The 144,179-nt window shown below is 45.6% G+C and overlaps 1 long non-coding RNA gene across 1 annotated transcript; it reads left to right on the forward strand.

Moving 5' to 3' along the window:
* The first annotated feature begins 28,447 nt into the window (after positions 1 to 28,447).
* On the forward strand, positions 28,448 to 106,920 carry LOC116864330. The gene is made up of 3 exons (XR_004381995.1): positions 28,448 to 28,554; positions 106,646 to 106,726; positions 106,813 to 106,920. It is a non-coding gene; the product is annotated as an uncharacterized LOC116864330 (long non-coding RNA).
* The last annotated feature ends 37,259 nt before the right edge of the window (positions 106,921 to 144,179 follow it).

The following is a 144,179-nucleotide window of genomic DNA, read 5'->3' on the forward strand; positions in this document are numbered from 1 at the left end:
CAGAGGTTGGGCATGCGGTTTCCTTTCCGTGCACAGGCAGTCGGGCCACACAGGGCTGCCTGGGCTGCTGCTCCTGGTCATTTAGACCCCAAGCATCTGCAGGGAGGCTGGAAAGAGCAATCTCTTTCCTTCTTTCCAAACTGAGGAATGTGTGAAAGGCGAGTGTCAGACCAGAAAGGAGCGTCCTTAACTGTGCCTCTGGGGCTGCCAACCGGCCTGCCCTGCCACAACCCTGCTTGCTGTCAATGTGTCAGCAAGTCGGCCTGAGCCGCTGCGCTGGGCAGGAGACATCTGCTGCCTCCAGGCAGGGCGGAGGGCCGGCTCCCAGGAGGCCATTTATTTGGATGAACAATTTTGCTGGCAATTAGGCCAGGTTGCCGCTGGGAAAGCACCAGCACGTTGGTGAGGGTGTGGGCGGTCGGGCTGCCTCTGGGTGTGGCTGCTGGTTGGGGGCGCTCGCACGCACGCACACGCACACGCCAGCCTGCGCGGACAAATGCGTGTGCCACGCCCTCATGCACGTAAGTGTATCACGGACACATGTGCCTCCCACAGAAGCACATGAACGCACGCACAAGCACATGCTCACACATGTGGATACCCACCTTGCAGCTCCTTTATTAAGCAGGCCAGCATAAGCATCAAGCACCTGTTTATAGAAATAATAAAGCTGGCAGAAATTAATAAAATAAATGCCAATGCAAAATTTTGTCTTTTTCGCTTTACTCTGTCTCCATTGACGCTTTGTCCTTCCCCTTCTTTATTTCTCTTTCGGCTTTGAGGAGACAGGCCCCTTCCTCTTCTCACCTTGGCTTTGAAAGCTGCCCTTCAGCGTGATTCTCAGCTCTCCGGCCGGAAGGAAGGTAGTCACTCTGTCTTCTCCCGGCACAGTGTCATTTTATGACATCTGGAATCAGGCTGTCTGAACTCATAGGCCAATTTTGACACTTATTGGCTGTGTGACCTGGGGAAATTCACCTAACTTTTTGTGGCTCAGTGTCCTTGTCTGTAAAATGGGGATAATAATAGTCCCATCTTTTGGGGGCATTGTGAGAATTAATAAATGCTGAGCCCAGTGCCTGGCACATAGTAAATATACCATGAATGCTAATGATTATTACCTTGCCCCTGGCCCTGATTATTTTCTGGAGATACTCCTGGCTGTCTTGGGCTTTCAGCCTCTTGCACTCAACTATGCAAGTGTTTATGTCTGGAGAGCTGGAAAAGAAGGAACAAGCTGGAAGCTGGAGAAGGGACCAGGAAGGTTAGGCATAGACCCCATGATTTCTTTCTCCAATTCGTGGACTTCTGTCTACCTGACTACCTCTGTTTATACCCTTTGGAGCTGTAGTTGGGATTATTCCTAATTTACTTAGCATGGTTCCTTAGCAACACTCACTAATATAGGATTAGGTACAAAAATACTTTTTGGTTAGAATTTCAAGGATCTTGATTTATTATAGACTGTTGCTTTAAAAAAATAATTACTTTGCTTTCCCCTTCCTTATTTCAAAATTAATTGTAAAATATTTAGGATACCTAGATGACCAGAAAGAATAAAAATCACCCTTCTGTCAGCATCTTCATGTATATTTTTCCAGTTTTAAAAGTATATATATACACATGCATCTGTCAAAATGGGAATTGTTGTACATGTCCTTTTTGTGAATAGCTCCCCCCACAATGTCCATCCACCCATAATGTTTTGAAATGATTTTTTTGAAAGAACATGATATTTCCAATCACATGAAGCATGGCTTCCCCAGGAAGAATGTGGTACCCATGTACACTCTTTTTTTTTTTTTTTAAGGATTTTATTTATTCATTTGAGAGAGAGAGTGAGAGAGAACACAAGCAGGGGGAGAGGAGGTGGAGGGGGTGGAGAAGCAAACTCCCTGCTGGGCTGGAAGCCTGATACGGGGCTCAATCCCAGGACCTCCTAGAGATCATGACCTGAGCCGAAGGCAGACAATTAACCATCTGAGCCACCCAGGCACCCCTGTGTACACTCTTCATGGAGAGGAGGTGGTTGTGTGTTGGCAGAGGGCTGGATTGGTGGATGTGTGGCTGCAGGGACACCCCAGCAGTGCACGCCTGTGGGAGAGGCAGGGAGGATGCAATTAGGTCACGAATGGGAACAACATCTTTCTATCCTGATTTTTCTCCTCCAACTGGAGATGGCTTTCAGCCCATTTCAGTGCAGCGGACTGGATGGACAGCCTGCTGTCACTGTCATTTATGGACACCGGGGCAGTTGCCAGGGAATGTGAACCCCTTGGGACTGGACAAGGAGCAGAGGGGTCTGGGGCTGACCTTCCAGGGAGGCAGCAGAGGTTAGGCACACAGACACTGGGACCAGACTGTTTCTGTTCAGGTCCTACTACTGTTGCTTGTAAGCTTTGTGGCATTGGGCAGATGGCCTCCTGTTTCTCTGTGCCTCAGATTTCCCATCCGTAACATGGGGATCATCACTAGCTATCTCCCAGTGCAGTTGTGTGGATCAAGTTCATATGCACATACAAAACATCTTTAAAGCCAGCAATGGTGTGGTTGAGTCTTGCCCAGCACCCGTCTGATCTCTTCTGCTTCCTTCTTCCCCCTTAAGAACCTCGTTACATCAGGCCCACCTGCAGAATCCAGGATACTCTCTTTATTTTAAGGTCAACCAATCAGCAGCTGTAATTCCATCTGCAACCTTAATTGCCCTTTGCAGCATAGAGTGACATATCCACAGGTTCTGGGGATGAGGACATGGACACCTGTGGGGGCCAATTTCTACCACATCTGTTGTCTTGAGCAAGTCTTTGTGTCTTCTGTGGTGATTCATCTGGGGTGATGTGCTGAGAGCGAATTTCCCTCCCCAGATGTGAACTCCGGGGAGACTGAAGTTGTGTCTTGTTCTCATCTGAATTCTCTATGACCTGATCTGCAGACCTGGGCTACAATTACTCCTCTAGGTGTGGGAGAACTTTCCAAGGGGACGTGGACAAAGATAGTTTTAAAGGGACCCATTTACAGATGTACCTGCTATGGAGGCCAGTTTTCTTTTTCTCCTACTCTTTCCAGATTCTTTTCACTCACTTTCACAAAGAAAGACTCAGCCCTCCCTCGCCCTGAAATATATAGTGCCAAATAGTGACATCCAAAATACTGGTGTCTGAGAAGCCTCCACACATCCCCTCATCCTAAGTAAGACTTGTATTTTCAATGAGTTCTATGTGAGTGTTTAACAAGCATGCAGCAACCTTTGTAATATATCTTTATGGCCTCGATCAAACATGTACAAATAATAATTGCAATGAAAGCTCAATCCAGAGGAAGAATTTTCAAGACTCAGAGCCCCACTGTTGTAGAAAAGAAAGAGTAAATGAAAATTTCAGTTGATATACATTCTTCTTTCGTAGAATTATGATAAGGTGAATGATAAAGGACTTGCTACTGTAAAAATTATATGACAATAAAATTCTGTGAGGAAAAGTAAATACACTTTCAAGGAGGGAAAAGGAGGAACTGTAAACTTTTCCGACTCGTAAAGAAGAGTTTGTTTATGTACTTTTTAGAAGAACTGATGGTGGGTATCAAATTGCTGTGGCATTTAAATTCCGGAAATGTTTAAGAGAGTGATGTAACAGTTTTGTATTTATAAAATGTCAATATTTACAATAAAGTAGGAATTGCAGCCTTTGCATTATTTAAATTTCTGATAAAAAATTTTCAATGCTGGGGCACCTGGGTGGCTCAGTGGGTTGAAGCCTCTGCCTTCGGCTCAGGTCATGATCCCAGGGTGATCTCTGTCTGTCAAATATATTAAAAAAAAGAAAAACCTGAAAAAAATTTTTTTCGATGCTAACCAAAAATGCACAGGGGCCTACAGAGTGTATGAAAATTCCTTCAGGAGGAATATGAACTTGACTGAAGACCATCTGCTTTTGGCACCTTCCACACAGTAGGAGCTTCAAATGTTTGTATTTGAGGAGCAATTTCAGTGAAGTTTGTAAAACATTAGAAAGGATAAGCGTAAAGTGGTCATGCCAGTTTTCAATGAGAGTGTTTCTTTTTTTTTTTTTTTTAAAGATTTTATTTATTTATTTGACAGAGAGATCATAAGCAAGAAGAGAGGCAGGCAGAGAGAGAGGGGGAAGCAGGCTCCCTGCTGAGCAGAGAGCCCGATGCGGGCCTCGATCCCAGGACCCTGAGGTCATGACCTGAGCCGAAGGCAGAGGCTTTAACCCACTGAGCCACCCAGGCGCCCCAATGAGAGAGTTTTAAGAAGATTCTCGGCTGGATGGCTTAGGTGTGCACCTCTTAGCAGCTCAGAGGCATCTTTGGGGTCTCTGTGTGTTTCATTGTCCCCCCAACAACTGATTCTTTGGTTCTCTGATACCAGTTGGGGGCACCCCACAATTTGCTTTGATTCTGACACCAACTACGCAGAGGGGTACAGACCCTGTGGTCCTCCAGCACTGCCCCTGGTGCCAGGTGCAAACCGGGTCCCCCAGCTACCTGTACTTCTGCCTGACCAACTACACATTTGTAGGGTTTCATGACCTTCATGCCCCTCCCCTTCGATAATTTGCTAGAATGACTCCTGGAACTCAGCAAAGTGCTGTACTTAGGATTATGGTTTTATTTTAAAGGATATACGTCAAGAACAGCCAGATGGAAGAGATGCATAGGGCAATGCTGGGAGGAGTGGAGACAGAGCTTCCATGCCCTTTTTGGGGTACCACCTTCCCAGTACATCCATGTGTCCACCAACCTAAAAGCTCCCCTAACCCTATGTTTCAGAGATATTTTTAAAAAAGATTTTATTTATTTATGATGGAGAGAGATAGTGAAAGAGGGAACACAAGTAGGGGGAGCAACAGGCAGAGGGAGGAGCAGGCTTCCCACGCAATAGGGAGCCTGATGTGGGGCTCGATCCCAGCACACTGGGATCATGACCTGAGCCAAAGACAGCGGCTTAACCAACTGAGCCACCCAGGCGCCCATGTTTCAGAATTTTTAACAGTTTTATTATATGGGCACAAATTATTAAATCATTGGTCATTGTTGCCATTGTTGACTGAGCTCAATCCCTGGTCGCTCTCCCCTCCCCAGGGGTGGGGCTGTGCAAGGTGGGGTGGGTTCCTTGGGCATACAGCTCCCATCCTGCAACCTTTGAGGGGGTCTGCCAAAGATTACCTCAGTGTGAATTCAGGTATGTTCAGAGGGCTCGTTAGGAATCACGAAAGACTCTGTCACTCACAGAATTCTGCATTTTTTAGGAGCTCCATGCCAGCAACCCAGGACAAAGACCATATATATATATATATGTATCATAACGCAGTGGGATGCTAAAAAATCCTAAACTATTTTTCTTAGTTTGGGCAGTTGGGGATTGGCTTACAGTAGCAGGGATAACCATGACCTTTTGTCCTTTGCCAAGTCTTGGAGGAATAGCACGGGGGAAGGGGATTTAGGGTTCTCATTAGAGATTTTAGTTGTTCATTTAACCAGGTGACTAACCAACTGACCAATTCACCAACTTCACAGAGCACTAAGTCCTCAGCTAGGAGCCCAGGGGCCTGGAGGCGGAGGTCAGAGGGGAGACCAGAAGTACAAAGTTGAATTAAGTTTGGTTCCTGCCCTGGAGGAGCCTGCAGTCCGTGGTGAAATGCATGGCCTCTTGCCTTCCCAAGCTTTTCCTGGGGACCATCTCTTTTTGCCTTCCTTTATTCCTTGTGGGATCATGTTTCACTGGCAGAACGTGCCTCTGGTGGGAGGGCATCTGCCAGACACTAGCAGCCGTTGGGAGCTGGGTCTCCAGCATGGCCGCTTGTTCTCCTCTTGCCCTCTGTGTACCCCCCGGGATGACTCCCGTACCCTCCCTCACCTATGCTCTGGGTTGCCTTAGTCTCTTGATTCCTTCTTGGCAGGAATGAGTCCATTTTTAGGAGTGATGACTACATAGAAAAATGTCACCAATCACTCATGACAGATGTCGCCAAAGCTTAATTAAGACCAGACAGTTTCAGCTCAGTGATTGTGGCGATGATGTTGGAAGAATGCTGGACCACGGAGCAAAGATTCAGGGTCTCGGGAAGGATTCTGTTACCTTTGTCTCACCTTTGTGCAAAGAGGTGTGCTCTGCAAGGTGGGGAATGCAAAATGTGTCAGAACATCAAGAACCTTAGGCTGGGATTTTGGGAGAGGTTCTGATGGGGAATCAGCCATGACTGGGATGAGGCGGGAGGCTGCTGAGGAAGATGTGGGGTAGGAGAGACCAGGGCTAAGAAGGGGAGAAGTGGGGGAAAAGGGTTTGATTGAGTGTCGGTATGGACTATGAATTAGATCCTTCTTGAGCTTCTAAAAGATTGGAATGATTTTTTCCGGAAAGATTGGAATGACTTTGAATTATTTTTGGTCTCTAGACCACACTTCCTAAAATGTGCTATCAGATAGACACTGGAGCAATACAATAAAAATAATAACTCCTAGTTTAGACTGAGGCCAGCTACTCTGTGGAAAATATCCTCAAGCTAATCATGCTAATCTTCCATTCTCATTTGCACTGGAAGTGAAATCCCATCTCCTTACTGTCGCTTCAGGATAGGCCTCTGTCCACCCACCCCTCCCAGGACATCTCAGGCCATTTTATTCACTGTGCTCTGGCCACACTGGCCTTCTTCCAGTTTCTGGGGCACTGTCCATTCAGCTACTTGCCTGGGCCTTTGCACAGACAGTGCCTCCAGCCAGCAGTGCCTTTGTCCCTGTTCCCACTTCTCTACTGTGCATAATATGTTCTTCCTCATTCTTCAGGTTTCGGGTTTAAATCTCACCACTGAAAAGGCCCCCCGACCATGCCCCTCTGATCTAAAATCAGTTACCCTGTTATTATTTCTTACAGTGTAGTGTAATGGGTGGCCCCCAAAAGGTAGGTCCTGGAAATTGTGAATGCGACCTTATTTTGAAAAAGGGTCTTTGAAGATGTAATTATGTTAATGATCTCAAAATGAGATCATTCTGGATTACCTGGGTGGGCCCTAAAACCAAAGTGTCCTTCTAAGAGAGAAACATAGGAGAGACACATGGGGAGAAGACTCGAGAAGGCCTTGAGGCCATGTGATGATAGAGACCTTTCTTTGCCATAAGTGCCATAAGGCAGGGAACATCTGTGACCACCCCAAGATGAAGAGGCAAGGAATGATTCTCCCCTAGAGCCTTTGGGGTTGGGGGAGCGTGGTCCTGCAGACACTTTGATTTCAGACTTCTGGTCTCCAGAGCCATGAGACAATCAACCTCTGTTATTCTAAGCCACCCAGGTCAAGGTACTTGACTCACACACACAACAGCCTGTTCCTTTCCTTCCTAGTGTTTATGACGGCTTACTTTTTTACATCACAGACTTGGTGATCTGTTTACTCTCTATTCCCAACTCCCCCTCAACACCGCATGACACTGTCAGATCCAGGTCCTTTCTGTTTCCCACGGTCTCTGCAGTGTCCCGCACGGTATGTGACTCACGGCAGATGCTGAGACATTTACTGAATGAATGAAAATAAGTAGCACACCTCATTTAGAATAGTTGACGAAAGCACCACCTTCTTGGGGAACCTCAGTCCCGTCGAGGTTGGAATGTGTGCTTCTCAAGTGCTTGATGTCACCTGCAGATGTCCAGTGACAAAAGCCTGCAGCTAAGGGCTGCGAGGGGTAGAACCGTTCCCTCTGAACGTGAGCCCACTGGTACTTTTCCTTGCTAATCCTTTCTTGATGGAAAGGGAGATGGTTAGCTTCCCGAGGTCCTTGTCCCAATGGCCCAGACGGCAGTGTGAGATGGGGGCGGCCTAGCTCTGAGCCTGGGGTTGAAGTGTGGGAGGCCTGGGCGCATCACGTCTCAGCAGGGGTCAGCGCCGAAGAAAACACATTCTTTGAAGAGAAGGGTAATTGTTGAAGGCTTTGTTTAATGTGAAGGCAGAGGGGATGGACCATTTGAACTGGGTTAGAATTCATGATAATATACGGTTCAGGACTCAATAAAAGGGTATAATTCTATTGAGGGATTCCACTGAGCTCATAAACCACGGGAGTGTGGCTCGTCAGCAGAATGCTGAGCCTGGGTTACCACGGAGCTTGTCAACAGGACCACTTGGGCTGTTGATCACTCCCGAGAAAGGATTTTCAGGGGGCCCCTCTGGACTGCATGATTAGAGAAATCAGGGCCCAGACAATTTAGTTAAATCGTGTGTGTGTCTGTGGTCCCAAAGGATACCACGGAACAAATGGTTTCATTACATGGTATTTGTTAATGGAATCGATGTACAAAAATTTTTGTCTCTAAAGATGCTGTGAATGAGAAAGTGGGTGTTTCCTGAACTGTGGGTGAAACAGCCTTTACCTTTACTCAGAATCATGACAGTAAATAATGAAAGTGTCATGGTATCAGGGTAATAGGGAGTAGTGGGACCCATGATCAATAAGAAGGTGAAATCCCGGGCTTCAACCTGGGGTTTGCCAAACAAGACATGTCTGAAGGCCTTGGTTTACATGTTTATATTTCCTATAGACCAGGAGTTCCCAAACTACAGCCCTTGGGTCCAATCTGGCCTGCCACTTGTTTTTGTAAATAAAGTTTTATTAGCACACAGCCATACCCATTTGCTTATGCCCCATCTGTGTTTGCTTTTGAGCTCCATGGCAGAGTTCAGCAGTTGTGCAAGAAGACAAATGACCCTCAAAACAGACGAAGTTTGCCAATTCTTGCATTAGACTGTGAGCTTCTAGGGGGCATCTTGGCAGATATTCTAAACTCAGTTATTATTAGTTTATTTTGAGGAGAGATTTTATATTTTCCGAGGTGGGTACAGGGGTTGTTTAACCCAACAGCCATTCCCTCTTCTTTGCTAAAAGGGCAGCCATGGACTTTGGGAGTGGTGGATGGACTTCTCCCAGCCCCCAGAGGGTGAACTTTTCTTAGTTCAAGCTAACGGTGGTTGTTCCCTCCTCCTGCTAGGTCTGTGGTTAAGACACAGGGTTGTGATGGGATTGTGGCCAATGAGATGTGGGGAAATGCTGATTTTCCCCATGGTGGAAGTCTACTGGAGGTTTCTGAGAAGTTAGGTCTAGGGGATGGGTTCACACTCTTAGAAAGGGGCCCAAGGAGTACTGTCTTTCCTTCTTTTGCTGTTGGACCTTGTTGAAGGAGGAACGTGCTTACAAAAGCTGTAACATCTTGGGACCAGCCACGGCCAAAAGCTGAAGGTGAGGATCTCAGGGTGAAAATAGAACATGGGATCTCAATGACATAATGAAAACCAAGTTAACCAATCCAGGATCTGTCCTACTGTGTGTGTGTGTGTGTGTGTGTGTGTGTGTGTGTTTAAATGTCTTTTTTGCTTATTCACTTTTTAATTGAGTTGATTTGAAAACTTGTGTGTTAAGTAATTGGAAATGTTACACTGTTAGATCTGGATTTCTAACTTCCATGTCTGTTTACTAGGAAGGTCTCCTGTAGATTTTATGAAAATGTTGTTTGGATGTTGTTTTATTTTTCATTTAGAACCTTACTCCCTCAGGAATTCATTTCTTTCTATAGTGTGAAGTAAGGGTTTTTCATGTTTCTTCTTGATGGAGAAATACATTTTTTTGAGTGCATAGTAGTAAGTGAAATCCGGTGTGCTTATAGAATTTTCATAAAGATGGTACATTATTTTCTACACTGGAAACTGGTATGGCAAGACTGGTTTCTCATAGATACCTTCTTAGAAAATAGCTAACCTAATGGACGTTTTTAAGGGTGATACTGTTATAACTGGAATGTTTGCTGTTTCCTAACAAAGAACTTAAAGTAACATGAAGATCTTGGCCAGAAGTTATCAATTTTAAGACAGACCATATCATGTTAGGGAAACACCAGCCCTGCTAAGTATATCTAATCTGGCCCATCCCAAGGACAGATATTGAGTTATTTCCTGGTCCTGATTAGAAACGTTGAAAGAAAAAAAAAGTGAAAATTTATCAGAATCTTGCACTGATTTGAAGGAAACAGTTTGATTTTGGGCTGCAGAAGTTTCTCATATCTGGAGATAATTGGTACTGGGAAACAACCTTTCAAGTATATTTTTCCATATACATGACCAAAGATTAGTATCAAGAATGTGAGAAGATTACCTGCAAATCAACAAGAAAAGAAAATAGAGACATGGGCAAAAGACATTAACTGGTATTTTTCAGAAGAGGGAGCACAAGAAGCTAATACATTTATGAATTCTCATTCATATGGTTAGGATCAGGGAAATTCAGGTCAAGCTCTCAATGAGATCCCCCCATCATGCCCATTTAATTGGGAAAAATGTACCATACATTTAACCAAATTTAGTTTATAATTGTGACTGTGCACTAACTCTTAGCACGTGCAAAGCAAGGGTCAAATATTGATTTTTTTAGGGGGGATATAACATTTTTAGGACCATAAGCTGTGTAAATTTTTAAAAATTGCAAGATAGCACTAATCTCTGAGAGTCATCTTACAACAAGGATCGATGTTGAAAAAATATTTGAGGACATCGAGTTCTGATGTTTAAATCATTCTTTTAGAAAAACTTCTTGTTTTGGCACCATCCCTGTGGACTTTTCCTTTTGAGTTATAACCGGGCTAACTTTGGCCAGATCCTCCTTTGCCAACAGCCCTGCGTTTGGTTTAAGCAGCTCTCCATCATCATTCTTCTGGAATTCATGACTTTTTGCATCTTTGTCAGTGTCGCTTTGCAATCTGTTGGCAATGAAATCATGTGGCATTGTAGAGCCTTTGCAGTTTCCTTGGGACACTGACAAAGAATTTGACTTATGATTGATGAGATTGGGAATGTGGGAGAACTCCGGCAGCTGGGGTGGCTTACTGTTGCTTTGGTCTCTCTAGTAATCAGTTTCTCCTTTTTGGACATAGCACCCTGATTTTCCTGGGGAGATGTACTCTCCTCCAGCTGTCAGTCCACATGGTTTGACTGAGGCTGCTTCCACCTCCAACTCCAGGGCTGGGCGTGTGTGCCCCAGGCCTGACCAGTCAGAGCATGGACATTACCCTGGTCACATTGGTTCAGGGATGGACATGTGACTGAAACCAGGCCCGTGACATTCCACTTGGTAGCTTTTGATGGAACCCTTGGAAGAGAGGGTGTTCGTTTCCCCTGGGGCTGCTGGAGCATAAGCCTGGACGTACTGTGACCACTTTGCTGTCACTAGGGGAAAGCGGATCTGAGAATAGAGCCAACAAATAGCAGCATGCTGTCACAGAGGGAGATAGCTTCTTCCTGACATTTTTTGGGAACATGGAAAGGTTTTTGTTTCTATTTTTCCCATGAGTTGTGTGAGTTGGATTTTTTTCACTGGCCCTCAAAAGAGGCTGGTGGATGGGTAGGATGGCAGGATTTAGACCTGAGCACACATTTCTTAGTCCTAGGTCACTGCATTCCCCACCACACTTGGGTGCTTCCCCCAGAGCCATTGTTCCATGGGCATAGCTTCTGGATCTGTGGTCCAGTGAGAGATGATGTTCTCACACGTGGAAGAAATTGACATCCCTGCTGACGGAACCCAGCCCGCATCAGGCAACCGGTTATCTGGGAACACGTTTGTTCCATGGGAGGGTGGACCTCACTTGACTCGCCCTCGGCCCGCTCGTACAGTACCTTCAGAATGAAACTGCCTTGTAAAAAGTGACTGGGAACCAGAGCCAGCAGGGGAAAGTGTAGGCCCTTGAAGAGGGTTAGAAGAACCACTGGTGGGTCCCGCTTCAGCTCCTGTGTGCTCAGTAAGAAGCAGGGAAACACCATGGGGCTTTCTTTCTCTTCTTCCCATCTTACCAGGTTCTGCGCCACTAAACGTGGCCAGAAATAGTTGTTGTAGGTTTGGGAGGAAAATAAGCAACTTGATGGGGTGCCTAGTTGGCTTAGTGGTCCTTAGTCGGGATCCTTAGTGAGGATCCTGGTTCAGGTCATGATCCTGGAGTCTTGGGACTAAGCCCTGTAGCTGGACTCTCTGCTGAGCAGGGAGTCTGCTTCTCCCTCTTCCCGTGCCCCCCCATTTGTATGCACTCTCTCTCTCTCTCTCTCTCTTTTTCTCTTGCATGCTTGCTCTCGCTGTCTCTCAAATAAATAAAACAAATACACAAATACATAAAATCTTAAAAAAAATAAGTGATTTGACAAAATGCCAAGTGCTTCTGTCATGCGAAGTGCTGAAGGGTAAAGGGTATGACACTAGGGTGTATGTATCAGTCAGGGAAGACTAGGTTTTGCTGCAGTAACAAAGAATCCCTAGATCCCAGTAGCTTTTAACAACAAAGGTTATTTCTTTCTCACGCTACACGTCCACTGTGGGTTGGCAAGGGGACCAGGCTGCTAGCGAGCAGCCACTACCTCCATTATAGCCAGTCACCTTCCCAGATGGGAAAAGAGAAATGAAATAGCATGTGTCACTTCACTTAACTCATGGGCAGGACTAGGCTCTTCCCAACCGTAAGGGGACCAGAAAGTACACTCCTCCTATGAGATAGAGGAGAACTGGAAATATTTGGTGAATAGCACCTGTGATTTCCACGGTAGGTAAGTTCCTGCCTTGTGTTTGATGGAGGGGGAAATGAAAAGGGCACTAATCCTGTGGGGGCAGGAAGAAACATATGGGTGGAGGAGGCTGGGGTGGGATGTACAGGCCTCAGGGTCATATGAGTGTGGGATACAGTCTGCTGAACCTGAATTTACCCTTTTTTTGCTTAAAAATACAGCATTTCACACCTCACCCCAGATTGAACTGAATTAGAATCTGCATTTTTAGCAAGATCCCCAGGCAGTTTGTATGCACAAAGTTTGAAAAGTCTGACAGGTACAACAAGTGAGAGTATTTTAGGTGGCATATGGACATATGTTGTCTTGGTAATTATTAAATACCTATTTGTTTTCATAATACTTGATAGTTACTTGTCTTATTGCAGTCTTTCCACATTTTCATCCCCAGCCATCTCTCCTCCCACATTCCCTGCCTCCCCCCAACTCTCTGTCTGCTTGCAGAGTCACCTGTGACCAGCCTATAGAAGTCACAGGTAGGAGGTAACAGGACAGAGACACACCTGGGGTCTGCTCATGGAAAGGGAAATGGCCATTCAAGTTCAAACTATCTGGCTAGGAGGGGGAGTTATCTGGAAGTATCAGGCCTAATAAATATTAGGATCCTGAGTCATTCAGCTAGTTTCCTCATTTCCCCAGTCACTGTGTATGTGTCTGTGTGTACAGCCTCAGAATTCTCCCCGTTAGAGGTTATCAGACTAAAATAGAAAATCTCAAATGAGAACAATGATGTTCAAAGAGTTCTCTGCTCGTTTTCCATTTTAAGCTGATCTGTTAGAGACAGTGTCTTTCTGAGTCCTTAATGGTAGGTGTTGGTGATTTTATAAGGTGATGCTCTTTTTTTATTAGCTTTATTGTGGTAGTGGACCCCTCCCAATATCCATGTCCTAATACCCCAAATGTGACTCTATTGCATTACATGGCAAAAATGACTGCCAGTGTGATCGAGATTCTTGAGACGGGAAGATTATCCTGGATTATCCAGACGGGCCCAGGATAAACACAAGAGTCTTCTAAGAGGGAGGCAAGGGTCAAAGGCAGAAAGGAGATGTCATGTTGGAAACAGATGTTGCTTTAAAGGTAGAAGAAGTGGCCACTTACGGAGAGTTGTGGGAAGCCTCTAGAAGCTGAAAAAGACAAGGAAGCAGATTTTCCCCTAGAGCCTCGAGAAGAAACACAGACTTGATGACACCTTGATTTTAGCCACATAAGACGCATTTTGGACTTCTGACTTCCGGGATTTTTGGATAAGAAATTTGTATTGTGTTAAGCCACTAAGTCTGTGGAGCTTTGTTCTAGCAGCAAGAGTAAGCCAGTCTCCCTCAACCCCCACTGCCCACTGCAGGGGCAGACTCCAGCAGCCCATGGGAAAAACTTCAGGGCCACCTTCTCAGTTAAGACCCCCAGATGGCCATTATCCCATGAGCTGGGCTCCCGCCCCCACCCCCACCAAATAACCTGCAAGGTCAGGTGCTCCTCCCAAGGAAAACTCACTTGAATGCATTTGCCTACTTTAATGCTGTGGATGCCCATCTAGGTGATGGACAAGCCGGGCCAAAAGATACCTCCTTTCCAAAGATCCTGTTAGCAAAAACAAAACAAAACAAAGCAAAACAAAAAAAAAAAACAACCTTTTAAATCACTCCCACAGTAATGTCCAAGCATGACAAGCTGGCTCTGGAGGAGGTGGGGCTGTGGGGAGGGTTCCATCTTCCTGCCCCCAATCTAAGTAGGATTTTGTGCATTTAGGGAGAAGAATGCATGGTGGCTTCCTCAGAATTCCCCCAATTCTCCTCATCCCATTTTGCACTTTATTTTTAAATTTTGACAATGTTTTTTTGTGTGTGTGTTTTCCCATGGACCAGAGGCTGAAGGTCATTTATTTCCTGCTTTCCAACAATAGTATTAGATTCATATGAAATTAACTCACACATCCTACTTTTGTTTCTTGAAGTCGACCAAGCAAAATGGTGTGCTGGGGCTTTTTCCACACAGAGATCCAAGTTTGTTTTCCCACTGCGTCCCTCTCAGCTGTGTGACTTTGAGGCAGTCACCATACTGCTCAGAGCCTTGTTTCCTCCTCTATAAAACAGGAGTGACAATTCCAAATTCTAAGGGTTGCTGTGAGGATTAAGTTAGTAAAGGACGTGATGTAGAGAAAGCATGCACAGCTGTGTTCAGCTGATGCTGCTCAGTAATTAAGAACTCTGATGGCACTTTGCTCCTGAGTTACATGTGAGCTCATCTTATAGTTTTGACTTAAGAGGTAGGGCATTTCGTGAGATTTCCCCCTGGATTCCCAGGCACCCTGGTATCTTACTGTGCTGCCCCTCCCACTCCACTGTTCTTGTGTCCCACGGTAGGCATTGTCACCTGAGTACCCAGCATTTACTCCTCCTTTCTCCACTGCCACAGAACTGCTTTTCTGGTTTCCACTTCTCCCTGGAGGAAAATCTGAGCTCCCCCCACCTCAAGGGCTTGGTTGACCTAGGATGGTTCCCAATAATTGGTTTAGGGATTTGGATTTGAGTCAGTGATCATGTGGCATTGCCCTAGCAAGAGTGATTGGGTCAGCATGGGTATGTAGCCAAAGCTGGAATGAGCTAAGTCATGATCTCCGTCTCCCCTGATACATAACAAGTGAGCAAATTCATTTGCTGTAGGCTGCCATGAAGGAAGCCAGCTTGAGGTGCAGTCAACATGTGGAGGAGGTCTAAGCTCAGAGACCCACAGAGAAGTTCAGATAGAGCCCTGATCATACCATACCTGAGGCCTATACCATCTATTGACTCCCTGTTTCAAGAGATAGTGTGTCTTCTGACTGTTCAAATCAGTTTGCCTCAGGATCAACCCTCCATGGAAGAATTTTCACCTCTATGTAAGTGGGCAGTTGCCATACAAAAGCACTATCCTTCACATTGTTCCAGCCCTAAGGAATTCCCTTTAAGGGGTCAGGACTGGGCTGAAAACTGCAAGGATAGGTGAATTTAACAAAAAGATCCAGACGAGGGATTGTGCTTTCTCCTCACCAAGGTAAGAAGTCCACTGAAGATGGGATGATGACAGATCCTCAGAGAGCTTCAGTGGGAAGTGAAGTGAGACACTAATTTACCCCCTTTTGACCTCTCTGAAAAGCAGCATGGCTTGGTGAGAAGAATCATTCAGAACCTCGACTCTGATTTGGGTCTGGATCCTGCCTCTCCCATTCACTAGCTGTGTACCTTTGGACAAGTCACCCATTTTCTCCGATTTGCCATTTATTGAATGTCTTTGAATGTATTCTGTCTGTTGTTCTGGGTGCTTTCTGTGGATTAGCTTACTTTATCTTCCTGCCCCCGGAGTGAGGATGTTTAACTGGTAGGGAGATGGGCTCAGATAAATGAATAACTCACCCAGAATCACAGAGCGGCAAACAGCGCTGCTGGGATTTGAATCCAGACAGTGGGACACCAGAGACACATGGTCTGACCCAACCACCACACTGTACTCCCACCACGCTTTGGAGAAGTAGGAGTGGCTGGTCACATCTAGGCAGGAGTGCTGAGGTCAAGTGACAGGGAAGCTCTAATACCCAAAGCTCCAATAGTCTTTTAATTTATTATTATTTTTTAAAAATTTTATTTATCTATTTGAGAGAGAGAATGAGCACAAGCGGGGGGAGGGGCAGAAGGACAAGTAGACTCCCCACTGAATGGGGAACTGTATGCAGGGCTTGAACCCAGGACCCTGAGATCACAACCTGAGCTGAAGTCAGACGCTTAACTGACTGAGCCACCCAGGTGCCCCTCCATCCTTTTATTTTTAACTTCCTTCTATAGACATCCCCAAAGCTAGGAAGATTTGCTTTCAGCTTTCCAATTTACAACATGGCACGGGTGATCATGATCTTCTAAGTCAGGGATGGCAAGGATACAGAAAGTTGAGCTCCCCTGCAGTGACACTTCCCTAGTTCCAGTACACCCTTAAGTAAGACCTGTGTACACCCAGCAACAGAGGCCTCCCCCTGAGAGGCCCCCAGTGAGGCCAAGAGATCAAGCTCTCTCTTTAGAGACTCTGGGTTCCCATTCCTTTCATGTGCCTGGTCAATCCCAAGCACCATTCTGCCCTCCACAGCCTGCCAGCCCACCCTGCAGACCGGCGAAGTGAGTCCCACACCTGCCAGGAAAGCCCTAGCCAGGTCAGCATCTCTAGCTGGAAAATAAGACCTAGAGATGCTGGGCCCACCCTCACCAGATGCCAGCCGATCATTTCCATCTAGTAAGTGGGAGGGGTCACAGAGGTCTGCCCTCCTCACACTGTGTCAGGGGGACTGTATGTGTGAGAACACTTTGTAGACTAGAAAGTGTTCTGTGAATGTGGGGGTTGCATGACTAGTAGTAATGTGGCCATCTCAAATTCCTTCTCATTTTCCTGCATCTTGAAAAAGGGTGATAGAAGGCCTCCGGATCCGCATGAGACAGCAGATCACAACGGTATAGGTACAGGCCCTGGGGTCCCATCGAGTTAGGCCTTTGGCACTTCCCAGCTGAGAGATGTTGGGGCACCGATGAGGCTCAGGTGCTCAGCTTCCTTGTGTGCAAAAGAGAGTGGTGATGCCTGTGATGTGCTTGCGAGGCTCCATTTGGACTTAAAGTGCTGTTTGAACCTCTGTTTTGCCCGAGTTGTCACCAGTCACTACCCCTTGCTTTAGAAGCAACACCATGATTTCCCTCTGGGGTACGTCTCTCCTGCATGCAGTCTTAGTGGGGTTGCCCCTCAGAGCACCCTGATGGTGCACCCCAAAGCCTATTGCACCTGTGTGACAAGAAGACAGGAAACGTGGGATCTGAAGAGCCTGTGCTTTGATCCTGTCGCTGACAGCCCTGGAGCTGACCTCGTTGCCACTGGGAGTCCTGCTTCATCTGCTCTTCCTCTTGTTCTGGGAGCTCCCCTGGAGTCTGCCAGTACCCCCCACTGTAGCTTGTTGGCCAGAGTGGATCTCTGTTGCTGACCTCGTGAGCAGGCTACCTGTGTGAAGGTTCATGCGGGAGCTTAGCAGCTACACTGCTCGCACGTAACAAGTGGTAGCTCTACATTCAGTAGGCTGTGTCACACACTCACGGGACCCTGCGGCCTGTTCACTCCACCTCAGCACCCCCCACCCTCACCTTTCTTTCTTCCTTCATATGTTTGCTGCCGTTTTTATTCCCTTCTGCGTGTCATCCTTGCCCCCTGAAAGATAGGGCCCAAGGCCCAGATCTTGCCTACTACGGGCATCATGAGTGCTGCTCACAGATGTTTTTAGTTCTCCACCTTCTAACACATGGTACGATTGCACTTTCTGGTCTCCTTATGGTTGGATGGGGCCCAGTGCTGGCAAATGAGTTGTGATTGGAAGTGACGTGTGTCACTCAGCTGCTAGGATGCGACCACGCCCCCCCCACCCCCACAGAGTTTTAATGCTTTCTGGGATGCTGACCAACTATGTATGAGACAGGGGCTGGGTACCCTTGCCAACCTATAGTGGATGTGGAACATGAGAAAGAAATCAACCTTTTTGTGGTTCAAAGCCCCTGGGATTTAAGGATTCTCTGTTACTGCAGCAGAACCTAGCCTAACCCACCTAATACATGTGCCCACTGTTCCTTTCAGCACTTTGCGTGTGGGGAGCACTTAAGTGTTTGTCAAATTGTTTATTTTCCTCCTTAAATCTATAACCACCATATTGGCATTTGTTTTTTTAAGATTTTATTTATTTTTGGAGAGAGATCATGAGCATGAGCAGGGGGGCAGGTGGGGGAACAGAGTGGGAGGAAGAAGGAGAGAAGCAGACTCACTGTTGAACACAGAGCCCGATGTGGGGCTCGATCTCATGACCCTGACATTATTATGACCTGAGCTAAAATCGAGAGTCAGGCACTTAACTGACTGAGCCAACCGGGTGCCCCCATATTGGCATTCTTCTATCATTTTGGCCATGTTCAGTAGCATTGAATTTGATAAAACAGGAAGAAGAGAAAGAAGGCCCAATCCTATTTCCTTGCTTCTTTGAGTCATGAGATGTACATCACACTCCAGGAATCACTGCAGTGGGGCCCCAAAGATGATGGGGTTCTCAGGGGTAGACATTCATCCCACTGTTCTAGTGGGGATGTACTTAGCCAACATGTAGTGACCTAGAACTCTGCATTGGGTGATGTACTAAGTGTAGGCAGGTAGGAAAAGATGTGAGTGAGAAAACCAGCAATCTCAGCTCAGCACTCCTCTGGGCATAATCCACATGGCTCAGGAGTAGAGAGGTAGGAATGATTAACCCCAGTTTTGGAGATTCAGGTGACATTCGAGTTGAGTCCTTAAAGAGAGCAGGACTTACCTGGGCCAAAAATAGTTTTGGAATGTAGTGATCCAGAGGGGTATGTGCCCCCGGATATTTATAGCAGCAATGTCCACAGTAGTCAGACTATGGAAAGATCCCAGATGTCCATCAACAGATGAATGGATAAAGGAGATGTGGTACACACACACACACACACACACACACGAATATTATGCAGCCATAAAAAATGAAATGTTGCCATTTGCTACAAAGTGGATGGAACTAGAGGGTATTATACTAAGTGAAATAAGTCAATCAGAGAGGGACAATTATCATATGATCTCACTGATATGTGGAATTTGAGAAACAAGGCAGAGGATCATAGAGGAAGAGAAGAAAATAATGAAATAAGACAAAACCATAGAGGGAGACAAACCGTAAGAGACTCTTAATCTCAGGAAACAAACTGAGGGTTGCTGGAGTGGAGGGAAATGGGAGGGATGGGGTGGTTGGGGGATGGACAGTGGGGAGGGTGTGTGCTATAGTGAGTGCTGTGAATTGTGTAATATTGATGAATCACAGACCTATACCCCTGAAACAAATAATACATTATGTGTTAAAATAAATGAATAAAATAAAATACATAAAAGAGTTTAAAAAACAGCTTTGGAGCAAAGCCAAGGGCATCAGCATTTTGGGGAGGAGATTTCTTGGCTTCCAGCTCCCCAGGTGTAGTAGATAGTGAACCCCCAGGAACCATGGTGTTCTGAAAATATGTGTGTACTGGGCAAGTCATTTCTTCTAGCACTTTTTTGTTGTTGTTGTTGAGAGATGGGGATATGGGCAGTCGAGGAAGCAAGTTTTCATTAAGTGTTTAGAAAAGAGCAGGACTTGATCTAACACAATGCCAAAAGGAATGGGAACAACTAAAGCCAGATTTTCCCTGTGGTGCTTGGAGGAAACTAGCAGCGGGGGGAGCCAAGAAGGTGTCAGGCTGGGCCCGGGCGTGAAGCGTACACGAGATGGAGAGGCTTGGGCCTTGCCCCAGTTCCAGGTTTCAGGCAGAGTTGAGCCACACGGTCACATCACATCAGAGTTGCTGTTTTAAAAGAATGCTTCCAGAGACTGATGGATCATAGGAGTGAAGGTTTTGTGTTCAGAGGGGAGGCCCCTCTAATTTTGGCAGATCCAGGAACAGCCCCTGCAGTAAACAAGTTTACATGAAAGAAAATATATCCTCCCCTCATTGTGCACAATAAGCGTGAAGTTTTTCAATAAGATGAAGTTAACACCCTTTAGTGATATCAGTGCCAATAAACACATAGAAATGTGCTCAACCTTGTCAATAATTAGGGAAATGAAGAGCCGTGATTTATGCTCATGCTGTTAGACGTTGAATTCTCATGTTTGTGCAGGATCTGCTGAGACCTAGGTTGTCTTCTTTCCTGCTGGACTGGAACCCGAGAGGATGTAGTCTGATGTTGTTGCAGCCATCTTGCCACCACGAGGGGCGAGCCGATCGAGAATGGAGCCATGCCAGAGGAAGGAGAGATTAGAGATGGAGAGAGAGATAGAATAGGGCCTGCCAGAGCCACTGAGTCTCTGGATCAAGCTGTTCCTGAGGCCGGGACTCTCCTAGACTTTTCAGTTATGTGAACTAGTTTGAACTAAGATTTTCTATCTTTGGTAAGAGTTCTAGCTGACACGATCATAGTGATGGAAGGAGAAAGTCTCGTGATATCTCTCACTTACTGAGTGTTTACTACACACTGTTCTCAGCACTTTTCTATGTCTTACTTCACTGAATTCTCCCAACAAGGCTCTGAGGTAAGGCACTCTAATCCTCATTTTACACAATGCAAGGAAACTGAGGCATATGTAGCTAAAAAGCTCGCCCAAGATCCCACGGCCAAGCTTGGAGCTAGGCATAGGCAGTCTGGCTCGTGAGCCCATATTCTTAACCACATCCACACTGGAATCCTAGAGTACAAGTCAGGGAGGTTTGGAGCTTCCTGGGGTTGAATGAGGCTGGCTTTGCCTGCAGGTTTGTGTATGTGAGCTCTGCCCGTGGGGTCCTGGACATTGTCTGCAAGGAAAACCCACAAGATGTTTTCAGATCTATGGTCTTCCTCCATGTAGAAGCTGCCGCTGATTTTCCATCATGCGGTACAATGATATGGGATTAATTTGGTAATTAAATGTTTGTTGCTGGGAATGGATAATCGTCCTTCCTCACTAGGAGATTTTGTCATGTCACTTTGAAGTTGGAGAAGTAAGATGCCTGCTTGTTTATTGTGGCATTCACTTCCACTTTGTAACTTCACATAATATATGCTGACAGTATTTCCACGTTTGTATTCTCTGGGAAGATGTTATTTACTATCCCTGACGGTAGAGGGGGAAAAAAAAATGAGGTCATTGCCTCACACGTCTTTCTTAAACCATCCGAGCACGTGCTTCATTAGGCAGAGAGGCATTTTCTGAAGAAGAGAAAACCAGTCCTGTCTTTTTTCTGTTCTAGCCCAAATTTTCTCCAAGACTGCTATGTTTGCGAGTATTTGCAGATAGCATTTGAAAATGATGTCAGATAGGTTTCTTATTCTTTATGAAGTGCGTGGCTTGCATTCTCTGGCCCAGCTGTAATATCATCAAATTTTAGGAAGTCCTAAAGTCCTTTAACCCCCAAAGCATTGACTTTGTGCAGCTCTCCTGCCTCTTGCCATTGGAGGAAGCCATCTCCAAAATGTCCTGATAAGTAGCCTCCCCCCGTCCCCTGGGGATGTCTCCGATATGGCCAGGTTTGCGTTGCACGCCACACGCAGCTTGGGTGACAGACTTGTGCAGGTGAACTCTTTTGAAAGCTGCCATGTCCTGTACTGGTGTTTTATGGATGACACTTTTAAAAAAATTTTTTAATATTAAAAAAATTTTTTTAAAATGAACACATAATGCATAATGCATTATTTGCCCCAGGGGTACAGGTCTGTGAATCATCAGGCTTACACATTTCACAACACTCACCATAGCACATACCTTCCCCAGTGTCCATCAACCAGCCACCCCAACCCTACCCCCCCCAGCAAGTGGATGACACTTTGTAAAGAGTCGCTGGTCCAGCTTGTTACTACCAAATTATATCAACGTAGAGTTAAACGTCTTGTTTTTGGTTTTGGTTTGGGGTAAATAATTTGAAATAATTTATTAAAAAATACATAGGACATTGGAATGTGTTTTTTGACTCGTATTGTACCCTAAAATAGTATAGAACTTTTGTCATTTCTGAAAAAAAAATGTTGCATGAAGATTAGTCATTAAAGTCCCTTGGGAATCCCATGCAATATTTATTCTCAAAATATTTTACTCAGGATGGAGGAGACACTGGGTGAGCACGTATATGTAGGTTTTTGAGTCCAACAGATTGGGTCAAATCCAAGGGCTTTACTTAGTAGCTGTGGGACTTTGGGCAAAATACTCCATATCCCAAGCCTCTGTGTCCCTCCTCCATAAAATGAAGGAAATAGTATCCCTGTGAGAGGGATAAAGAATAATATGAGTATCTGAGACATAAGAGGTACTCGTTGAGTGAGAGTGTTTTAATTATGGCCCTCCCTTGTGGCTTTGTCCCCTAGGTGAGATTCCCACAGGAACTTGAATATCAACCTTACGCTTAAGATGGGGAAGCAGGGCTGAAAGGTAGTGTGATGCCCCTGGATACTTTGTGTTAAGCAATATTTCATGAAAATTAGGACTCAGAAGCAAATCACAGTGAAAGGATGTTGGAAGCAATCACTTGCTTCCAGAAAGATCCTTCTTTAAGCTGTAAGGCTTCCTGATTTATTTAAAACATGACTGCATTTTCATGCCCCTTTTGGGAAGGTATTTCAGACATCTGGGGTCTGTACTCCAGGACGTGGATGTACTCCTGGGTGGCTCAGTGGGTTAAGCCTCTGCCTTCGGCTCAGGTCAAGATCTCAGGGTCCTGGGATCAAGCCCTGCATCGGGCTCTCTGCTCAGTGGGGAGCCTGCTTTCCCCTCTCTCTCTGCCTGCCTCTCTGCCTACTTGTGATCTCTCTCTCTCTGTCAAATAAATAAATAAAATCTTAAGGTAGAAGCCAGGGCATTACTGGTTCATAGGAGGAGACAGAAGAACAGAAGGAATCTGGAGGGAAGAAGGAAGAGAAGTGGGCCTGGAGGAGGGGCAGCCTTGGAAAGCAGGAGCGTCTCTGAAGGAAACCCCTGGAGGAGGATCTGTAGAGGGGCAGGAGAGGGAGAAGAGAGGCCAGAAGATAGGTGGCCCTATGGCTGTGTGAGAAAAGCCACACACAAATGGTTAAAATATTGCTTACTTCTATTATATCATGAAAAAATGGCAGTGACCAGAGCTGCCTGGATTAGGAAGAAAGGGTGTAATTCCATCTTGGGGCTTCTGGTGAGTTGAGCTTGTGGTTCTGTGGTTTATGATGTCACCAGAATCCCTGGCTGGAATTACAGCCTTTTAATTTACAACTTGGTAACTGCGGAGGCCGAGGGTCCATCATGCCTCCTGGAAATGGGGCGAGGACCCAAGGGTCGAGGTTGCCTTGGGAGGTCAAATTCTGGAGGCTGGCCCCTTCTGCCCTTCGTGGGTAGTCTTGCTTAAGCCACCTTTCCTGTTCTGTCCTCTGTTTCCTCTCTCCCTGTCTTCCCATCCCTCCCTCCTCATTACCCCCAAGTTGCATAGCTTGATTTTCCCATGATTTATTTTATGAAAAACCCAAGTTAGCCAGATTCCTCTGGCCTTCCTGCTCATTAAGCTCACAGTTCAAATGTTTACATCTCAAAACACACCCAAAAAAGGCTCAAATGTGACATCTTTGGCTTTTGGAGGAAGAGTCCTACTGTGAATTAGGAGGTTCACTTCTGTCTTTTGTTCTGCCTCCAACCTCCCACTTTACTGACCTTGTCAAGGTCAGGAAGTGACAGGTTAGCCTCAACTGAGTGACTGCTCGTGGCCTCCTCAAACATGGCAGCATGTTGGTACCTCAGTGCCTTTGGTTATCCTTGTTCCTCAGTCTCCATTTATCCTTCAACCGGTAACAAAAGTTATCTGAATATTTCTTGCTGACAGGACATGCTAGAGTGAGATCTGGGGATATAACAGAAGACAAGATAGAGGTGATTGCTGTTCTCATGAAGGCTCCACCATTTCGGGGTTGCAGAAATCTCAGAGTTAATATGTCAGCCCTTGTCTCCAGCTCTGCTCCTCCTCAGGTGTCCCCCATTCAGCTTAAGCCACTATCATTGCCTCATTGTCTCCTTTTCCCTCATCCCCACCCTCTAGTCTGTCAGCTAGTCTTGTCCATGGTGTCTCCAAAATAGAGCTCTTCGGGATCACTTTTCTCCACCTCATGGAGATCATTTTATTCTATCAGCTCTTAACAATTGCACCGAATGGCTCCTCCCACTTTTTTGTTGTTCTTCCTAACCCAAGAGTTCTCAAAGTGGAGTCCCTTGGATCAGGAGGAACCACATCATCATGGAACTGTTAGACATATGTCTTCATGGGCCTCCCCTGACCTATTGCATCAGAATCTCTGGCAGTGGGGCCCAGCAATCTTGAGTTTAACAAACACCCCGGATTATTTTGATGTAAGCTCACATTTCACAGCATCTTCTGTCCATTTGCCAACCAGGAAAGGCACTCAGAGCTTTTTATGAATTCTCTTATTTCCTTTCATTTTACAGGTGAAGGGACTGAGGTCTGATCTTAGAGAGTAAATTGCACTGTATCACTTCTTTTTTTTTTTTAAGATTTTATTTATTTATTTGACAGACAAAGATCACAAGTAGGCAGAGAAGGAGGTAGAGAGAGAGGAGAAAGCAGGCTCCCCGCTGAGCAGAGAGCCCGATGTGGGGCTCGATCCCAGGACACTGGGATCATGACCTGAGCCGAAGGCAGAGGTTAACCCACTGAGCCACCCAGGCGCCCTGCACTGTATCACTTCTGAGCTGAAGACCATGCTGGAACTTCCCACACCCTTTTCTACAGCCTCTAAGATGCTATCCCATCTGACCCCAGCCTCCCCTTGAGCAATACTTCTTTGGACGCACTTGCTTTAGGACATTCCAGTCTTTCAGTTTCAGGAACATATAGTTCTCTTTTCATTCTCAGGGCCTTTGCACATACTGTTCCTGGTGCCTGGAATACTCACTCTCCCATTACTTTACATGGATAACACCTTCACTTCATCATTCATGCCCAGGAAAAATGTCACCTCCTCTGAAAGACTGCCCCTGACTGTCTTAAAATAGGTTTCTCCATTTCTTTTTTTATTCTTAAATTTTTATTGTGTTATGTAAGTCATCATACAGTACATCATAAGTTTTTGTTGTAGTGTTCCATGATTCATTGTTTCTTTATAACACCCAGTGCTCCATGCAATCTGTGCCCTCCTTAATACCCATCACTGGACTCACCCTTCCCCCACTCCCCCTCCCCTCTTAAACCCTCAGTTTGTTTCCTGGAGTTCATAGTCTCTCATGGTTCGTCTCTGTTTCTGTTCCTTATATGTCTCTATACAGCACACACTTAGTAAAAACTTTATTCATTCTTTTATTTTTTTAATGTCTCCTCCACTGGGAGGTAAGTTCTTTGGGAGTAGGAGCTAGGTCTGTTCCCCATGGAATTCCTAGTACCTACCGTAGTCCCAGAAATACAGTATGGAACAAATGAACGAGTGAATGAACAAATGAACAAAAGTAGTCTAGATTATTTTGTTTTGTCAACAAAATCTTTACTTGTCCTTATGATCTCAGGCCAAATACTACCTTCTCCAGGGAACCTTCCCTCGTCGCCCTTGTGGAATTAATTCTGTGTTCTTCCAGGGTTCTGGAAGGCACCATCATGGCAGTCATTTCCTGGTGAGGCAGCATGGGTGGGCGGCAGTGGGAAGGCAAGAGTGTGGGCTTTGAGGCACAGAGACTTGAGTCCATAAAGCGGCCTGTGTCACTTCTGGGCTGCTTGCCATCTTGTGTCTCTGAGTTCTCTCACATGGAAGATGGAGAGTCTCTTGTGAGGATGGGTGTGATGTGCCCAGCACAGAGCAGGCTCTTTAGAAATGGTGGCTATTAGTGTTTTAGAGCTGGTTGTTCACGTAACTCTCATTCAAGGGAGAATGAGAGAAGGAGCTCCTGGAGCACTGGTCTCTGCCTTGTTAGCCGTGCTGATTGAGGGTGGAGGCAGCGTGAGTCCTCTGCCCGACCCTGCCCATGTGTGCCCAGGGCATGGTTTTGGTGGCCAGCCGGCCAGAAGACAGTGAGAGGGCTGTCTGTGTCTGTGGGTGAGCCTGGCCTATGACTCACAGGCAAAGGGAACACAACTGGTTTCAAAAGCAAGCTAGACCTATTTACTGATGGCCCCCTCCAGTGAACATCACAAACAGATGAGCCCCAAACTCAAAGAAAACCATGGGATCCTCGCTTGAGCCAAGTGTCCCATTTGCCACAAGATGCCACCGAGTTGTTTTGCAACACCATTTTGAAAGGCCCACCCAGACTTCTTCCTCCCAGCGCTTGGTCTCGGCTGCGTGGGTGGCACGGGAGGTGGGAGACCCTGGCTTCCTGGGAGGACCCCAGCTATCTGCCCTATCCTCATTGGAGATGAGTGAAGTCTGCTTGTCTCTGACTGAGAATCCTGGCCTCCGGGTAGATGCTGATGACTGCCAGTCCCTTCTCCCTCCTGCAGCCTGCTCTCTTCCATGGAGCTTCCTGATCTGCTCTCCTAGTGTTGACCTCCGCCCGTGCCCGTGATGGGGGGGCCCATCTCCAAGTTCTGTGACAGCCGCCATCTTGTGCTGTGTTCAGTTGCAGGGTCACTCAGGAAGGCCTTGGCTTCTTCTGGAGGCAGGCTTCTGCCACTGGTCAGCTTCCCGAGTGTCCCCTGGCCACAGCACATGGTTGTGGGACTTCTGCCTCCAGGCCCCCCTGCACCCCTCCCCCCCAGTGTCGACCAGTGTCTCCCTCATCTGAGGCTTTTGGATCATACCTTCATGATTTCTGCCTTAGTATGTTTGCAACTGATATTGTTACTTCCTATTTTTCTTCGAAGCTACTCACAGTTTAATATCAATAGACATTTTACATGGAAAATTTATACCTCTATCAGAGGTAGAAAACCTTTGCTAATTGCCATTAATAATAGTAATAGTACAACAAAGGTAAAATCACTTTATTTCAGCTAGATCTTTCTGCCTGTCCGAGACTTGAGCTTGGAGCGTGCTTTCTCTCTGTTAAAAGGGAGAGCAGCAAGTTTGAGAGATGTGTTAAAGTTGGATTCGCAATAAACTGTGACCTTTTCCTTGATACAGAAAATTTGAAAGAGAATCACGAACAAAGTCATTTCTTGATTTAATGTTATTGAAGGCTATGTGTGGGTACCATCCCAACCATTTCAGGTATAGTGATTTTAGTCAACAATACTGTATTTTATATTCCAAAATTCCTAAGACCCTAGATTGCAGGTGTTCTTACCACAATAGAGAAATGAATGTTATGTGACCTGACTGAGATGTTAGCCAAAGCTAAAGTGGTAATCCTGTTGTAGTATATAAATGTGCCAAATCACCATGTTGTGTATCTAAAGGTATACGATATTGTATGTAAATTGTATCTAAGAAAACCCCGAATACGTACATAGCGAAGGCACTAAGTGTTTTGCAGAGATTATCTCACTTTATTATTTTTTTTTACAACCCTGTGTTGTTTATTATAATTATCCCCATTTCAAAGATTAGGAAACTGTGTCATCAAGAGGCTAACATGCCTCTTCACAAAGCTTATGAGTACTAGTGGAGTCAGAATTGGAAGCTAGCTGTTTCATTCTAGAAGTCTTGATCTCAAATGCTAGTCTCCATGGCCTTTTGAAGCGGTCACTTGTCCCGCCATTTTTGGGAGATGCTGGCCTCATGAAAGGTTGCAGGCAGTGAGGTCTCATCCCTGAGCAAGGTGGTTATGGGGTAGGTAGAGCTGCTTCCTTCTGGGGCTGGAAGCTGTAGTGCTCTTGTGTCTTTAGGTCTGTTCTCTTGGTTGAGTGCCTGCTGTGGGCATGGCGCTGTGCTGGGCGCTAGGGTTGTGGACACAAGTGCACCCCGGGCCTTGGTCTCAGGGAATTCCAGTGGGGGGTGGGGTGGGCATGGGGAGAAACGTGTAAATGACCCAGACAGTGCCGTATGTTGGAGTTCTATTACAGAGGGAAGCAGGGGGGTGAGGTGGGCGCTAGGCACCTCCCTCACCTTGGGAGGCAGAGAGGCAGGTGGGTTTTGAAAATGCCTCCTGAAATGATGAAGGATGCAAAGGTTGAGAAAGCTTGAGAAAAGGGCTGGGGCTGACCAGCTGGGTACGGGGAGGGCAACCTGCTTCTCGACTCCCTTGAAGAGTGTAAGCCATTCTCTGAACATTCTGGGGAAGAAGTTGTGCCGACTCTTCTTTGTCACTGATTTTTCAAACACCCATCTGGGATTTGTGGATGGTGACCAGTGAAGACTCTGGCTTAACAGAGAGAACTTGGAGGCTTCGGTCCCCCGCCGTTCCCCAGAGAACCACAGATCCCTGCAGCCTCTGTACCACTGTCACAGCCCAAGACTGAGGTGCAAATTTGGCCAGGCCAGAGAGGTAATTTTAGGGGTAAGTTTATTTCTTTGAAACCCCACACTGGCCGTTGGGCCCGGTTTTTATGTGAGGATTTTGTGTTCTGCATATAAGGAAGTACTGCTCCTTAGCTTCTACGAATGTGTCCAAAACCTCCATCTCCTGAATAAACTCGTGCTTTGCAGATGAACTGAAACATTCTGGGGCCACACTCAGAATAGAACGTCCTTGGCTGGGCGTTGTAATCCCTGGTGAGCCGCTGACAAGAACCCTGGAGTGGGGACCGCCACGCTCCATACTTGGAGCGCCTTCCCGAAGGCGGGCGGCTTCAGCACGCGGAGCCGAAGGGCCAAAGTGATGAATGGCAGGCTGTGAATGTTTGTGGGGAGAGGCAAATGTTCCCTGGACTGTTTCAAGGATGCATATACTCTCGGGCAGTGTTTGATAAGTGGCAGTGGAGGGCTAGTTTTGGCACCAGTGGGGAGGAAAAATAGTCACAATTCAGACCTTCTAACCAGAGCAGCTGAGGTTGTATCTCTGTGGAAAATGGAATTGTTTGGGAATCTGCTCAGGAAGCAGAGGCAGGTGGGAAACCAGACTGCCTAACTTTTCAAGATAACCGTGTCTTTTTTTTTTTTTTTACCCCCTTATAAAAGTGGAAGGTGAGGCCAGTTGGGAAGCTTCCAGGTCACTTTCAGATTTTAAGTCCAGTGATCATCTGGGGACAGTAAGTAGGAATTTGCTGTTGTTTTGCTCCATGTATCGGGCAGGTTCCTTAGCTGCAAGTTATAGAAATACTCGAGGAGTTTCTCAGCAGGACATTGAGTGCACTCGCAGGATTGAAAGCAAAGCCAAGCGCCTGAATCATGCGAGGGAGGGGACCTGGGAGACGCTGGGGATCTGGGGAGCTAAACTGAGATGCTGTCTCCTGGGGCTTCAGTGGTAAGTCCATCAAGCCTAACCTTTTGGGTCTTGTGTTATTCTACTCTAGCCTCAAAATTCCTGGGTGAGAGAGGGCCTAATTGACCTATCTTGGGTCCAGTATCCACTCCTTGGGCAAGGGAACACAGGGTGCCTGGAATCACAGGCCCATCAAGACTGAATAATGGAGTGTGGCCTGGAGGCAGGGAGTGGAGTCAAGAAGAGAAGGATAACTGTCCAAGAGGAAAGTGCATTGTTACCAAAAATAGGAGGCATGGATACTGGATGGGCCAAAATAACAGCTTTCCATTACCCTGACATGATGGATGAAAAGGAGATAATTTGGACTGTTGCAGTGCCCGTTTTTAAGGTCACATTGAGCAAGGCAACTGCTCTTCTCAGCCCAATCCTACCACATATTCCACCTATTACGTATTCCACCTGGCTGCCTACAGACAAGAGTTTCTACATGTGGCCCAGGAGTTAGGCAGGGCAGGATCCTGGCTCTTGCAGCTGTCTGGTCCATCGATGAGCAGAACCACACACACAGGAGTAAGCAGAGCTGCATGGACGGCAGTGGTAATAGTGGGGAATGTGTATTTGTAGTTTTGGAGTCATAACCACGATTGTTTACACATGTTCCTTGTGTAAGGAAGGAAGAAGAGGAGGAATATGAGGGGAAATGATAGCAACCCCAAAGCCCTTGGTTTACTTTATTCCTTTGCCCTCTTGGGTTAGGTGAGTAAGGGAGCAAGTGACATTGTTACATTTCCACCAAGTGCTAGTCTTCCCATGTACTGCCAGTGGAGAAACAGCTTCTGGCAGCATTTTCCAGAGCTGTTCTATGGGATCTAGGCTTTGAGAATCTCAAGACAAACAAACAAAAAACAAAAACCCCAAACCCCCAAAATAAAAGAAACAAAAAAAAAAAAAGGAAAAAAGAAAAAAAAGGAATGTGTTAGAGTCAATTAAGCTTGGAATATGTTGCAAATTATATTGTGTTTTGGGTATTCATGATAGGCATTGGCACTGATAAGTCCTGCAGCATACAAGCCTGTTTAGTCTAATTTGGCATTTCCCAAACATTCTTGACCACACAGCATTTTAAAACAACACCTATTACTAGGTAACATCTTTGGTTTTGAGGAATGCTCACAGTGCTCTTGCACTTCCATTGATCAGGAACCTGTGGGGTCTTTGGTCACCTCTTCCTCTTCTGGGCACTTGAAGATTTCTATGCAGTGATTTCAGACACCATGTTTCCTTATATTTGATCATTCTAAAGCAAGCCTAGGGCCTCAAAGCTACTTACATGTTGCTCCAGATTTTCTGTGACAAGGTTCATTTAGCCTCCCACCAAATGTTTGTCTGATGCCAAGATGCAATGTTCTAGGAGGCATAGTTGGAAGCAGAGAAATGAATAATGGATGGGCACCTCCTTATAGAGCCTCTGGGCTCACAGGGCAAGGGTGTGTGCAAAAAAAAAAACAACATAAAAAAAGAGGTGGGATGACTAACAATAAAATGATAGTCTAGGCCAGCTCTGGGAGGGGCTTGGTGTCTCATGTGCAAGCTAAGACACTCAAATTAGGTACATTGTACCTAAAGCCCAGCAACACTGCTCCATGGTGGCTATTATGTTCCCTTTTCACAGTTAGGAAAACTGAGGTTTAGAGAGGTCTCTTTTTTGCCCGATAATGTGTGGTCTGTGAATGATGGAGGCAAGTGTTCAAACTAGCTCTGTCCAACTCTGAAACCCTGGGTCTTCCCAGACACCCTGCACTGCTGCCATTTACTGACCAGATTTCCCAAATCCCAAAGCCAGGTCATTTTGGAGACTCTCAAATATTAGAGTGGGATCAACTGTTTAAATGAGTATTGTCTTGGAAAACCTGAGCCGTGATTTTTGTCACTGGTGGGAATTGAGAGGAGGGCAGCTTTCACCTCTAAAAAAAGTGATTTCTAATTGTGTGACCAATTCATAAATGCACACATGAAGAATAAAATTATTGCTCCAGGCAAGCTAAAATATGGCTGTTAATCCTGGCCTCCACCTCTGTGTGATCAGTTTGGGACATATTCCTCTGAACCTTTCTCTGTGTTACTTAATGTACAAATGAATATAATCATGGGAAGCGTTCCACTGAGTGAATTATCTTGCACTTGTTTTTTTCCACTTAACAATATATTTGGAGCTCTTTCTATGCTAGAACACATAGCTATATAAGTTTTTTTTTTTTTAGCAACTTATCCTTTTGAAGCAGTAACTTTAAAAAAAAAGATTTATTTATTTAGTTTAGAGAGAGAGAGAGAGAGAGAGAGAGAGAGAAAGGAGTATGCAAGTGCGGGGAGGGGTAGAGGGAGAGAGAATCCACAAGCAGGCTCGCCGCTGAGCACAGAGCCCTACTAGGGGCTTGGTCCCAGGACCCTGAGATCATGGCCTGGACCAAAACCAAGAATCAGCCACCCAGGCGCTCCCGAAGAAATAACTTCTTATTTTGAAATATAAAAGTTGCATGAATACTATGAGTAGTTCACAAAATCTTCAAATACCTTTTAATATTTTGCCCTACCTGCTATCTGTATGTGTGTGTATGTATATAATGTATATACACACATATTGTAGATACGATGTGGTTTTCTTTTCTGAATCAATTGAGAGTACGCAGTGTACATTATACTCCTTTCCCCCTAAATACTTCACTGTACATTTCCCAAGAGTAGAGATATTCTCCTAAATAGCCATTAGTCGTTACCAACGTAACTACATTTAATATTGATATGCTGCTTTTATGCAGTCTTCCATCTCTATTCCCTTTTTTTGTCAATTGATTTTCCATTTTTTGTCAATAATGTCCTTTACAGTATTTTCCCCTGCAGTCTAGGCAGCCATCTGGGACCAGATATTGTTCTTAATCATCATGTCTTTTTGTTCTTTAAGTAAGATGGAACATTTTTTATAGTCTCTCTTTGGGTTTTGTGATATTGACACTTCTGAAGAATATGGAATGGACTGTTTCTTACCAGGGGTTTTCTAACGTTCTCTTATGATTAGATTGATGATTAGATGCAAGGCTTGCATTTTCAGCCGGGATATTATAGACGGGATGAGTCCTTCTCAGGATGCCACATCAGCACACACGTGTCTGCCCACCCCTTGTTGGGGATGCTCATTTTGATCACCTGGTCAAGATGTTGTGTGATTTATCTCCTAGGAAGTTAGGAGATAAATTTTTTTCCCCCTCAAAACTAATATGCATTCTCTTGGAAGATACTTAAGGCTATGCAAGTGGCCTGCTCCTCATCAGTATTTCTCCCCAGATTTAGCATCCCTTGATGATGTGTGCCTGAGCCCATCTTTATTAAGATGGCTGTAAAATGATGATTGTCCAGCCGTAACAGTCCATCCACATACACCAGCGGGCTTGGCATTCTGTTGTAAGCCAGGGCCCTCCTTTCCCTCTTCTTTGTTTACCTATTTATTGTGGACTCATGGGTTCTAAGTTTTTAAGGGTCTATGATTTGTTATTATTCTTAATTATTTTGGTGCTCAAATCATCTCCCATTTGCCCAGTGGAAGTCGCTTCTTGTGTCCTTGTGACATGTACTCATCATTTTTCGAGTATGTTTTTACTTTCTGGCATTACACAATGTTCCAGGCTCATCTTGTACCTCCCCTGTCTCAGCCCCAGAATTAGCCATTATCTCCAAGGAGCTCTAATTTCTTTTAGTAGGGAATGGTATCAGAGACCGAGATCTGCACACTAACGTGCTTGTTGCTACGGAGTTTCCATCTCCTACATTTTTTTTAACTACTGCCTGGTATTTCATAGAACAGTTGCATGATAGTTCATGTATCTGTTGCCCTATTGATGGATGCTTAGGTTGCTTCCAGTTTGTCTCTATTTCAAGCAACTCTGAATGAATAGTCTCATCAGTGCTCTTTGTACATTTGTAGAAGGAGCCTCTCTCCAAGGGTGAGTGACAAGAAGTGGAATTGCTTGCTCGTAAGCTGTGCATGTTTACCATTTTACTACATACAGCCAGTTTATTCTCCACAGTGGCTCCACAAGCGTCGGACCCAATAAACAGGATATGAACGTCTTTATTTTTCCACACCCTTTCTGATGTCTGGTATTGCTCAATATTTTGTTTTTACACAATTTCAGTGGTGAAAAGTGTTGTCGTATTGTCTTAACATTCGTTTTCCTGATTGTGAGGGCGAGCATCTTTCGTGTGTTGACTGGCCATTTGTCTTCTCATTGGAAGAAATAGAGAAAGCTTTATGAGGGAGATCATGGTTGAGCCAGACCTCACTAGACGAGAAGGCTTTTTGGAGGTAGGCAAGACAGAGAAACTGTTTCAGACATAGGAAACAACAGAGCAAACCACAGAGTAGTTAGGCCAACTGGTCGTAGACTTTGGATCCCCCACTTTCCTGGGGTGGGGCCTGCTATTTCATCCCAGTGCTGCCTGGTTCATGGTCATCCCTATGACAAGCTTTGGAAGAGATGGGAGGGCAGCTCCCTGGCCTTCTATTTTAAGGTCATTTTAGAATTCACACACACCTTCCTTGTCTGAACGAAATGTAGCTGGGGCTGAGGTAGTTAGATGTTTTTCTTCGGTGGTAAAACCAACTGGGCTCACCAAAAATCAGATCAAGTGAGGGCACAGTGGATGGAGAAAAGAATACAGGTTACATGAACTGCAGCGGGAAACAGATTGATCATTCAGTGATATCAAGCAAACCAAACCCCACCCACAAATGACAGGTGGCAACCCAGCACAATGTGTGTGTAGGATCAGGACTTAATGAAAGGCTAGCTTTTCATTGTGGCCTGGTGGTGGGAGGCTTGGAGGAAAAGCAAGAGAGCATTGAAGAAAGAACATCTTATTGTGACCACTTTGCAGTCTGTACACACAACAGATCATTAGGTTATATACCTTAAACTGGTACCTAATTATATGTCAATTATGTGTCAGTAAAAATGGGCCAGAAAAGGTAATAAAAAAAAAGAGAGAGAGAGAGAGGGAGAACAATGATGGTATTCTGCCAAGAGAAGGGTGCAGGGTAATTTAATAGGGGTTGGGAAGACCTTCTTTCATAGAAAGGGGGCCCTCTGTGAGAGGAAAGGGCAAGAGGAAGGGATTTCATCTGGAGCATGAGGGATTTAGGTTAGAGGTTTGGAACTGATGGGGACGATCATAACTATGTAAGTGATTTGGTAGGGGAGTTTGTAGAAGGTCCTTTTCCTTTTTGACAAAGACACAGATTCTCTTCCGCTGGAATGATCTGAGGCATCATGTGTGAAAGCCCCCGTACCTGGCTTCTCTGCCCAGTCAGGGTCTCTGTGGGAGGCTGCAGGTGTAGTACCTGTGGGCAGACTCTGGGTTACAGCTCACACATCCACAGACTTCCTCTGTCAAGGAGAGGGGAGGGGCCTACCCAGCAGGACCCGAACCTCTCTAGGGTAAATGGCTTTAGGAGCTGCAGATGTACTTGGGGAAATGGCACAGCAATTTTTTTTTTCCTCATTGGTATCTCAACTTACTTCTAACAGTACTATGATTTAGGAATTTTTTTTCTTTTTTCTCCCAGCCTTTTAGTATGACAAATTTTAAGCTTGTAGAAACGTTGAAGGTCTAATAGGAACACTGCTCTGTTGATCACCTGGATTCAACAATTTCGTCTCTATTTCCTTTGTCTCAATATGAATTTGTGTACATGTGTGTCTGGTAGAGCTCTACGTACACACATTTGAGTTTCTGTACTTTTTCCTTTTGGCTGAATCTTTCTAAAGCAAGTTGCAAACATTATGGCACTTCACCTGTTGGGGGGACAGAACTCACAGCTGCTGTCTGAGTGGAGAGAATGGACTCTAATGACTTAAGGAAGCATAAAGTTATAACCAGGTAACTGAAAGAGCTGGAAGAGAACTCTAATTGGAGGAGGCGATTTCAGGAAGCAGGTACCCTCTTTGGGGCTGGTGGCCTAAGGACGAAAGGCTGGGGTCGTTAAACTAGAAGCCTAGAGAGGCGACTTGGCTGGCGTGGCCTCTGAGCTGTGGGGCTGGGACCTGGGTCTCTGAAGAGGAAAGACATGCTGGTGCGAGGGTGAAGAAGCAGTGCTGAGAGCCAGAGCAGGAACCGGAAGTAGACACGAGGGAGCAAGGAAATCCTTTCCTCCCGCTTCAGCCTTGCTGGCTCTCTCTAGCGCCCCCTTTTGGCAGAGCCTATTTTAGGGTTTGCAGAGTCCCAGACCCAGCATCAGAGGCCAAGTATAGAAGAGTGGGTTTGGAGTCAAGTGACAACATTTTGCTAACTGGCACAAATCTTAAATACTTTAGCGTATATCTCCTAAATTAAGAAGGCACTCCTACCTATACGTAGTAGCATTATCATGCCTAAGATATAGTAATTTTCTAATATCTAATGTGTAATCCGTGTTATAGTTTCTCTAATTATCTCCCAAATGGTTTTATGGCTTTGATTTTCATCTTTGTGAGAATAGAATCCAGTCAGGATTCCTGCATTGCATTTGCTCGATATAATTGATTCTCATTCTAGAACAGTCTACTGCCTCCCTCTCCTTTTTAAAATTACTATGATGAGAGACTAGTCTCACTGAGCAGTACAAAGTGTATCTTTGTGTTGTTTCTTTACCTATTCTTCTGTCCCCAGTATTTCCTGTATCCTAGAAGTTAAGTCTGAATGCTTGATCGGATTCATTCATTTTGGTCAGGAATTCGTAGGGGGTGTTTTGTTCTTCATTGCAATGTGTATTTTAGCATATAAATTCTAGTGTCATCTTTTAAGACATTTATTAACATCAGATACAATTTTGTACCCTTGGGAGCAAAAGCCAAACAATTCTCATGGAGGGCAACCGTTTTCACTTGACAGGTGCTCTCCATTAGTTCTGGTAGGACTCACCCTTACCACTACCCACCCCCCACCCCCGACCGTGTGCATGACCTGCCCTCCCCCGCACCTCCCGGCCATCCTCTTGCGTCATCTGGAGATGTTCTCTACTGGAACTGTTATGTACTAGAACTTCTGCTCATTGAGGCTGGGTTTTATCCCCGAGCATCCTGTTTTGCAATCTTTGGGTTCCCTACATGACCTTCCAATGTATAGTGAGTGTGGCATCACCACTTCCCTGCACGTGGAGGGCTTGGCTCTCTGCTGCCCCTGAGTGCTCGGCGGCAGAGGCAGTTTGCTAATTACCCGTGAAAGTGGAGTTTTCTCTTTTCTTGCTCACAGTTGAGTCTTTGTGAGTTCCTCTGGTGGCTACCTTGCTGGCCCTGCACTGTGTGATGCCCTCCCTCTTCTGTGGACATGCCTTTCTCACTAGAGATTCTGGACTCTCTCAGCATTCCTAATGCTCTCTTTGCCTTGCCATTCACCACGTGGGCTCTTGGCCATCCTGACGTTTCTTTGGCATCACCAAACAGAGCCTCCACCTATTACTTTGGATCCTCTTTCTATTTCCATCAAATCCAGTTTGCCTTCCCACGTGCACGAGTAGAAAGTTCAGGCATGCTTGTGCTGAGCCAAGTCATAGGACCAGAGTTTTAGGTTCACTTCTTTAATCTGGATGCTTAGAGGGTTCCAGGTTTGGTGAAGTTTCAAGGAAGACCCAGTGTGAGAATGCCAGGAGTTCAAGTTAACGGAGAGATGGCAACTGACCCCCAGTGTGTGCGAGGTGAGGATGATGGTGAACTGGAGATCGCATGGGAAAAATAACCATAGGCTCCATGGAGCTTCTCCCTATCAAGGGATGAAGTCTATTTAGGTAACCCTTGAATCTGACTGATCTTGTGTCTTGCTTCAACCAATGAGACATTAATAAAAGGCATGCATTCAGAGGCTTGAAAAATGCTTGCGTTTCAGGCTTGCCCTCTCTCGCTGGTGGAAGAGCACCGAGCTAGCCTGCTGGACAGGGCACGTGGAAGAGAACTGAGATATCCCCTCTAACACCGGTCCACTTCTGACCATAGCCCTCTGTGTGAGCCCAGGTGAGACCAGCTGAGGAAACGCTGAGCTGGGCCCAATCCAAATTGCAGACACTCATAGCTAATGCATAATTACTGTTTCATGCCACTAAGATTTGGGGTGGTTTCTTACGCAGCAAAGACTAAGTGGTACATGCACTGTGGGATGGGGGAAGTACCCACTCAGCCCCAGCCCAGGGCTGCCATGCCAGAATATGGGCCCAGTATCACCATATCTTCCAGTTTTCCAGAGAAGAGAAACATTCAATATTAGTTTTATGTGAAATATTCCAACTTTTAAATTGGCTTCAGTGTTTGCCCCACATCGTTCCTGATCCAGGGGAAGTGGTCATTTGAGGGAGACACACAAACCAGCAGCAGTCTCTAGGGACCCATGGCTGAGGGCTGGAATGGGAGCAAAGACATCTTGGCCGGCTTTGGAGCACTGAGTCAGTGACAGACATTTGTGGCAGAATGAGGATGCCTTTGAAAAAAATCCCCGAGAAGGGCATTTCTTCTGCTCATTCTTCAGGACTCAAACAAAATGGCATCTCCTATGAGCTTCTCTGCCACAGAGTTCATTCCTCCATCAGGGCACATAAATCCTCTAGCCCCACCATCTGCCTCCCTCACTAGACTTGAGGCGGCTCCTGGAAGACGTTGTCTGGGGTATTTACTTACCTTCCACCCTAATGGCCAGACTGATGCATGCTGAAGGAACAGGTGACCTGGTAAATGCTTGGAATGTTCTTGCATGCCCCTCCTTTCTTTGGGACAGGCTGCATCTTGTCACTGTCCCAGTCACCCTTCCTTGAAACCCTGCATCAGAATGAGTCATTGAGCACAAATGTTCATCTAGCTAAGGAATTCAAGAAAGTGGAATTTTCTTACGTTTTTGCCAGTTTATGGAAAAGCCACAAAGAAGCCAAACACAAACCCCCAAACCAAACACAAAGGTCCTCCACATGTCAAGTGTGCCAGTAAAGATGGAGTGTCAAGCTGGCTTTTGGCCTGGGGAGAGGATTTGCCTCCTTGGGGTCTTGGGGCTGGTACAGCCACAGGGCAGGCGACGATGTAGGCCTCTGAGTGAGGTGATTTATCCCGAGTGGGGACTGTGGGACTCTGTGGGGCCTGTGTAATCCAGGCCAGCCAAACATCTGGCTGATCATGGAAGAGTAAAGCCTCCCAGAATCTGGTCCCCTAATTCCTTGTAGTCCTGTTGAGAGAGCAAGTGCACAGACACGCTTTTTCCATTTTCATGTACATACTTGACATCTCACAGTCCGAGACGTGGCGTGATCAGAGTAGGCCAGAAAAACTTTGTGTGAAGGTCATAGAAGACCCTCAGGGGAATCCTGGGGAGGAACCACTGTGCCTGGCCGGGTCTCCTCCTCCTTTCCGCAATAGTCCACTCTACCCTGCTGGCGGAGGGCTGCTTTGACTCTGAGGCGCGGGGACTGGAGCCTGGCTGGGCGGCGCATGGCTTCCCTCTCTCCACTAGGGGGTGGGGGAGTTTGGATGTCCAGCAAGGAGGCTGCTGCCTTAAGCTCCAGCGGGCTGGGAAACCAGGCGACGAGGAGAGCTAGTGAGCCACAGGGACCTGATGAGGCCTTTTGATGAGTTGCCTGTTGGAGGCAGTCCTGGTCCCTGGGGAAGAGTGGGCTATTTTGGGTCTTGCCTGGGTTGGCCTGAGGCAGGCCAGTGAGAGCGGCTACCCTGGGCTGTAACTCCTGCAGTCCTCACCTCCAGGCTAGCCTCCATCCATGACGGCTCCATCCCTTGTCCTAGACCAGCCATCAAAGGTGACTGTGAGCTGGGTGGAGGGCAGAGGGATGGGCTTCCTCTTCTTCCCTGTACCCTGTGGCGTGGGGCCCGAGGCGTTCCCCTGACAGGGCAGTCAGGGTGCCAGGAAGCCTGCTGCCACTGGGAGAATCTTTCCCCAGCCTCCTGCTAACTTGCCCAAATGCTCTGCGTTTGAAATCTTATTCCTCGGGTCAAGGTGTGGATGCTTCCCTGTGGTGTCTTTGAAAAATGTGTCTCCCTCTGAGAGACAGAATATGTTAACAAAGGGCCAGCATAGTTCCCTTAGAATGAAGGAATTTCTCACACTCCTCTCCCCACCAGGGCCCCTCATCATGGAGCAGAGGACGGAGGGAAAGGAAGGACCAAGATGGGAGCCTAGAGGGGCAAACCACAGTTAGGAGGTCTGGGGCAAGTAGGGAAGAGTGGCGGTAGAGGCCTCTTGGCAGTTTTCTAGGGAGGGAAAAGCTGGAGTAGAGAGAGGATTTTTGGAACGCAGGCGGGAACTGAAGCACGAGGGGCCGGGATGCTGACCAAAGCATTCTGTAATTTAATCTCACACTGCCTTTCTGTCAGAACTCCTGGAATTCTGAGCCAAATGTTTTGTTTCTCACCCTTCCCAGCGTCCTGGTCACTTGTCACTTACTGAGGGACTGACGAAAGCTTGAAATGCAAACTCAAGTGAATTCATGTTCCAAGTTTGGGTTTTCTTCTTGGTAAAATGGAGAGAACTCTACTCATCATTCTGCACGGAAGGATCCAAGCATAGCATCTGCAAGGAAATACTTGTTTACCGATGCCATAGAAGGAAATGTAGAGTGTTTCCCTTTACCCCAATATAGAGGAGTACGAAAAATAAAAAGGCTGCCCTTTCTGGGAGGGTGCAGAAAGGGGTCTGATGAGAACAGAAGGCCAGGAAGATGCTGGCCTCCGCTTGTGAATTGCCCTCTGGTTGGACCGGATGTTACCATCAACTGAGAGTACGGAAGAGGGGGCCAGATTTGACCTCTGGATTTTCAGAGAAGTGCCTCAACTTTAAGATTTTTATTTAGGTGGGCTACACGTAGACCCAGGTTCTAAGGACACAAGAATTAAGGAAAAAAAAATTCTCCAAACAAAAATAGACAAGTGATATACAAACACCACTTTTGATGATTTACACCCAGATAAATAATTTCAGAAAACCAAAATCTACTACAAGTACAAAAAGCAAACAATGTAAAAATGCACCATGTTTTTCCCTGGGACAAGCAAGACGTCTGTTTTCCTACGTGCAGGCAGACTTTTCCCGTCCTGTGGCCCATCTTCATGGAGGGAAAAGAAGGGCTGAAAGATCTATGAATCATCTTTCCTTCATTCAGGAGCCTTAGGAGAAACTCACAGTACACAACAGGACAACCTATGTAAAGAAAGATGTAAGAGTAAAAGGAGTAAGAGTGACATGGGAGAACCTGCCAGGGGTAGACCTGTATGTAGACACTGAGCCTTCAAATCCAGTGCAGTTTCTAAAGGCGAGCATGCAGATCTGGCTCTGAGCACAGCCGTGGCCAAAGCGAAGATGGAAATCGGATCTTCAAGAGGGCCTCCCACTGCTTAGCTCCCAGACCCAAGCCAGCTCACTTAGGAGAAGCACAGGTCTTGCTGGAACCAAACATCTGGCTGATTCTGGAAGAGTAAAAGTTTCTCCCAGGGCTTTCACAGAGGAAGCACTGAGTGAGGAAGTCGAGGACCTCTCTTCCACAATGCTGCAATACACGGAGCGGTGAGTTTTATACGCCTCACCAAAAAATTCCCTCCATGGAGGCAGATGCCAAAGCAGATGCCAAAGCAAGGCCTTGCCAGTGAAAATGATCTCACCAGAACCCAAAACACTCTGACCTGAACATTCAGCTTTTTTTTGCAGTTGGATTTGGCCCAAAGGTAAAATTTAGAAAATGCGGAACAATAACTTGCAAGGTGTGTCCTGGGGGATAATAATATGCAAGATGTGAAAAAAGGTTAAGCAAAGGTAAGCAGGCTATTTTCGTAGCTGCAAACCCTCTCAGAACCTTTCCTGGGCTGATGCATTCAGACCTCTCTCTCCAAAACCTATTTACCTGCTTAACTCTGTGTGTGTGTCGTGTGTCGTGTGTCGGTAGGATGTTGGGGGTGGAGCGGAGAGGGGAAGCCTGGAAACAAAGAAAACTCCCCCAAGCCCCAAAGTGAGCGCTCCACTGTCTTGTGTCCCAACTATACCCCTGCCTCCGACTTGTTTTTAAAAGGGAAGCTTATACAGTGTCACCAGGAAGTGTTCATCTGAGGCAATGTTTCATGGCTTGGCTATAATTTTCCTGGGAAATGTAAAGAAATAATCTACATAAATTTGTAAGTACGTTAACAATGAATGTTCAACTCAGCCCTATCTGGAATGATCTTGCATCTCAGCAGCGGTGATGGCCATCCAGCTCTGGGGGGGTGGGGGGGTGGGCCACCACATGCCTTTCTGTGAATCCTCTACAGATTCAGGGTCTCATCCCTGGGACGGTAGGAGAGTTGGCAGAGAAGAGTCCGTAGTTCTGTGGCCTGGCCTTGTACTACCGCAGCCCCGGGTTTGGCATGCCCGGTGCAGAGTGGACCCATTCACTCTGGACTGGCATGGAGTGTGAGGCAGGGAGGACGTGCAAAGAGGCTCAGGGTCAGAACCTGACAGTGCTTGACCCTCGTGGGTATGAGCTGGAAAACGAACATTACGCCCACTTTCTTAAACTGCCCGGTGTGTCCACTTATTCTTCTCCTTTGTTTGCATCTTTTCTTGTCTTCTTCAGGGGGAGATTTCCAGATGGGATCCTTCAAGTTGTAGGACAGTGGATCAGGTTCATATCCTATCAGATCTTCAACATTCCCCCCAGTTTTGTGGCCAAGTGTTTGGAAATGTTTGCTTTCCAAAGGCAGCCATTCATTTGTCTCTTGGTACAGCAAACATGCATTCAGTGCCGACCATATGCAAAACCAGAGTGAGCAGACGTTCACAAACATATACAAAAGTCATCTGAACGTTACATAAATCTCTGTATAAATAGTATAAACCACATTTCTAGCCAGAAATGGCAAGCATCATGTATTTGACAAAGAACATTTATACAACAAACTCTATTCTTCTAGTAAAGTGGTTTTTAAATAATTTACATGCAAGGATCGTTGCTTGCCAAACCCATCTTGTCATTAAATACAGGCATCCTGATTTGGGACAAATTGATGTGGTCAAGTTTTTTACTTTTCTGTGTCTGATTTTAAGCATCTTCCCCCTGCTCTGGCCATAAGGCCTTTTTCTGTCCCTTTCCTTCAGACTATTGCTCGGGATTAACCCCCTTCATGTACTCGCATAAGCCTATTCAGGGAGCATTTACTCGCCATGGCGGCTTAGCACCTTCACATTGGGCAAACGGTCATCCCTTCCCCTCCGAAAACCTCTGGGCTCCACCTTTTGTATGAAAACTTTCTCTCGGGAAATTTTCTCTGTACTTTCTGCCAGACAGGTCTCTAAAAGAACATAGAACACCCCCTTCTGGGAGAATTATGGTGAAGAGAGGTTTAGCCGCAGATCATTTCCAAGTGAGATGAGGTACTGCACTCATAAGCCATCTGAACAGGGTGCAGCGATCTGGTTGGTAGGAAATGCTCAAACAGCAGGACGAAGCCCCAGCGTGGTTAAAAGCCAGTGAAGATGAATTTCTTTTATTGTCCCATTCTTCAGTTAAGAAATAGTACATTAGGAGAGGAGAAAGGAGTTGAGGGAAATTGGAAGGGGAGGTGAACCATGAGAGACTATGGACTGTGAAAAACAATCTGAGGGGTTTGAAGGGGCTGGGGTGGGAGGTTGGGGGAACCAGGTGGTGGGTATTGGAGAGGGCACGGATTGCATGGAGCACCGGGTGTGTTGCGAAAACAATGAATACTGTTAAGCTGAAAAGAAAAAGAAATCTTAAAAAAAAAAAAGAAATAGCACATTAGGAATAAAATTCTCTCTACATGGTAGGTCAAAGATCAGAAGGGGTTATTGTCTGGATCCTGGGGAAGATCGATAATAGGAAAACAGGAGACAGAATTCTAGTGTGCACACAGTTGTTCATTAGATGGTAGGACAAACTCATATACAAATGGCTTCCTGACTTGCCCAAAGGATGTGACTGGACAGTGAGATATTACTCCCAGCACATGGGTGTGTCTGACAAGGAGTAAAGAATGAACTTGCCAATCTTGCTTCAGTATTCTGGAGGTTAGTGCCTACTTGGGTGGGTCTCCGTAGGGATGGGGAAGGAGAGGCATCCATGGATTAAGCCATTAACATCCTGTTGAGCCATTTCTCCTGTGTCTAACCTTCCCCTTCATAGAGATGTCGTATTGTCCTACCTGTCTTAGTCCTGTGGCCTCAGTGCTTTGTGCTGGCCTCCACTGAGAGGGAAAATATTTCTGGTTGACGATGTGAGGTCAAAGAGGAGTTCTGAGAGAAATCTAGTGAAATCTGCCCCCAGCATGATCCAGCCAGTATTTTATGGGCAGCTACTATGTTCGTGTGCGTGCTAGCCCTAGAAGAGTTCTGCAGGGCAGGGAGGGTCTCCAGTTTCCCCTCGTTGAGGTCTTATCTCTTTTCTTGCCATGGCACATTGATATTTTTCAGCTGGTACATGGCATTTTCTCCTCAAATAGACCCCTTTCTTTATCTGAAAAATCAAGAGTTTCACACTGGCACAAGGCAATATCGGTGGTCAACCAGGTTGCCCTGCTCCCAGAACCCAAAGAAATCTGCCTTTCCACCTTGAGTTTTAAAGATACATTTGTTTTCTTCTAGGAAAATAAGGGAGCAGCTTCTTCTTTTCTTTTCTGTGGGTAAGAGTAGGTTATGATTTTAGAATGTTGTCCCGGTCCAGCAAGTTTTGCAACGCAATGACCTCATCTGTATGAACTCATATTCTGTGGTCTAAAGGCATAGAAGATTAATTGGAGGGGTTATTTGGAACAACTGATACTACTTTATCTTGTTTGATATGCCTTTGGTTCTTAACTTGTTGACTTAAAGATGTTTGTTTCCTGATTGATTACTTGAGAACAACTCTTGGATGTGTTTCAACACTGGTATTTTCAATGGCAGAAAAACATAAGGGAGAAAATTAAAATAACCAGTAATTGGGTATTTAAAAATTTTCAATGCATATACACACACACACACACACACACACACACACATATATATATATATAGCTATCTTTATTTATAAAATAAACCACTTGTAACCAGTGTTTTTCACTGACTGTATCAAGAACATTCCATATTGTTTCATGTTTTTCTCTAATATCATTTTAGTGGCTGCAGAGTTATTCCCTGTGTATAATACCATAATATATTAAACCAGTCCTTCATTGTTTGGACAGTGGGGATATTTCCAACTTTTTGCTTTTATAAACAAATCTTCACTTGACATCCAAATACATGTATCTTTAGCCATGATGATTTTCCTTAGGGATAAATGCTTAGATGTGGAATTGCTATGTCAAAGTTTATGCATATTTTAACAGTTGTTAATAAGCTTTGCAATATTGCTCTCCAAAAAGGTGTTACCAATTTATCCTTCTATGAACAGGGTTGAGGTTACCTGTCTTCTTATCAACAAATATTATAAAAAATTTTGAAACATATTTGCTAGTTTGAGAGGCAAAAATGTGATCTGATTTTCATCATGTGCCCTCAGTTATTAGTGGGGATGAATATTTTCTGTTTACTGGCTATTTGTATTCTTTTCTTTTATGAATTACTTACTTATTTTAAATATTTTCCCTCCTATCATAGTTTAAGGTAATATCTTTTTTGCAAATAGAAATGTTTCGATTTTATGTGGTTAAGTTCATCAGTCTTTCCCTCTGTGGTTTTTGCCTTTACCATGTTCTTAGCTCCTAGTGTGTATATATATGTGCATTTTATCCTTAATTTAATTTTTTTTGAGAGATTAAAGGGTGGAGGGGTAGAGGAAGAGGGAGAGAGAGAATCCTAAGCAGGCTCCAACCCCAGTGCAGAGCCCGAAGCGGGGCTTGATCTCACAACCCTGAGACCATGACCTGAGTTGAAATCAAGAGGGGGACACCCAACTGACTGAGCCACCTGGGCGCCGCCTTTATAGCCTTTCCTTTAAACACTGTAAATGCAATGCATGCTCCTTATGAAGGCTGCAAATAACGGGTATGAGTGTAAAAGAAAAGAGTTTTCTCTGCCTCCTACTCTGCGTCCCTATACTCCAGAGTAACTGCTATTTGCCGTTTGGAAGCCCTGGGTCTTTAAAACAGGTATAGTTGGTCTTCGGTCCATGGAGGGATCGTTTTCCCATGTTGACGGCGTGATGGTGCAGAGAGCTGGGGGTGGTGCCCACCTCACCCTCACTCAGCTTCCCATTCTCCACTCTGCATTTGCTTTCTTCCAGCTCCAGGACTGGTATGTCAGCATGTGTTTCGGGCTGGGGGGTCCTCTCAGCAGACAGACCCTTTGGTTCTTGCTCTAGGACTCTGAAAGTAGCTTGTCCAGAGGCTGAGGTAGGTTGAGAACGGCACAGTCCTGCTGGCCCAGGACACTTTCTCCTGGGGCATGAAATTTGGTGTTAGATGCTTTGTGCAGACCAGGCCTTCTACAAGGGGACACACCCAAAGGGATCCTCCATGGCTAGCATCAGGTGGGCTGAGTCAGGCTGTCTGGGAGCCACACCTGCCCTTGACTGCTGGTGACCACAGCTCCAGAGTCATGTGCCTCTACTCAAGGCTCTGTCGGCTCAGCTGGTGCTTTTTAGGCTATATGATTATAATGGATCGATCCTTGAAATGCTTTTGTCAATATGAAGGGAACTGAATGTTCTGAAAGTTTCACATTCATCTTTATAGAGGGTTAAAATAAAATAACATTTTTTTTGCTGCGGTTGTCGTTGCCACATTAAAGAGAAGCCAGCCTCCGTTTTTCACACAGTGTTCCTTAGAACACTATTACATCCTTCACCGAGCCACACAGGGAGGTAAAACTCTCTTTCCTGAATGTCTTTTCAAATCAAGAACTTGGATTGGATGGACATTGGTTTCACGCACAGAACATTTTGATGTCTGATTTTTGTTCCCGTCCGGTAGTCTTAGAAAATACTCAGGTTTTAGTCCAGGTTCAAACTGGTCTGCTTTTTTTTTTTTCTTTTTGGAAAAAAAACCCACTTCACTTTGTTTCACTCTTTCATAACAAGCTTAATTTTGGGGCCCAGCTCAGGGTTCAGCTAGAGAGTTTGGGTTGTTTTGGTTAGAGACTGACAGTGTGAGCTCTTGATTTGGACTGAATTTCTCCTGTACTAGGGGGAGAATCACTCATCTGTTAGTCAGCAGCCTTCACAGCTCCCGAAAGCTGCTCAGAATTCCCTAAAGATAAGACTTCAGCTCCTGGCCAAGTGGGGAACATGGCCCTGAGCAGAGGAGATGGGGCTGGGCCATCAGCACGGATAGGGGGAAGCCATCAACAGAGCCCTTGCGCTTCCAGTTTGCAAACCTGTGCTGCCTGGTGAGACAGCCCCAAAGGCCATTTGGCCTTTCCTCTTGCCTGACCTGCACCTTCCTGAAATGTGCTCACAACAGATGAACCCATCAGCAGATGTTTGGGAGGAATGGAGAGGTGAGGAGCCTCATCGAGCTGAGGGTATAAGTGTCTGTGATCTAGAATTTTGCCATCTCGAAGGATCCCTGTTCTTGGGATACTTGGCTGGGTAACCTCTGGCAAGTGACTTATTTTCTTTGAGCTTCTGGGCCTCATCTTTAAAGTGGGGATAATGAGATAATAACCATCTCATGGGATAATGAGATAATAACCATCCTCTCCCTACAGGATGGCTGTGAGTGTCATATAGGAGCCTGCATGGGATGGGTTTAGCACAGCGCCTGGAGTATGGTGATGCGCTTAACTACACTAAGGAATTTTGGGGGAACACAGCACATATGCATGGACTGTGGCCTAATAATATCAAGGCACTGTAACAACCAGTGAGTGGTTCTTGGACAGGCAAATGTTGTAGGAATTCAGAGGAGGGAGGAATTGCCAAGGACTTGGGAGTGAAGGGCAGGTTTCCTAGAGGTTTGAACTCGGATTTTTTTTTTTTTTAAGATTTTATTTATTCATTTGACAGACAGAGATCACAAGTAGGCAGAGAAGCAGGCAGAGAGAGAGGAGGAAGCAGGCTCCCCGCTGAGCAGAGAGCCCGATGCGGGGCTTGATCCCAGGATCCTGAGATCATGACCTGTGCCGAAGGCAGAGGCTTTAACCCACTGAGCCACCCAGGCGCCCCAAGGATGATTTTTTTTTAATTTAAATTCAATCCGCCAACATATAATACATCATTAGTTTCTGATGCATTGTTCATTGGTTCATTAGTTGCGTGTAACACCCAGCTTTTGAAGGGAATTCTGTGGAAGGTAAAGGCAGAGCAAACCTGGTGTTTTCTGCTTGGAGCCTGGGAATAGATCTGTATGTTACCTCTCCATCCCCTTTGTTTTAGATGTTAAGGGCCTTGACCAAAGCCGGATGACCAATTAGAGGCAGAGCTGCAGCGAGAGGCGGTTTTCTTCTTTCATACTTTATCTGCTGCTATTTCTTTTAGTTATTGTGTTTTTGGGTGCCAGGGACAGAAAAAACCCAACTCATGCTGACTTAACCATAAGAAAGCAACAAGAACAAAACCCCAACATCAGGGAAGGTAGTGCCTTGACTTCACTCTTGAACAGATCCTTCCCACGGTGGCTCCTGGCATTGACAGGCTTATGTGCTTCTAGCCTCTCATCCAGCAGAAAGGAAGCATTCCCTTTCCCCCAGTCTACCATCAGGTCTTACTGGCCTGCCTATGCTCATGGGTCCACCCACGACCAACCACTGTGGCCAAGGCCCCCCATGAAGACTTTAAAATGACATGGTCTAGGAGGATCTTGCTGGTAGGAGGAGGAGTGGCTTTTGAGAAGACAAGGGTTGCCATGCTCAAGGACAAGGTTCACACACTTCTTGTGGTCATTTTGTCCACAGAGTTAGGAGGGGCACTGTAGAGGGGCCAAGAGGTGAGAACTTCCTTTCTCTGGAATACTGAGTAAAAGTTTTTCTAGTGGCAGCAAAAGAGGCAGCTCTGGCTGCCTGTGCTCCCAGAAGTAGATGAAATCGGAGGGCCCATCATGGGGTCCTGGCACATGGCTTTGGGGTCCTATCCAAGATGGGTCTGGAGAGCTGCCTAGTGGAGTTCTGGGTAACTGGACTTGGTAGTTGACCCAGTGACTGCTGAACATTCCAGAGGCACTGCAGTAAGACAAGGAGAGCTTGAAGAGGGCAAGAATCCCGGTGCTTTGAGTCCAGGGCTCAGAATGGGGATGAAAGACAGAGTGCCTGAGTGTCCCGTGTCAGCCCCGCTGTCCTTCTTCTCAGGCTGGGAGTCTGGTTGTTTTCCTTTCCTGTGTGGTGGTGCTGGGTGCTGGGTACTCCGGGGGCCACTTACTAGTGCTCTGTGGCTGTCAGGAGGTGGGGGGCAGACAGCAGGTTGTGCCGCTGAGGTAGTCTTCTGGGGGTTGGTAGGAAGCTGCCGTCCAGGCCCCATGGCCCCCTGCTCTTTGCGGTGTGCAGAGCGCACTGGCCTGGCCTGTTTGCACCCGGGTCCTCAATTATGTCCCTCAGAAGTTTGGCGGGCAGCTGATATATGAAGTGAGAGCTCCCGAGGGAGAGCAGTAAGGGATGGAAGTGGGACCCAAAGCCGAGCAGGAGAGGGATTTTAGACAGAATGTGTGAGCGTGGCTTCAGCTCCATCCTGCAGGGGACTCTGGGGTGTAATCTACCTCTCAGAGTTGGTTCTGAGCAAGAGAGCTGGGTTTTCACACCCCCACAACCTGCAGTCTTTGGCTTAGGGCCACCTAGAGGAAAGAAAACTCCCGCATACTTTTTGCAAGTTCACGATTTTGTAAACAAAAACACCTGAGGGTTGGGTACCAGAAAGAGCAAGAGGCTCTGGGGTAAGGGTGTGGTCTGGTTGGAGCAGAGACACTGTCTACCCCTGCAGTTTCTTCTGTTCACAGAACTCTACCACACGTGTTCCTGTGGAGAACCCATGAGCACACTTCTTCCCCATGGGGAAGAGTCCAGGAAATACCCAAGTCTGTATCTGAAGGCTTCCTGTATTAACTGGGTCTAAGTAAACTGAGCTAAACATAATTAGCTCATCACAGTGAGCAGGAAGGGATAGGTCTAGCTTCAGGCATGGTTATATCCAGGTGTCCCAATGGTACATCAGAAACTCTCACTGTCTCTTGACTCTGTCTTTGTGTTGGCTCCATCCTCAGGTTGGTGCTGTCCTCATGGTGGGAGGATGGCTGCCAGCCGCACTGGGAGGACTTAGGTCCAATGCAAGAGAGCACTTTGCTCTTAGGCCTCTGGCAAGAGTCATGGGACGATTTATGATTGGGTTCTATGCTCGTCTATGAACGAATCTCTAATGTTCTGGTGACTAGGCCTGGGCCACCCTCACCCCTGGAGTCGTGTGCAAGTGTGCGCATGTGTACGAAACCTTGCCAAGGAACATCGGGGAAATGGAGAGAGCCTAGGTTAGTGCTGGGGCTCAGGCCCCTAAGCCACACCTTAGGGACTGTGTGGTTATACCCCAAAGACCTCTTGCTGTCTCCTGATGTTCATGGTGACCTGTCCCTGGAATCTGGGGCTCAAACCTAAGGGGCCAGTCTCCTGGAATGGTTTGCTGTGTGCATTCATTCACGTCCATTTTTTCAATTTATTTTATTATTTTGTTTTTTTAAAGGATTTTATTTATTTATTTGTCAGAGAGAGAGCAAGAGAGCGAGAGTGAGAGAGCACAAGCAGGGGGAGCAGCAGGCCTGCTGTAGGGCTGGATCCCAGGACCCTGGGATCATGACCTTAGCTGAAGGCAGACGCTTATGACTGAGCCACCCGGGAGCCCCTCGCTTTTTCAATGTAATATTATAGAAGTTATATGTAGGAATGTTATAATATCGACGAATACATAATTCATGTAAACTCAAAATATATATATTATCTTAAATATAATATAAAATATAAAAGTATTTTTTATTATCTATTATTATGTATATTTATATTTATTTTACGCACGTATAAAATACAAAATGCCAATTACTCATAATCTCAACCCCAGAGCAAATCATTGTTAGTAGCTTTGGGGAAAATCACTCTCTAGGTAGCCCTTTCCCCAGCTCAGTGACCCAAATTTCTACCTTTTTCTTTAATATCTGGATGAAGTCACTCCAGCCCCTGACTTTTGTGACAGCAAGAAATCCCATTTTACCTAAGTAGTAACTCATCGTTTCTTGCCCTGAGCCTGTCCATCCATGTGTCCCTTCATGTAATTTTTACTGAGAGCCTATCAGACATCAGGAGCGTGCTCTAGGCACCTGAGATGTGCTGGTGATCGAAAAAGGCTAAGATGCTGCCCTTGTAGGGTTTAGGTAGTAAATGATGAGCCCAGCAACTGAACCAATGATCTCACCTACGAAAGATGCTAAGTGCTAGAGGGCTGGAGCAGGGTGAGGGGCCAGGATGGAGGCTGTGGATGACAGGTGGCAGGGGTACTTAAGGGTTGGAGCAGGGACTTGAAGGATGAGGTGGCCATCTGGGCAAAAAGCGTCCCAAGCAGAGGGAATAGCCAGTGTGAAAAAGTTGGGAAAGTATCTGGAATGTTCTAGAAGAGAAAGGAGGCCAGATGAAAAAAGCCAAGTGAATGGCAGGGTCTGTGTGTAGGAGGTGGTCCAGCTGGGTAGCCAAGTGGGATAGGACCACCCAGTGGGAATCTGGAAGGCTTTGGGGACATTGGCTTTAATGACACAGAATGGCGAGCCATGAGCACGTTCTGCTAGAGGAGAGAAGCCTCTGACTTGTGTACACTCGATGGGGGCTCCATATTTCCCCTGGGCTTCCTCCTGCTGCAGTGGCCTGCAAATTGGGCAGGCCTTCCTCCTCCATTCCTCATGGCAGGACTGAGCCTAAGCTGGCTAGGGGATTCTGAGGCTAAGTGGCTTTATCACCACTGAGGTACAGTATGGGCACGTGTGTGATGGGTGTGTAAATGCAGAGATGTACTTGCTCTTGGCAGGCTAAAAAAGACCAGGAGGTTATACAGTGCTGGGCAGGAAGCAGGACTTGGTGCAAAGAAGGGAGACTTCCTTGACTCCTGTATTGTGGCTGCGATCTCATCAAAGGTTATGGCTCAAGCAAGGTGCTTCTGTCTGTGTTCCCACAGTGCCTGCAGTTGCCAACCTGGCCTGTCCTTACCTTGCTGCTTCTGCTTGTGGCCGGCATCCTCAAACTTCTCTCTCTCCTCCCCTCTCCCCAGCTGCTGACCCTCTCTGTAAGTCTCCCATTCATTTTCCCCAAGATCAAGGATCTGCATGGTTCTATTAACCACCTTGACCCTACCCCAGGCTACGTGGTAGATCACTAAACTGGCTCTTAATAAAATAGAAAGGTGCCTGTGTGCTATCCCAGCCCCTGGGAGAGTGTGCATGAGATGTATTCCTGTCTCACTCTCCAGGTGGTTGTTAGGGGTCTGTATGCATGGTAGGGAAGACAATGGTGGCTCTGTTCCTTGGGAAATTCTGCTTTGCTTTGCACCTGTAGCCACTGTCCAAAGAGTCTGTTGCTTCATGTTTCTGGTTTCCACTTGTTTAGTCATTAGACAGATGCTTTTAGAGCAGCAAGGCCCCATGCTGGAAGCTGGAAGCATACTGATGGTTTTAATCAGAATCTTGACCCCTGGGGGACACATACTTGTAAGCTGGGAGAAGTGTTCCAGTGCATGGGGTTGTATCATTATCATCATCATCATCATCGTAATCACCATCATCTTCTTCATCTTTACCACTGATATTTATTCTAATTTGTCTAAGCATTCCACATGCATTAACTTACTTACTCCTTACAACCATTCTAGGAAGCAGGTGCTGTTATGACTCCCACTTTACAGATGAGAAAATCAAAGCACAAAGAGATTTAGTAATGTGCCCAAGGTCCCACCACTAAAAAGTGCCAGAGCAGGGATCTGAATGCTGGTGATTTGGATTCCAGAACCAGAGAAGTAAATGTGGTCCTCAGTGCATTACCGTGTCATTCAATACTCTGATGAATGCTGGTTTCATGAGATGTTCATAGACATTACAGAAGGAAAAGGGGTAGTTAAATGGTTTGGGAAATGCTGGGCCAAACAGGGAGGGAAGCAGCCTTTTATTGCAGGCCTTCTCAGAGCCTTTAATTTGCTAAGGTATGAATCTCTAGTGGCAGCAATTTCTAAACATAGCTGACCGTGCTTTTGGGGGGTGGGAACACCTATCAATATTGCCTGGGACTGGTATTTCATTGAATGAAATTTAAGAGAGCTGTTTTGTGGCTTGTTTTTCCTTGCCATTCCTACTTGTAGCTTTCTTACTTTATCTTTCTTTCTTTTTTTTAAAAGATTTTATTTATTTGACAGAGATCACAAGCAGGTGGTGGGGGGGAAGCAGGCTCCCTACTGAGCAGGGTGCTCCATGCGGGGCTTGATCCCAGGATCCTGAGATCATGACCTGAGCCGAAGGCAGAGGCTTAGCCCACTGAGCCACACAGGCACCCCTTACTTTATCTTTCTATGACAACTTCTGGGGTATTCTTTTACCACTCATTCTACTCATGTGACCCACCCAGTGTAGGTGGGGGATTTCATGCAGAGGATATTATTCTGACACTTGATGCTCGATAGCATTTTTCACTGACAGTAACGATACTGGTGTGGAGTGGAGCAGTCAAGCGCTGAGCTGGACTGGTGGAGTGGCCCAGAAGGGCAGGAGGGCACCAGGAGGTCAGCTAGTATGGGTCACGTGTGGTCTACTGAAATCCCACATGGCAAGGTAGGGGCCGTGTCTGGGGCCCCAGAGAAGGTGTGGGGGATTGCCCTTAGTATCCAGGATGGACCTGAGGATCAGGATGTCTACTATGTCTGTAGGTCTAGTCCAGGCCATGGCTTCACCTGTCAGTGGGTCTCACTGTTAATCCCAGCTGGAGTGGCTTTGCCCTCCGCCTGGCTTTTGGCACCTTCCCTAGGGTGGACCATGAGGGCTGGAAGATTTATGCTGATCCCTGAATGAAGCAGGAATGATGCAAGACTCAAGTTTTGCTTTCAAGTTTACTTGTAGGGATCCTTCTGGGACCGTTTCCATGACTGATTTTAAGATCCTCAGAGCAAAGGAAAAGGCTCATGGGGCAAGGATGTAAGGCAAGATGTGGTCAATGGCTGAGAATGAAGTTTGAATTCAGTCTGGTGGTCCAACTTCTTGGAATCCAACTCTGAGAAAGAGAGAGTGAAGGATAGCAAGTGAATTTTCAAGAGAAGGGGTGTGAGAGCTGAAATTCCCTTCCTTCCTTCCTTCCTACCTTCCTTCCTTCTTTCCTTTTGAATTTGTATTTAAATTCTAGTTTGTTAACATACAGTGTAATATTGGTTTCAGGAGTAGAATTTAATGATTCATCCCTTACACGTACCACCCTGTGCTCATCATAACAAGAGAGAACTGAAATTCTTTAGGAAAAGAACAGGCAGGACTGTGTGAGAGTTGGAGTGTAGGCACCCGAGGCCTCTATGGGAGGTGATTGGATGTAGTCATCATTGAGGCTGAGATGGCTAGTGGCCTCCCAGTGTCCATCCCCCCTTTCAGGAAGCATTGCTGCCAAGCAAGTCCCAGCCTCCCTTGCAGCTAGGGGAGGACATCTGACTAAATTCTGCCCCATGAAGTATAAGGAGTATTGCATGGTAATTCAAAAAATGACCATAAATGGGAGGAAAATGATCCTTCATCTCCTCTTTCTTCTGGCTGCTTGGAATGCAGAGATGATGCCTGGGCTTGAGCAGCCATCTTGGACATGAGGTGACATGCCAAGGATGGTGAAGTACAAAGACAGAAGGTGACACTGTGGAGCCACCACACCAACCATAGGCTGGCTGTCTCCACACTACTTGTATGTAAAAGAGAAATAAATTTCCACCTTTTTTTTTTAAACCTTGTTACTTGCAGTGGGCTGATGGGGGGGAGTTCTATATATCAGTGAAACCAAGATAGCCATCATTCTACCTTCCTGTCCTAGATGGGCGATGGCCTGTGAAGTAAACTTCTGGAGATCTGAGGTTAGAGTAGAAACTCTGAAGGCCTGGGGTGGTGTGGTATGTTCTCCCAACTGGTTCAGGCTGCTGCTGTCCACGGCCTCGAGGCACTCCTCCTTTCTGGCCAAAGCAGTGAAAGAGATGGACGTGGGATGGGACAGGGGAGAGGGGTGGGACCTCTGACTGGTCCTCGTGAGCCTGGGCTGCCAGAAGTCTTGTTCTGAAAAGGGAACAGGTTTCACACAGACAAGATGGAAGGACTGCTTGTTCCTTCTGGAAAGTTCTATTAAAATGACCAACCCAGACACACTTTAATATTAATGGGAAATTCCTCCCGTTGTTTATGAAATCATCTTAGAGTTGATTTTAAAAAGAGGAGAGAGAGAGAGAGAGAAAGCCGTTTGTTAGCTAAACGAAGCCCAGACTATTATTTATAGATGCATCGATGTGGCTTGTCTTAACATGGAGCAACTGTCTGAAAAGGCTCCACTTTGACACCGGCACTAAGAATAAATTTATGAATGTCTTTTATGAGAGTCAACACACTAGACAAATAGCCCCACAGACCGCCCTTCACATCGAGAACCAGAACAAAGACAGTCGTATTCGCCATTTGCTCAGGGCGGGCACGGCGCCCAGCAGCGCAGCCCTCACGGGGCCGGATGTTCCCCTCCAGCTAATGCCATTCCTTCGGGCACTGCCGCAGTGGCGGGCAGACGCCTGGTTTATTTCCATGGCTCCACTTCTCTGATTTGTTTGGGTAGCTAAATATCTCTTTCCCAGGAGAACATCTGCTCTTTTAAAAATGGAAAAAAAAGCAGGAAGACCTCCAAGCCGTTAGGGCTGGAACTCACTGCCTGGTGAGACAGACCAGAGCCTCCTCGAATGTGGCTTTTGGGGTCTGTGCCACCTTGTGAGAGGGAGTGCGTGCCACCCAGGCCTCTCCGTAGGGCTCCGGGGACTCCGCTCGCTCGCACGGACTTCACGGCAGCTCGCATTCCACGCTGGGAGGCGTTAGGCTGATGCACTGCCTTGACCAGGTGCAGGTCATTCTTGCTGTCTCATTTATGGGTGACTTCATACCATCAGTAACACCACGCTTGGTTGGAAGTGAACCCACAACAATTCAGAAGTGCCAAAAATGGTTCAAAATCCTCACGCTTGTCAGTTAAAGGTAACCTCAGTGCTTCGGAGTGAAAACAGTCTCTTTGGGGGGAAAATAATCTTTCAGAGCTTTTTTTCTCTAGTGCCCTCCTGCCCTCTCTAGGGGGTCTCTGGCTGCTGGGGGAAGGGATGCTCACAGAGCACTGTGGCAGCCGGCCCGTGGGCCTTGCTGTGGCCTGGATGATCTGGCCTGGTCCCTGCCGCCCTGACTAGGTCCTGCCGAGGGAGCTGGGTCTGCTCATCCTTCCCGGTCAGTCTGTGGGTCACGCTAGCACCCACTAGTGAATTCTCTGATCTCTCCGTTTCCTTTAGTTGTGAGGTGCTGGTGTTTGGATGCAGCCTGGTCCCACCTTGTGGGCCACTGTGGGTTTACTGATACTCATTGGTGGGAACAGCTAACCATGCCAGGTGACACTTCTGTGTTTCTTGCCTTCTCCTGTGGCCTCCCTCCTTGCATTGCAGATGGCAGCCTTATCTCTGTGTCTTCACAGGGCCTTCCCTCTGTTTACTGACACCCTGCTGACTCTTCTTATAAGGATGCCAGTCAGATTGGGCTAGGGCCTTATTCTAATAGCTTCATATTTTTAAAAAAGATTTTATTTATTTACTTATTTACTTACTTATTTATTTTAGAGACAGAGTGCAAGTAGGGGGAGGAACAGAGGGGGAGGAGAAGAAGGGAGAGGCAGGGGGGAAGACTCCATGCTGAGTGGAAAGCCTGACACGGGACTTGATTCCACAACCCTGACATCATGACCTGAGCTGAAACCAAGAGTAGACGCTTAGCTGACTGAGCCACCCAGGTGCTCCTCTAATAACCTTATTTCAATGCAGTTACCACATTGAAAACCTTATCTCCAAATACAATTATATTTTGAGATATTGAGATTTGAGACTTAAACCTAGGACTTTGAGGGGACGTAAACACAGCCCAGAGCATTTCCCTTCCCCTCCATGTATCTGGGCTTTCTGGGCTTTCTCTTGTCTTGCTGGATCCTTCCTGGCCCCCTGGCCTAGTCTGCATCTCTCTCTGGCCCTCTAGACCAGAAGGGCTCTTCCTCCTTCCTGCTGGACAGGAAGCCTGGAGAACTCCCCTCCTGTCAGATCCCGACTTTTCTCTAAATATAGCTAAATAGGTTTGGACCACCACATGTTGTGCTTCGCAGGGGAAGCAGTTTGGAATTTAGAAATCCCTTTTCTCAACAAAGCCCGACTTTCAAAACAGTTTTCTTGCCTCTGCCATTACAAATCTTGTTGGAAATTCACAGCTTAGCAACTGCTTGGCCCTTTGAAGCAGTGACTAGGGAGGGAGCTGCAGGACAATTTGATTTATAGGGAATGCAAAATAAATCAGTACGATATTGTCAGAATGACAATTTCTGCTTCATATATCATGTGACCCAATTTATTATTTTCTTCAATTCAGATTTTTTTTTAGTTTATTTTCTCTTATTGTGGAAAAACAATACATGTTCATTTTAGGAAATTTGGTAAATAAGGTCAAAGGAAAAAATCATGCTTAGGTGTAACATACAGAAGACACCTACTATGATCATTTTGACCTATTTCCTTCTAATTTTTCTCCTGTGGATGATTTTTAGGCTTTATTTTAAATTTATTTTTATTTATTTCTTTTTATGGATATATTTTTTTAAAAAGATTTTATTTATTTATTAGAGAGAGAGGGAGAGTGGGAGAGTGCAAATGGGGAAGGGGCAGAGGGAGAGAGGGAATCTCAAACAGGCTTTGGGCCGAGCACATAGCCTGACACCGGGCTTGATCTCATGGCCCCAAGATCATGACCTGAGCTGAAATCAAGAGTCGGACGCTTAACTGACTGAGCTACTCAGGTGCCCCTAGGCTTTATTTTTAACTTAATTTATATTTTAAAAACTGGTAATACTTTCAAACGGTTAAAAAATAAAAACAATACAAAGGTGTACAGTGAGAAGTTCTGCATACACTCTAATTTCTCCCCTTTCTTACCCAAAAGTTCCTGGTGTTCTAGAGCGTTCTGTACCTTGAGAACTTCCCACACCAGCATTTCTTTCATAGCTTCCTACATCTCTCTTCCTCCCAAGCTGTGACACTTCGGGCAAACCCCTTCACCTGCCTGGGTCAAGCTTCAGCAGTGATGCAGGTCTTTGAATTTGGGGGAGCTAATACTACCTGTCTCCTTTTCCCTCCGCCTAGTAACAAACCCTGCCAGCTGCTGTCCCACTGTAGCCTGGGTCACAAGTGTGGACACATGGCGCAAGTCTGGGCAATCCACTCATTGTCCTGCTGACAGTCATTGGTTCTGGGATGGTCATGCAACTCTCGGCGCTGGTGGGAATGCCTGCCTCTCGCCCTTCGGGGCTTGCCATATTGGTGTGAACGTGGGCCGGCTCGTGGTCACCTTCCCCATCGTGGGGAGGGCCCATCCCTCGTAGGTCAGACGTGGCTGACATTCAGAGAGAAGCAGAGGGGAGATATAAAATGCCTGATGACTCCTTGGAGCCCTGGATGCAGTGCTCCCGCAGGGTCCACCCCTCTTTCCGAGCTCTGAGAGTTTAAGCTACACTTCTGTCACAGCGGGGGGCGTCCTAGCTTGGACCAAGTTCAGTGAAGCCATTCAGGGAAGGAGGGGCGTTTACCCAGAGGGGCAGGTTAGGGACATAGACTCTAGAATCATCCTGGCTGGGTACACAGCCTGCCTCCACCACTTAGTATGTGGCCTGGGCCAACCATGTGACCTTGCCATGTCCATTTTCACACTTGCAGGGTGACGTGATTGGATGAGTGGATGTATGCCAAGTGTGCAGCCCTGGGGCATGGTAAACCAGTGATAAATGCTATTGTTGTGTCCACCTGTTTGCACTTCCCAGGTGCCCTTGCACGCTCACCACCCCATGTCCGTCCTGCCCGGTCTCACCCTGCCTTCTTGCCAGCCCAGGGGTGAACATTCACGTGAGCTGCACCAAGCCGGCAGCATCAAGATAGGAGGAGGGGACAGCTGAGATTTTTCAGTCAGCAGACTCCTAAGTCTGGGCAAGCAGACAAAGACCAGTTTCAAATGAAAAACACTAAAAGAGAGCAAAATTTTAAGGACAGACTGAGAATGTACAACCCCAATATACACCCACAGGAGACCGTCTTTCCCCCTTCAAGAGTTCTCTTCCTTCAGGAGGGGCCTCTTGTCAAGGTGGCTTTCCCAATACCAAGTTGTTCATTTATTTTTTTTTAAATCTCCCTATATTAGTTTGTGAGAGTTGCCATTCAGAGTACCACAGACAAGGATTTCCTTTCAGTTCTGAAGGCTGGAAGTCCGGCTCAGAGGTGTCAGCAGTCTGGGTTCGTTCTGAGGCCTCTCTCCTTGGCTGTAGATGACCGTCTTCTCCCTGTGTCCTCACGTGGTCTGCGCGCATGTCTATGTCCTAATCTCTTACAAGGACATGAGTCACATTGGGGTAGGGTCCACCCTACTAACTTCATTTTTAATTTAATAAGGGCCCTGTCTTCAGATAGAGCCCTATTCTGAGGTGCTGGGGCTTAGGACTTTCACATACAGATTTGGGGACGCACAGTTCAGCTCATCACACTCCCTGAAACGGGGTTGTCACTCCTGCCCCACTTCTCAGACGTCTCTCCTGCTCGGCACCCCGTTCCCTGTTCCCGAACCCCAGACACCACAGCATGGTATTTTGGTAGAAGCAGCAAAGGGGCTTTCATGAGAGTCCCGGGCTCCTGACGAGGGCGCACTGTGAAAAGCCCTCCTGAGGCCGGTGGGCGTGGAGATGAGGAGGTGTGGGCAGGAGTATTTTGGGACTGTTTGTCCTTCACATGTATTAAAGGCTGGCTTAGTTTAAAATGGAGTCTTTCCTATTTTTTTTTTTAATTGTAGTTTTGAAAGAGGGTGGATGATTAGTGTGTGTGCCCAGGAGCCTGTCTTGGGGTAAAAAATAAGCCAGTGGGCAGTGTCCATAACTGGGTGTAGACGATCTCAGGGCGCTGAATAAAGGAACACGGCAAGATTCTCGCCCTTCTGTTTTCTAGTTTCTTCCAAATATTTTTAGTTGATCTATCATTTTTAGCCTCGAATCATAGGAGGGGTGGTTTCATTTAGTTCTGTCACCAGGAGAGTTAAGATCATCGGTTGTCATCGTGACACAGTGGGGATAAGGGACAAAGAGCACCCCTTTTGTTTTGGTGGCTGAGAGCTGAGGATGCAGCCTGGAGACCATGACTACAGGGGGCCTAGCACCTGCAGGGTCCGTTCCGCCTTCCTTTTCCATACCTGTAACTTCAGGTTCTTTTTTGTTAGATTAGATCTATTTGTATCAGCTGTCTTCAAATCCATTCATCCGTCCATCTCTCCATATATAAAAAAAGATTATGTATGTGAAATATATAAAAATACATAAAATATACATAAACATATATAAATATTTGGGAATATTGTTCTGTAACTCGATGTGATGTTGGAAGCAATCCAGCTTTAACCTTATAATTGGAGGTGGAGCCTCATAAATATTGTATCCAGCTGTGTTTAGTAGTTTCTTTCAGATTGAGATTAAGAATAAAAAGCAGAGTTTTTTTTTTTTTAAAGGATGAATGTACTTACTTTCGTTGGCTTTAAAACATACTCTTTGTGTAGCTATCTTTGAGCCTGCACATCTGCAAATATATGTACACACATGTATATACAGACATAAATAAACTGCTCAGTAATATTTAGGATTCTGTCATTTGGCATCAGACTCTCTGATTTGTCTATGTCCCTAAAACAGGGATGGCACAAGGTTTGGATTTTTTTTTTTTTTACAGTGTTGGGAATTTTTTAAATGAGGTGCCAACTTTTACAAATTGAGAACTCACATAATCTAGATTTGAGGATAATCTTGAGTGATATTGGTCCTAGACTCCAGAGGCCCACCTTGTCTCTCTGACCTCCCTGGTCCTTGGCAAGTTTGATATCGCAACTCCTAAGCATATCTTCCCAGTTTATTGCAAGTTCTTTTTTTTTTTTTTAAAGATTTTATTTATTTATTTGACAGAGATCACAAATAGGCGGGGGGCGGGGGAAGCAGGCTCCCCGCTGAGCAGAGAGTCTGATGCGGGGCTCGATCACAGGACCCTGGGATCATGACCTGAGCCGAAGGCAGAGGCTTAACCCACTGAGCAACCTAGGCGCCCCATTATTGCAAGTTCTTAATAAGCAATGATTAAATTCTTAAAATAATCTGTGTTTTACATCTATTTATTTGTTTGTTTGTTTATTTTTCAAAAGTGTATCAAATCCATTGTCTTCTGGTTGCAGCCCTGTGGGATGGGCAGAGCCATAGCATTGTACCCATTTCCCAGATGTAGAAGTTAGGATTCCTGGACAGGAGATAGCAACTTCCATATTTAATGGCCCCTAATGCTCTTCGGGACGCAATTTGGAGTCTTGTCATTCATGAATTTTTAAAACTTGTTTTGGACTCTTAACTCTAAGAAACAAACTGAGGGTTGCTGGAGGGATCCTGGGTGAGGGGATGGGGTAACTGAGTGACGGGCATTAAGGAGGGCACTTCCTGTAGCGAGCGGTGGGTGTTACATGCAACTGATGAATCACTGACCTCTCCCTCTGAAACTAATAATACATTATAAGTTAATTTATGATTTTAAAGAAAATAAAATTTAAAAAAGCCTCTTTTGAGGTTATGTACATGTCTCCCCGAAATGAAAATATATTTGCTATTTTTTTCTGATTATATAAACAATACGTTTTCAAAGTAAAAAAGTTTAATGAATGCAGAAGTGAAAGAAGGGAGGTAAACATTACCCCAAAATGTCTCCATACAGAGATATCACTGTTAATTTGGTGAAGTCACTTCAGAACCTTCCTAAACATATCTGCAGATGTTTGTAGATATGTAAATTTATCTGAATGATATAATACTAATGATGGGTTTTATAACCTACTTTTAATGTCAGTCAGGAATACATCAAGCTTTCCATATCTGTACTCTGAGATATATGTATAATTTTAAGAAATTTTGTTTATTTATTCATTTGAGAGAGAGAAAGAGTGTGAGCACAAGGAAGAGGGAGAAGCAGACTCCCCGCTGAGCAGGGAGCCTGATGTGGGGCTCCATCGCAGGACCCCGGGATCATGACCTGAGCTGAAGGCAGACGCTTAACCAACTGAGTCACCCAGATGCCCCCTGTATATATCATTTTTAAAGCATCACAGCATTTTGTTAGGCATGCACCGAGGTATTTTTACCGAGGCATCTGTAATCAGTCCTCCCTGGTCAGCCATATAGGATACTTCCATTTTCCATTATAAACAAGACTGTAAGGAACATTCTTGTATATGTATCTTTGTCCACCTGTTCAGTGAGCCCCTAAGGGCAAATTACTAGTTCGAAACTGTGTACCTGTGCACATTTTAACAATTGACAACTCTGGAGAGAATGTTCTTCAAATCCACATGAGGAACAAGTTAGTATTGGTGGTGTCCTCGTTTCTCCAAGTACAAGCTTTGTGACCAAGGACATTACAAAATTGAACAAAGACTTATTGACCATCTTTTACATATACTAAGCAATATACAAAGAAATAAAATACTATTTTGGCCCTTCTTGAGCCTGACTCCTAGTGTAGAAGCACACGCCCACACACACACACACACACACACACACACAATGAACTATAATACAATATGGTAAGTGCTGAACTTCCAGGAAAATGAGTCAGAAGGCAAAATGGGTAATTATGCCTGGGAAAGTCTGTAGTGATAACATTCCCGCTAAGCCTTGAGGGATGAATAGGGTTACAGCAAGCAAAGATGACCAAAGGCATAGCAGATGGAAAGAAACATGGGACAGCCTGATGGTTCAGAGGTTCAGGGAGATGCATGGGAATCCTGGTAGGGCTAGATCTTAGCAATGAGATGTGAAGAGCCTCCCTTGGGGACTTGTTTGTAAAGACCTCTTGGTCTCATCTTTCTCATCCATGTAGGTAATAATGTTGCCTGTTTCATAGGGTTGGAGGATTTAAAAAGGTAGCTGGTGTAAGGTGTTTAAAATGGTGTCTGGCACATACTAAGTGCTCAATAAATGTGGTCCCTTTGATTATGATTATCTGTTCCCGTCACAGTTTATTTGAATGCTCCTTTCAGCCATCAGCCTTCTGAGCAGAAGTCTGGACACCTCCCAGGACAGCACTCCTGTGCCCAGTCCTCCGGGGAGCTCTCTGGACCATCTCCAGCACCATGGTGACTGTCCCTGAGACCTCCAGGTTCAGATGTGAAGGGAGAGAGCAACGAGGCTCACTGTATTTGGTTTCAATAGCTCAACTCTGGAAAGTTTGTTTCTGTGCTAAGGACTCTTGTACAAGCACACTGGACTTCTAATTTGGAAATGTGGAAAATCCATATAATTCAAATATTTTCCATGATGTGCTATAAATTTTTAGGGCCAGGCAATAGCGTTGTCTCAGGGTGATGAAATGGAAAACCCCACTGTTTTGTGTGGTGTGTGTGGGGGGAGACTTTGTTTTGCCACAAGCCACAGCTGTGCCATTTCAGATAATTCCTTCATCTCCCGGGGCTTCAGCTTCATTACGCTATCGATGATGGTGATGATGAGGATGATGAAGACGATGAGGACGAAGAGAAAAAGGAAAAAGCAGAAGCCGTAGAGGCATGTGCCAGGCTCTCAACATAGATTATTTAATCGTATTTACTACTTGCCACAACCCTCAGGGGTTGGCACCATTATCCCCATTTTTCTCATGAGGAAACTATGTCCCAAAGGCAATAACTCAAGTTGTTTAAGACCATATAACTAGTAAGTGTCCAAGTCAAGTTCAAATTCAGGGCAGTTGACTCTAAAAACCAATAGTCATCACCGCTGTCTCTCAGTGTTGTATTTTTCTTTTTTTTTTTTTGTGGGGGGAAATGAAGAGATTTGGTGAGATGACGTCAAAGGGTGCTTTAAACTCTACAATCCGCAGTCTGTGGAAGCCTGCCCACCACTGTCCAAAGGTTGTTGATGTTATTGAATACAATGCGGGATCTTTGTCACAAACATGTTGTTCTAGCCCCCTGGCGGAGCAGGGTAGCACAGCATGCACAGAGGACGGAAAGTTGGTGTCACCGGCACCTGTATTTACTCAGCCTCAGAGTAGGAAGGGTGGAGGGGACAGTTCCTGTTCACACTCCCTGATGCCCGGTGGGATTAAATTCATCATTTGATTTGGGAGGTTTCGTTCCTCCTGGTTTGAGCCACAGCCTCTGAGGTAGTTGCTTTTTATAGACAAGGTTTCTGGGGCATGTTCTGCAGGCAGAGCCGCTCCACGGGCACCTGGGAGCAAGTGAGGACTCAGGAGGGACACGGGTCCTAAGTTATCCAGGTTGTTTGGCTCTTGGAGCTACTCAGGGGAACAGAGGCCAGCAGCTGTGGCTCTTGCTGGCAGGATGGGAGCTGTTCTCAGCCCCAGCGGAACCGGATTTACCAGCTTATTAGAGAGAGGCTGCTTTATCGGGTGGAGGGAGGGGAGAGCTTTATTCCTGGCCTCTGGATTCACAGACCTACGTGTGAATCCAGGATCTGTCACACTGCCTAGGGAAGTACCTGGATTTTGGTGTGCTTCCTAACTGAAAAAGGTGTTTAGGGATCTTTGTGTCAGTGGGGCTGATTTCTTAAACTGCGGCATAATATGCATACATGAAGTGTAATAATCTTTTTGTGGGTGGTAATATATATGTAACATAATACTTCGCATTTTAGCCATTTGGAAATACACAATTCAGAGGCACTGGATACGTTCCCAGTGTTACGTAGCCCCCACCACTATCTACCCGAACCTCTTTCATCATCTCCAGCCCGAACTCTGCCTGTTAACCGGTAACTCCCTTTTCCTCCCTCTCCCAGCCACTGGGAAGCTCTGTTCTACTCGTGTCTCTGTGAATTTGCCTCTTCTAGGTATCTCATAGAGATGGAGTCGTGCAATATTGGTCATCCTGCGTCTGGCTTACTTCCAATAGCATGATGTCTTCAGGGTCCACCTGCATTATAGCAGAGATCAAAATTTCATTCTTCATAGCTGAATACTATTCCATTCATTGTATGTCTATACCACATTCTCCCTCTCCTTTTTTTTCACTGTGGTAGAATACATCTAACACAAAATCGATCATCTTCACCAATTTTTAATGGCTAGTGATTTTTTATTTTATTTTGATTTTTAAAAAACATTTTTATTTAAATTCCGTTAATGAATAGACAGTGTTGAATCAGAACCGTTTCTCCACAGTCCAGTGGTGGTAAAGACATCCACACCGTTGTGCAGCCTGTATCACTATCTGTCTCCAGGACTCTTTCTGGTTTCTCTCCCCATTAGACGATATCTCTCTATTCTCCCCTTCCCACTGCCCCTGGCGACCTCCAGCCTCCCCTTTCTCCATGCGTCTGACCACTGGGGGAGCCTCACAGAAGTGGGATCTTACGATGTTTGTTGTATTGTAACTGACTGACTTCACTCAGCATGATGTCTTCATGGTTCATTCATGTTGTAGCACGTGTAAGAGTTTCCTTCCTTTTTAAGGCTGAATAATATTTTGTTGTATGTATGCACTACATTTTGATTGTCTGTTCATTGGTTGATGGACACTGCGGTCATTTCCACCGTCGGGCTATTGTGAATAATGCTGCTGTGAACATGGGTGTGCAAATATCTGTTTGGGTCCCTGCTTTCAGTCGTTTGGGAAATATACCTTGGTTTGGAGTTGCCAGGTGGAGTGTCCCAATCTTAAACATAAAACCTGAAGTTTTATATATATTTACGTTTGTGGACCCACTACTCAGATCAAGGTGTAAAATATTTCCATTATTCCAGAAGTTTCTCTCAGGCCATCCTTGTTCCTCTCCCCAAGGTAAGTATCATTTGTTCATATTTGCAGCCTTAGGGTTCCTCACTGACCAGGTGTAGAGACTCTGGAGGGTTAAACAGGACTAATGGATGAAAGAGGAAGACACACATGCATGTACACACACACATGCACACACTCACAGCTGGTCTCTCTGTCACCTTGTAGCCAAAGACATGCTTTTGACCCAGCTTTTCATTTAAGCTTTTTGGTTTCTTGACTTCTGAGATATTTTTACATGACACAATGATTCTTAACTCCTTAGCTTTTTGAGGAAAGAGGATAGACTCGGATGTTTAGGGATAGACTCGGATGTCATCTTGCTGGGATAGATTTTGAATTTCTGGGCCTGAAAACGTTGTCAATGAGAAATGTTTTTATGAGTTTGACTTTTAGATTTCACATATAAGTGATGCCATGTAGTATTTTTCTGACTTGTCTCTCTCAGCATAATGCCCTCAAGGTCCATCTGTGTTGGGTTGTCCTTGGGCAGTGGCAAGCTAGGGGGCAGGCAAAAGAACTGGGGTCCATGCCTATTCCAGGCCTATAGCGTGCTCCATGGAAATGGGTTATTTTGCATTCTCTGCCCCTTGGGAGCAATCCTGGTACTGCGTTCCCACATCCATCCCTCCCCATGCCTCTCCCAGGCTCCTGGGGGAAGCTGTGGAGTTTCCATCTTGAAAACTCGGTCATTCATGTCCAGCCAGATTGGGACCCTGGCACAGTCAGACATTGCTTGCTCCTTTGTGAGTGGCCACTGGCTCTGAGACCCACATTTTGTGTCTCTACGTCCAGGTCTGGAGTCAGGAAACCTGAATTCTAGTCCTGAGTCCACTGTTGACTCCTTTAAGCTTCCCTGTCCCTGAAGAGGCCAGAGGTTCACTTAGTTTTCTGAGGTATTTGTGGAGAGCCGATGGTTTGCCCACAGCAGTGTCCAGGGCTGTCGGGAAAAGTAAACCAAGGTAAACCTAAACAGCTGCTCCCTCTGCCCCTGGAGTCTTTGCAGATGTGCACAGATACATGATTCGGACACCGGAAGCTCTCCCAGGCCACAGAGCTCAGGGCTGGGAGCATCTGCTGTGGGCCAGGCCCCATGCCACGCACCCCATTTGCAAGCTTGCTTATTCCTCCCCCTAACTGGAGGTAGGTGTCTTAGCCCCCACTGCTAGATATGGGATCCTGAGGCCCAGAGGCTTGGAGGGACCTGCCCAGAGCCATAGAGCCGAAGAGGCAGCGGAGCTGGCATGTGGACGCCGGCCCCCCTGCACTGCTCTGCCTTCCTCTCCATTCAGCTGACAGCGAAGTCCTCATCTCCACTCTCTAGCTTCCATATGACCCATCTCCTTTGTGGGAAAGGAAGTTGCGCGGGACAGGAGTGTTAAACCAACAAACAAATAAACAAGCAAGGAGGACTGGAGCCCAGGGAGCCAGCCCGGACTGGCTGCTGCTGGCCGTGGAGGCTGCCTAAGTCCCAGTTCCTCGGTGGAAGAGAGTTGTTGAATATTGTTAGTGTCAAGATTTTGTTTTTCTTATGTGGGCGGTAAGGCAGGGAGTGTCCTCCATAATGCACCTGCGTGTTCGTCGAGGAAATATTTATCCCATCATACTTACTCTGTGTGAGCCACACAGTGCCGAGAGCCAGACAAAGATTTGGGTCAGAGATTTCTTGAGACGCCTCCAGTCGAGAAAGCAACAGTGGCGATCCCGTAGGAAAGGATGTGGTCTTCATCTCATGGGAAATAGTAATAGTGATAATAATGAAAATATTAATAGCAGCCACCAGCAGAAAGTGTCCTTCACGTCTGGCTCCGCCCCTCCTGTTCTGTATATGTTAACTCCTGGTGAGAGCATCCCTGAGAGGGAGGTTTTGTTACTTCCCATGTTTCATAGGCGAGGAAACTGAATCGAGAGGCAGGTGACTCATTCACGGGCACACAGAGTTATTGGGAAGCAAGCATTGGAACTCCAGCACCCAGTCTCCAAAGCCCACTGTGTAAGCACAGTTGCACTCTGCCTCTCTCTGTGCCCCAAGCACTCAGAAAACCAAGTTCACTCCCAGCTGGGGGGAAGTCTGAGCAGGCTTCTGGGAGGAGGGAGCTTTGAGATGGCCGGGGTGGGGGGTGGGGAGGAAGGGGATCTTCCCCCTCTGGACATACGGGGGATAGCCACTCCAGGCCACCTGGAAGCCCTTCACCCCCTCACACCCTCTGTGGCAGGAACTGAAACCTGATGTTTTATTTCTCCAACGAGCTACACCGTGTCACACAAGTGTACTAGCGTGGACAGTCATAAATTGGCTACGCCTTTAAAATGTCGCATGTGGAAAATACACACGGGGTCCCAGAAATCGCTCCTATGATGCATCTGAAGGCCTTTCCTCCATTGCTTCTATATCTCCTTCAACTCCTGGGAATGACCGTGTGCGTTTGTATGGCAGGACAGGATAAATGTGAGGGATTGGGGGGTTTTCCCTCTGTCCTTTGATCTGGAACCCTTTGGAACACTTATGTTTATCTTTGGAAGGCTAACGTGTCAGATCATTCTGTCTCTCTCCCTAGGGGCATGGATCTCCCTCCCTCCTGTAGGCGTGTGTATGTGGGGTCTCTTTCGGGCTAAGTGCCCTTTGAGGTGTTGGCATCTGGAGGCAAAGATACTTCGAGACAACAGAGAGGTTAGACGCTGGTGGGGAGAGTGTTGTGTGGTCAGGTTATCTTAAACCAAGGTCATACTCACTTGGAGGCACGGAGAATGTGTACACTGATCAGGGGCCGGGGTGGGCTTCAGTTCTGAGGTGATGGCAGGCTTCCACGGGAGGTGACGGTGACTGACTTACCAAGGACAGGCAGGCAGATAAGGCGGAGCCGTGTGTTCCAGGAGTCACAGAATCAGTGCATTGGCAGCCGGCCATGAACGGTGACAGGAGGTGACACTAAATGGTTGGGGGGGGTGGTTGGACTGGTCATCAAATCCCGTGTGGGTCACACCTCAGTCTCCATCCTTCCCCCAGGTGAGCCAGGAAATGCTGGTTCTGATGACCCCTCAGGGTGCCTGGGCCCTGGTTGCCCTTTTTCCTCTCCCCCTACCCCTCTACCCCCACCCAAGACCGTGGCAGAACCTACAGCAGAAGCCAGGCCACGGCAGCAGTATGTGGAATTTCCTCGTGTGTTGAGAGCAGCGACTGGAAAAAAGGCTCCGATGGAGAAACAAATATATATTTTGTCTTTTCTGTAAAAAGGATTACAGAAGAATGATTCCCTGATGCACCACAGGTGGACACATTCTGTTCCTGATGTGGGCTGGGCAGAGCCCCTTCTCCCCACGCAGTCCCTCCCCAGATCCCATGAGCAGGTCGCTCTGAATTCTTACTGTTTCCCATCAGGGTTGGCTGTAATACAAGCCAGGTTCTTCCCCCATCCTCAGCGACAGAGTTCAGTGTTGTCTGGAGACATCAGGCAGAGGGGTTTTCTGGGAAGGAGGCCTTAAACTGGAGAAAGCCCATCAGAGGAGCAGAACCTCCATGCTCTAGAGTGAGGGATAATTTTAGGGATCTGGCCTTGCGCAGTTGCGCGAGCTGCTACAACAGACACTCTGTAAGGCATTGCTTCTGCATCTGGGTATGGACCTGAAGTCAGCAGGCCTGGCCATCAGAGAGGAGGTGGATGGGAGGTGGGGGATGCCAGGGCAAGCTGTGACCCATGAGGAACGGCTGGACTCATGGCCCATGGCTGAGTTAAGTACTAAGACCCAGTAGCAGCCCAAGAGCTGTTCCTCAGAAGGAGAGTAGTTCTCTGCAGAAGACGGTAGGGCCTTGCTCCAAAATCCTAAAGGCCTGTGCTGTGGTTTCCCTCAAGGGTCTTGCCATAGGTTCCCAAGCATACCCTGTCTGCCACTGCCACGTCAGGCACCACGGAATCCTCTGGATCGTCTGCCCGAGTGGCCGGGCAGCTTGCACAGTGGCCCGACCTTCTGCAGAAACTTCTCTTGCTTTTGTCCTGGGCCCCACTCAAACCAAGCAGTTTTGGGGGTCACTTCGTAAATGAGCCACAGCCACACACCCAAATCAGGAATGTGCTGCCCCCAAAATCCAGAGGCTCACTAGGCATTGTACCTCTTTCTTGCTTATAAGACAGGCCAGAAGCAACAACTTGTCCTTCACCTTAAAAAGATACCTCCAGGGACGCCTGGGTGGCTCAGTTGGTTAAGCGGCTGCCTTCGGCTCAGGTCATGATCCCTGAGTCCTGGGATCGAGTCCCACATCGGGCTCCTTGCTCAGCAGGAAGCCTGCTTCTCGCTCTGCCTCTGCCTGCCACTCTATCTGCCTGTGCTCACTCTCTCTCTCTCTCTCTCTCTCTCTGACAAATAAATAAATAAAACCTTTAAAAAAAAAAAAAAAAAGATACCTCCAGGGCACCTGGGTGGCTCAGTGGGTTAAAGCCTCTGCCTTCGGCTCGGGTCATGATCCCAGGGTCCTGGGATTGAGCCCCGAATCGGGCTCTCTGCTCAGCAGGGAGCCTGCTTCCCCCTCTCTTTCTGCCTGCCTCTCTGCCTATTTGTGATCTCTGTCCAATAAATAAATAAAATCTTTAAAAAAAAGAAAGATACCTTCACACGCCTACAACACTGGACCCCAGAAATTTCACTGAGGTAAAAAAACTCCTGGATTTTAGTGAGATTTATTTCCCATCCCTGACATGTAAATGTCTTACCGAGAGCCTAGAATAGTTGCTACATCTCCCCCACGAGGTACAATCAGCACCATGCTTTCCGTGTGCCCACCCAGGGCCATGTCCTGTGGAATGGGAAGGCAGTTGAGACCCCTGCTCACTCGATAATGAGTGACATTCACACATCCCCTGGTACCCAGCTTGCGGCCATTGCTGTGGCCAATGTCTTTTCCTCCTTCCCCGTCCATCAGGCCCTCTGGAGACAGTTTGCTTTCTGCTGGCGAGGCTGGCAGTGCCCGTCCCCCATCCTGCATCACAGGCATATCAGCTGCGTACCCCTGCAACTGTCTTGACAGAATGGCTTTTGGAAGACTCAGCATAACAGGTAGTGATACCTTGGAGGAGTTTGTGGGGCTGAGTCAGGACTCTTCAGAAGGCTGGATAGGCTCTGAATCAGGATCCAGATTGTGCTGCTATTTCTCCAGTAGCCTGGATTCACAGGTCCAGGAATCAAGGGGTGGACCTGGGAATGGCCCCAATCACTATTACTCCTGGGGACCCACTAGCAATATTTTTGCTTCTTGTTCCCACAACTTTATGGTCTGCTGGCCTAGAGGTCTTTGTTCCAGAGAGAAGAATAGTTCTACCAGAAGACACAACCATGATTCTGTTGACTTGGAAGTTAAGACTGCTGCCTGGCCACTTTGGGCTCCTCATACCTCTGAATCAAGAAGAGAGTTATGGTGCTGGCTAGTGTGATTGATTCTGACTACGAAGGGGAAATTGTTCCACTGTTCCACAGTGCAGGGAAGGAAGAGTATGTCTGGAATATAAGAGATCCCTTACCATACCCTGTGATTAAGACCCAGGGAAAACCACCACAACACGATCCAGGTAGGCCTACTAACAGCCCAGACCCTTTAAGGGTGATGGTTTGGGTCACCACACCAAGTAAAGAATCACAACCAGTTGAAAGCAAAGGGAACATAGAATGGGTAGAAGAAGAAGAAGAAAGTTATAAATACCAGCTATGACCTCCTGACTAGTTATAGAAACAAGGACTAAAATTGCCATGAGTATTTTCTCCTAGTTTTGTTATAAATATATGTATCTATCTGTGTCTCAGATACCTTTGTTATGTCTTCGTTTTCTTTTCTCTCTTATTCCCTTATCGTATAATGTAAGATCTCTTGACCTTATGTCTTACTCCTTAAGTATTACTAATTTTACGTCATAGGTTTAAATTACATCATAGGTTTAAGAAGAGTATATATTACACAAGGACTTTACCTCTTTTTTTTGGGAAAGGGGTTAGTGCATTTTTGGTAGTTTGCAGCGTAGTTGTATCGTGTTTGGTGGAATTATGTTACTGGTGATGTCTTTATTTGGAAGACTGTCCTCCTTGGGCCTCTGTTCCCTCTCAACCTTCTCTTTTCCCACTGATCTCTCACGCACCCCTCCAGAGACAAATGGCTCCTATTGGCTCCTCAGACACTTTGAACTTTGCACTTGCCCTTCCATTCTCCTTGACCAGTAGATAAAGTGGCCTCCCCAGTTACTCGTTGGCTTTTCACCTGTTTATTGCCCTCCCAGCTCTCATTAGTTTCTGTTGGCTTGTTTCTCTATGTGTTACCTGTCTCCCTTACTAGAATGCGGCCCCCTGAAGGCTCAGCCTTATTTGTCTTATTGACTGTGGGTTGTCCTCTAGCAGATGTTGAAGGTACTCGATAAACATTGCTCAGATTGTTGAGTGGAGAGTGTGGTGATGCAGTGGAGAACTTGTGACAAACACAGATGTTGATCTGGGTGGGAGGTGAGGGGTGTTAATGATTCTGTTTGTCAACCACACCATGGGATGCCTGCTGGCTCAGATGCCAGACAGGCCCCTGAAAGCTTGCAGTGCAACTTTTTAGTATGAGAGCAAATATCATAAACCCGATTTTCCAAATGAATACCCTGGTTGTATGAGTCACATGTAATATCTCATGCCAGTAATCATAATATGAGTAACACATGTTTATTGAGTGTTTACTATGTACTCAGCCTTGGCTGTGTAATAAGCAAACACAGGATCTCAGGGGTGTTCAGCTCATACATCTTCAGGTCAGCTGGGATTTGTCTTATCTACAGGGGCTTGGATGTGTTGGGCTTTGGCTATAGTGTGGTTCCAGACCTATTCCATGTGAATCTCGTCCTCCTTACACTAGCTGGTTCCTTGGGCCAAGGCAGGATCACAGGAAGGCATTGCAAGTTATGCAGGCACATTTCAAGCCATTGCTAGCATCGCATTGGCCAAAGCCAGTGATATAGTCAAGTCCAAAGGCAAGGGCAAGGGAGGTTCCTCCATAACCCCTGAAGCCATGTAAAGGTTAGATGTATAACACTACCACAGGGGCATGGAGAAATGTGAACAGTATCTCAGTCTTTGTCAAGGATGTAACTTAATCCACCAACAACCCTATACGGGTTATTATTATTGTATTACGATTATAATATTATATATTATACTATATGCTGTATTATTATATTATTCTATTTTACTATATTATATTGTACTGTCATCTACTGCATAGTATATATAAATTTGTACATAGTATAAGATATACAAGTGTAATATAATATTGCATAACATATGTAACATATAATGTATAGTTAATATATATTCTTACATAAAATATACATAGTATATTATGTACTATAATATATAGTATAATATTGTATATGTGGTGTAATGTATCATGTATACATATACATTATATATTATGTATAATACATGTATATATTTTATGTTACACTACATAATATAGTTTAATGGTATATATAGTGTATATGTAATATACGATTTATTATAGCATACTAGAATATATACTATGTAGGAAAATATATAATGGTATATACAGTATCATAGACTATATAGTACACTACAATATATTATATATTTAAGTATATATTATACAATACTATTAATAGTATAGTGCATTTGTATGTATTTTATATTATAACATTATCCCACAAGTTCCTATTATTATCCTCCCTCTGCTGGTAAGTGTCGAAAAGATTTGCACAGGGTCACACAATTAGAGGCAGAGCTGGAGTCTGGACCCAGTATGTCAGACTCTAGAGATTAATCACAGCTCATGCTGCCTTTTATTATTTTGATAAAAGAAGTACAGTGCCTCCCAGTTGAGATGCAAGAAATGTTGGATGCTGGTGTTCTTGCATCTCAAATTCTGGCTTTTTGCTCTGCCTACTTGCTGGTGTCTTAGAGTGTTCCTTGGCCTGGTGTTAGTACAAAGCCCTCTTTTCCTCTCATTAAGATGTGCACATCCAGGGCTTCGTCTCTGCAAGGTCTCTAACACCCCAGGAGTCAATGGCCGGTAATGGCTTAAGAGATAATTTTCTAGAATTGTCAAGACCCTAAATCCAAAGGCTTGAATGATGGGGGAATTTTGGATTCCAGGCAGACTCGTGGGAGAGGTAGTAGGAGATAAAAAATCTTTTTGGGATCCTTAAATCACTTTCAAATGGGAAGTTTATTTACTTGCCTGGAACACTTTCAACAGAGTCAAGATTTCCTTAGCAGTTAGTCTGTGGTAGTCTTGCAGAGAGAAAGAGTGAGATGGAGAGTAGAGAGAGCAGGAAGCCTCAAGATTGATGCTGTGGGTCCACACACATAGATATGTCCTTACATAAAGGAATTCTGTGCTATGCAGAGGGCAAAGCCACTGCCTGCTGAGAATCTGTTTTGATTATGATGGAACATTTCACCCATCATTTGGCACGTTCTCTAACCAGAGGTCTTTCGGCACAAGACAGGCTGGTGGGAAAGGGATCTGTGTGGAGGACTTAATGCCATGCCCTGCTCTGTGTGTGTCTGTGTTTGTGTGTTTATAGAAAAATTCAGTACCTAATTGTATGCTTGGCCTGCTCACCACTAGTTTCTAAAAGAGGCGTTCTGTACTCTTGGTTAGGTTTGCTCATATCTCATAAAAGCCATAACTTGACTGTGGGGGCCCAGAACTTACCCTGTTTGGGGATGGGTTTAGCAGTTACCTGGGAGGGTTTGAATTTCTGGACAACCCGCTTTGCTGAGAATTATGGGTCATCTTCCTAGCATCCATTTCCCCTCCTTCTTCCTAAAATGACTCTAAATTGCCCAGCCTATGGTTTGGCTGGCTCCACCCCCAGGTCTAGAAGTGGATCTTTATCAGTTGAAAGCAATTAACTTAATTACTAAAGCCTTGAATTGGTTCAGGACTGGGAATATATTGTGAGTAGCTCCAATAAGAGGGAGCCCAGGAGTTCTCTGAAGGTTGGGGGGAAGAGAAACTCTCTCCCTCTTGAGATGTGAATGAGAGAGATGAACCCTGTTATAGCTCTCTCTCTTGTGACTGTGAGAGGAGTCAGCCTTAGGATGAAGCTGACACTGGGGTAGGTCCTTAGTGAGAAGGAAGGAAATGGATACTGAGTAACATTGTTCAGCTACTGGATCAGACCATTCCTGAAGCCTTTTCTACTTCCAAAATCTTTAGTTCCTTTACAGGTTGAGCTTTGGTTAGGTTTTGGTTAGGTTTTCTGTTACTTGGAACTAAAATAACCTGCACTGTTAAACCCAGCCAGCCAAAATATTATCCTTTGCTGGTCTGCTCTGGTACTGGAAACATCTTCAAATAAAATCCCAGCTCTGGCACAAATCATACTACCCAAAAGACCTCATGAAGCACTTTAAAACATTACCCTGGAATTCCAGCTCATCCTAAGAAGAGTTCCTAGAATTGTGGAGGAGACAGATGTGTCATGTCATGACAGGATGGCATGTGAGCACTAAGATGGAGGTGGATGTGTGACGTGTGTACACAGAGTGAACAATGACCCCAGAGCATAATCTAGCCCAATGCTGCCTCCCATTGTTTTGATAAAAGAAGAAAAGTGCCTGAAAAGTGGAATATAATCTCTTCCCACAAGACTATGGGAAGGTTTCACTCACAATATTTATGGTTTCTCCATCAGCCCCCAAGCACTGTTCTAGGTAATGGAGCTATCACAGTTTGTCTTAGGATACAAAATGCCATGGTTATGTGGCTTACCAACAGACACTTGATTCTCAAAGTTTTGGAGGCTGGGAAGTCTAAGATCAAGGTGCTGGTATTGTTCCCTGTGGGGGCTCTCTTATAGATGGTGGCCTTTTTGCTATTTCCTCACGTGGTGGAGAGAGAAAAAGAGCAGGCTGTCTGGTCTCTTCTTATAAGGGCATGAAACTCATTATGAGGACCTGACCCTCATGACTTCATCTAAACAAATTACCAAAGGCTCATCTCCAAATACCACCACATTGAAGATTAGGGCTTCAACTTACGAATGTGGGGTGGGGGGGACACAAACATTCAGTCTATGCAGTGAGCATGTAGTGAGCAAAACAAAACCCCTATCCTCATGGGACTTACATTCTGTGAAAGGAGGCAGACAGTAAAGAAATGAGCAATGTACAATTGATGATGGAAGAGTATAGAAATGCTGTGAAGAAAACATGAGGCAAAGTAAGGGGGATTAGGAAGTGGCAAGAGTATTAGGAGGTAATAGTGGAGAAATGACTTGAGAGGAAGTGAACCATGAAGGGAGCAGAGAGAACAGGAAGGACAAAAGCCCAGGGATGGGGTGAAATGGGGGTGGGGAGGGGAGGGGGCTGCAGCAGAGGGAGGAAGGGGCCGGGGGGTGATGAAGTAAGGGAGTTAGTGGGGACAATGTCCTAGGGTCTTCCTGGCCATGGTGAGGACCTCTGATATCTCTGATGAGATGAGCACTTACGTAGGGTTTTAAGGCACAACATGATGTGGTATATGGTTTTAAAGACCCTTGACTGGGTGCTGAATGGAGAACAGATTCCGGAGATGTTTAGTGTGTTGGATGGTGGCCCCCTCAAAAGCTACCCTCATCTTCACCCCTAGAGCCTGTAAATGTAAGCTTATTTGGAAAAAGGGTCTTTGCAGATAGAGTTAAGTTATGGATCTTGAGATGAGCTCATCCTGGATTGATTGGATTCTAGTCCAATGACAAGTGTTCTTAAAAAAGAGACAAAAGAAGAGAAGACACAGACACAGAGGAGAAGGCCACATGAGGATGGAGGCAGAGATCAGAGTGCTGCAGCCATAAGCCAAGGAATGCTGGAAGCCACTAGAAGCCCATGTAGGTGAGGAGGTGTGGTCCTGCTGACACCTTGATTTTGTGTATCTGCCTTTGAGCACTGCGAGAGAATATATTCCTATTGTTTTAAGCCACCCAGGTGGAGGACATTTGCTGTGGCAGCCATAGGAAACTAATGCGAGAGGCAAGAATGGAGCAGGGAATCTGGGAGAAGGCTGTTGCCATAATTCAGGTGAAAATGGAACTTCCTTGGCCTGGGCTGGGACTGGTGAAGGAGCAAGAGGTTGTCATGTTGTAAAAGTGGGCTTTGCTGAGACATGAGATGTGGGATGTGTGAGAGAGAAAGTGTCAAGGAGAACTCCAAGAGTTTTGGTCCGAATAACTGTGAATGAATAGGTTGCCTTCAGAAAGGGCACCGGCTGAGAGAATCTGGTTTATGTGTGTGGGAAGATGAGCTCGAGATGCCTCTTAGATGTCATGCAGGCGGCAATGCCAAGTGGGGAGTTGTTATATGAGCTTGTTACCTGAGCTTACTGGTTCTTAAAGCCAAGAGCGTGGATGAGCACACCAAAGACTGAGAGTAGATGGGAGAAGGAGAAATGGATGGAGCTCCTGGGCACACAAGGATAAGGAGGTAAGAAGGACCTGGTGTAGGGCACTGAGAAAGAACAGCTGGAGAGGTAGAAGGAGAACCTGGTGAGTGTGGTGTCCCCAACGTGGGTGGAGAAATTACTGGCCAATTCCAGATAAGTTGACCATAAGAAGAATTTTATTATGTAATAATCAAAATAAACCTTTTAGGACTCAAGAATCTTGGTTTATGCTATTTCTTCCAACCTTGAGGACAGAAAGAAATGTATCTTGGCTGCCATTTCATTTTAACTGTAATGTGCCACACAGGCATGGGGCAAATACCTTCTGGGATCAATATGTGTCATGGGACATGAGGGGAACATGTTGAGCCCTTATAAGATGATAAGCAGTCACTGGGATAATTGCTTGAAGAAGAGGTTTTAACTACCTGTTCAGACATAATCCAGTTACTGAGTAATACATTTTTCAAAGTATCTGGTTCTTTTTGGATCCCACTGTATTTTAAGAGGAGGGCATGGGCATCTGTGTCATTGCTAATGGTCAGGCAAGGCAATGGGGACTGAGTATTGACTGCTGGATTGAGCACCATGGGGGCCTTTGGGAAGAGCCATTCCAGGGGGATAGAGAGGCTGAGAGCTAATTTGAGTGGACCTCAGAATGAGAGGGGAGAAACTAGACAGAGTTCAGTGAACATTCTAGAAAATCTACTCTGTGAAGGAGAAGAAAGAAATGGCAGTAGCTGGAGGGGAAAGTGGGGTCAAAGTAGTTAAAACGTATTTTTTTAGGATAGAAGGAAGAACAGCATGTCTGTAGGATGATGGAGATGATTCAGGCAGAGAGGGGAGACCCAGTACTGTAGGAGCCAGAGGTTTACTTGCTAGAATAATGTCCTCAAGGCAGTGAGAGGTGATGGCATCGGTGGCCTAGGGGAGCGGCTGGCCTTCTTAGAGAAGAAGTGACAGAGGAAGGCAGGAAGATGGGACAGAAGCTGGTGGGGTAGTAGTCAGTGGGGGTGGCATAAGGAGGCTCTCCTTGGACTGCTTGTGCGTGTTCAGAATGCAAAGACGAGGAGATCCGTTGAGAATGAGGGAGTAAGCATTGGAAGTTTGAGGAGAAGGTCCAGAGAATAGTCCCCAGGTGAGGGGACTGACTAAGGAAATGTGGGGTTGCTCGGCATGGCCAGGGGGTGTTTCAGGGAGGCCTGTTAGCACACCCAGGTGTGAGTCTCCACTGGGTTCAGCTGCTAGGAACAGGCACAGGGTGGGTTGGTGGGTGGGCTTCACCAAAATTGCATTTTGCTAGGCAAAAGGGAGGAAGGAACTGTATGCACTGGGATTGCGGGTATATGAAAGGGGGTGTAGACCTAGAATCTAGCCAGGCAAGGTGGGCAGTTGCTCTTGGCGCTTGGGTCAATGATGGAGGTCTCGATGGATTTTTAAGATGATTAGAGTTGGATTCATGGAAAGATTGGGGATAGTGGTTTATGGCTGGGGTGTCTGAAGTGGGAATTATAGAGAAATTGAAGGGGATTAGTCTGTTAGGCCTGTCATAACAAAATACTACAGGCTGGATGGCTTACACAGTAGACATATCTCCCAGCTCTGGAGGCTACGTCCAGCATCAAAATGCTGGCAGGGCAGGTTTCATTCTGAGGCCTCCGTTCTTGCTTTGTAGGAGATCTCCCCTCTCATTGTGTGCTCACGTGACCTCTTCTTTGTGCATGTGAAGGAGGGGAGAGAGAATGAAGGAGAGAGAAGCAGGGGGCTGGGGAGGGGAGAGAGGGAGAGAGGGAATGAGAGGATATGCAAGTGAGTTCTCTGGTGTCTCTTTTCACAGGGCACCAATCCCATTCATAGGGCTCTATCCTTATAGCCTCATCCAATGCTAATTACCTCCCCCCATCTCCAAATACCATCATGTTGGGTGTTAGGGTTTCAGCATATGAATTTTGGGGGGACATAAGCATTCAGTCCATAATACGCAGTTATTGCCAGTGACCTGATCTGAGCATCTGGCTGAGGTTATAGGATCATAGGATGAAGAACAGGAAAACTGGAGGCAAGGAGGCCAAGGAATGAAGTGGAAAGTGTGCTAGGAGAATTGTGATCATGGAATTGAAATCACTAAGCATTATGACAGGAGTGGTTTTAGAAAGAGAATCAATAAGGCAGGTGCTAAAATCTTCAAGAAATGGGGGTGAGTGGAGGGAGCCACCATATCTGGGAGTGAGTAGGTGGGGCTGGTTAAGAGGCCAGATTCCAAAGCAGGTTCCCTGAATGTGAGTCTTATCTGTGTGATCCTTGACAAACTGCTTAACCTCTCTGTGCATCAGTTTCCTCATTTGTGAAATGAGGATCATCCTACCTACCCCGTGGCTGTTTTGTGGGATTAATAAATGAAAAGCACAACAGAGTTGGGACAGGAAGGGGCTGGGTGGTGTAGTTTAGTGGTGTGAGCTTCTAGGTCCATGAGCTTTTTCAGGGAAGCACGAGAGAGAAAGTCCTGAATCTGGCGAGGAGGACATCTTGTCTAGCTATGGGTCAGTGGCACAAGGAGTTTAAGCAAGAGAAGAGCTACCCTTGAGCAGGCAGAAGAGGAAGCAGAGTTTTTAGGTTTTGGGTAGGGGCAAGGTGAAGGGGAGCTCCAGGGAAGGGGTTGAGAATAGAGGATTGTGCTGACAATGGACAGTGAAAGGCACAGGACCCATGAGAAGGCTGGGACACTGAGTGGGGGGCAGCAAGTGGGTCACAGCAATGTGTGCACAGAGCCCTTTGGGGATGGAAGAGCAGGTGATGTGGGATGATGGTTGGGAGCTGTGGGCTCCAGGCAGGGGCTGAGGCATGGTGGAACTGATCTGGAGGGTTTTTAGACTGCGGTGTTGAGATGGAGTGTTGGGATATGTGTGTGGTGGTGACAGGCGAGCTGCCTTGCCGAGAGCTCTGGGGGTGTCTGCTCTGGAGTACCAATGGCACCATTGAGACCCCCTGTGGAGAGCTTGTAGAGCTGAGCAGAGGGTGAGCATGTCACTGGAGCTGGGGTCGAGTGTGCCTGGGGATGCACAGGGGAATAGGAGAGCTTGGCCTCGTGAACTGATGGGGACATGTATCAGGAAAGGCTCCCTGTGCATTTTTCACAATGCAGACCTAAGCCTGAGAGTCATGGAGAATGAGGGTAGACGGTGGCTGATGTAACTGGGAGAAATCCGTCTGTGTCATAGGGACCAGTTAAGGGACTATCACAGTGGATAAGGCAGCAGATTATGAAGGCCAGAAATCAGCGGGGGGAGGGGGGCAGGAGGATGGAGGGTAGGGGAGCAGACTTGAAAGAAATTTCAGGATCTGTTTCTTGGTGATACTCAGAAATCTCTGAACAAACAGGCCCTAGTAGAGTCATTGGGACCCAAAGTTGCTAAAAGGAGGCCAAAGAGGGGCAAGGGATGTGAAAACCTCGCTCTTTATGGGGCTCCCTCACCACATCAGTAAGTTGTCACTTGTAATGATTCTCCTAAGTTTTCCGGAACCTCGTTTCCCTGACAATTCCGCTAGTGCAAGAATATATCCAGCTTCCCCTCCCCTGGCATTTTGTCAGTGGGGAGTGAGTGGATGGGATGTCGTTATACATTTGAGTACTTCCGTGAAAGATGCCTTCTCTTTGGAAAGCACATTCATGTCCATTATCTCCTGCCATGCTCACTGTTCTGTCAGTCAGCGGACACAGATGATGATGACGAGGGTCATGATGAAGGCAGCTGCTGTTTATAGTGTACTGACAAGTCCCAGTCACTGTCCTAAGCATTTGCCAACAGGGTTTTGATTCCCACAGCAATGCCTCAAGGTACATGATATTTCCTCTCTCCATTTTAAAGACGAGAATCCTGGAGCACAGAGAGGTTAGCAGATTTCCTGAAGCTGTACATGTACTCAGGGTCTGGAACTGGGTTCTGGACCCAGGCGGTAAATGAACCCCACCATCACTTAACCACTTCTGCCGTCTATGTTCTCATTCTTGCATAAGAGGAAGGGTTGGTTGATCCAGCCCACTGATTGTTTTGTAAATGAAGTTTGAGTGGAATCCAGTCATGCCTGTTCACACATGTATTGTCTGGGGCTGCTTTCCTGCGGTGATGGCAGTATTGAGTACCATGACAGAGACTGCATGACTCGCAAAGCCTAAAATATTTACCTTTTGACCCTTTGCAGAAAATTTCTTGAGCTCTATGTTACACTGTTTTTTTTTGTTTTGTTTTTTGTCTGTTTCTCCTTCCTCTTCCTGCCTGCTTTTTTCTTTCCCTCAGCCATATAATAATATATAAGATATAAAAGTGAAGAAACATTATTCCTAATACAGCGTCCCATTTTCATGGGCATTTTACAGTGCCAAGTTGAGAAAGAAAGAGTTGTTAATGTATCATCTGGTGAGTTTTTTGATGAGGACTACTTTTTTTTTTTTTTTTAGAATTTTAAACTTATTTGAAAGAGAGAGAGAGAGAGAGTGGGGGGTGGGAGGGCAGAGGGAGGTAATCCCCAGGCAGGCTTCCTGCTGAGCACAGGGCCTGATCCCAAAATCCATGAGACCACCGGAGCAGAAACCACGAGTCGGATTCTTAACCGACTGAGCCACCCAGGCACCCCAGGGAGGTCTACTCTTAAAGTTATGACAAGGATAAAAAATGGTGCCTCATTCTCATAAAATGTTTAGGAGATACTTCCTGTGTACCAAGCATTATTCTAAATGTTGTTGGGATTTCCCCCATCCGTAAAGTGAAGGGATTGAAGTTAAACAATCTGGATTAGGGTCTACCCATCTCCAACACATCCTAAGTTGTTTTTTTAAAGAAACCTTCTGTCTCTAAGCAGCTGTAATGTGCACACAAGTGGCATACACAATCAAATGCACCCAAGGGAAGAACCTCCTTTTTAGAGATTAGTTCATAAAATGGGCTAGATCACAAACATGCAGGTACTAGGTCATAGGAAATGTGTTTTAGCTCATTTGGCCACAGCAAGGGGAGAGAAAGAGACCTACCTGCCTTCTCCTTCTCTCCTGACACCGTTAGCAGAATCAAACCCAACTAAATGAAGGTCGCCAGCAACCGTTGGGCATCCTGTGTTGGGACTCACATAAAAAGTTGTAATGTCACCTCCTGGCCACTAGAGGACTTCATCCTATTTGAGCAGAAAAAAGACTTGCTAGGGGCCTTTCTGCCCTGGGGGGAGGATTGCTCATCCTTCCTTCACTGAATTCGGCCGTTGGCCTTATGGGGGGGGGGATGCTTCGTGAGATAGAAAGCATCAGAGGTAGTTATGACGAGAGCCATCCAGTGCTGAATTGCTGAGAAGTACACTTCCAGCCTGCTTAGTAGGAGACAGCTCTGGAGTTCCCAGTCTTTATGATTTTGAGCATAAAAACATCTCCTGCAACTTCCACCAGTTGAGTACCCTCAGCATGAGGTTTGTCTGGATTCTCTATCATATTCCCTTCCCAGATGCCCCCTCCGCCCTGGTGGAGAAGGCATCATGAAATGGCTTGTATTGAACACACGGTTACAGAGCACTTACGGGGCATTAGGCACAAAAGTTTTTTACCAGTGTTAACTTAGTCCTGTGAAACAGGTGCTCTTATTAGCCCCAACTTACAGAAATGGGGGAAACGGAAATACAGATTTTTAAGGACCTCATGGAGGGTCATGCCATGTTCAGGGGGTAGGGCTGGGATGTGAACCCAGATGGTGAAGTTTTGAGCTCATACTTTTGACTAGCGTGCTCTGTTTCGCCGTCTGCCAGGAGAGGGGCCAGAGAAAAAATGAGATATTTTAAAAACATTTTAACCTATTTTTTTCACTATAAGTACTTAACAGGAAATTAGGAACATCAAAAAAGAGTGGAACACTCACCCAGGCTTACCACAATCGCAGCCAGCAGTCTTGTGTTTTTTGCTTTCATTTTTTTTTTTATTATAACCCTCAAGTGAATATTTCTTTTTAAAAATATTTATTTATTTATTTACTTTTATTATGTTTTGTTTGCTTTCACTTTTTTAGGTGCATGTGTGTTTTTTACAACCTCCATGCATGCACTTGGTGTTCTGCTTTTCTGCTTTTTGTATAATGTCCTGATGTGATTACATACTTTTTGTAACCGTTATTTAAAATATCGCAAGAATGTGTGTGCGCATCAACCTAGTCAGAGGTCTAGAGAAGACAAGATATGGCCACAGAAGAGAGGGAGCAGGACAAGCTGTCAAGGCATGGATGCAGAATGCCTGTGGGACCTCTGGACCCGCATGAAAACCGCTAAAGCTGACACGTCACGTCAGTGGCGCTGAGCTAGGAGGTGACAGCTGGCCAGCCAGTGCCTCACAGCATTTGGAGACTACAAACAGCTCTGTGAGGTGACAACATGTGGTGAAGACTCCATGGGGAGAAATGGCTTGTGTTCACTGGGGTGTCTTTTCCCCGCATGTGTGTGGATTCCGAGAAGTCCCTGAGTTCCAGTTCCAGTCTTGTTGGCTGTGTGACCAGGGATACGTCCATCTGCTTCTCTGGGTATCAGTGTCCTTAACTATCTCATAGGAAGAGTAACGTGGGTAAAAATGATCGTTGCGTCCATTAGGGTTCTTTTGGCTGCAAGTGACAGCAAATCTGATTTATAAGACATCGAGCAAGCAAGACTTTTAATTAGTTCACTGAACAAGAAGTTTGGAGCTGAGTATTCCAAGGCTTGTGTAAGGGCTCAGCAGTGTCATCAGGGAACCCAGACCTCTCTTTGCAATACATCATTCTCAGGGTGTTGGCTGCAGTTCTTGTTTTTTTTTTTTTTTAAGTTCTTGTTTTTGAGGACATTTTGATGACTGGGTCCATGGTGGAGTAATAGTAACCCTTCCTTATAGTAGGTGAGTTTCAGGAAGACACTCTTATTCTATCTGACCAGCAGGAAGGTGCCTATCTTTCCAGGAGGGCTCTGTATCGATCCTAGCATGACTAAGGCAGCTTCTCTGTGAAGGAGCCTTCTAGCATGAGCTGAGAACTACTTCCAAAACCATTGTTTTAGTCTGCTCTGAGACTAGCTAAGTGGGTACTGCTACACACACACACATAAACACACACACATACACACACACCCCATAGAACAAAGCAAATTAAAATCGAAATAACTAGAAGTGCACGAGACCAGTATCATCAAGTCCTCTCTCCTCTGGGCCTGTGCACTCCATCTTGGAGATGTGTGATCCATGACATTTCAGAGGTGGAGACAAATGATTCTGACCTACAAAATACAGTCTCAGTGCTTTCATTTGGCAGTTGATTTGGGGAGTGGAGGTGAGTTTAAATTTCGAATTGGTTTTTCTACTAAAATATTTTTGTAGTAGAAATTCATACACATGATAAAATTTCAAAGTCTATGGAGAAAAGTATGAAGTAAGAGATACATCTCTGTTTTCCCTCCAGCAGTGGTATGGGTTGAAATATTTCTCCCTCCCCCAATTTATGTTGGAAGTCCTAACCCCTGGTACTCCAGAATGTGATCTTATTTGGAGATAGGGTCTTTATAGAGGTAATGATGTGAAAGTGAGGTCGTTAGGGCAGGTGCTAATCCAATATGACTGGTATTCTTATGAAAAGGGGAAATTTTGACTCAGAGACCCATAGATGGAAGCCTGTATGAAGAGACAGGGAGAGAAGATAGCCATGGACAAGCTGAGGAGAGAGGCCTGAAACACATCCTTCCCTCATGGCCTTCAGCCTGCCAGTGCCTTATTCTCAGACTTCCGGCCTCCACACTGTGGGACAATGCATTTGTGCTGTTGAAGCCTCTCACTTTGTTGTACTTTTGTATGACACCTTAGAAAATGAATCCAAATAATAATTCTTTGTGTGTCCTTCCAAAAAAAAAAATCTGCCTATATCCACGCATGTGTTTTGTTTTATTCTTACATAAGTGGATCATTTAATAATACATTTCTAGACGTGGGTCTCTTCACTTTCTGGTTTATCATGCTAATCTTTTTATGTAGGTGCATGTGGCCCCGTTGAATTCCTTTTAGCAGCTGCATAGTATTCTGCAGTGTGGAGAAACCACACTTCATTTAACCACTCTCATGTTAATGGACCGGTTGTGTGCTTTGAGGAATCCTAGGAGTGCACAAGTGCCCGAGCCTTAAGTTCGGTCAGGTTGCTGAGGGACAGATGGAGAGCAAGTGTTCGGGACCCAGGCAGTAGAGCAGCACAAAAAACAAAACAGCCTCAGCTTTATCGGCTGCTTCTGTAACATTGACTACAGCCCATGCTCTGGACCTCAGCCGAGAGCTCTTCCCATGATGAGTCAGGGCACCGTATTTCTATCTGCTCTTAGCTGAGTTGGGGTTTTACCGGTCTGTGTGGTTTTCTGAATTTCTCTCTTGCTCCCCAGATGGTCTGACATTGCTTTTCAGTGTGTCTGGCACCTTGAACATTATCTTGCTCTATCATAGGGGATCCTCAAGATCCTCCTCCCCCCACTCACATGTGTGCTCTCTCTCACAAATAAATACGTACAGTCTTTCTTAAAAAAATGAGTTACCACAGCAAGAACATAAACTGGGAATCAGGAAACTTGGCCACTACTCATGGGACTTTGGCAAGTGATATAGTAAGAGTAAGAAAACACCGTCCGCAATAGCTGCTAGCATTTATTGACCACTTACTGTGTGCAAAGCATTGCAGCTGGCATGTAGTACCCGGCTTAATGCTCACAGCAACCCCGAGCTAGACACTGTTCCTATCTCTGTTTTGCAGAGAAGCAAAACACAAAAGCAGGAACACGGCTCAGAGAGGCCAAGAGACAGCCCCGCAGTCACACAGCTGGGGAGTGGCAGTCAGGTTTTCACTCCAGGTTTGAACCACTCCCATATCCCTCTGGAGACCTTGATGTCTTCCTCTGAAATGGAGTAAGTAGTTACTGAAGAGCTCCAGGCCCCTGTGGTTTTGAAGCAGGATTTCTCTTGGAAGAAGCTGGGCCATCTGTAGCAAGTCAGTTGGGCACTGAAGATCATGTGTCTTCAAAGCAAAATATGCCCACCCCTGAAACATTAAGAACCAGACAGCAGAAAGTGACAGCATTGGCCATGCTGAGCAGAAGAGTTAGAAGTAAGAGTAGTAAGAGAAGTTAAAACCAAAACCACAAGGAGAGATCATCTCACACATGCCGTAGGAGAGCTACTGTAAACCACAATCACCCCGACTGCTGGGAAGTAAGTGTGGACGGGGACATAGGTGTGGACGAGGGCGTGGAGAGATTGGAACTCTTGTGCACTCCTGGTGGGAATGTAAAACAGTGCAGCTACTCTGAAGAACAGTACGGCCCTTTCTCAGAAAATTAAGCATGGAACTATCACACACTCTGACAATCACACCCCCGGGTATAGAGCCAACGGAACAGATGAAGAGAGACCAGCACTTGCATGTTCGTGGCAGCGCTCGTCATGATGGCCAAGATGTGGGAACAGCCTAAATGTCCTTCGGTAGGTGGCTAGGTAAAGAAAACGTGGCACATACATGAAATGGAATGTTATTCTGCCTCTAAGAGGATGGACCTTCAGACACCTGCTACAACATGGGTGAACCTTGTGGTTGAGAGGCTGAAATGAAATAAGCTGAAATCAAAAAGACAAATAAGATACGATCCCCCTTATATGAAGTACCTGGAGTAGTCAAATTCAAGAGACAGATAGTGGAACGGTGCTGATTGCCGGGGGCTAGGGAAGGGAAGTTATTGTTTAAAATGGGTGCAGAATTGTTTAAAATAGACACTTGGGTGGCTCAGCGAGTTAAACCTCTGCCTTCGGCTCAGGTCATGATCCCAGGGTCCTGGGATCGAGCCCCGCATTGGGCTCCCTGCTCAGCAGGGAGCCTACTTCTCTCTCTGCTTGTGCTCTCCTTCTCACTCTCTGACTAATAAATAAAATCTTTTTTTTAAAAGATTTTATTTATTTATGTGACAGACAGAGATCACAAGTAGGCAGAGAGGCAGGCAGAGAGAGAGGGGGAAGCAAGCTCCCCGCTGAGCAGAGAGCCCGATGCGGGGCTCGGTCCCAGGACCCTGGGATCATGACCTGAGCCAAAGGCAGAGGCCTAACCCACTGAGCCACCCAGGCGCCCCTTAATAAATAAAATCTTAAAAAAAAAATAGAATGGGTGCACAATTCCAGGTTTGCAAAATGAAATAGTTTGGAGATTCAGTATTAACGCTACTGAACTGAACAGTTAGAAATGGTTAGGATGGTAAACTCTTGTTATGGGTACTTTATTACCATTTAAGATATTAAAAAAAGAATGATGATAATGACTATGATCTCAGAGTCATTATCATGGCCACTGGCAGTACAGAGGACACAAGGGTTTTGCTGGATGGAGCATCAGGAGCTTGACTCTGGAGGTGGGGGTTGGTGAGTCTTGTCTTGGGAGCTCTCTGAGCAAGCCCTTGGTTGTGCTGGTGGCCCAGTTGGCTGTGACAGCTGAGCAGGGAGCCCTCAAGGGCCGAGGCTGCTTTCATGCCTTACGTGAGCCCTGTGGCATCTGCACTGCCCGTATCATTTCAGGAACTTGAGGACTCCAAGTGGGGAGCCCTGACAGCTGGCCTGGGGGATGGCTGGAGGGGGAGGAGATGGCCCTCAATCAGCAGCCAATGGCATCTGGCTGGCTACATGCATTTGTGACATTGCATTGGAATGCATTTCAGGGGAGAGGACCCTCTGTGACAAGATATTTTCCTTTCGTTTTAAAGGGGGCTGGTTTGATTGGTTTTTAATGCTCTAAAGTTCAGAAATATCTGGTTCAGCTGTCATATTCCTGAACACTGAGGGAGGCAGGGATAGGAGGGGATGACATGCTCAGGCTTTTTTCCCCCCCAAGTAAAATGAGAAACTTACTGAGAAAATAACAAGTGTCTGCATATACAAACAGATGCTTTGCAATATTCCCGACCAACGATGATATCCTTTGCCATAGTCAAGGATTTGGAACCACCGGCTCAACAAAATGGCAGAGGTCAGCAACAGAAATTCCGATGGAGGAGCATGAGAATTCTATGCCCTTTCTTAACATTACACAGACTTCAAAGATGCAAGGATGGAGAGGAGCAATTGCACAGGGTGCCTGATGAAGGGAGCGTCCTCAGTGGGGGAGGGAAATGACCCAGCTTCACAGGCTGAAGAAACAAAAATTTATGGGCTCATACATCAGAGGTGTTCAGGGTACTGTTAACTTAAGGCACAGCTGGATCCAGGTGTTCACACAAGAGCTTTAGACATCTGTCTCTTTCCATCTTTTAGCCCTGGCGTTCCTCAGTCTGTTTGGGGTGGCTTCAGCATCTCTGAGCCCAGATCTTACCAGAAAGAGCTCCTCCTCCCAAGAGGTTCCTGCAGGAGTGCCCTGGTTGGCTCTTTTGGGTCTGGCTTGGGTCATACATCCATCCCTGACCTACTCACTGTTGCCAGGGGAACATATGCTGCATAGTTACGAGCCCATGCCTAGAGCCAGAGAGCAGGGACCCTTCCTAAGCCATAGGGCTGATGGGAGGCAGCTCCCCAGAGGGAGGATGGGGGCTAGTGCCAGAGGAAGGGAAAAGGGATGTGAGGCAGGCAAGCCCAGTCATTCACCACATGGGGCATGAGAGGCAGAAGCTGGGTCCATCCAGGATTCCCATTTGTTTCCTTGGGGAGTCATCATTGCCAAGTGCTGTGGGATTATTGATGGAGTGGCTGCTCTTCTCTCTTCTGTCCTGCAAGGATGGCAGTCTATTTTTTAAAAATAAAATATTTATCATCCTTTTTTCCAAGCTTTATTGAGCTATAGTTGACATATAACATGGGGTAGGTCTTAGGTGTAGAGTGTAATGATTTGCTATACCAATATATTGTGAAATGATTACAACTATAAGGTTATTTAGCACATTCCTCATCTCTCATAGTTACCTTTGTGTGTGTGTGTGTGTGTGTGTGTGTGTGTGTGTGTGTGCGCGCGTTTAGGAACTTTTAAAATCTATTCTCTTAGCAACTTTCAAGTATGTGATACAGTATTGTTAACTCTAGTCACCACACTGTCCATCATGTCCCCAGGACTTCTTCTTCTTATAAATGGAATTTGTGCCCTTTGCCCACCTCGCCCATTTCCCCTGCTCCTGTCCCCCCACCCCCAATAACCACGGATCTCTTCTCTCTTTCTATGAGTTTAGTTTTTTTAGATTCAGTGTATAAGATGAGATCATATAGTACTTGTCTTTCTCTGTCTGACTTATTTCCCTTAGCACAATGCCCTCCAGATTCATTCATGTTGTCTCAAATGGCAAGATTCCCTTCTTTTTTGTGGCTGAATAATATTCCATCTCTCTCTCTCTCTCTCTCTTACACACACACACACACACACACACACACTCTCACATACCACATTTTCTTTATTTGTTCATCTGTCAGTGGGCACTTAGGTTGTTTCCGGATTTTGGCTACTGTGAATAATGCTGCACTGAACATGGGGGCGCAGATAGCTCTTCCAAATGTTGATTTCATTTCATTTGTATGTATACCCAGAAACAGGATTGCTGGATCATATGAAAATTCTATTTTTAAATTTTTGAGGAATCTTCATAACTATTTCCTATAGTGGCTGTACCAGTTTGCGTTCCCATGAATGGCGTACAGGGGTTTTCTTTTCTCCACATCCTTGCCAACACTTGTTATCTCTTGTTTGTTTTTTTTTTTTTATAACAGCCATAATAGTCATTCTTTTTTTTTTCATTTTTATTTTATTTTCGGCATAACAGTATTCATTGTTTTTGCACCACACCCAGTGCTCCATGCAGTCCGTGCCCTCTCTAATACCCACCAGCTGGTTCCCCCAACCTCCCACCCCCCCACCTCTTCAAACCCTTCAGATAGTTTTTCAGAGTCCATAGTCTCTCATTGTTCACCTCCCCTTCCAATTTCCCCCAAATAATAGTCATTCTAACAGGTGTCAGGTGATATCCCAGTGTGGTTTGGATTTGCATTTCTCAGGTGATCATTGATGTTGAGGACCTTTTCAATATACCAGTTGGCCATTTGAATGTCTTCTTTGGAAAAATATCTATTCAGGTCCTTTGACCATTTTTTAAAAAAGATTTTATTATTTATTTACTTGAGAGAGAGGGAGAGTATGCACACGTGCACCAGGGGGAGGAGGAAAGGGAGATGCAGACTCCCCGCTGAGCAGGGAACCCAACACGGGACTTGATTCCGGGACTCCAGGATTGTGACCTGAGCCGAAGGCATATGATTAACCAACTGAGCCACTCAGGTGCCTGCCTTTGACCTTTTTTGAATTGGATTATTAGTAACTATTGGACTGTATGATTTCTTTACATATTTTGGATATTAACTCCTTATCAGAGATGTGGCTTGCAGATATTTTCTCCATTTCCATCTGTAGCCTTTAAATTGTGTTGATTGCAGTCACCTCCTGGTTTGGGGCAACAAGGAACCTTGTGGTCAGGATGCCAGGAAGGTTGTTTTGGGGTGATGGCCATTCTGTTTGGATTTTCAGCATGCAGACAACTACAGACATTTGTTTTCTTGCTCACGAGTCTGGGGGTTGACTGGGTCTTGTTGGGATTGACAGCTTGGCTCTAGGCTGCTGGTTGAGTCCTAGTCTCTTTGGACTAGTGGCTACTTGGGGCATGCCTTTCTCATGGTAGGTCATGAAAGTGTAAAGGGGCAAACCAAACTGTGCAAATCCTGGGAAAGTTCCTCTTGTGTCACATCTACTGATATTACCTTGGCCAAAGCAAAGCACGTAGGCAAGCCCAGTGTCCATGCAGTGAGGATGTGCTCTCCGTGTCACCCTGCTTGACAAGGCCACGTGGCAGAGGGTGGGGAGAAGAAACGGGAACAACTGTCTGATCTTCCATGTGTTCTATCTGATCTTGTATGTGATGTGCTTCCGCGTGTACCAGATGGACCCTGGTTAATGTGTCAGTCGTCCTGCCCAGAATTAGTTTCATGGCCCACCCAGTCCTTTCTATGTCTAATGGTGATGGTGATAAGGGGGTAGTTTTGCAAGAGTTTGATTTTCCTCCTTGAGGTCAGAATCAGGGTTGAGATGGGTACCCAGAATCTTCTCAGGTATTGCTCCACTTAGGGTGTAACGGGATGATCTTCTCTCATATCTGTCTGGAGTCACCTGCTGGACAGGCAGGTGATCAGGTAAGGGTCAGCTGAGGGCTGGGAGATCCTGTCCAGTGGGCTGCAGAGCATGGGGTCAAAGGTGAGCTGGGAGAGCCAAGTCGACAGCTAGGAAGCCAGTCTCCCTAATAGACCTGTCTGGAGGGGTAGGCAGAACGAGATTGAATCAGGGCAATTGGACAGAGCCCAGGGGACAGGCCAAGGCAAGAGGGTGCTGGACAGACTGGGGGGTGGAGGCTCAAGAAAGTTCCCAAGAAACAGTAATTCTTTGCCCAGAAGGGAAGGAAGTGTTAAGATTTGAGACATGACCCATTTTTTTTTTTTTAACCCCAAGGAGGAAACAGTCACTGGGCAGTCAGTCTCGCCTCTGGTTCCTGCCTCGGCAAATTTCTTTAAACTGCTTAAAAATATCAATATCCACAATCACCATAAGAAGCTCATATACCATAAGAACACTTGCAAAGAAATAGAGTGTGGTAGTTATTTTTCTTTTTTAGCTCCTGGTGAAGGCTGAATATTTTCCAAGATGAATGGTTACTACTGAAATAATCTTTCCAGAACTCTGAGTTTTTTCCCTTATAATTAACTTCAGGATTGCCGAAGTGGGTTTGTTCCATTTGAGTAATGGAGGCACAGAGTAGCAGCTGCACTTGCAGAAAAAAGGGCACCGTTACTGTAAATGGGTATTTCTGTGGTGACAGAGCTGTTCTGCGTAGTCCTGTTACATATTGGGAGTCTGGGGGGCAGGGGGCAGAGGCAGAGCAGGTGGAGAGGGGGAGGGGAGGGCTCTTGGAGGGCAGAGAGCAAGTTTCTGCTGCAGAGAATGTGGGGCCTTCTGCACAGCTGGGTGTCCGCAGATGGCAAGGATCACGTTTCTGGATCTGGTGTGAGCAAAGGAGGAGCAGAAAGCCTCTACTTTTCTGTGCAGTTGGGGGGTGATATTGGTAGATGGGTGAGAACTCACTTATTATGATTAATGATAATACCACAATCTACGAGACACTTATGGTCCACCACAGAGTAGGTTCAGACTGCCCATGCTTTATCTCATGACAGTAGCCTGATAAAATATGTACTATTATTATTCCCATTTCACAGATGAGAAAACCAGAGGTGACCAAGGTGAAATAACCTGTTCGGGGTTATATATCCAGTAAGTGGTAGAGCAGGAATCCAAACCCAGGCGCCACTGAAGCTCACGGTGACTCGGCCAATGTAAGCCCCCAGCATGGCATGAATGTGGAAGTCCCACATGAGGTTTGGTGAGTGTCTCTGGGTGCCCAGGGTACTGACAGGCACAGCCGCTCTCCACAGGCTTAGCCGGAGAGGGCAGCTGACTGCAAGTGGCCCCAGGCCCCTATCTGTGGAGGATCAAGGGAAGGGACTGGATTTTTCAACCAAAAAAGGAGAAGAACCATAGAGTGGTCGTTGTGTCTCCGACATCCACCATACTTTACTCCCATTGTGTGACACCAGGAGTGGGGGGAGGAGGTGGGGTTTGGTAGATTGACCCACAGCTTGGATGGACCTGGCTGATCTGTAGCTAAGCCAGTCATGGAAGTCCCACCCCCCTTGCCTCTGTGATTGTCTTAGAGGTGGTGGATTTAAGACATTTCAGGCCAATGAAACAGAAGGAGGGGTTTGGTAAGGGCTTCTAAGAAAGTAAGTCTGTGCTTATTTGAGGGGGTTCAGGAAAGGGCCAGCTCTCTGTCTACCCCTTCCTTCAACAGCAAGCAAGAAAGCAGGTAGCTTAGCTGGCTGTTGGCAGCCACCCCCTAACCACAAAGTCATCCAGCCCTGGGAGATGGCAGAGCCACTAGATCAATCCCTCTCCCCTGCACAAGCCCATGCCAACTCAGGGCTGCCCCGCAGGCAAGTCTATAAATCTCCTCATTGTTTTATCCTCATTGAGCTGCGTGTTTTCTTAATGCTACAGCATTTTAACTGGCATATCCCGGGTTACGAAAGGAAGATAAGTTCAGTGTCTGTGTTTCCAGGAAAGCAGATGAAAACTATGGGGAGCTAGGTATCTGTCTCAGTGGAAGGAGCTGCCTTGTAGTGAGTGCTCTAGCATTTGAAGCATCCAAGCTAAGGCTGGGGAATCTTCAAGAGTTTTCTCCCTCTTCCTCCCTTCCTTCCTTCCTTCTATCTTTCCTTCCTTCCTTTCTCTTTCTATTATGTTCAGTTAGCCACTGTATAACACATATATAACTGTATATATGTGTACACATATACATATATACATATATGTATATATGTACATATACATATACATATAACATATATACATATATGTTATACACTGTATAACACTGTATAACACACGTGCCCTCCTTAATACCCATCACCCTGATATCCCCTCCCCCGACCCCTGACTCTCTGAAACCCTCAGTTTGTTTCCCGGCGTCCATAGTCTCCCATGGTTCGCCTCCCTCTCTGATTTCTCCCCTTCAGATTTCCCTCCCTTCCGCTATGGTCCTCCATGCTGTTGCTTCTGTTCCACATGTGAGTGAAACCATACGCTCATTGTCTTTCTCTGCTTGACTTACTTCACTTAGCATGATTCCTCCCAGTTCCACCTGTATCGATGCAAATGGTGGGTGTTCATCCTATAAACAAGGCGATATTGTCCAAGAGATTTCTAAGAGGGAGGAGATGCATGGCTACTGGTATGCTCACCACCATAGGGTGGAGACTCCTGTGCCACTTAAGAGTGGGAGCAGGACACTGAGGCAGAGGGCTGCAGGACAATGTCTCAAGGACAACTGAGGGCACCCATGTAGTTTTTCCTGCATCATCTTCAAAGAGACCAGAATTTTAAGAATCGTTTCCCCCAAAGCTCCCACATATTAAGTAGTTGAGTCAAAGTGGTGCTCATGTGATGTATCTTATAGCTAACGTATCGGCTGTAGGTCAAGTTGGTGGTGCAGTTGCATTGTATTTTTTTTAGTTTTTGGTATGCTTTAGTGTAAAATGGGACTTTTCGTATAGTTAATGCAGCTGATACAGCAATTTCCATCATATCGGGCATGCTGTGTAAATTCTTAGCATGGCAGACTGTTGTAAAGGTTTATGGTTGTGATATATTTGCTTTCCTGACATATTGAGTCATACTTATGATTTAATCATTGTGAGATCCAGAGGTCAGAATGCTTCATAACCTTGCCACAGCAATATTGTTTTTGTGGGGTAGAGGGAAGCCAATCTGTTTTAGTCATTGTGCTAATTTATAAACACATTGCCTGTTCTAGGTTTCTTTCATAATCCCTTCTGGAGCTGTCATCTATGAATTTATTTGAACATTTAAAAAGCATTGACTATTTCCAGGGTGTACCACCCACATGCTGTGGATATAAGTTTATCCTAAACTTATCTCCTGAGATGCCACTATCTTCAGCGTTCCCCACTTTGGATTACTCTCCAGGGGCATGACAAGCACAGGGTGACAAGCAGCAGTGGCCTCTGTCATTCTCACCTAATGCCACCTTAACTTAGTTTTGAATAAGTGGCTCATTTGCTCTCCTCCACTGGGTCTCAAAGCAAATTAACAGTATCAGGAGATTTTGCTAAATGAAGATGGAATTAAGCAGAGACCACAGAATATATTGGTGCTATTCTGGCAGTCTTTCATGTGATGAAATGAGGGAGAACTTGGCTCTTGGCTGCCTCTCCTGGCACATGACTTTATGCAGGAGGATGGCTGAAAGGAGGGCCGTATTGCAAGCAGTGTGTTCTGGGTTGTTACTAAGTCCAGAAGAACTCAGGGTGGATAGTGGGGATCCTTATTTGAATTCATAGAAGCAGCTTATTTTGCGATCTAGAATATGGGCACAGGGCAGGAAGAATCAGGCATGTTCTCAAATGTCTGGGATAATAGGCTTCATTTTCTTAAATTATCTCTGCTTCCTGTAGAATTAGTTTTTTGAGCTCAAAGTCCCCCAGGCCACTTGCTAGCTGCCCCAAAGCAGGAGTGTACACCCCTTTCTTATCCCAGAGCTGCAGATGGATGTCTGAGGTCTTTTCTTCTTGCCCAGTGCCAGAGGGAGACCACACAAACTGCTTAAGCTTTGCCCAAGGGGCTGGGTCCAGTGTGTGGTCCATCAGCCCCAATGCTCTGTGTGGCTAGCTCCACACCGAAGCTCCCGTTCCTGTTATACAGCTAGGAAAACGAGACCGTTTGCAACTTGAAAGCCCATCCTTGGTGAGGGCTCTTGCTAGCAGAGATCTTAGAAAAATTAAAGACTTCAGCTTTTGCTCTCCAGCCCAGAGGAGCTACTCTGTGTGCATTTTGGTGCATGCTTGTCTTTCTCTCTGACTTTTTGATAACAATTGCTTGTCCTTATTGAGGGCTGACTTTGACCATGCATTCTCTTTCTCTAAAGCTCCCACCGACCTTACTGGATCTGTGTTATTCCTCCACTGGATGGACGAAGGAACTCATGCTCCAGGGAAGGAAGCACCTAGCCTAGAGTTACACTGCTTCAGGGTGGCAGAAGTGGGATTTTCAGTGCTGAAATGCCACTGTCTACCTATTTGCTTATACGAGATTGGAGGAGCACTTTAAAAAAGATGAGAATAAGTAGGAATGTGTTTGTTCTAAGTTCCTTGCCTGTAACAGCTAGCTGGGCTTTTTATTTCTCCAGGTTTTGATGCATTTGTAAAGGCAAGACCCATGCTTTGATCTCTGTCCCCATAAGCGCTCCCTTGGCAGAGCAGGGAGCAGCGGGTTCTTAGGGCCCTGGGAGGTGGTGCGTTAACTCAGAGGGTTATTGACCCTCATTTAGTGAAGGGCCTTGGGGCTGAGACCGAGGAGGCTAAGGCTCTCTACATGGTCTCAGGAAGGGGTGAATTTAGTTGTGTTGCTTCTTTGAGTGTGAGGATAAACCTTGATGGGCTTCCTTTTCCTGCCTCCCTCTCCCCCTCTCACTACTCTTGTATATATTGGCCTGTCTTACTTGATCACCATTTTCCCCATGGTTTTAGGGTTCATTTTTATTTCTTCTCTTGTAAATGATCAGTTTGTGTTTTCCAGCACCAATTCTAAGCCTACATCAGTAACAGAGAGGTCTTGCTGTTTAACAGGCTGTATTTGCTTTCTGTCACTGGCCTCCTTTTTGGCCAGAATAATAGGCATTCTGGAAACCATGCACCTCCTAAGACCTTCTTCCTGCCTCTCCTGCTGGCATTGCTAGGTTTACTCTCCTCACATCTTTTTCATTAGTGACAAGTTCTCTTTCCCTTGGCTCATGATGGTGCACCAAAGGAATCCTCTTGCCACTTAATAAGATTCTACCCATGTTGGAAAGCCATTATCAAATGCTGTTGCCTTCATGTGGTTCTCCCTGAATTATCCTCAGATGGGTATATCCTCATCCTTCTTCATACCCTCACACTGATATTCTATCTTTAATCATTTTTTCTTTAAAACATGCTGTTTCTCCATATTTACCTAGTTGTAAAATTAGCACATATCCATCACAGAAAATGGAAAATGCAGAAAGGCACAAAGAAGAAAGTAAAAATTAGCGAGATAATGATAAGCTCTAGCATTGGGGGGTGTCATATGTAGGCATCTTCAAAGCTCTTCACGTGTCTTCGTCTAGCTCATTTTCACAGCTGCTCCTGGAGGGTGCTATTCAGAATCCTGATTTTACACACGATGAAATGATGTTCAAGGCGGTCATGACCTTTGTCTCAGATGTCATCGGGTCCCTTGTGTGACATTGGAGAGCTTACTGAACTCTGCTGAGCGGGTTCGATGGCTGGGAGAGTCGGGGAGTCCTGAGTCGAGTCCCTGGGCTTCTCCCAGTTCCTGTTCTGGACTCCATGCAGCCTGGGGTTCTGCTTGGAAGTCCAGCTGGAGACAGCAACTTTCAGAGGCCACCTCTGTGTGTTACTTTCTTCCTGCTTCTCCCTGTGTGACTTCTCCTCGGGTCAGACAGAGGCTGCCACACATAAAGAGAAGCTGGTTTTAATTGTGGGAATAAAAAGCACCAGAAGTAATAACCACAGCAAACATTTATGGAGCGCTTACCATGTGCCAAACCCTGTTCTGGGAGCTGTGTGTGTGTGTGTGTGTGTGTGTGAACTCCTTTCCTCCTCACACAACAGCTGTGTTCTGGATGAAGGGACTTCAGCCCAGAGAGGTTAAGAAATCTGACCGAGTTACACAGCTAGAATGCGGCGCATTTCAAGCTCAGGTGGGTTCATTACTTCTGTAACCTTACAATTAGAAAAGAGTCTCACGGGCCTCTCCCCACCCCAGAACACAGGGGTATCTCTGGGCTGGAGGGAGGATTGGCAAAGAGTGGGTGTGGGGCATAGTATAAGATGGGGGACCTGACTGAGTTCACGGCAGAGAGGGGAAGGTTAGCAGTGTGAGACTGTCAGAGGCAGCCTGGTAGCTGACCAGATGCCCACATGGGAGTCCCGAATGCCCTTTGTCTAGTCACTCCAACCTGTGGCCTCCGGGACATCTGTGGATCACCTCTCAGAACAATACTCACCTGAGCCCAGAGACTTCACCAAGTCCCATCCAAACAGCCCTGTGTGGACACCCCCATTCTTTCAAGGTCCATCACACCTCTAGCCCCTGGAGATAGAGGGTAGGGGGTCTCGACACCCAGAGGGATGGTAGCTGTGCTCTTGAACTTGGGTAAGAACAGCACTGAAACCCATTACCTCTTCTCATTTTCAGAGGACCAAATGAACACCTTTCAGGTCATGGAAAGTCAGAAGTGGACAGTCCTGTGGATGAAGGGCTGGGAAGACTTCTCAGAGACAGAAGAGCATAGCCTGGTTCTAAAATGACAGAGACAAATTCACGTGGAGGAGGAGTGAGGAAGGAGAACACAGCAGTCCGAGGAGAAGGGCTGAGAGAAGGGAGCAGCTCGGCGTCCAGGGATACAGACTAATAGGACCTTCCAGAAGCCGGGCTGGGGTGGATGGTCGGTCATGTACCACCTGGGATGGGGGTACACATTGAGGTCAGGGAGAAGTGTGGATGTGAGAATCAGACAGACCTGGGTTTGAATCCTAGCTCTGCTACTTATTAGTTAGCTGATTCTGGCAAGTCACATGTCCTACCCTCATCCTCCCTTTAGTTTCTTCATTTGTAAAATGGAAGCTGTAGCAGCTACCTGAGGAAGCCCCAAGCAGGACTTGGTGAGGTCGTGAATAGACAATGCCTAGCCCAGTGCCGGGCACATACGTAGGACTTGCATAACAAACGGTATTCATTACTCTTGCTCTGCTGGGAAAGCTCCTCGAACTGCTGCTTTGGTTTATATGTCTTCATGCAGTGTCCCTAAGCAGCGGTCCCCAAGAAGACACTTCTAGCCTCCACATCTGAAAGAAAGGGGGGAATCTTGGGGGCCGTCAGTGGATGTTCACCTAGAGGAAAATTATATGGTGGGCATAAAGAAAATGTGGGGATGCCATTCCTCCATCTTAATTTGCTTTTGGTTTGCTTTTTATGGGAAGCTGTGTTCATTTGAGTAGTTTTCCTGGCAAACACTGGAAACATGTGTCTAGTCCCTTCATGCACAACAAGGACCACTTCTGGCTTCCGTCCTTGGACAGACCAGGGTTCAGGAGAGCTGTTTGTCTTGTGGTAGGGTGGGATTTGACCTAATCCACCTCACTGCCCGGCCCATTTCTGGGAAATAGAAGCTGATGGACCCATGTTGCTGCTTCTCAGCCCTCAGCGCTTCACAGGACCACCGTCCCACCCAGACCCTCTCCAGGAGCTGGCCACCCTGGCAATGAGACAGTGGCAGAGAACCTCTCAGATTCAGGTGAAATGTGCCAGTTGAAATGATTACTGGCCAGATTGCATTAACTAATGAGTTTTTACATCAGAATAATAAATATTCAGTTGGGTCCAGTACTTGGTTAGTGACAGCACCAAGCCAAGATAGAATTCAATGGGAAATTAGAGGTCATTGGCCCATGCCTCTCCTTATCTCCCTCAGCAGAGGCATCCACACGAGGATCCTCTGTCTTCTAGAAAGTGTCTGTGTCTCTGTGTTCTTCAAAGTAAACCAACAAAGTTCTGTGTGTACTTGCTTCTGTAGATAGCACTGAAGGCTTTAAATAGATAAAGCCAACTTTTGGTTTTCCTGCCCTTTTCCTGGCCCCATCCACCATTTTGTGGCTGTGTTCGCATCTGGTGCATGTCTCCCAGGGGTGTAGCCAGTGCCAGGCACGTAGTTGGCATCCAATAGGGCAAAGGTCATTTCCAAAATCTTGTTTATCTTTACACCACTTCTTCGTGCTCTGTAGCTCCTTCCCTGGTCCTCCTGTCGGAGGCATCAGTGTTAAAGATCATCTAACCCGATACCCGAACCTCACACGCCACAAATAACTCCCAGTTATTTGTAATATATAAGTATTGGTAGCCATGAGCAAATAGATTATGTTATTTTTTTGCAGTTTTGGAAACAGTGAATTTCTTTTAAGAAAAACTTTGATTCCAGTCTAGCTGACATACAGTGTTACGTTAGTTCCAGGTGTTGAATATAGTGATTCAACAATTCTGTACATGGCTCAGTGCTCAGTATAAATGTGCTTTTAATCCCCTTCAACTGTTTCACCCATTCCCCCCACCTCCCCTCAAACAGATTCTTAAAATGAACTTTAAAAAAAAATGCATCTCATTTTGAAGGAAAACTTCAAGGCCTCAATGAGCTAGTTACGTTTTTATAAGCCGAAAAATAAATCTGAATCCGTTGGAATGAAATAAAATTTAGGAGTGTTCCTTTGCATTCCACCTGTGGAATCTGTCTCACAGTCAGCTGATACGGTTGTGAATGAACCTCTTCATGGTGCGGGTGAGGAAACTGAGGCCCAGTGGTATGAAGTTCCTTGCTCAAGGCCACACAGCTAGCCAGTGGCTGAGCTTGGACTTGAACCAGATCGTCTGAGTTATTTATGCATCTTGGCAGCCATCCTACCTCTGATTCATGTGGTCCCACGGAAATGTTTGGAGTGCAAGCACAGCTCCAGGTGTTGTGGCAGATGCAAAGAGCACAAAGGAGGGCCTGTTCTGGTAGACTCAGGAATCAGTGGGGGAGACAGTGTTCCAGCAAGCCATCTCAGTGCTGAGTTATGTGACAAGGGCTGTGATAGAGACAAGCGAAAAGGATCACGGGAGAGAGCAGCTCAGGGTCTGGGATTGGGCATCTGGATTCTCGTGCTGCTCTTATCCAGGGCTGTGGCGATGCCACTCTCCCTGCAACAAGTAACACCCAGGCTCCTGTTTCCTGCCCCACAGTCCTGTCATGTGGCAGAGTGTGTAGACTAAGGGAGAGTACCACCTCGGGGGTCCCTCTGACCTGAGTTCAAATTAGGTGTACACATGGCTAGCTTTGTGACATAGCCACCTCTCAGCTGCGAGCTTCTGTCTGTAAGAGCTTTACGTGGCCTGACTGTATTTTATAGATGTGGAAAGGAAATGAAGTCATGCATGCACTGAACATTGCCTGGCCTATCATAGATACCCAAGAAATGAGAGTTCTTATGTGTTCTAGACAGATAGTTGCTACACATGCCTGCCATATCCCTTCCTTACACCAAATCATGGGCACCTTTTTCCTCTTCCCACCAGTCTATCTGATAGTACAGAGCCCTGGGGCGAGGGTCTTTCAAACAGCCTCTCGTGTGATCTAGGGCCCTCCAGTCAGAGTTCTGGGCATGTCCTTTGTCAAAACACTCATCTCTCTTGCACATGCTGGTGACAGGTCGGCCCTTAAACACAACTTGGGAAGTGACTTCCCATGAACAAAAGTCTGCATAAAAATATGGTGGCCTCGTGGTCTTTGGGCCCAGCAACTGGAAGTTGGGTTGAGTCTGTCTGACTTCATTTCTGGAGGCAGACGTAGCTCCAACATTACCCAAATTGGGCAGTGAGGGAATTCTCATGTTCCCAACACTTTCAACAATGTCCCATTATGCTTAGTGAGTCACAGTTGGGCCCTTGTCCATGGAACAGCATGTGTCTCTCTGTAGTGAGTACAGTGCCTTGCTGTATGTTTGAACTCATTTCATAGGCTTGTCTCCACCGCGGATGTTACTTGCCTTCTCGTCTGACGGTTGCTGGAAGCTTGTTGTATCAGAGAAAGCCAGAAAAGGAAAGTGCTGGGATTCTTTCCACTGGACAACTGGGTGGGGAGGTAGTGCCCGGGAAGGGAAGTTAGGTTGAAGATGAATTAAAAGTGAAGTCTTGGATATCTGCAGAAAGGCACTTAACTTAGTTGGCGGGTCAAAGAAAACTCTCAGGTCACCTGTGATTGTTGTGGTTAATGCTGAGGGCTTGCTTTCCCTTGGCAGGCAGAGGAAGGGGCAGCAGACTGTTGAAACAGCTCCCTGAACATGCCAGGGTCAAGGAGGCACTGTAGACTGTGTGCAGAGACAGCTGATTTGTTTCTTGTGTTGTTATGACGGTGAACTCGGACAATTGCATAGACAACGGAGAACCCGGGGAACACAGACTTGATTTCTAGCATTCCAAGGGAGGGAAGAACTGTTGGCATCCACTGAGTTCTGAGGACACCGTGGCCTGTTGTTTTTTCCCACTGCCAGGCCCACGTGCCTTGGCTGTGCCAGGCATCGGCCACTTAGCAGGGCTGCTTGAAGCCGGTGGCCCATGGCCAGCCCTGCTTGCACCCTCTCAGACCCCTGTGCCGTTGCATATACCAGACTGCCCACATCCCCTTGGTTCCCTGGTGAACTCCTTATCAGCTGGAAGCAGCCAGTGGAGATGGCAGTTTCTCTAGCAGGCCTCTGGACCTCCCATCCTTTGGGTAGCTGCCTCCGGTCCCCTCGTGAGTTTGCAGCCTGTCCTGCAATACTAAGACGGAGACTTAAAGCTCCTTGACAAAGTCTTTGCTGATTGCTCTGTCTTCTCAACTAGACGGTGTGCTTTCTGAGAGCAGGGACCTTGGCTGTCTCACTCGCCCTCTTATTCTCAGCCCACAGGATACTTTCTAGCAGGCAGAAGGCGCTCAGTAAAAGCTCAAGTGCCACAAGAAGACATGAATGAATAACTTCTGCAGGAAATGCTCTGTGTCTGGTGAGGCGTTGTCAGTTTCCAGGAGACCCCAAACTCCTGCAATTAGCCATTCTAGTGTGTTACGCTATTGTCACTAGAAGGTACCCTTTATTTATTTCATTTTATTTTTTATTTTTTAAAAAAAGATTTATTTCTTTATTCGACAGAGAGAAAGGGAGTGAGAGAGGGAACACAAGCAAGGAAATGGGAGAGGGAGAAGCAGGCTTTCCGCTTAGCAGAGAGCCCAATGTGCGGCTCGATCCCTGGACCCCGGGATCATGACCTGAGCTGAAGGCAGATGCTTAATGACAGAGCCACCCAGGTGCCCCTAGAAGTGCCCTTTAGAAGTTCCATTCGTGAGCTGTTATTATTCCTCAGTACTTAGCATGAGTGAGTTTGCAGGATTACAAGGTACCTGAGGAAATAGACTGGGCTTCATAATGATTTTGGGGTGGAAAGAAGGCACTATAAGTGTGTGAGGCAAGGGGTGAGTAAGAAAGATCTGGAATGAGTCTGTGGGGTACTATCCAAGCAGGACCCTGAACTGAGGGCCTCCTTCTGGGCATGACACCTAGGGCAGTGTCCTTGATAGGGAAGAGCACTGGGGAGGAGAAGGCAAAAGGTCAAATGTTCCTATTAGCCTGAGGCAAAGCCTGGGGCAACATTACCTGGAGACGGGGGCGGGGGAGGTGTCCCAGGTGAGTTCCTGGTCCTTGTTTCTGGTTTCTTAGACAAGGTAATTGCCGAACCCACTTCCATTCATTTGTTCATTCATTCATTGACCTAAACCACACTGACCTGTTGTAATGTACCAGAAACTGTTCTAGTTGTTAGGGTATGGTCAAAATCAAAATGGGACAAGTCTCCTGCCCTCATGGAGCTTATGGTCTAGTTGGGGAGAAACAGATACTAAACTGTTGTGGTACCAGATAACCAATAAGTGTCCTGAAGAGAAATGGAGCAGGGAAGGCCAGTGGTAAGCCATGAGGTGCTGCTTTAGAGAGGGCAGTAAGCGGGGCTGTGTTGAGGAGGGGGTACCAGGACAGAGAGTAAAGGAAGGGACCCTGCTATGTGGGCTGGTCACTGGGAGATAAAGAGACTGAATGCCAAGTCCAGCTCTCTTGCTTTTTTTTTTTTTTTTAAGATTTCATTTATTTATTTGACAGAGATCACAAGTAGGCAGAGAGGCAGACAGAGAGAGAGAGAGGAAGGAGCAGGCTGCCCACTGAGCAGAGAGCCCTGGGATCATGACCTGAGCAGAAGGCAGAGGCTTTAACCCACTGAGCACACAGGTGCCCCAGCCAGCTCCCTTGCTTTTGACAAGCATTTAGGATTGGGGGAAATATGTTCCCTTTGGAAGTAATTCTTTCATCTGAGCTGAACGGGGGGGCCTTTGAAAGGCAGGTGTGCCGGGCATCTTTGGCTTTGACTTGGCATGACACTTTCCACTGAGCCTCAGATAGCTCCTTTGTGAGGTGGAGACAGCTTCGATCCCCTTTCTGGGCTTTCTTGCAGGTTGTGAGCTGACTTGGTGACTGTGAGGGACCGCGCCCAAGAGTATGACCTATACGTCTCCCCCGTGTCAGCCTTCCGTGTGCGGAAGCCCCACAGCAGTTGGTGGCCCGCTGATCCTGGGGAACTGTTGAACACCCTCCTTCATGCCCTCAAGCCCGATCCCCTGACCTGTGCCCCAGGACTCCCATTAGGGTTGGGTTCCAACAGCGTAGAGGTGAAACTGAACAGCCTTGTGACCTGGGGCACATTACGGTCCCCATGCTGTTTCCATATCTGTAAAACAGGATCGGAGAGTACTGTTTCATGGGGTGTGAGAGAAGGGAACGGATCATGCCAAAGGGCCTGCAGCCATGCCTCCTACCACATAGCCCTAAGTAAGTGTCTGACTTTCTGCCCATTACTTCTGTGCCTCCCCAGGTCCACTGGGACTTCCTGTGGAGAAGAGGTCTGTTGCATTCATCATTGGCTCCCAGTGGCTCCGTGAGGCTCAGCAGAGGGTAGGCCTTCAGTTAATGTTGGTGGGTGTGTGGCTGGATGGATTGGTGGGTAAGTGGGGGCAGGGGGGCTCCTTTGTATTTCTACTAAACTTTATGATCAAGGCGGTGAAAGAAAATGTGGAGGGTGCTGACGGTAGAGTTTGGAGAAGGGGCAGAGCACGATGTAAGCTTTGCTGCAGGCGTGCCTGAGGATGGAGGGGAGAAGGCACCTGACCGCCCTCAGCTGGTCCCACAGCTGACTGGGTGTGGGCTCTGTGCCCAGCGTGGAGCAACGTTATCTGTCTCTGCTCCTCACAGCCGCCCTAGGGGGCAGCAGTGGTACAGCTTCCCTCTTCCAGGTGAGGAAGCTGAGGCTTGGAGAGGTGAACTGACTTTCTTTCTTTCCTTTATTATTTTTTTAAATTTAATTTTATTTTTCCAGTGTTCCAAGATTCATTGTTTATGCACCACACCCAGTGCTCCATGCAATACGTGCCCTCCTTAATACCCACCACCAGGCTCACCCAACCTCCCTCCCCTCTCCCCTCCAAAACCCTCAGTTTGTTTCTCAGACTTTCTTAAGGCCACACCCAGGACAGTTGATTCCAGAACCTTCGTCCTTAGCCCTGATGCTCCACTGGTGTGTCTGTTCCTCAGCCACATTATGAACAGTTCTGCTCCATAGTGCGGACCTAAAAGGACTTACTCTTTGGAAGTCCCTCATTCACCTCATCTGAGGTGAATGGGGACCTCTGGCAGGCAAGTGTGCTAGGCATTCTCAAGTGGGGGTTGTTTACCCCATGCTTTTCTAAGGAAAATTCTATGATCTCTCCAGAGCAGTTTGGCTGAGTTCATTCCATTCACCGGTAATGATAAAGCTGGCGCCTGGGGATGTACACCCTCAATTCAGAAATTTGATCAGAGAAATGTGAAATTGAGAAAAAGGGGGTGAGGTCTTAGAATGGAGGAAACAGTGTTTATGGAGTGTTTACGATACACCGGCACCTTGTGTATTTTCTCAATAGTCTTTTTAAAAAAAAATATTGATACATGCTTTATTTATCTTGTATTTTCTCAATAGTCTTTACCCATAAGGGCTCCTCCTGAGATTGGAACTGGGTTTCTTAGGCTCCCAAACCCTGCCCCTTAGACTGGGAATGAGTAGTTGGTTGTGATGAAGAGACGGTTCCCTGAGGTTCAAAACGCTCTGGGCACACAGTGTCCTGTTAGAAGTCCGAGTGTGCGTAAGTTCGTAATTGCTATGTGTTCCAGTCACTTGACAGCTCTGTCATTTGCCGAAGCTCAGAGAACGCTGGGTTTTCTACCCACCTCCCCCTCTCAGGGGAAATTTCACTGCTCAAAAGAAATCCCAGTGTCTCGACCCAAAAGAACTGAAAGCAAGGACTCCAAGAGATATTTGTAAACCCATGTTCATACTAGCATTTGTCACAAGAGCCAAAAGGCGGAAGCAACACGAGTGCCCATCGACGGATGAGTGGCTAAGGAGAATGTGGTACATACATTCAGCCGACAACTGTTCATCCTCAACAAGAAGGGACATTCTGACACATGCTACTGCGTGGTTGGATCTGGAGGACATGGTGCTGGGTGACATAAGACAGACACAGAAGGACAAATCCTGTCTGATCCTACTCACTTGAAGTCCTTAGAACAGTCACTTGGGAAGAGACCGGAAGAAGGGTGATGGTTGCCAGGGCCCAATGGGGAGGAAATAGGGAGCTGTTGGTTAATGGGTATAGAGTTTCATTTTCTTCATGATGAAAAGAGATATGGAGATAGATGTTGGTGAGGGTGGCACAACAGTGTGCTTCATGTCACTGAGCTGTACCCTTAAATATTGTTACGACAGCAAATTTTGTGTTGTGTGTATTTTACCGCAATAATAACAACAAGAGCAATTCCAGGTGCGTGGGTGCAGTTTAATATTCTCTGATGGGAAGGATTTGAATTTCACTTCAAGGAACTTAACTCTTTCTGATCCTTACCAGTTAACGGGTAGGAAGTGAGGTAAGGTGGGATTCTGTTGGGTTTCTCCAAGTAAAGCAGGAACTTGAGTAACTCCTAAATTCCTGGACAGGGTTCTCATGGGTGGAGAATGTCTCACCTTCCTTCCCTTCTATCCCCCTTCCTCCCTTCCTCCCTCCCTTTCTTCCTTCCTTCCCCTCTTCCTCCTTTGTTTCCTCCCTCCCTTCCCCCCTTCCTCTCTCCCTCCCTCCCTTCCTTCCTTCCTCCCTCCCTTCCTCCCTCCCTCCTTTCCTTTCCTTTCCTTTCCTCCCTTCTTCCCTCCCTCCCTCCCTCCGTCCCTGCCTCCTTCTCTTTCTTCCTTCCTTCCTGACGTGTTTATTAAATGCCTACCATGCACCATCTGCTCTGTCAGACACTGGACATAACATGTGATCTGTGCTCAAATATGCTCACATTTTCTTCCATTTTTACTATGTTTTTGTCAGTGTATATGCTGTTTTGCTTAATATTGATTCACGCTCCATTTATTTTCTATGCTTTTTTTCCCCCCCAGAGCAGAATTGAGCAGTCGCTTCTACTTTGACTTCTGATACTTCACGAAGGCTGAGCTGAAGGCTGCGCCACCAGAAGCTTGGTGAGTGTGGGTGACTGGCCTTGGCTGGGAAGCTGCAGAGAAGTTCAAGTGGGAAGGGCCCCAGAGAGTCAAGTGAGTGCTTTCAGTTTTCAGAGTCTGGCATCGTGGGAATTTGCCCGGCGTGCTGGATGGAGAGAGGCTGACTTGGATTCTGTGGGCTTGGAAAGACAGTCAAAGACTCTTCCTTTCCCTGAAATAGCCATGCATTTGTTTAAAGACTTGAAACGGTTCTGATGCTGGAATTTCACATCTGGGTGATGGTCTTCTGCCACTGAAGGACTTTTAATGAATCACTTCAGAGATGGCTTTTAATGTTTCCCAGATGAGAGGGGGCTGGCGCCTGTCTCTTTTCTGAGGCCTTACAGGGCAGGACTGACTTGGCTGCCTGGAGCTGTCCCTTGGGATAGTCAGACATTTTTCGTTTTTCTGGGAAACCTGTTCCTGCAGAGCTCCTCATCACAGGGCTCTCTTTCCACGAGAGGAAGGGGGGAAAGGTGGACTGGAGTATAAATTAAAGAGATAGGCTGGTTTTAATTGGTCCCAGATGTTCTAGGTTGCGCTTGCTTCGGTAGCCACTGGCAGACAGCACCCCTCTGTGTTCCCAGGCTCTTGTCTGCCGCGGTGGGAGCTCCAGGAGACAACGGCGGCTGGGGTGGGCTTCCAGGGCGCAGCTTGGAAGGCTTGGGAAGGTGTTGGCTTAGCTCAGGAGTCATTGGCTGCCACGCATCATTTGATGGACGCCTGTTCCCAGGGCCCTCAGCGAAGGCCAGCAGTGGTCAGTGTCTCTGCGACCACTTTGGGTCAGTGGTTTCCACTCACTCTTAGCCTGACAGATGGGCTCACTTTGTGGTCACATCCCTGCTCCGTGTCCCTCTGTCACCTCTCACTCCAACCCATACTCCATGTTGCGGCCACATTTCACACACTCTGTTCGTTGCCTTATTGTTGCCCCACCCCAGATCCTCCCTCCACTCTGCCCTGCCCAGAGCTAAGACCCAGGGATTGGTACTTGGGGTGCATCACCTAGACTCCCCTGCCCTGCCCTCTGGCTTCCTGTTGAGCTTGGTGGCTGGGAGCCCCATAGGCAGAAGGGAGAGAGATGTGGAGGTATTGATTTCCTTGGCCCCCATTCTGTGGGGTCATCTCGGGTGGGCTATGTGCCTTAGATGTCTCAGATCCTCTCAGGTGGCTCGCTGTCTTCAGGTAACTGTTGCCCGCCTTCATGCTTTTGAGTCCAGGGGTGGTACAGCCCTTCGAGGCCTGCACTCTCTCTTGCGGTTTCCCTGTATCTTGCCATATCTTTGTCAGTCATCTGTCTTACTGAACCCTTCCTGAATTCTCTTAATTTGAGTATTCTTGCTGGCGATTAGACAGATAGATATATGGTGTCATTTTCTATACTTGAATCTTTTCCATGTTGTTTTTTCTGCCAAGAATTCCATTCTTCACCATGGCTGCCTATTGAACTACTCCATGTCCTTCAAAATTCCACTGAAATGTCACCTCTGGGATGACTATCTTGAGTTCCTCATAAGAGTTCATTATTGCCCCCCCTTGGCCTTCTCTCTCTCTTTGTGGTGTCAGTCTTTTGTGTGTGTGTGTGTGTGTGTATGTGTGGTGTCAGTCTTTTTTTTTTTTTGTGGTGTCAGTCTTGTTCATAAACCCTCCATCCCCATCCTCCCTCCTTGCTAACAGACCTGTCCAGATGTTCCCCTCATCAAAATTTCATCATGTTTAACTCCTTCAAAGTCTGATTCAGTGACTGTCTAAAGTGCTTACTTCAATGTGAGGCCCGGTGTAGATGCTTAATAAATAGTAGCTCTTATCAGCCTACTTCATACTAAAGTGTGAATGGCTGTGTGGTTTAATCCCTTATCCCTCCCAGGAGCAGCTTGTGTTTATAAAGGACCTTTTAGAGTTAATATTCCCTCCAATGACTCTAAATTGGCAGAGGGGTGAAAGGTCAGGGGGTCTGTCTCTGGGGCTTCTCAAATTATATCCAGTCCAAGGCCTCTCTGTCTACAAGTTTGAGAAAACAGAATCACTTTGGGTCAGTATTCAGCATGCAGACACTGCTTGGAAAGGGGACAGGTTGCTCAATAGTGGCCTGGGGGGGGCAGCGTCTGTGGAAAAAGACAGATGTGACTGGACACATCTCTGTTCAGCTAATATACCCTTCTAGTGCTATTGGAATGTGATTTTCTAAATTGTGACTGGCTGACTTTCTTCTCTTGTGGTTGAGTTTGTAATAACATAGACTATGACTCTAGTTTTGCCAAAATGGAAAAAAAAATGCCATCCAATGGATTTTTATGGTGGTTCTTAAACATTTTTTAAAATATTATTAGAGATGTAGCTCAATAAGTCTTTAATGTCCTGCTTCGGGGCTGACGAGCCAAGGCCCAGACTTATGAGGCTGGGTGTGGGCAGCTGAGGGGGCACCTGGGAGGTGCCAACACTGGTTTAGTTGCTCTGTGCAATTTTGCCTAAAAATGGAGCTACCTACGTAAGTACAAAGGCAGAGTATTTTGATTGCCCATGGCTTGGGGCAGAGATCAAAGCTAAGTGTCTCACTCCTCATTAACTTCAAGAAGCCAGGGAACCTGCTCTGTTCTAAGAAGTCCAAATACATCCTTCCTGGACTCTGGAGAATCACAGCTCATGTCTTGGGTAGTGGAGAGGCAGGTCTGCATGGAACCACCTCTTGCAAAGCTGGCCCCCTCCCTTCTCTGTGAAGAAGGGGTCCCAATCCGATGTAGTTCCATAATCAAGACATCTGGGGACATGTTTTATAAGAGCGTCCATGCAGCTGGCAAAATGGTAGCGTTCTTGGGAAGAACCAAAAATGGTGTTTGCTGAGTGTCTTGGAGAGCTTCTAGGGAAGAAGGTCTCTCAGGCGGGTGATAACCTCAGGCGAACAACCTGGAAGGCCCAAGCACCCTGTATTTTCTTGCTCCCCGATCCCCTGCCAGCTTCTTGTGTCATCAATGTCCTGAATTCTCCCTTTTCCAGGAACGTCCATGTAGTTACTGTGAGGTCCCAAAACCTGGAAAGGGAGGCTTGTGAACTGGACTGCAAAGGGGGTCTATCCCGGTCAGGAATGGCAGCCCAAGCTGACCTTCTGCATACCTGAGCTCTCCAGCCCCCTGCGGTCACGGTCTCTATCGCCCAGCATGGCTGTGCCTACATGCACCTCCCTACTCAGGAGATGCTCGGGAAGCATTTGCCAAGGGATAACTCTGAACGGTAGGCTCTCCGTTGTCCTAAGATGCAGTTCATTTCACCTCTTCTCCTCAGTGTTTCCTTTTTTTGGGCTGGGCCCCATCTCCGGAGGCCACTTCCATTGGTCAGAGTGACACTCTCACTTTGTGCCTCTGGCCTCAGGATGGCGTTCCTGTAATTCTAGCTCTATGGTTTCTGGCTCTTGGACTCTGAACCTTCGCTGCATGTTGCAACGTGGAATAGGGCAAATCCCCCTTGTTTCAAAGAACGGCACATAAATACATTCAAGACATTTCAAAAATTTCCAGTCAAAACATTTTGGGAAGAACAGCCAGATTTTGTAAAGAAAAAAAAAGGGCAGTTTCATGGGCAAAGATACTCTTGAGTAATTCTACGCTTGGGTGACTCTCCAAATCAAGAAGCCGGTTCGGACGAGCATTTTCAGAAATTGTAGTCTCCAGGCTGACTTGAGGGGTATTTTCTTTAGACACCCTAAACATAAAAGAGGATTCTGGAAGGCCAAAAGCCTTCAAGATGCAGACGAACAAACTTCCAATGACGATATTTCAGCAGAGATTTTTTTTTGTCATTGGAGCGGCTTTCGTGGGTCACATGGGGGGGGGCCCTGGTCCTCTCACTGCATGGTTGTCCTTGCCCTGCCCTCCCATGACCCTCCCACCCCCCACCGTGGGGTTCTACATCAGGAAGGTAACAGGTGAATGTGATTTGCCTTAGGACAGGTGGTGCAGGGATCCAGGTGAACTAAGCACCACTTTGGGTGCTTTCCCCCACAGCTGGAGGCGGGAGTGTCTTCCCTGGAGACACTGGGGTGTTCTTCTGTTGCACCCGAGCACACCTGCTGCTGGTTTCTGACTTCCTGGCCCCTGGTGCAGGTTCATAGGGTAAAACCAGAAGAACCTGTGGCGGAGAGCCTGTGGTGACGTGACTGCTCCTGACTTCTACATTTGTGGTGTTCTCTGACCTGAGGCAGGTCTCTTTACACCTCTGTGCCTCAGTTTCCCTCTTCATATGGCATAAGATGGCAAATGTTGTGGTGCAGCCTGTGGGAGCTCATGTTCTGAAAAGGGCTCTGTCCTCACCGACCCCATTTCCTCCCGTCTCCTCAGTGGTCGCTTTCCATCTCTTGCTACTTCTCAGTTCTATTTCACTCTCAGCTCGTTGCCAGTTTCTCTCCCTCTTAGATGAATGTTGATAATAACTTGAGGGGTATTTTCTTTAGACACCCTAAACATAAAAGAGGATTCTGGAAGGCCAAAAGCCTTCAAGATGCAGACGAACAAACTTCCAATGACGATATTTCAGCAGAGATTTTTTTTTTTTTTTCCCGAAAGGGAGTCTTTTCTAAAATGCCTCATATCCCGTCTCTCCCATGGTGGCAGAAGGGGCTTTATATAATGGAAACCATCAAGTTTGCTTTTTCCTGCTTAATATTATAACATCAGTATATTTTCTTGTCATTTAAATTATTTTATAGGCCTCTACTATTCTGACATTTTCTTATAAAAAACAAACAGTGCAGAAAAATTGAAGGAATGTTAGAGGTAATGCTCACATACCTGTCAGTCAGAGTCTATGTGCATTAATATTTTTCAAAATTTATTTTGATGTATTTTTAAATTAATAATTATTTTTATTTATTTTAAAAATTTTATTTTAATTTTTTCAAGTTTTTTTTTAATTACATGCGTTAGTATTTGACAGTGCATGGTTTTATCATTGCTTCTGTCCATTCCGCTCTTCCTCTCAACATCTGTCCATCTGGAATTTTGGGGGGGGGTGCATGTCAGAGAAAGTTGCAGCCGTTAATACACACTGTCAGTATACTCTAGCATGTGTATTACTAGAGTTCACTATTTGCTTGTAGCTTTTTCTGAACACACGGTAAAATGCACACATCTCAAGAGCACTGTTTGTAGACAATAATTTCTTAAAATGTCATTTCTATTTTCACTGTGGATTCCCACACTTCTTTACCGAACAGTTAATTAATTACAGTGCCCAGGTGACCACTCTGTATTCCCCATTTAGAAGCTGGAAGCCAAGGCTCCTTTCTTCTTCAGCAAGAATTGTTGCCCCACCTGATTCCCATCCAGTGTGATCTCTCGACCTCCAGGCAAGGGAGGCAGACCCTTGGTTTCCTCCTCCTCCCTCCAACCCTTGGTCAAGGGGGCCCCGAGCTACTTCCTGTGCTGCAGCCTGGCCTAGTCCAGCCAAACCCAGAGATGCTGACTCTGTCTCCCCAACATAGTTAAATAATGACAGACATCAGCTACCATGCCAGCCACTGTGAGGTCCTTCCAGTTTCTGAAGAGTTTGCCTTCATGTTCGTTCATTCAGACCTCACTGCAGCTCAGCGGGGTACCCATCATGGTGGCGATGTTGGGGCTCAGCGTGGGGAGCTCGTGCAGTGTGGGCTGATGCAGGCCTATGTGGCTTCATGTGCTGGGCTGTTACCTGGGGCCCCACAGAGCTTTCACTTGCACTGAATTCACAGGCTGTGAAGTAGTGGCTGTGCTTATTGCTAAGTATATGTCATCATCACTTTCTGGGAAGTTTGATTTGGGCACAGTGTTACACTGCCGGGGGCGGGGTGGGAGGCTGGTTGCAGACATAATGACATCATTTGCTGGTCACGTGACAGGGAGATGTATAATCTAGTGGAAAGACCCTTGGTTTTGGAATCAGCACCCTGGGGATAACCAGGCTCTCCTTAGGTGTGCCTTTGGGCCTGTGAGATCAGATGTGTGAAGGGTTTTTTTGTTTTGGTTTGGTTTTGGTTTTTTTCTTTAAAGATTTATTCCTTAGAGACAGAGTGTGAGCACGAACAGGGGTTGGGGGCAGAGGGAGAGGGAGAAGCAGACTCCCTGCTGAGCAGGAAGTCTGACGTAGGGCTTGAACCCACGTTCAAGATCATGACCCAAGCAAATGGCAGATGCTTAACTGACTGGATCACCCAGACGCCCCAGATGTGTGAAGTTTTATCTCTAGAGAGAAGTAAACTTCGGTCCCTGTCTTCATGGTTCAAACAAGGCTACAACTGGATGCCCTTGGGCCAGATTTGGTCTACATGGTATTTGCTAGAGAGTTTTCTTCTCTTAACTTAGATTGTCAACACTTAAAAATTGAGAGGATGTATGTAACAACATCTTTTTCCAGCTTACCTTAAAAAATTTGAACACGTGGGCAAAACAGTTCCCTGTTAAGGCATGAAGCCGCTGGCTGGCTTGGAGGCAGCTGAGGCTTGGTCCCTAGTTCTCCACAGTCCCCACCATTCTCTCTTGTCTCCCACTTCCTGAGGCCAAGCGGCAGTGGCCGTTTCTCATCCTGTTGCGTTGTGGTTTTGCTGACACAGGCTCATTTGACTCACTGTCTGCCTGGCCCCTGCGGGCATGTGGGTTTGTAGACAGAGCAAAGACCAAATACCTCATGGGACACATCCTTATTATTTTCCAGAAGGGAGCCACAGCTCAGGTCATTTGCTGTCTATGAGAATCAAAGATCAGGGTGTTCTCAGGGCAGTAAACACATACAGGTACCAAGGAATTTTCGGAAGGTATTTACTTCCCAGCTAGTCACACACTGTTGGTCATACAGAGCTTTGGGTGAATACTGTGACTGAATCTAGGGCTGTCCATTTTAGTCTTCCGGGAATTTTCAGCACATACCCCTCCCCAGCCTGTAGTTTCCAGATGGTTGCCCAGGGCATGGTAAACAGCTCTCCTTCTTGATTGTGCACCTTCTTCCCTAGGACTTCAGTCTGGGAGTGGCGACGGTAACATAGCGTTTCCCCAGGTGGGGCAAGCATTTAGGTAACACACAAGCATTTTTTAAAAATAGTAATTGTTTGGTATTCTTTTCATAACTACTAAAAAAGGTAACTAGCACATCAGCACCTCTCTGATTTTATTTTATTTTTTAAAGATTATTTATTGTTAGAGAGAACTAGCAGGGGGAGGGGCAGAGGGAAGGGAGAAACAGTCTGCTTGCTGAACAGGGAGCCCTACACAGAACTTGATCCCAGGACCCTGGGATCATGACATGAGTCTAAAGCAGATGCCCAACTGACTGAGCCACCCAGGCGTCCCAAGTCTCTGATTTTTAAAAATATCATTGCTTAGGAGGAAGCTATGTTTTATTTATTTTATTTATTATTTTTTATACTTAAAAAAATTATTTATTTGAGAGAGAGAGTGAGAGAGAGATCACAAGTAGGCAGCAAGGCAGGCAGAGAGAGAGGGGGGAAGCAGGCTCCCTGCCAAGCAGAGAGCCCGATGTGGGGCTTGATTCCAGGACCCTGAGATCATGACCTGGGCCGAAGGCAGAGGCTTTAACCCACTGAGCCACCCAGGTGCCCGGAAGCTATGTTTTAAAAAGAATGATTTTATCCTATCTTTTTTTTTTTTTTTTTTTAAGTAGGCTCCACACAGTGTGGGGCTCGAATTTACAACCCTAAGATCAAGACCTGAGTGAGCTGAGATCAGGAGTCAGATGCTTAACTGACTGAAGAGTTATTTTAAAGTTGGTTTACAGAGAAAAAGCAAGTAAATGCTGCTATAGGTGAAAAGTGACAGCAAAAGCACATGACATTTGATTCATCAACAACTGAAGTTTGGGAAAAACTGCATGGGGCCTCTGTCATCCTCTCCTGTGTCCTTGAGCCATGTCCAGGAGCAAGAGATAGAGTCCCCTTTCATCCTTTGCCTCACTTCCGTTGCTTCCCTAAGTCTGGGGAACCTTGACCTGGGCATGATGGGAAGCTTTGCTGTTCGTAATCACAACTTCTCCTAAGTCAATCATGTTGCCTTTGCAAATAGGCCCTTTATGGGCCTTGAAGGCAGTATGCTTTTGAAACTAGGGCAGGGAAAGATTCCCATTATGTGTCGTCTCTTCCTTGGGGTAGAAGATTCAGAACACCCTGGCTGCTACATGAATCGGGGAATTATCCTGGGGTAATGCGAAATGGCGGGAGAAGAACAAAACCCTTACCAGTTAGTAGTTTTGAAGAAACATCCCATCATAGGTGGATGTAGCAACTATGTGTATGAACAGCAGTTGTTGGAAAGAATGTAAGTTGTTGGAAAGAACGCAAGTTCAAGTAAATGAACTTGGCTGAATTTCTTCACCTCTCTGCAGAGTGGCAAGTATCATGTGTTTAATGAATAGTTGCCTCTGTGAGGATGATGACAAGCCAGGATCTCTCTTCCAGTGCTGCTGTTAATTTAGAGAGAAAGAGGAGTTGTATCTTGAGGTTTTGTGTTGGAGTTTTTGCCCAGGAGAATATCTTGACAGAGAGCAGTCTGTTGACATATTAACGTCCGTGCCCTAGGGGCACCATTTTCCTATGCCTTTGTTTGGTCTGCGGGGACAGGGAACATTCTATTCTGTTGGTCATAAGGCCAGACAGTGGGAGGAGAGGGCAGCTCTAGGCACTTGGCTACTTTCTAGGTTGGATAAAAGCCAGTGAGGACTGCCCATAGCTGACCCACCTGGTTCTCAGGCATGAATGTAGGTAGAATTTAATAAGTCCCAGCTGAGGGTCCTGTGGAGGGAAGGGGACACATGAGTGTATTGCCTTGAGTGGAGATCACTAGAATTCTTACCAATGCATAATTAACACAAAGGAGAGAAAGGGCCCTAGGAAACTAGCTTGGCTTCTCCCAGAGAGAACTCCCCATTGAAAATGCATTCTTCTCTTCGGTGGGTTTTTATATAATTTGCAGTTACTGTCCCTGATTTTGCAGTGACAACATTTTCTTGTTTCTGTGTTTTGACCCTCCTCTCATTGGTTCCCAAAGGATCCAGCCCTGCCGACATCTTGACTTGAGCCAGTGAGACAGTTTTCAGACTCTTGGCTTCTGTAATTGTAAGAAAATGAACTTGTTTGTTTTTCTTCCTAAGGCACTAAGTTTGTGGTGATTTGTTGGGAAAGTAGTACACATAGCTTTCCTCCATTCAGTCAGTACATCTTTAATGTGCATCGTCTGTGAAGCAGCGGCCATCTTTTCTCGACACAGTGCCTCTGCAGGGGAAGGTGCCAGTGGGAGGTATCCCATCCCATCCAGTTATAGCTGAGGTGGAGGAACGTTCGCCTCCATGCTCTTCAGAGGCTCCTGCTGGTTCTCTTTGATCAACAGGGCTCTGAGCCTGAGCTCAGGGGTCCCGTCTAGAAGAGGGGAAGGGCCAGGATGTCTGGGAGCTGTGAGATGGGGACACTGTCGTGTACTGGTAGCATTGTCCCAGCCACGAGAACCAGAGCCCAGCTTGGGCCAAGCACAGGGAGCTATTGCTGGCATCTGGAAGCAGTTATTGCAAAATCAAGGACAGTAACTGCAGATTAGGTACCACAAAGGTGGTGGCTTAAAAGGTAATGGCTCAAAACAGCACAGGTTTATTTATTTATTTTTTTTACGGTTCCAGAGACTGGAAGTCAGAAGTCAGGCAAGGAGCTGGCCTTCTGGAGGCCCTAGAGGAGAATCCATATTCTTGGGGTTCCCACCTGCAGAGGCCACTTGCATGGCTTGGCTGCTGAGCACGGCTCCAGCTTCAGAGCTCAGCACCCTGGCCTCTGGTCTGTTGTCACATGGCCTTCTTCTCTGACTCTGACCCTCCTTGTGCCCCTCTTATAGGGAGGCTACAGGGTCACCTCCCAAACTCAAGATCTTGAACTTCGTCACATCTGCAGGACCCATTGTTCCAAGGTCACAGTCATAGGTCCTAGGAATGAGGACAGGAACATCCTTGGATCTCAGTACTTAGGGCCATTATTCAGCCGACTGCTGATCCCCTTAGAGCACGAAGGTAGCCAGTGCACTCTGAGCTTCAGTGGAAGCCTGGCCTGCAGCTCTGGAAGGTGATGGTTGGTATTCAGAGCCTGACGCCGGCCTTTTGCTGTGTACTTGTGAACACCACGTAGTTTGAGGGCCTCCTGTAGCCACCACTTGGCCTTTGCTGTGCACTTATCTGGTGCAGGGTCATGGGGTCTTCAGTGGCCTTTCTAGAAAAGACCATAGAAACGTGATCATGAGATTCTGTGAAAAGCACTCAGCAATTACTGTAAGACCCAGGGAGCTATCTGGGAAGGGTTCAAAAACTTTTATGACAGATGCCTGTGGATTTTTTTTTTTCCACGGGACTTTAGCTGTTTCTTTTCTGAGCACTTCCTAACTGATCTGAAGCCAAGTGGAGCCTTAATCTAAAGCCCCAGGTAAGGCCATATTGATCAGGACTCCCATACTTGCTTTCTCATCTATCACCACGAGAACATTTTGTATAGCAACTGGAATTTGGGTTCCTCTAAAAAAATATCTTGGGCCATGGTGATTACACCAGATTTAAAGATCCAGGGGATAATGGAGAGGGGTGGGGTCTGCAGGCACAGCTTGGGGAACCACTGGAGTTCATAGTGAGAAGAGAGGATGGAAGGAAGGGCAGCGTTGTAAATGCTGAATCCATTCATTCAGTCATTCATTCATTTATTAAATTTTATTTTATTTTTTCAGTGTTCCAAGATTCATTGTTTTTGCACCACACCCAATGCTCCATGCAATACGTGCCCTCCTTAATACTGAATCCTTTTAAAGATAAGCAGTGTTTGGAAAGGGTAGATGGTAGGGCCCCAGCTAATTTCTGAACTGCATGATTGAGTGTGCTATGTGCAGGGATAGGCTAGGTAGGGAATACGTAGGTAGTCTTTACTTACAAATTAGCCAGGATTGGTTGAATGAACTGGCTTAAGCAAAAGGAAAAAAAAAAAGGAAAAATTTTGGCTCAAATATCTTCAAGCTCCCATAGATAGAGGCTGCCTTCAGGCATAATTGGATCTGGGGGTCCAAATGTGTCATCAAGGCTCTATCTCTCCCTGTCTCTCAGTTCTTCTGTCTTCCCATTAGCACCAAGGTCCTCTGGACTTGCCTTCTATCAGCTAAACAACCTCAGTGGGAAAGAACAGTGTCTTTCCCCAAAATTTCAGCATATGTTTTTGGACTGATTCCCACTGGCCTGGTTTGAGCTGTGTGACCATCCGTAAACCAATTAACATGTGACCAGGAGGGTGTTATGATCTGATTGTCTGGTTCTGGGTCACCGGTCCCTCCTGTCCTGCAGCTATGACAGGGGGTCAGACCTAACCGCACCACCAGCCCTGAGAGTGGAGGAAAGTTGGCTCCCCAAGAAAAATCAGTTGTTAATGGAAGATGGAAGAGCAGGTGCTGGTGAGGCAGAAATAGCAAAACATCCATGGCAACTTACAGCACTGGAAGGGCTTGTTGAAAGGCTGTTCAATTACTTTCTAGAAGGAAAGGAGCATGTGTGTTGCTGTTACAAATCTTTCTGAGAACATTTGTGTCATCATCCTTGGCCCTCATTCTCAGTTAGGGGGCAAAGCCCATCAGCCTTCAAGACAACTGGGGCTCATTTCACAAAGTTGACAAAGTAGGGAACAAAACACGGGCTTTGTAAAAAAGCAAAAAACAAAAACAAAAACAAAATTGGAGACCTTGAAAGTTCAGAGCAGTATCTTTCCTAGGTGAGCTTCAGGGTACATAAAATGAACAGAAAATGCTTACTGATATATATAAACTGTACCCAGAAATACCATTCATTAAATCTATCTCCAGTGAGAGACTCTGGGAAGGTCTTAATACTCTGGGACCCTCGGGCTTTCCCTTTTAAAAAGGGAAGGCTTGTTCTGGCTAGTTCTTCTGGCCATGGTTCAGTGAAGCTTGCTATGTTCTATCTCCCAAATTCCCTTTCAATTTCCTGTGGAATTCTTCCCTTTTTTTCTTTGCTTTTTATCTTTCTTCCCTCTTTCTTTCTTCCTTTCTCCCTTCCTCCCTCTTACTCCCTCCCTTCCTTCCTTTCTTTCTTTCCTCCTCTTTCCCTCTTTCATTTAGAGAGCCTGAATCTTTTTCGAGCCTGAATCTGCTTCCTGGTTATTTATAAGAGCTGTGTGCCCCCCAGAGGTGGCTGTTTTTTCCAACAGAGACATAGAGACATAAGCATTTTTGTCTTCAGTGCTCCTCCTTCATTGAATGTGGAGTGAAATATGACCAGACCCAGGGTTTGGTCAGGGGTCGCCATGTCTAGAGGATGACAGTAGCAGTTAGAATTCTTTGCTTTGAAAGTAACAAAAGACCCAGCTCAAACTGGCTGAAATGCTACAAGTATTTATTGGCTCGGCTAGCTCCAGTGTCCAGGGATTATAAAGTTGCAGGCCTAGTTCGATCAGGCATTTCACCTCCTTTATTCACTGATGTAACAACCTGGGCACTTAGAACACTGTTCAGAACTCAATACTTTTTGAATGAAGAAAATTATTCTGACCCTGCCTTTTCCATGAGTTGGTTTGTGGGTGAAAAGGCATCATCTTCTGTCTGTCTGTCTGTCCTCCTTTCTCTCTTCTCCCCTCTGCCAGCAGTGCTAACACTTGCATGGTTATTTTGCTAAATGCTCACAACTGCCCAAGGCCTCTAGCATTATATAGAAAAGGAAACCAAGGCCAGAACTCTGGAAAAATTTGTCTTCCGATAGTCCTTTTACCCTCCTGTAGGGCACTGATGACAGAGATTTCCCTTCTAACTTCTCACCCAGTATCTTCTGTCTGTATCTCCCAAATGAGCCGCTGCCCCTCAGCCAGCAGGATGAGGAGCTGAAATTCATTTTCTGGTGCTGCTAGTCTATATATTTTCAAGTTGGCAGCCAGATCCTTTTCTAATCATAACTGCTGTTAGTCTGTGAAAGGGGAACATGTGGCAGCTCGAGCGCTCCGCGGGGAGAGTGGAGAGCCCTGGGCCACCCTAGGGAGAAGCATTGCTGTCACCACACCTCCCCCACACCCAGGCCAGGTCTCCACAACACTGGAGCTGTATGGATTCTAGGTTCTCTGAATTTAAACTTTTTATACCTCCAGAGCATCCCAAAGCTCACATTGTCTTCTTTCTTTATTTCTTTAAAGGTCTTTTATGATGATGATGATGATGGTGACAATGATGTTCAATTAGCCACATTGTCTTTTTTCAAATGACCAAACGCACCTTGATTATGTGCTAGCTGGATTTCCAGCTCTTTATTTCAAACAGTAAATTTTTTTCATTCTCTTATTTAAAAATGTCTCATGACCTTGGGCTGAACCTCCCGATGGAGGAGGTTCTCTGGCTTCTCCTGCCACTCCTTATGGATTATATATCAAGGAAATGCCTCTGATGCCTGTTGGGGCCTGACACCCTTCTGGAAGACAGACTTTGAGGAACCAAGTCCAAGGTGAGAAAGAGGACAAACAGAGCCCAACAAAAAAATTATGTGGTTTGAACTTCAATCAAGACCCCAAAATCCAAGGTGGTGTGCGACAGGTCCCATGTGGTTGCCAGGATTTTTAAAATGGGCCTCTCTTGCCAGGCTGAGGATCCACAGAGGCTGGCCAGAGATAACACTGAAGAGAAGCCAGGAGTCTCTCCAGGAGTTGCAGTGTGGGATCTGCAGCAGTAGCCTGGGCCAGGGCTCACAGCATTGCATGCTTGCTCCGCTGGGTCACTTTACCACACCACACTGTCTGGCTCTTTGTGAACCCAGACAAGAAGAAGACACCATTAGCAACCCGACTGCCAAGCTGTTCCTTCCTCTCAACCCCCAGCTCGGGAATTATCCTGTCAGGTGAGATGGGGAACCGTGCAATAGAAGGCAGAGCAGGTAGGCGTGCAGCACCTGCTTGAACAACCTTCTTGGTGAGTGGGCAGAGGCCCATCTGCCTGGAGGTCTGTCTTTGTCCGGCATTGTCAATCACGGTCTCAACAGAGAGGTGTGAGGGACGTAGGCTTATCACAGTTGTGGCTGAAGCAAAGCCAGGATAAGAAGACAATTCCGTAGCTGACAGAAAGCAAGCTCCAAGAGGTCCCAGGTTCCAACCAAGCATGAAACATAACAGAGAGCCATGTCAGGTCTTGGGTTTCGATTCACGAAACCAATTCCGTCATCCCCACATTACCAGGAACGCCTACCTTTAACTCCCTTCCTGAGGTACCAACTCTGAATGTCTCTCTCTTTGCTCAGAAAGGTTCCTTCAGGTCTACAGACCTTTCTCATGGATCCCTTTCCTCCCTGAAATGGTTTCTGGGGCTGTATGGGAATGCTCTGCCGCACCCCACAGGGGCCCTCTCATGCCAATACCATCCAACCCTGTGGGACTCACCAGAGGGACAGAGTGGGGCCTGTGGCTTCCAGAGTCACACATAGGACATGAAGCTACATAGACTGGGGGCCAGGCAGACGCTTCACAGGACCTTGCAGAAGGCTGTGCTACTGAGCCGGAGGGAGCCACCTTGTGCTGACAGTTGCTGGCTGGGAAGTGGGCCTTTGAGGCTGCCATAGAACTTGCTGCTCATGACTTCCCATGCCCAGACTACCTGCTCTCCAGTTTTGGAGGGCTGGGGTCTTCAGGACTCTGGTCTCTGCTGGCCCTGCTTCATTTGTTTCTGTCAGAATCTTTATCGCAGCTACAGCTTTTTTGTTTTTAGGGTACGTATAAGAGCAGTTTAAATATTCTCTGATAGTTCTTTTTTTTTAATTTATATTTTATTCTCTCCCAATTCAATATATATGTGTGTGTATGTTAAACATGTGCAGCCTTCTGTGGGTATTGAATATGGAAGCAATTACTCGAGGTTGCAGTAATTACTTTTATACAACGAGAGTTGGAGACTCGTGAATCAATTCCATGCCCATTAGCAGTGTGTGCTGGAGCCAAGATTTTTCTTTTCCTTTCTTTTTTTAATAGGACCGGACAGTGTTGAATCCTTGAAAAAAAAAAAAAATAACACTTTTTTTTTTTTTTTTTTTGAAGCTGACAGCACATTCCGTCTACTCGGCAATGTAGAACTAATGAAGATGTAAGTGTAAGAAAACCTATAATTGAATCCAGCACGTAGCAAGCATAGTTGAACACAAAGCACACCCAGCTGAAATCACATGTGCTAGCTAGCGGTCTAATCCTGTCAGGGCGGCCAGCACCAGGAAATATTTCTGGATTGTGTCTCAGGCGGTGTTTGCTCTCCGTGTAGTCAAGGCGGAATAAAAATGGCTTCAAGCTAAGTCAGGGAAAACCCAACGTGCCTTTGATAAGGTTGCCCTTTTGTGGATTATTTAAAGGGTAAGGAAAGAAAATAATCCTGAGAAGCTGAGGTGTTTGGATGAGAGATCTCAGAACTTTCCTTCCTTTTCCAGTGTTTGTCAGCTCCCTGCGTGGTGGCCAGAGGTGTGTCTCTTCCCACATTGCAGAATTGGGGCAGTCCCTCAGGGACGTGCTTTTTGGTCCCAGCCCTCGGGTTTCCAGCATTCAGGGCCTGATCAACTCAGCTGACTAGTTCCCTGCATCTGAGGACCCCTTTGCTGTGTGGTCAGCGTGGGAGGGAGACTAGAGTGGAAATATGTGTTTTCCTTTCAAAATTCTTGATTGGTGATTCACTGCCAGGTGTCCCCAATGCCCCCAGCTGCTCTGTCCCCTGCAGTTGCTCCCCGGGGACGAGCGCTCCTGATGCTCCTGATGCCTCCTTGGCTCTGCCTTGCTTCCTGGCTGGGGAGGGAAACTGTGGCGTAGCCCCCAGAAACTGTGCTCTCTTTGGCAGGCAGGACTGTTCCTTTGTGAGCCTCTTAGACCCGCCAGCCTCACAGAAGGAGCACCGGGCTTCGAACAGCTTGAAGTTGAATGCCTTTAAGCATTCACGTCGGCTCCTCGAGGGCCCATCACTCCCTGTTGTTTCCCACCCAGCCATATGTGGGTTCTCTGTGGCTCCCTGACCGTCCTTGACTAAGATCACTAGAGCTGCGCTTATGTGGAAACTGGAACAGATTTACACAGTGACACCCACCACCACGCTGCCCCCACTCTGTCCCCGGTCCTTTGGGTTGAGGGCATGCTTCGCGGCCTGGCCCCCATTCTGCTCCCAGTCTGTGGAAGCTACCATGACCTTCCGGGCAAGGCCCCAGAGAACCGGGCCAGATGTGCTGCCAGGCCCTTTCCCCAGAACCTCAGAGGCCTGTGTTCGGAGCTGCACGGAAGTCCCTGGGGGTCTACTGAGCAGGCGGCCTCCGTTGGGACACCCAGCCCTGTCAGCTGTTGAGCCCTAGTTGGAAGAGGCATTCCAGGGACATTCTTTCTGTCTGGATCAGCAACTTGGCCTGAACTATGAACCAAAAACCGGAACAAACTGCACCAGTTTGCTCAACCTCGAACCAAATCCAAATAGTTTTTATATCACTAAGAACCAAACCAGAGTTCTGGGGTTTGGTTTGGTTTGTTTTCCCACCAAAGAACACTCAGTGAACAAGGCCAAACATGAACAGGACTCTTCTACCTCCTCAGGCGACTGAGAGGGAACATGAAGAGAACCTTGGCATGGATTTTGGACCCAGTTGGCTCATGGGCTGGAACACACTAGAAGGCAGGGTTAGGTCTGCAGAGATTGCACTCGGTTGACTCCAGGATGGAGAAGCTGTGGTGTCAGGCCTCTGCTCAGAAGCCGGGCCAAGTTGCAGAGCCACATCTCTGTGGACAGTGTTCTGTGGTGTGGGTGGCCCAGAAACTTGCTACCAGGCAGCCATGATGAATGCAGGATGTCACAGGGTGGCATAGCACCATGCAACAGGTAGGGATGTGAATAAGATGATGTTGATTTTTCAGAATCTTTTTCTGGTCTATTCTGGGTTAGTCAGGAGGCAGTTAGTTAGCTCCTGGCACATGCTAAGGCAAACCCCAAAGAAGTAACAACAATACGACTCCTGCTGTCTCGGAGCCCATTGTACGCTTTGGGGGTGTTGTGTGACACTACAGTGTACTGAAGAGAAGCTGTAAGGGTTTAAATAGTGTACCCCCACCCCCCAAATTTATATCTGCTTGGAAACCCAGGAGGCGACTTTATCAGGAAATTGGGTCTTTGCAGATGCCATTAGTTAAAGACCTCGAGATGAAATCATCCTGGATTTAGGGTGGACCCTGAATCCAATGATGGGTGTCCTTATAATGAAAGGAGAGGACCTAGAGAAACATGGAGAGATGAAAACTGTGTGAGGACAGAGGCAGAAGTAGGAGGGGAGCAGCCACAAGTCAGGGGGATGCCTGGGCCCACTGGAAGCTGGAAGAGGCAAGGGAGGACTCTCCTCTGGTGCCTTTGTGGGGACCACAGCCCTGTGACACCCTGATCTCAGACTTCCAGCCTTCTGTATTGTGCGGGAAAATAATGTCTGTTGTACTAAAGCCATCCCGTGTGTGACGTTTTATCATGGTGGCCAAAGGGCACTAACTCCAGGCAGCCCTGGAGACCCCAAAAGCCTGCCATACCCCACCTCCTTGCTGAGGAAATGGTATCTTCTGTGTAATTAACCACATCTGTGTCATGTGGCATCACTACCCTAGTCCACATGATTGGACCAAGGATTGGTTGGACACAGACAGGCCACCCGTGTGGGGCCTGTTTCCTCTAGATGGGAAGGCCTTTTACCCACTGACCTTTGACCAAGGGAAACACATATAACCCTTAGGGGCATGATGGGAATAGAGAGATGGGGCCAGGAGGCAGAAAGCACGAGGCAAGCAGAGCAGGAAAGAGAGGGAGAGAGAAGGAGAGAGAGAGGAAGGCTATGTTGAGAGGGACAGTGTCACTAGAATCGGCAGCTGCATGAGCCCCTCTGAGAGGACAGGTCCCTGTGATGCACCACAGAAGCCTAAGTCTGGTTGCTGTGACCGTGCTTGCTTTCTGAGCTCCTTCACTTCCTCTGGAGTCTTACAGTTCACCCCCAAGTCCAGAGAGAATGGGAGCATTTCTCTGTTCTCTGCAATCCGAAATAGCCCCACCGACGCACAAACACCATGGAAGTGAGACCGCCACAGAAAGATAGAGCTCCCTGTGGTTGTGTTTCATCCAGGGCTCAGCCGTATGAACTGCTTGCTGGCTGTGTTAACCTGTGCAGGTTGCTTGACCCCTCTGAGCTGCAGTGTCCTCTTGTATCAGGCAGGATTACTGTCATCCTTCAGAGTATTTTGTGAGGATTAAATAAGCTGTAGAAAGTGACATAGCCACCACAATGCCTAGCGCAAAGCATGCCATTGACCGTTTCCTTCCCTTCCAGTGACTGTACTTTGCACTGGTTTTGGGTCTGGGCTGGTGGTGTTGGAAACAGACCATGTGCTTCCAGTTTGAACCAGTCTGGCAAGTGGTATTTTGAAAAAGCTTTGGTTGGGTTTAATAATACAATTTAAGTTTAATTTGTTTGGAAATTTAGCAAATGAGTGTGGTTTTGGGTCCTCCCTGCTCTCTTTATGTTTGTTGGCTTAGGACTCCGTTCAGTTGATGTCCCTGAAAGAACCCGACCATATAGCATTAATTTAATCAGCAGAAATCTTGCAGAAATAGAATTTTGGAAACCACTAGCCTGCCAGAACATTCCCTGGCTTATCAAATATTTTTTACAAGTCTGATAACACTCAATACATCATTAGACCTAAACAGTACTCTGCAGCCAAATCGACTTTGGCCTCACCCACCTTTTCCCAGCGCTGTGCCTTTCTCTCTTCCTCCAGCCCTGAGGCCTCCAGCTTCCTGTCCCTCAGTTCCTTAAGAGAACGAAGAACATGAGATTTCTGTAATGTTGGCATTTTCATCCTGAGCACCGCAACTTAACAACAGAAGAGAGTTTGGACAAAACAGATGCTATGATCTGTTGCAGCATATTTTGTCTTTGGAAGGCTGAAATGCATTTCAAGCCCTAGACCATATTTTTCATCCTTTCTCTCCTCCACACCCCACTCCTCCTCCTCCTAACAGCTGTGCTCAGCAGGCCTTTTCTCTGGCCGAGCCGCTCTGCGAAGTGGGTATCCTTTAGCACACCCTTCCTGATACGGTCACCTGCCTAGCTGAGTGGAAGTCAGGGCAGAAGAGCTTAGTGTGAACCGGAATATTTGTCAGCTAGGGCTGAGGCAGCCTGTGAGGGCAGCGGGACAAGGGGTAAGCATGTGCACAGAGGATGCAAGGGGTTCTACAATATTTTCTTTCTTAAAAAAAAAAAAAGATGTGTGGCAACTATGGCATAATATTAAGACCTGATAAAATTAGTATGCGCTAGTATCCTCAAAGCTTATTAAATGTTTGAAAGACCTTATCATGAAACTTTGTTTTAACAGTACTTGGCCAAGAGAGGTTTTGGACTTAAGAAGAAATGAAAGCATTTGCTGTGTTATGAAAATCTTCAGTTGTAGCAGTCCCTACAGAATTTGCCCTGTGTCAGTGGGAACTGGGGTATTGACATGGGTCTCACATTTGAATGACTTCCTGAGCATGTTTTGAGATCAAGGTTGGAGTAGCTTTTTTCTCCCAAACAAAGCCACATGTCCAACCCATGGACCCGGTGTGGACCCTTGAAGGATTTGAACATGTATGAAAGTTTCTTCAAAGAAGACCTTCTCTGTAGTGGTATTTTTTGTACTTTCCATCCAGAGCTAGTTTATTTCTCAAGATTGTTTCCTGCTGGATCAAAAAAGAAGTATCTGTTCAGTCATTGGCCATGGCCAGGACACTGGTTCCATTGTGAAGGTTGTTTGTGGATTCCCAGAATAATGTGTGTCATGAAAAGGCCACTGCACGCTTCCCTTCTCTACATGAGGGGATATATGTGCTCCTGGATCTTGGTCTGTCGGTCATCCGTGGTCCTCTCAGTGAAGCCCCATGGAACACCAGGGCTGGGGCAGGGCAGGGAGTTCCTGGCCAGCACTGCGGCAAGCTTTAATTTGCTCCTGAGATGGTTAAGGACCAGGGTAGCGCTATTTTTAGACTTGAACCACTTCATGATAACCCGGCGCTGCTCACATATTTTTTTGTTTCTCCATTGAGGTATATAATTACCCTTTCCCTGGCTATGAACTTTTAGTATATGGAGCAGCCACACACACACAGACCTCCTTAGACCAGCGGGTAACTTCTTTGACTTTCTTGGAGGAGCTGCCGGGTGATCTCAGCCTGTCTTCTGGGCTGCAGCAAAGGGCCCAGGGTGCGCTGAGTGGGTGCAGTGGAAGTTCGGAAGTCAGAGGTGGGCGGTCATGTCCTGCACTTTCTGGTCACTTGAATGGACTGCCTTTTTCTTATCTTTCTCAGGGCAGTGATAGTATCCAATCAGAATGCTGCTAAGTAAATGAAAGCGCCCCTGGCGGCCAAAGCCGGAACAAACTGAGCAACAAAATAAATTAGTGTTACTTTATTACCCAAAGTATAAAATAAATATCCATGAGTCCATACTAAGATAAACAAATGATTGATAAATCAATAAACGAGGTAGAAGAAACAACTCTCTGTGCAGATAAATTCCAGAAAATGCATGTACATACTTCACCTTAAAGGAGGGAAGCATAACTCCCCATTCCTCAAGTGTGGGCTACCCACAGCAACTTTCTTCCAAAGAAGACACTAAGCAAAAGGAGAAAAAAGAGGAACTTCCCAGTGGAGGGACCTGAAAAACATCTCCTTTGCCAGGAGATCAAGGTCAGCATCAACAGTCCTAAATCATGTTGATATGTTGTAATGAAAATAGTTCTTCATGTCTGTGACCTATCTCTCCCAAGCTCATAACCTCAATCTAATCATGAGAAAAACACTAGACAGATACCAATAGTAGGACATCCTGCACTATGCCTGACCAGTGCTCTTCAAAACTATCAAGGACTTAAAACACAAGGAAAGTCTGAGAAGCTGTCGCAACCAAGAGGACCCTGAGGAGAAGTGACTGCTAAATATAACATGCCATCTTAGATGGGATCCAGAACCAAAGGGCATTAGTTTAAAACCAAGGAACCTGGGGTGCCTGGTAGGCTCAGTTGGTTAAGCATCTGACTCTTGATTTCAGCCCAAGTCATGATCTCAGGGTTGTGAGATTGAGCCCCAGGTGGGGCTCCACACCGGGCATAGAGCCCATTTAAGATTCTCACTCTCCCTGTGCCCCTTCCCTCCCCACCTCTCTCTAAAAAACAAATAAAAAACCCAAGGAAATCTGAATAAATGATTAAATTAAATTAAGTAATTAGCTGTCAATATTGGTTCATCAATTGTGACAAATAGGGCAACCTGGGTGGCTCAGTTGGTATTTTCCTTCAGTTCAGGTCATGATCCCAGGGTCCTAGGATCCAGCCCTGCCTTGGGTTCCACTCAGAAGGGAGTTTGCTTCTCCCTCTTCCCCTCCCTTCTGCTAGTATGTACTCTTTCTCTCTCAAAAATAAGAATAAATAAAATCTTTAAAAAGAAACCCTATTAAATAGACGAATATACAATACCAATATGAGATGTTAATAATGGGAGAACTGTGTGTGCAGAGGAGGCACATATGGAACTCTATCGTATCTTTGTAATTTTTCTGTAAATCTAAAACCTTTCTAAAAAAATGAAGCCCATTAATTTTAAAAAATTAAAGAAAATAGAAAACATACATAGACATATTATTGCAAACATTTGTGTTCCACACGTGTGTAAATTGTTAAGATGTCATATTTATTTCAAGTTTGTTTCTTTATTTTATTTATTTATTTTTAAATATTTTATTTATTTTTTTGACAGAGAGAGAGAGATCACAAGCAGGTAGAGAGGCAGGCAGAGATAGAGGGGGAAACAGGCTCCCTGCCGAGCAGAGAGCCTGATGCGGGGCTTAATCCCAGGATCCTGAGATCATGACCTGAGCCTAAGGCAGAGGATTAACGCACTGAGCCACCCAGGCGCTCCTGTTTGTTTATTATAAGGACTTTATTTATTTGAGAGATAAAGTGAGCACAAGCAGGGGGTGGGGCAGAGGGAGAAAGAGAAGCAGACACCCCGCAGAGCAGGGAGCCTGATGCAGGGCTCGATCCTAGAACTCTGAGATCATGACCTGAGCCAAAGACAGATGCTTAACCCACTGAGCCACCTAGGTGCCCCTATTTCAAGCTTATTTAAGAAATAAATTATTAAAACTGAAAAACATTACTGGGAAGAGCAAATATGGATTTGAAAGTGCTGCAGTATCTGGGGTGGGTCAGAGATAGTCACGAGTGCTTTGTCTCTCCCCACACCCAGGGGTGGGATTTATTTCTTCATCTCCTCAAATCAGGGCAGAAATGATGCTGTGGCAGTGCAAGATCTAGACTTGAGCAGCCTGGTGGATTTGGCTTTCTCCCTGCTGGTGTCCACCGCCATGCTGGGAGGCAGCCCAAGCAACCACTTGGAGAGGCCCATGATTCTTCTCTACTTGTTGATAGCCTCACTGAGCCCTCAGGCAACAGCCAGCACCAATTTGACAGCCATTTGAATGAACCACCTGGAAAATGCATCTTCCAGCAGCAGCCAAACTGCCCTCACTAACGCCACACATAGCTGAGACGAACTGTCCTCACCAAACCCTGCCCAAGCAAACAAAGGTTGTTGTTTTCAGGAACTAAGTTTGGGGAATGATTTGTTACATAGCAAAAAGATAACCAAAACAGCACTGTACAATAAGAAAGATTTGATCCCATGTCCTGTCTTTTACTTTTTAATTAAAAAAATAATTCTTCCACAGGTTGAGATGTTTTCCAAAATGCTTCACCAGTTTTCTGGGATGATTCTTTTTATAATTTGTTGTAGAATCTCTTATCATGTTTTATTTCTTGACCAGGTGGGAAGGTTTTAGCCATGGTCTTTTTTAGGGCAAGGTTTCCTGAAGAGTGCCCTACAAAATGGAAGAGACCCACACAAGTCACTAGCGCTGCATTGTCCAATATGGTAGCCATATGTGGTTACTGAGCACTTGACGTGTGCCAGAAGCATACAAAACTCACCAGGTTTTATTTTATTTTATTTTTTAAAAGATTTTATTTATTTATTTATTTGACAGACAGAGATCACAAGCTGGCAGAGAGACAGGCAGAGAGAGAGGAAAGGAAGCAGGCGCCCCGCTGAGCAGAGAGCCTGATGCGGGGCATGATCCCAGGATCCTGGGATCATGACCTGAGCCAAAGGCAGAGGCTTTAACCCACTGAGCCACCCAGGTGCCCCAAAACTCACCAGGTTTTAAAGCCTTAGCACTAGTCTTCAAAAAAGAATGGAAAATGTCTCATTAATAATTTTATATTGATTATGAGTTGAATTGGTAATATTTTGGTGTATTGTATTGAATAAAAGATATTTTCAAAATTAATTTCACCTATTTCATTTATTATAATGTGGCTACTAAAGGTTTTAAAATTACACATGTGGCTGGCATTAGTTTTCAATTGGACAGCACTGCTCTAGAGAAAAAGGTTCTAGGTCAAAGTAATTTGGGGAATGCTTCTTAGTTATTCCTTCCTGAGGAATTACAGGGTTTACATATTTTCTTTTTTCTGGTCTGCTCAACTGTTTGTATATGACTGGTGCCATTTCTTCCATAAATATTTAGAGGAATTTACTTAGGGGAAAGCCATTTATGCCTGGAGAGTTCTTTGTATAGATATTGTTAACTACAGCTTCCACACTCTGATAGGTATAGGACTATTATAGGTTTTTTATTTTCTCTTTTATAAGTCTTTGTTAGCTTTGTTTTTCTGAGGATTTTTCATTTTATCTAAAATTTAAAATTTATTAATAATAAATTATTCATAATATAATTATCTTCTAAATATCTGTTGCATATGAACTGATGTCCTCATTTCAATTCAACTGGTAATATGTGCCTTCTTTATTATTTTCCTATCAGACTTCCTAGAAATCTAATACTTTTATTATTGTTTTACAAGGCATATTGATTTTCTCTCTTGAATGTTTGTTTTATAGTTCATTAATTTCTGCTCTTAGTTTTTATTATTTCTTCCTTTCTAGTTTCTTTAAGTTCATTTGCTATTTTTCTTATTTTTGAGATAAATAACAAGTTTTGATTTCCGTTTTTTTCTTTTAAAATATATGCATTTAAAACAATAACTTTTCTCTTAGTACAGGTATAGCTATATCCCTGGTGTTTTGATATGTTGTATTTTCATGATTTCCAATTTCCACTGAAATTTTTTTCTTTGACCTATTTAAAAGTATATTGTTAAATTCCTAAGAAAATGAGGAATTTTTACTTATTTCAAAAATTTATTTCCAGCTTAATGTTTTTGTGGTCAGAGAACATATTCTGAGTGATTTCAATCCATTAAAAGTTGTTGAAACTTCTTTTATGGCCAGCATAATTGTTCCATGTATACTTGAAAAGAATGTGCATTCTTTTCTGCAGTGTTCTGTACATGCCAATATGTCAAATTTGTTAATTGTGTTGTTTATCTTATATATCCTTACTGATTTTTTTCCCCTTTCTGCACCTTTTATTGGGAGAAGTGTGTTAAGTTTCCCATTATGAGAGTAGATTTGCCTATATTTATAAGTCTGTCAAATTTTCTTTATTTTTTTGAAGCTATGATTTTTATGTACATATAAATTGAGAATTTAATGTTTTCTTGGAGAATTAACCCTTTTATCTTTATGAAACTTGTATCTTTATCCCAATCTTTTTGCCTTGAGTCTTCTTTGCTATCAATATAGCTCTTCCAGCTTTCTTTTGAAGAGAAGTTGCATGGTATATTTTTTATCATCTTTAATTTTTTAATTACTCTATGAATTATGTTTAAGGTATATCTATAGTAAGCAGCATATGTTGGATTTTATTTTTAATTTAGTTTAATAATTATAGACTTTTAATTGAACTACTAACATTTACATTTAATTACTGATATATTTGGGTTTATATCTACTATCATGCTACTTGGCCAATCTACTGGATAATAAATGGAAAGTTATGTTAGCTTCTCCTTCCTGACCCTTTTTCTTTACTCTCTCTCTCATTCCTCTTCCTACCTCATTCATTAACTGTTTCTATTTATGTTTTTCTTTGCCGTGCCTCTCCCTTTTCCCAAACTTCTAAATATTGGAATTCCTCTTACCCAATTCTCAGAATCAGTTCTTCTCTACTCATTCCTTAAGTGATCTTATCCATTGTCATGGCTTTATATAAACTTCCAACTCCCAAATTTATAGCTCTACCCTGGACCTCATCCTGGAACTCCAAATACACATAGACAATGTCCAACCTCACCATTTGGATATCTAACAGACATTGCCAAACTAATGTTTCTAAGATTAAGGCCCTAACATAGATCTTCCATGTTATGTTTTCTGCAATTTTCCTCATCTCAGTAAGTAGCAACCCCATTTTATCCCATCTTAAGTCAAAACTTAGGGCCATGTTTGACTCCTATCTTTCTCTTTCAGTTCACATCTCATCCACCCAGAAGACTTGTTGATGTTACCTTTAAAATATATCCATAATCTGACCAGTTTTCATCACTTTCTCTGCTTTCAGCTTGGTCCAACCCTGTGTCAGCTCTCACCTGTTTTATTACAGTAACCTCCTACCTGGTTTTCTCGCTTTCAGTATAGCTTCCATGAAGCCTACTCACAAAGCTGCTGGAATGATCTTTGTAAAGTATATGCTGCATTGCATCACTTCTTTGTTCAAGACAAAAATGGCTTTCTATTTTATTCAGAGTAAAAGCCAAAATCTTTTCCATGGCCTATAGAGCTCTAACTGATTTAGTTCCACGTCACTTTTCTGACCTCATAATCTACCACCCTTCTTTCATTCACTCTGCTCCAGTCAATCTGATCTCCATGCTATTGCTCATAAATACCAAGCATACTGTCGCTTCAGGGCCTTTTCACATGCTCTACCTCCTCTTCCCTCATACCTTTGTATGGCCCTGGTCTTCCTCCAGGTCTCTCTTCCAATATCCTTTTCTGGACCATCTTATATAAGATATTAAAGAACCCTCATTTTTTTTTTTTACCCTTTGACATTTTTTTTCTATACCTCTCACCACCACTTGATATATTATATTCATTTTTTGATTTATTGACAGTCTGTTTCCTCCAACCATAAACTCTGAGACACAGGAAGTTTGTTTTATTCCTCAATGTATCTCCAGAACCTAGGTCAAGTTCTGGCATATAGTAGACTACCAATAAATAGTTACTGAATGAAAACCAAATGCATTTTTACAACAATCCTGTGAAACTGAGAAGGTGAATATTGTTATCTGCTTACCAAAGAGGAAGCTGAGGCTCAGTGCCTTGAGGTGGTGTATAGAAATCACATAGCCTTTAAGTGGCTTAGCTGGAATTCAGACACCTCTTTTTCTGCTCAGTTTAGGATATATTCCACAGCAGCACATATCTCAACCATGGCAGATTCCATACCGCCAGCCAATGATGACAAAAATGGGAAATAAGTGTCAAGCAGACTCTGAAGTCACCTTTGCTCCAGTTTCTACATATCAGCAATACCAAAAAAAAAAAAAAAAAAAAAAAAGAAGGGAAAAAAGACCTTGTGATGTATGTGGCTTCCTCAGAGTTTGATATGGGTAGAAAAGAAGTGGGTGCTGAGTGAGTGAGTTAGTGAGCATTTGGAAAAGGTGTGGCTTGTGATCAGGATGCCCTTCCAGGGACTGGGGAAGTAGAATCATATATAATGAGGCAGGGAAGTTTTTTCAACATCAAATATGAACTCCCTATTCAGATTCTAAGACTGAAGGAAAATTCATACATTCATTCAAAAAATATTTATTGGGCAACCTACAACGTACCAAGCATGCTGTTCTAGGCACCAGCATTAGAGTACTAAACAAAACAGGTCCTTGCCATCCTCTAGTGGAGAAATGATTAAGTCTAAGTGCATTATCACCAAATGAATGAAATTCAGAAGGACATGGGGTTTCCTATTGAGAGCACATTCAGTAATTTTTCACAAATTACCTCCTTGTTGAAAGGAAGGACTTGTACTTAGAAGCCAGAATTAGGAAACTGTGAGATGTCACATTGGAGCCACAGCTAAATGGACACATGTCAAGCCACAGAGAAGCAGATTAGGGAGGGGTGTCAGTGGAAGAGATGAGAAGTAACTGGTATTTGGCAGATCCAATTAAAACATCTGGGTGGCATAGAATTCTCTAATGATCTAGAAAAATCAATTTGTCCCTTCTGCCTGGCATATAGACTACATTCCTTCCCTTCCCTTCCCTTCATATATGGTCATATCACTGAGTTCTATGGGTGGAAATGTTGAGTGAAATTTGTAGGTCTGGCCCTTAAAATCTCTTCTGAAGCCTTTTCAGTATGGCAGAAGTGCCACCAGCCTGAGTCCCCAAATGACTGTCTGTAATGTAAGTGTTGCTGACTTGAATCCCCACCTTGAATTGCTATGCAGAAAGGATCACCCTTCATATTCCAGTTTAGAAATTTGGGATGTTTGGAGTTTTGGAATTCTTGAAAAATCCCATAGACTTTTTGGAGTCTTTGAAAGAGATTCTTGGTGGGCACATGAGTTTTCTCCATTTCCCAGGCTCCCTTACAGTTATTATGGTCATGTGGCTCAGTTCTGCCCAGTAGACTATGGGGGAAAAGGATATATGCTACCTCCAAACTTAGGCCATGAAGTCTCCCATGTAAAACTATCCATTTTCTAGCTAGCTGATACCAGGGCATCTTTGAAACTACAAGATGGCAGAGCCACAGTATTAAAGGAGTCTGGGCTCCTGGATGAGCATTTAGAGAAGAGCCCCCTGAGAATATGAACATCAGAACTTGTATAAGAGATTAGTCTGTTTTTATTACTTTTAGCCCCTGATATTTGAGGTTGTTTCTAAAGCAGTTAGCCCACTCTGCCTAATGAGTATTTGTTGCTGTACTGTAGTCTGTTATAACTAATGTGCCAAGTGTGCAATGGGCCTAACCCCAAGACAGGAGAGTCTCAGCTGATACTAGAATGAACTGTGAAAGAAGGCACAGGGACTGTTTTATTTTTTTTTTAATTTTTAATTTTTTAAATTTCTTTTTGGTGTACCAGAATTCATTGTTTATGTACCACACCCAGTGCTCCATGCAACATGTGCTCTCCATAACACCCACCACCAGGCTCACCCAACCTCCCACCCCCCACCCCTTCAAAACTCTCAGATTGTTTTTCAGAGTCCACAGTCTCTCATGGTTCGTCTTCCCCTCCAATTTCCCCTAACTCCCTTCTCCTCTCCAACTCCCCATGTCCTCCGTGTTATTTCTTATGCTCCATAAATAAGTGAAATCATATGATAATTGTCTCTCTCTGCTTGACTTATTTCATTCAGCATAATCTCCTCCAGTCCCATCCATGTTGATACAAAAGTTGGGTATTCATCCTTTCTGATGGAGGCATAATACTCCATTGTATATATGGCCCACATCTTCCTTATCCATTCGTCCATTGAAGGGCATCTTGGTTCTTTCCACAGTTTGGTGATCATGACCATTGCTGTTATTAACATTGTGGGTACAGATGGCCCTTCTTTTCACTACATCTGTATATTTGGGGTAAATACCCAGTAGTGCAATTGCAGGATCATAGTGTAGCTCTATTTTTTATTTTTTTTGAGGAATCTCCACATTGTTTTCCAAAGTGGCTGCACCAACTTGCATTCCCACCAACAGTGTAAGAGGGTTCCCCTTTCTCCACATCCTCTCCAACACACGTTGTTTACTGTCTTATTAATTTTGGCCATTCTAACTGGTGTAAGGTAGTATCTCAATGTAGTTTTTTTTTTACAGATTTTATTTATTTATTTGACACAGAGAGAGAGATCACAAGTAGGCAGAGAGGAAGGTAGAGAGAGGGGGAAGCAGGCTCCCTGCTGAGCAAAGAGCCCGAGGTGGGACTCAAACTCAGGACCCTGAGACCACGACCTGAGCTGAAGGCAGAGCCTTAACCCTCTAAACTGCTCAAGTACCCCATGGGAACTGTTTTATTTAACACTCTGTCCTCACTGCTTTGCATGGTACCTGGCACAAAGTAGGTGCTCAAAAGTGTATGTTGAAGTGATGGTGTATGACCAAATAAATGTCTGTTTAATAATATTTTTGACATATTCTGACTAAACCCCCAAATCTAGCTCCAGGGTTCATGATATTCATGACACAGTTTAATTGTATGTAGTGTGGCTTTTGAAGAGATATGTAAAAGACATTGGAGTCAGACAATCCTCAGTCTGTTTGTGACCTTAAAAACATGTAGCCTCTCTGGGCCTCAGTGGCCCAATTTGCCAAACAGGGGTTTTGCTCCCCACCTTACAGATGTATGGTGGGACTGAATGAGGTAATGTCTGTAGAGAGTCCAGCTCTGTCTACCAACAAGTGGGTCTCTCTTGTTTGCACACGGTGCCACCAGCAGGTATCATGTGATTCTTAGAGGAGATCCAGGATGGTCAAGGGATTCCATAACAGGGCTTATGAAGCAAGGCCAGTTACTTAAAACATTCCATGAGATCAGAGAAGGCCGGGGTGTTCGTAAGCATATGAAAGGCTCACTCAAAGAACGAGATAATGAGAGGCAGTCTGGAGCTGTGAAAAGAGTTGGCTCTGGAGGCAGACCTGGGTTTGAATCTTGTTTATTTTATACCCAACCACTCTTTCCTGAGGGCTTATTCTGTGCAGAAGCTGTTCTGGGCACCAGGAATCCAGCAGTGAAAAAGACAAAGGTTCTAGAATGCCTCATGGCACTTTCAGTTCCGTGGGGGAAAACCATAATAGTGAAATCTATCACAGCTGTGCTGTGAAGAAAAAGTAACTAGCTTACTAACTCTGTGGCCTTGGGCAGGTTATTTTTATCTCCATGAGCCTCAGTTTTCCTCATCAGTAAAATAAGAAGTGTAGTCTCCATCTTCCTCTTTGTAATGATTACAATGCTGTATGTACATTAATTAGAGCAAGCTCATGGCTAACGAGGAGTCAACTGCAGCTATTGCTGTTACTGTTATCATTGTTGAGCTCGGGATCAGTGGCCATACATGGCCTGATGCTGAATCTCCTGACCGTGACTGCCTTCATATGTCCCTTATTATTAAGGACTACTTATAGGGTACTTGTAAAGATGTTAGCAGAAAAGTGTATTTCTTGGGTGTGTGTCTGTTGTGAATATTTAAGTTATAATTGATAGAAACATGAACTCAAAATGGTTAAACAATAAAAGTGTTTAATTTAAAAATAAAATTTCTTTGTAGTGAGAAAACTTTTTCCCCTAGAAATCCCAGCAGAAGGTATTTTATGTCTCCTTTGTCTAGGCTGGGTCATCTTCTCATCCCTTAGCTAATGACTATATATAGCCTATTATGGCTTCATTGATTTCCTGGAGCCGAGGGTGAGATTAACCAAACTGCACATGGGAAGGGTGGTCTCCTCAGGGAAAAGGGGGTGGGGGTGCTCTTTTACTATAAAAAATAAATGGATCAACAGCCAATAACTGGTATCCACTCGGTTTTTCAGGAAGCTGAGATAGACTGGCTCCCCCTCCAAGGTTGCTTCGCTCTCTCATTTCCTTTGGACTGAGTATTTTTATTACCCATTTTATCTCATTTACTATTAGCTGTCATTCTTTTTTGTTCTTATTTTTGTGGTTGCTTTAGGCTTAATAGTATTCATCTGTATCTTATCACAATCTATTTTCAAGCAATATTATATTACCTCATGTGTAGTATAACAGTCTCACCAAAGTATATTTCCATTTCTCCACTCCAACTTTTATGCTATTATTGTGATTTTGTACATTTATTGTAAACCCACCAATACCATGTTAGTATTTCAGTTTAAATAATCACTAAAAAGACATTTAAGTATTAAGGAAAAAAGTCTCTATCAACGTAGTTAGCATTTCCAGTGTTTTTTATTTCTTTGTATAAATCTGTATTCCCATCTGTTATTGGTTTCCCTCTATCTGAAAAAGTTCCTTTAACTTTTCTTGTAATGCAGACCTTCTGGTGACTTTTTTTTTTTCTTTCAGTTTTTGTATGAAGTCTTTATTTTTTCACTAGGTATAGAATTTTTGGTTGACAGTTTTTTTTTTCTCTCAGTACTTTAAAGATGTTTCTCCCCTACCTTCTAGCTTTCATGAAATCAAAGGAGAAATGTGGTGTCACTCCTACCTTTGCTCCTCCTTATATAATGTATCTGTTTTTTTTCTGGCTGCTTTTAGGATGTTATCTTTATTGTTGGTTTTGGGATATTGGCTTATGGTGTATTTTGAAGTGGTTTTCTTCATATTTCTTGTTTTGGGAGTTGTTTGAGCTTTTTAGTTAGTTGCAATTTTTATTTTTCATCAGATTTGGGTAATATTTTACCATTATTTCCTCAAATCTTTTCTTCTGTCTTCATTTCCCTCCTTTGGAGTTCAAATTACACATATACTAGGCTGTTTAAAGTTGTCACATAACTCAAATATACTATTCATTTTAATGTATGTTTTTCTTTCTGTGTTTTACTTTGAATATTTTCTGTTGCTATGTTTTCAAGTTTGTGAATCTTTTCCTCAGTGTCTAATCTGTCATTAATCCCTCTGACTTTAGAAGATAAAGTTCTTTATCTGATATTAAAAAGACACTGTCTTTTTAATATCAGACATTGTAGTTTTCATCTCCAGATGTTTGATGTGTTATCTTTTCATATATCTTCCATGTTTCTGCTCAACATGTTCATGTTGCCTCTAACTTTTGAACATATGGACTGCAGTTATAATAACTACAGTTTCTGGCATATTCTCTTCTGCCAATTTTAACACCTGTGACATCTCTGCATTGTTTTCAATTAATTTCTGTATTCCCTGTGGACCATATTTTCCTGTTCCTTTGAATGTCTGCCTGGTTATTGATTGGATGACAGACATTATAATTTTACCTTCTTGGTTGCTAGCTATTTTTATACTCCTATTAATATTTTTGGCTTTACCCTAGGATGAGGTTAAGTTGTTTGGACACAGTTTGATCCTTTCAGCTCTTGCTTTAAATTTTCTTTTAGGCTGGAACAGAGCAACATTTTATCTAGGGCTAGTCATTCTCTGCTACTTAGGTAAGACAGTTCTTAGTACTTTACCCAATACCCTATGATGTATGAGGTTTTCTGGCCTCAGCTAACTATACCAGTGTTCCCTCTCATCATTTTGGGTGGTTCTTTCCCCAGCTTTGTGCAGTTTCTTCAGAAATATACACTGATCACTATTCTGCTGAATACTTAGGGACACCCTGTATAAATCTCTGAGGATTCTCTGGGCAGCTCCCTCCTGTCCACTGTTGTGCCCTGCAAACTCTGGCTGCCTTGGTCTCCCTATACTCTAAGCTTTATCTTCTAAAGTCAGAGACTACTCTGGGCTCTGCTTGGTTCCCCCTACCTGTGCCACAACCTGGAAATACCCTCAAGGCAGTAACTCAGGATAATCATAGGGCTTACCTTGTTTTTTTTTCTGTCTTTCTGGGGTCATTATATTTTGTTGCATGGTTGTCCAATGTCTTAAAAACCATTGTTTCATATATTTTGTCCAGGTTCATAGTTATTTCAGGCATGGGGGTAAATCTGGTCCCCATTATTCCTCATGGTCAGAACTAGAAGTCTCCACTTGGATAGTTTTGATTTGGGGCTATCTGGGTTATTTTTCAACTCTTGAGTCATGTTGATTTACAAAGCCCCTGATGGTCCAAATTCGGGTTTATTATGCTCATAAATACTTCAGAGAGCAAAGAGGACACACTAGGTCACCTCTTTTTTCCAATTTAAGGAACATTTTCAGAGTATAATGATTATGTGGGGCCCTGAGAAAGATACAGTTCCAGACCAATGAATATTCTAATGGAGTTTTACTATGAGAAAATTCTAAGAGACCTTAGAACTAGCTTTAATAATAAATCTAAACTAGTTTATAAAGTTTTTAAATAGCCAAAGGAATACAGAATCATTATTTAAACATTTAAGTATAAGTACATAAAATTAAAAGTAAAAGCTCTTTCCCCTGCTGGTCCCCCAAATTTTACTGCCCAAAAATGATTATGGTGACATTATGGTGAAACTTTTGAATTTTAGAAGTGATAATTTAAAGGTACATTCTGTTTCTTAAGGTCATTGACTACTCGGTCAACATGTATGTAAGAGAGGAATTATCTTTTGTTCCCTTCACTGCCTTGATGTCTGCTTCATTGCATGACACTTATGTTCTCCTAAACAGTGATTGTGCAGACACTAGTTTCTTCATCCAGGGAAGAAAGGAACCTCTGGAATGTCCATTTCTCATTTTGAGCGCTATATCACACAGGGGACAAGGGATCTTGTAGATGGAGTGCTCGATTGATTCACTGGCGTTCTATGCCTCAGTTTATCTCACTTTGCTTGCAGAGGGGTTGAAAGCTATCCTGGAAAGTTTGAAAAGTTCTTCAGAAGTGGGGAATATACCAAATCTGAAGTCTTTCTCACCATGGTAATCTGCAGACCTAATCATTCTATCTGAATCCCAGCAGTTCTGCCTCACCTCCGCGTGCTGATTCTGTTACCAAAAGCTGCTTGGGGAGGTCTCAATTCTGCCATGCTTCATTGCTCTCACTAAATATGGTGCTTTACCCAGGATGTTATCACAAACAACTAGAAATAAATTAAACTTGTCAAAGTAATAAGAAGAGTCCTTTAAAAAGATGAGTTTCCCTGAACTTTCCTTTCAAATGGGGACATCTTTCTGTTTCTTGACCGTTATGTTTTGGCCATCGCCAGAAAGATTGGATGATGATTAGGTCTATTAGCATTACCATTTAGATATTTATCTGTCAAATTCAGCAAAGAGCAACCAAGCTTCTTGGCATATAGATTATTTGATATTTGCCATTGGCAGCTTGCTTTTGCAAGTAAAGGGATGTCACAATTCTAAGTTGGAGGGACATAGGAGCATCTACAATGCCATATCCTGGTTCACATGTATAGCAAAAGAGATAAGAACAGCCTGAACAGCCCTACATGTATTAAAAAACATTTAATTTCTATAAAAATTTTCCCACAGAAGAACCTTATACTCAAAGTGTTACTGGATTGCTAAGTTATGGGGAGAGATGCTGTTTTTATGGATCTATTCTGTTCTCCTCCAACTGGTTCAGTGATGCAACAAAATTTAAATCAAAATCTTACAGGTCTTTTGGAAGAAATTGACAAGCTGATTTTAAAATTCATATGGAAATGCAAGTGACCTAAATAACCAGAACATGTTTGAAAAAAGAAGAACGAAGTTGAAATATTTACATTACCTGACTTTAAGACTTATTATAAAGCTATAGTGATCAAGACAGTGTGGTACTAGCATCATGGCAAGCGAATAGGTCAACACAACAGGGTCACATCCATTAATAGGGGCACACGTATATGGCCCATTGATTTTTAACAAAGGTGCCCAGGAAACTGAACGGTCTGTCTTTTCAACAAATGGCATTAGAACAATTGGATATGTATGCCTTATGCATATATATAAAACTTTTGATTCACACTTTGCCTCGTATACAAAAGTTAAGTAAAAATAGATTGCATAACTAAATATAAAGCCGAATACTATGAAACATTGTGAGGAGACCACCGGGGACGGGAGCTCAGCTGGGCTTACCCATTTCCGTGCATGCTCCCCAGACGTGGTTATGTTCCTGAAGCCCCTGGGTGATTATTACAACACAGATGTCTCAGCCTCATGCCAGACTTAGTCCACATCTCCAAGAGAAGGGCTTAGGAATCTCTGTACTACATGCCCACTAATGGTTAAGATGGTTCAAATTTAAGAAACACTGCTTCCAAAGTGTCCAGGCCCTCTGGTCATTTGTCACCTGTTTCCCAGGCCCCAGCCCACTTCCTCCTGACCTTCTCTTCCATGCCATAGACCACTTACAAAAGATGACAGGGAAGTTTTCTTTCTCATTCTGAAAATATCTGTGAGTTTGGGTTAATTTTTAGTTTAACTGGGTCTTATTGTCATTATTACCATCCCTATTGCTATGTAGCACTGCCCCACAGGAACCCTGCAAGATGGGTATTGCCTTCCCCATTGTACAAAGAAGGAAGCTAAGACTCTGAGTGAAATAGTTTGTTCAAGCACACCCAGCTTGTAAATTATTAGACTAAGGATGTAAATCCCAGTTTTATCTGATTCTAAAACCATCTTCTTAACCCTCACACCTGCAATGATTTAGAGGTACTGGGAACTCCCTCTCACAGGGTTGGTTCATGTACTCATTCCTGTTACAAATACACCTACCGGGGGGACACCTGGGTGGCTCAGTGGGTTAAGCCTCTGCCTACAGCTCAGGTCATGATTCCAGGGTCCCCGGACCAAGCCCAGCACCGTGCTCCCTGCTCAGAGGGGAGCCGGCTCTTCCCTCTGCCTGTCAATCCCTCTGCTTGTGCGCATTCTCTCTCTCTCTCTCTCTCTCTCTCTCTCTCTCTCTCACACACACACACACACACACACACACATAAGTAAAATCTTAAAAAAAAAAAAAAAACCCACAAATATACCCACTGGGTCCTGGGACTTTCACAGGTAACAAAGGTGAGTGTAATTTTCTCACCTTGCCCTGAGTAGCTTTTGACTCTCTGGAGATACAGGCTATGATAGCGTGATTTATAATAAGAAATATGTATTTGGCCTTTGACCCAGTTTCTGACACCGAGCTCCTAAAATCTTGAAATTTCCTAAGTGATGAGAATGACAGGTGTCTCCTGTTATGTCAGTGAAGTGACTTTTGGACCCCACCTAAGGATGGCTGCTGGTTGCCAGCAGAACCAATCAAGTGATTGAAGGGTTGAAACTTTCAGTCTCACCCCCCTGGTTTCTGGTGAAGGGAGAGGGGCTGGAGGGTTGACTCAATTGCCAGTGGCTCATGATTTAATCAACCATGCCTATGTAATGAAGCCTTCATAAAAACCCAGAGAATTTCCAGGTTGGTGAACCAGAATGCTCCCACATGCCGCCATTCCAGGTTCAAATTCCATGAGGACAGAAACTTCTTTGTTTAGGACCTCTCCGTTTATCTCTTCATCTAGCTGTTGATTCATATCCTGTGCTATTCTTTGTAAACTGGTAATCTAGTGAGCAAGTAGGTTTCCTGAATTCTGTGAGCTGCTCCAGCCAAGTAATCAAATCCAGGTCGGGGGGTCATGGGAACCTCTGGTGTTTAGCCGGTCATTCAGAGGCACAGGTGACAACCTGGGCTGGTGACTGGCATCTGAAGTGGAGGTCAGGCTTGTGGGACCAGACCCTCAGCCCGTGGGATCTGACCCAATCTCCCGGTAGGTAGGACCAGAATTAAGTTCAATGGTAAGACACCCAACTGGGGTGGGGGGTGGGGGATACACCCATACTGGAATTGGGTACCAGAACCCTTACAGAGAATAAACAGAAAAATTAAAAAACAAAACAAAACATTGGACATGGTTATTAAGTACAGTAACAAATTGCTGACAAGAATTGGAGAGAAAATGAGCAAGACTGTGCAGGAAGGGAGAAAGTAGGCAAGGAAGCTAGACAGATGGCATCTGTAGTGAGCCCAGAGTTTGCCCATGTGGACAGGACTGTTTCTTGTGGCTCTGCTCACACTGACAAGAAGCTGGACATCACCTAAATAGCCACCAGTGGGGGGAAGGGTGAGCAAAGGAATTGTGGCCCATCAAAACTGGGAAATATCCCACAACTGTGTACAAAATGCATTTGGTTTTGTCTACCAATGGCGGAAGCCACGATGCCTCGTTAGGAAAGAAAGCATGTATTGTAGGGTCCCAGGTTTGCAAAAACTAGCGGCCCCAAGCCAAGAGGTTGCCTGTGCACCCATTTGCATATATTTATGTGAGCAGGAGGGAACAGTTACACCCCGACATGGTTTAGGCCTGGGAAGGGCAGGTGAAAAGGAAATTGGGAGAGATGATGAGGTTTTTTTCCCCTGCAAATCCCTACTGTGGCTGCATAGGGCAGACACATTACTTTTGTAAATTTTGAAGAAACACTTGCTAAGAGGAAAAAAAAAAAAAAAAAGCTTGTCCAGCAAAACAGGTGATCAGAAACAGAGGAATGCTCCATTACCAAAATGATACCAGGAACAAGATGGATGGCTTTCTAATGCTTCTTAGTGACAAATGTGGAAGTGAGATTCCCAGGGAGCAGGCCCCATTTTATAGGTGAGACTTGAACAGACTTGTGATGTCTAAGCTGGGGAGGCTGTGCATCCCGGTCGCAGAGCTGGAGGCCTTCCCTGTAAGTGATGATGACAGGAGGGAGCTGGGAGCCTGCTGGGGACAGCACGATGGTGGTGGCGGGAGCCCACGCACAACCACACCGCCTGAGGTGGGGGGAAGAGAGAGGCGCCCCT

The sequence above is a fragment of the Lontra canadensis genome, unplaced genomic scaffold (genome assembly GCF_010015895.1).
Source record: "Lontra canadensis isolate GAN:19392208 unplaced genomic scaffold, GSC_riverotter_1.0 scaffold5, whole genome shotgun sequence".
NCBI lineage: Eukaryota > Metazoa > Chordata > Mammalia > Carnivora > Mustelidae > Lontra > Lontra canadensis.